This window comes from Gigantopelta aegis, chromosome 15, assembly GCF_016097555.1.
Source record: "Gigantopelta aegis isolate Gae_Host chromosome 15, Gae_host_genome, whole genome shotgun sequence".
NCBI lineage: Eukaryota > Metazoa > Mollusca > Gastropoda > Neomphalida > Peltospiridae > Gigantopelta > Gigantopelta aegis.
Genome location: NC_054713.1, coordinates 7,848,985 through 7,993,163, shown reverse-complemented (window position 1 = coordinate 7,993,163; position 144,179 = coordinate 7,848,985). Strand labels below are relative to the sequence as shown.

The window sequence follows — 144,179 nt, the reverse complement described above, 5'->3', positions numbered from 1 at the left end:
AAATTTGGCCTCATCAATTTTAACTACTTTGCCAACACCACCGATTTGACGACTCGATTCCTGTTCCACTATGTAAGAACACACCTCGCGACAATAGGTGTAATAGTCACTGACGGTCTATGTCGCTGTCGTCAGGACTCTGTAGTCTTCGATGTCGTCAGGACTCTGTCGTCTTCGCTGTCGTCAGGACTCTGTCGTCTTCGCTGTCGTCAGGACTCTGTCATCTTCGCTGTCGTCAGGACTCTGTAGTCTTCGATGTCGTCAGGACTCTGTCGTCTTCGCTGTCGTCAGGACTCTGTCGTCTTCGATGTCGTCGATGGCGTGGCTGTAATCTAATTGCTTTATAAAGCAGTACGTTAATAAAATACTTTTTCTAAAAGAAATTTTAGATCCGGCAAACCAACTGCCGCTTCTCAATTATACTTGGTTTTTAGACTTCCTACATATCTTTTTGTTACATTGGAAACGAAAATCAATTGTTTTTGTGGTTTTTCGTTTAATTTTAAAAAGTTTCGATAGTTCGTCGCCACAAGTTGGACACTTCACAGAGGTTGGCAATAACTTATATTCCTGGCAAAACGATATGGACTTTTGTACCGTTTCCAATTTTTTAAATAAGGCATTAAAATTCAATTTTCTAATGTTTCCACGTTTTTTTTCCCTAATATCAAATTCACTTTCTAAAGATTTTCGCTTATTCGCCATTACAAAACGAATTATGTGGAAACAATAAATGTGTGTCCTTTTATTCACTTTACACCCCCACGCAAAAGCGTGCGTTGTACGTTTCATGCGATGCATGATGCATGCATCAATTCGGCACACACATTATTCACATGACAATCAAAATAAACAACATAAGTGTGCGTGTAAATAACCCATTTCAGCCATTTATTTGAATCGGATTATTTCGGTAACTTTCGGCTCATTCCGTAAATGTGTGTTCCACAATTAACATCAATATATTAACCGCTTTCAACAACTTCCTCAATAGCTCAGTCGGTTACGCAGAAGTCAGACAAGCTGTTGTCAAGAGTTTGAATCCTCGCAAAGGTAAGTATAAGTTAATAAATTGTACTTAATGAAATTAATATGTCAATATAACATTGCAAAGTACCAAACAAATAAGCGGAAGGTAAAAAAATAAAATAATAATAATAATAAAAAAATCCTTCTTTACTTTTTCTTTATTTGGTAGGACTTGTAGTATTAACTGTTCTATTAAAAGTGCACCTCGAACTTTGACCCAGCCGGATGTTATTTGGTTTAGTATTGCCTACAGGTAGTGCGTACACTACAGTCACAGTTCCGTCAGTCTCTGCGACTTTCTTATTTTACCACTCTTTGTATATAATAATAATAATAATAATATCAATAACAACAACATAATATTTATTTACTATTAGTTTTACCATGAGACTTTTTCTGTTGTTACTTTGTGTCGGGCTCGGATCGTCAAATCAAAATACGGGAAATTCCGATGGCTGTACCGCCCCGTTTCTACTACCGAACAAACCGTTCGTAGTTGTATGGAACGAGCCGTCTGGTGAATGTGGCCCAGTGGAACTGAATTTGACGGAATGGGGGATCGTGACGAACAAAGACGACCGCTTTGGTGGCGATGAGCTGACCATTTTCTACGTTCTAGGGGACTGGCCCTACTTTAGAAAGAATGGATCGGCCCACAATGGCGGGATTCCGCAGGTAAGAATTTACATATTAGAACTAGTGACTACTGTATTTAAAAGTGGAGACAGGCGGTACCTCAGTGGTATAGCGATTTTCTGATGGCGAAGGGTCGCCATGAGTGGAGGTGGTTTTTTGTTGTGTTTTTGTTGTTGTTTGGTGCGGGGGGGGGGGGGGGGGGGTCCCATCCCAAGCAGTGACTACGACAGTGGTATGTACTGTCCTATCCTTTATGCAGATTTTGTATGTGTTGTTTTGTTCGGGATTTTTTTTTTTCTTTCTTTTTGTTTGTTTTGTTTGGGAGTTTTATGTAGGAGGTTTACCATCTCAAGCAGCGTCTGCGACAGTGGTATATACTGTCCTGTCCTTTCTGCAGATTTTTATTTCTTATTTTGTTTGAGGTTTTTTTTTTTTTTTGGTGGGGGGGTTGGCTGGGGGTTTTGTTTGTTGTTTTGTTTTGGATTTGTTTTGGGGTGCACCATCACAAGCAGTGTCTACGACAATGCTATGCACTGTCCCGTCCTTTCTGCAGATTTTTTGTTTGTTGTTTGGTTGTGTTTTGGGGGGGTTTGGGGGGTCGCCATGACTGGAGGTGGGGTTTGTTTTTTGTTGTTTTGTTTGTTGGTTTTTGTTTTGTTGTTGGGGTTTTTTTTGGGGGGGTGGGGGGTGGGGTGGTATATACTGTCCATGGTATGTACTGTTCAATCCATTCTGCTTCATCAGTAAGCGTAACCTGAGTAGCCTAAAACGGCTGTTCTGTTTTTCTCTCTACATGAATAAAGTTTCAAAATAACCAAATGTTAGACACCAAATAGCCGTGGGCGGGGCGTAGCCCAGTTGTGAAGCGCTCGCCTGATGCGCGGTCAGTCTTGGATCGATCCCCGTCGGTGGACCAATTGGGAGTAGTAGGACCGCTCACTCAGCCTGAAAATATGTAATACCCTTTACAGCTTTTAGCGTGGATTGTCCAAACAAAAGATGTTCAGGGGCACATTCCACGACATCTATGGACCGTATTAACTGGCTTATGGTTTCTGTTGCTGGGAGCAGGTGACCGTGAGAAACGGCGTCATGCATTATAGCGACATTGTGTCTAGACTTAAAATCAGGTATGCGTGTGTAGTGATTGTATTTTTCAAAAACAAATGTCTTAAGTCCCGCTGGAATCGAAAGGCGTATGGACGGAATGGCATTGCGTTTTCACACTTTGATTGTCGACCTCATGCGAAGCGAAATTTTATTTTTAATTAGGTCTATGCATTGTTTGTGCTCTCGATCTACCCCCACCCCCACCCACCCACCTGGACTCTTAGCTAGTTACGGCGTGCTGCGCGAGTATCGAGTCGAGTACACTGGATCATGGGCGACTGTGACCTTAGTGTACTGCGATCTCGACACCACGTGGAAAGAGGAGACGTGCGCCAGGGGCGACACAGGGGGAACCAAACTAGGCGCCTCAACCGCCAGCGGCGGTTACAGCTGCGTCGACGCCCCCTCCATCTACTCAGCGGAAGGAGACCAGCTCGCCACAGGCGGACAAGTCAACGGACGCACCTAGCGGGACACTGGATACTGCCATATACCAGTCACCACCGCGACGGCCCACATCTACTCCCATGCCGACTCCGGTGAAGCGGTTAACTTTACCTACCGCTCCTGTTGAGTCGGCAATGGATACAGTTGTTGCTACGGCTGCTAAGCGGAAAGCCGTCACACCACCAGACGACCACCCTGCTAAGTCGAAGCCGCCTGTTCCAACAATCCCCCCGCCTGCAGAGGAGGACATAGACCCGTGGGAGTTGGCCTTGGGGAAACTCAAGAGACAATTCCGGGACTACGTCCAAGGGGATACAACAGACACGAAGAAGTTGAGAGGCCGGTACAGCAACCAGAAATGGAAGCCACTGCCGGATGGGACTCACTACGAGCTGCACACCCTACGGTTCAACGACGCGACGGGACTTGTCGTGACCTACCGGCGCCAGCAGATCTTCAGACAAGCGATTCTTCTATATCAGATGGACAGCCCAACTATCCACCGAATCGTCATGACATCGTTATCCAGGACTTGCTCGGCAGGAAGCACCTGATCCCGTCACTGACTGCTGGACCGGTCCTCAACTCTCCGTAGGCGCCAACCTCTCTTAGGACAGGCACCTCCTGTTTTGGGCTTAGTTGGACTTAAAACATTTCGGCCGCTGTTCAAAATGTTATGTTTATTTTTTTTTGTAAACAGTCCGACACAGTTTATTTTGGCAGCCCGTCTAAATTGCTCAAATCACCTTAAAACCTTTTCGGTCGAGCACTCTAATTTTATAGTTTGGACTTAGCTCATTTTCCTTTCTGTCTTTGACCAACTACTAAATTCGTATTCCAAATTCCGCCCACCTCAAACTTACCCCCCGGCCCGGACCATATAGATCGGACTTTAAACTTTTAGACCTTCGTTCAAAATTTTATGTCGAAATTACTTTAAAAAAAAAAAAATTATTCAATAGTCCGATCCTCTCTTCTTTCTCTTATTTATTTTTGGACTGTCCTTCATAAATGCTCTAAATTATATAAATATTCGGCCGAGCAGTCAATTCATTTTATATTTGGTTTGTAAATTTTTATTATTATTATTTTTTTTAATCCTACTAATTTCTTTTACAAATTGCTATTTTCAAAATTCTGTCCATCGGGGCCTGGGTATTGCTATAACTTTGCATTTAATCACGTTCACAGATAATTTTCAAAAACAAAAATTATCGTTATTCTGCTAAAAATATAAATAATGTTTTGCGTTAAAATTACATTTTGATATAAATTTAATATTAAAACAGTCGTGAACGCAATCTCATTAAAGTACATGACGTCATTTTGTGTGTTTGCCAAATCGCGATGATGTTATATTTAGTACCGACAAAGTCATTGGTTTGTAAGCGTCAAATCATCCAGTAATATTGTACGTCACAACACTGCATATTTCTCATTGAGAAAATACGGAAAATATTTTCCCTGTTATGAGTGGTCACGGTGAGGGTAATAGATATAGTTATTTATTAAATTAGTAAAAATTAAGATTTTCTTCATGGTGTATGAACTGCACGAAAACAGGAAGTACTAGTAATGAAAGTTGATCGGTTACCACAGGTATCAAACCAATACACGTCTATTATAGACTGCAGTCTTATAATAATATACTTTCGTGTTTGTCTCGTCTTAATAAAGGGGAAACAAGGCGGTATAGGCCCACAGTTTTGAAAATTTGACCATACGTTATCTCGGTGCCCTCAGGCGTACGCGTCCCATCTTTTGTTTTTTAATATTATGTTAGAATTAAAGGGAAATGCCAATAACAAAACGTTTATTCATATTTGCATTGTTACCAACAGCTATGTACGGTTCTGTAAGTTTTTAACATGGATTATAACTAATATTGTAAAATGATGGAAATACATGGTGAAACGTTTTCAGGCCAGCTCATTTTCTCAAATATGTCCATAATTTTTGACAGAATGTGAAGGGTTGCTCCACATTTTTTTTTTTTTGGGGGGGGGGGGGGGGGGGAGGGGTGGAAGTAGCTAATCCTCCATCTCGAACGCGAATGCTAATAATATACCGGTAACGAGTTTCAACTACAAAGTGATGAAGTGTAAGCTATTCCTCGCTTATGTCCCTTTCCAAATCTGCGGTAACCCATGTAAAAAGCGTGTTTTGTAAACACGGGTAAAACACACACATGTTAAATACACCACGGGTGTATGTCTTGGTCAGGTTTTTCAGCGTTTTACGTAAGCCAGTGTTAAACCTAGGTTTTGATATAACCCGGTGTTTCGAAACCCAGACACATGAAATCGGCCTATATGTTTTGTGTTTTGTCGTTCTTTTGTTTTGTTTTTTGTTTGGTTGTTTTGTTGTTGTGGGTTGGGTTTTTTGTTTTTGTTGTTTGTTTTTTGTTTGATTGTTTTGTGTGGGGTGTTTTTGTGTGGGTGTGTTTTGGGGGGTTTTTTGTTGTTGTAGTTGGGTGTTGTTTTTTTTTTTTGGGCGGGGGGGGGGATGTTATTGTTTTTATTTTATTTTTTATGGGTTTTTTGTTGTTGTTGTTTTTTTTGTGTTTTTTTGTTTTGTTTTTTGAAGTGAGTGACGCACACAGGATTCATGAGACGCCACGTCCCACCGCCACGATTAAAGCAATATGTTCATCTCCGCAGCAAATAAAGAAAATTATATGTGTGGCTGTTATGTAACATTTATTTATTGAATTTTGTAAGACAATAAGGAGCCGAATTTATGTGCTCTGTTTTCTTCTTAAATGCGGATGATTAAAAGTTTGTTTCGTTTAACGAAACCACTAGAGCACATTGATTAATTAATCATCAGTTATTGGATGTCAGACATTTGATAATTATGACTCGTAGTCTTCAGAGAAAACCCGCTACATTTTTCCATTAGCAGCAAGGGATCTTTTATATGCACTTCTCAACAGACAGGATAGCACATATCACGGCCTTTGTCTAGATGTGGTGCATTGGTGCTGATGATTAAGCATGTATTACTATTACAATACGTGTAACTAAAAAACAGGCGTAAATTCGGCTTAAGATGTCTTTTAAAACCGGCCTCGGTGGCGCAGTGGTTAAGCCATTGGACGACAGGGTGGTAAGTACAGGGTTGGCAGCCCGGTACCGGTTCCCACCAAGAGCGAGTCTTAAAGATTCAGTGGGTAGGTGTAAAGCAACTACACCCTTTTCTCTCTCACTAACCACTAACCATCTAACAACTAAGCCACTGTCCTGGACAAACAGCCCATATAGCTGATGTGTGTGCCCAGGACAGCGTGCTTGAGCTTCAATTGGATATAAGCACGAAAATAAGTTGAAATGAATGTCTTTTATATATGCAGAGGCGGGACGTAGCCCAGTGGTAAAGCGCTCACTTGATACACGGTCGATCTAGGATTTAGGATCGATCCCCGTCGGTGGCCCATTGGGCTATTTCTCGTTCAACCAGTGCACCACGACTGGTACATCAAAGGCCGTGGTATGTGTTATCCTGTATGTGGGATGGTGCATATAAAAGATCTCTTACTACTGAGACTAGTCAAATGACTGACATCCAGTAGCCGATGATTAATAAATCAATGTGCTCTAGTGGTGTCGTTAAACAATATATATATATATATATATATATATATATATATATATATATATATATATATATATATATATATTATTATTATTATTATTATTATTATTATTATTCCAACAGGTTGCGAACAGAATAAAACACCTGGAGATGGCTGCCGATCAAATCAATGACGCCATCCCAAATAAGGATTTCCAAGGTCTCGGCGTCATCGACTTTGAGTCATGGCGGCCACTGTTCGGTCAAAACTTCGACTCGCTGTTCATCTACAAGCAGCGATCGGTAGACCTGGTTAAATCCAGGTTCCCATCTTGGACGAACAAGACTCAAATTTGGAACGAGGCCACGAGGGAGTTTCAGAATGCCGCTAGGTAAGTAAAGGCCAGATTACACGGTTCAACTTTTGTTGCGCCACAATTGTTGAAGCTATCTACTGGTCCTAGGGTTGTTTCTAGTTGGCTGCTAGGGAGTTTCGGAATGCCGCTATGTAAGTAAAGGCCATATTACACGGTTCAACTTTTGTTGCGCCACAAATGTTGAAGCTATCTACTGGCCCTAGGGTTGTTTCTAGTTGGCTGCTAGGGAGTTTCGGAATGCCGCTAGTTAAGTAAAGGCCAGAATACACGTTTTGACTTTTGTTGCGTCACAAATGTTGAAGCTGTTTACTGATCCTAGGCCTTGTTTTTACTATTGGCCTATGTCCATACTGTGGAAAACTGTATCATCCTATTTGCATTGTGGCGCCACAGATGTTGAAGCGTTTGTACAGACTTAAATAGGTGAGGAGCGGGACGTAGTCCAGTGGTAGAATGTTCGGTGGACCCATTTGGGCTACTTCTCGTTCCAGCCAGTGCACGACGACTGGCATATCACAAGCTGTGGTATGTGCAATCCTGTCATATAAAATACCTCTTGCTACTAATAGAAAAATGTAGCGAGTTCCGTCTCTCAGACTATATGTCAGAATTATCAAATGTTTGACATTCAGTAGTCGATAATTATTAAATAAATGTGTTCTAGTGGTATCGTTAAACAAATCTTAAGATGAAACTTAAAGATGAAATCTCGCCACACTATCTTATAACAGTTAATAATGCAGAATAGAAACGTATCTGGAGTTTTAATAAACGATATTAACGGTTATTATCATTGGCTTTCACTTTAATATATTTTGTTTGTTTTATTTAACGACACCTCTAGAGCACCTTGATTTATTAATCATCGACTATTGGATGTCAAACATTTGGTAATTTTGACATATAGTCTTAAAAAGGAAACCCACTACATTTTTTCATTAGTAGCGATGGATCTTTTATATGCACTATCCCACACATAGGATAACACATACCACGGCATTTGATATGCCAGTCGTGGTGCATTGGCTGGAACACAAAATAGCCCAATGGGCCCATCGATAGGGATCGATCCCAAACCGACTGCGCATCAGGTGAGTGCTTTAACCACTGGGCTACATTCCGCCCACTCACTATAATATATCTATCATATATAAATCTATCGCGGTGATGTTTTGGGTGGGGTTTGTTAGGGGGGGGGGGGGGTGTTTATTTGTTTGTTGGCTTTTTGTGTGTTGCTTTTTTTTAATATCTATGTTAATATTAGAATAAATTATATTTTGCAGACTGTTTATGGAAGGGACGTTAAAATTAGCAAGATACCTGCGACCGAATGGTAAATGGGGTTACTATGGCTACCCGAGGTGTTACGGAGTGTCACCGAGTCGTTTGACTTGTTCTTACCCCGCCACGTCGACCGCTAATGATGAGTAAGTAACAGGTTTCGCTTACTTGTCGTTCACCACCCCAACCCCCCACACCCTTACCCTCCTCCCCCACATCCTTACAGTCCTGCCCCCCCCCCCCAAAAAAAAAAAACCCAAAAAAAAAACCCCACCCCACCTTATTGTGTTATTATCATTAGCTTTTTTATGCACTGTAATATATTTATTTGGAGACCAATGGTAAAGCGCTCGCTTGATGCGCGGTCAGTCTGGGATCAATCCCCGTTGGACTACTTCTCGTTCCAGCCAGTGCAACACAACTGGTATATCAAAGGCTGTGGTATGTGCTATCCTGTCTGTGGGATGGTGCATATAGAAGATCCCTTGTTACTAATGGAATAATGTAGCGGGTTTCATCTCTTAAGATTATATGTCAAAATGACCAAATGCTTGACATCCAGTAGCAGATGATTAATAAATTGATGCGCTCTAGTGGTGTCGTTAAACAAAAACAAAAGATTTTTGTTCAATCGTCCAATCGTTCAATCGTCACTGGCTATCTAGAGACAGGCCCCGGGACGGACATGCTCGAAACTCTGGTGGTATATGAGCATGTAAAAATTATTCGCACTCGCACTCAATCGTCCATAAGAATTTGACTACCCGTATATATTATCTCATATATTGTTAAAAAATGTAAATATATGTATGTGTATATAGAAATGTATTCTTATTAATATGTAAATATACGTGAGCTAGCATTTGTAATATTTTTTGTTTGTTTTACAGAATTGGTTGGTTGTTCAAAAATAGTATGGGTCTTTTTCCTCGTATCTACACAAACCCGAATACACCTCTAAAACCTCGGGCCGAATTTGTCCGACAGCAGGTCAACGAGACCCTCCGAGTGCAGGCGAAATTTAACGAACTCTACCGACCCATAATGCCTTACAGCATGTGCCAGGTTCGGAAGGTTTTCTTCAACGAGGTAATGTGGATTTTGAAAAAAAAACCCACAAAAAAACAACACCTCACATATCTTAATTAGGAATAACAAACATCAAACCAACACAAACAACAAAATAACTACAAACATAACAAAACAAAACAAGTCATTAATAGTTTGTGGGTAGTTTCTGCTTTGTAGTTTTGCATTGCATGTCAAGTTAGTGCACAGGGCACGTTAAATCAATTATTTTCTTAACGTGCACGGCTAGTTGCTTCTCTCTACTTGCCACATTTAAAATGGCGGGGATATTGTTGTTAAGGTTGTCGTTGAAGATTTATTTTCTTAATATGATGCAAGTACTTCAATTGGGATTTTATCAGTACGGTAGGTTATACATTTTTGGTTTATGTCCATTTGTTGCACTATTTCGGTTGAGAAAGGGTTGAAATATGGTGCCACAAGTTTTGAATACAGGCTATATATAGGGTATGTAACAAGATCCGGACGTAGTAAGAATCACACTTACTACGTCCCACCGGACTAATGTCAAATGATTTTGAATATAAAAATCAGGTATTATTGTCGCTTATTTTGAGAGGTTTTATATAATACAAAAATGGATGGCATACGTTTGCAGTAGGAAAGTGGTCCGTAGGTCACGTTGAGTCAAAGGTCGCGGTATCATATAACATTTCTCATTTCACACAACCTAGATGAAGATACAATTGTTCTGTTTTCTGCTGTAATTTATGCGAACCATTTATGTGTAGGACATTACAGTTAGGGAACGAAACAAAATGGCTACTGATTTGTCAACGAAACTGGGGCAAGTTCAGGTTCTAATAGACCAAATCAGTTCCTATAGCCAATAATGTTAACGTTTACTAATAAAACTGATATAAGCATTTTATTTAAGAGATTTAATTAATATTTTTATTAGCAACCATCATTTTTGCTAAAAAATTGCACTTCCATTTTTGGGGGTACCCTGCGTTAGTTTCAACGTCTGGTATATAAGTTGCATAACAACTGTATAACAAATAAAAGTGTACTTTTTTTATTGTCAATGAATAATAATATTTGCACAAATAATCAATCTTACATATAACTTGTACTACCAATCACAGCCACAGCTGTTTTTGCTCTGTAAACATTTGAACATTGACACGGAACTCTCTTCTTTGGTACCATGCAACCTTCGGCCAGACGTTTGGTGCTAGCGTTTGCTGGACTTGTTTTTACGCTACACTTTTAAACTTCGAGAACCAGTCAAGCGAGGCCGATGTAGGGGTGTACAGTTAGCTCCCTTGTATCGTACATGAACGAGAAATATCCCAATTGTCTCTACCTGTCCCAGCCTGTTCTATCACCAGTGGAAGTTTGACCGCCCAGCTCTAAGAAGAAATAGTAAGTGGGGTCGGCTACTACTCTTTACTACTCTTTTCTGGACTTTACTTTGTTTCATAGTTGTACCGTCTTATATCCTCCGAAGCCAGGCCCGTCTGCGCCACTAACGGCCTTAAGGAGGCCACACACATTAATTGCTATTCCAAAATTCTGTCCATTTCCAATTCAACCCCTCCCCCCTTCTGTTCCGGACCCAGTCACTGGTTAAGTCGGAGACCGTAGCACGTGCTACATGTGCTACTAGGATAAACTGGCTCTGAGCGCTCCTAAGTTAACTTATATACATGCACTAGTGTCGGAAAATGTCAGTTACTGTTGGGGGAATTTCCATGTGGAGGTGAGGTTTGGGTAAGATAAGATAAAATATGTTTAATCATGTAGAAATTCCACATTTGGAAAATCATTAACTTAATGACATAAAAAAAAAACCGTTCTTGTATTATCTTCAGAATTCGGGAAGTGCCACCCTACCCTATCTCCCTCCTTCCGTCGCCTATGTTATACTCAGAATTTTGTTTATCTTTCTGTTGTAGCAAGATCTCGACATTTCCATCAAAGAACCGGCGGACATGGGGGCGTCCGGAGTCGTTTTGTGGGGCAGTTCTTCCCTGTTTCACCTCAAAGACGAGTGTTACAAACTTCAGACGTATATCAAGACCGTACTCGGTCCGTTTGTTATGAAACTGACCAACTTTACGACATCGTGCTACAGAGATCACTGCAGCGGTCACGGTCGGTGCGTACGTAAAGATTACGAGGCTATGACGCAGCAGCACTTGAGGGAAAACAACAAAGCCGCCTGCAGGAAGCCGTCGGCGGAATATGCCGATTCGGCACGAAATCCGAGGACGGAATATGCCGATGCTGCCCGGAAGGCGCCGATGGAAAATACCGAATTCGCTAAACTAAAATTTACCGGCTACGACGATGCTATGCGAAAGAATTCGTTAAAGTTTGTGAACACTTTTGAGGATAATTCTGATAGATTTGCAAACGGAAAAAATGGTCCATATGATAACTACGTCTGCCATTGTTTACGTGGGTGGGGTGGGCCACGTTGTTCTAAACCAGTGTAGATCATTGTGAATTGATGTGCACTACATCATAAAATCGCTGTAGACCTAGTATATTATACATGATATCAAAAGTTAAATGTTTAGTTTTGTTTTGTTTAACGACACCACTAGAGCACATTGATTTATTAATCATCGGCTATTGGATGTCAAACATTTGGTAATTTTGACAAAAATTTTAGAAATGAAACCCGTGACAATTTTTTCATTAGTAGCAAGGGATCGTTTATATGCACCACTCCATAGACAGGATAGCACATACGTGGTCATTTTGTTTGTTGGGCAGTCCTTCCCTGTTTCACTTCAAAGACGAGTGTTACAAACTCGATATACCAGTCGTGGCTCACTGGCTGGAGCGAGAAATAGCCCAGTGGTCCAACTGACTGGGATCGATCTCAGACTGACCGCGCATCGAGCGATCACTTTACCACTGGGCTACGCCCCGCTCCCATACATGATATTAAATGAAATTTCGTCGCCTGTACAAATTGTTAAAGGGATATTCCTGACTTTGCCTCAATTTGTAAGATGTTATCGACTAACAAAGACTTTTTAACGACTGTAATTACATATATCAAATATAGTTTTCTGCATAAAATATTAGTGGCTGTATATTAAACGTGTTTCTGATCGTTCTACTATTTAGACAAGGTTAAATTTCATTTTATTTCCTAAAATAAATTTTTTCGTGCATTCGAAATTATTTGAAGACACAATCCAATTTGGACTTCTTACAAATATTAAGACGACCAGAAACATATTGAATGTACAGACACTGATATTCTAAACAAGAAAATATATTTAATATGTAAGTTTAATCGTAGAAATATTTTATTTTTCGGAAACATCTTACAATGCAGCACACTCAGGAATGTCTCTTTAATTAGCAGACCCTAGTTTTAAACACTACGATGTATTTATGACTATGCGAGCCGTTGTTTGATACTTGAAATCTGAACCTTTTTACTAATTGCACCCCCCCCCCCTCTCTCTCTCTCTCTCTCTCTCTCTCTCTCTCTCTCTCTCTCTCTCTCTCTCCCCCCCCCTCCCGAGTCAGGCCACCAATCTTATCGGAGGTCAGACTCGGGATGAGCGTGTTCGAAACCCTAGTGGTATATGGGCACGTTAAACTAGTTTTTCGTGGAAAGATGTTACTTGTTTGTAAATTAACCAAACTTAATGTCGATTTTAACAAAGTTAAATCTGGTAGCGTTCCTTACGAAAAAAGCTACTCCGTGCTGAGTACGGCTGCCCATAGATATCAGTGGCGGATCAAAAAAATCCATTTTGGGGGGCCTCAGTGACATGAGGTGGAATGGCAAGGAAGGTTTGGAGGGGGATCGTACAAAAATGAAAATTAATATATAATAAAATTATAACTATCGCAAAATGTAGCGCCCACCCCCCGTCCCCCAGATCCGCCTCTGGATATATACGCTATCTGTACCATCTAAACGAATCGTGTATGAAGTATGCAGTTACTACATTAAATCTGTTTGAAAATTATAAACATTTTTTTTTACCTGCATTATTATTATTATTAAAACAAAATTAGCATATAGAAATAAACATCCATTCATATTTATGAAACGTTTTATTTATTTATTTCCATGAGGTCAGGTTAGGTCATAGGTTTTAACGTGCACATTCAGAACCAGCTGTTGTAGCACACGCCTGTCATGGGTGCAGGTGTCGACTTTCGCCGGCTCCTCCGTCCAGGACAGGAAAGGGTTTGGGGGGGGGGGGGGGGGGGGGAGTCACCCGCACTGGCATGTGCAAGGAAACCGGACTGAGGTTTTTTTTTGTTGTTGTTGTTTTGGGTTTTTTGTTGGTTTTTTGTGGGGGTTTTTTTTGTTGTTTTTTTGGGGGGGGGGGTGTCAAGGTTTATTAAACAACACTCAGACACATTACAATGTGTAACAAGAGGACGTTTTCAAATACATCATTAACATACGTGACAAGAACAGGCGTCAACATAGAAATATCTATAGTTAACATAGAACACAAGATATACAATGAAAATAGCTAAAATGTGCAGAGAAACGTCAGTTCACAAGACTAGATAATCTTTTAATAAATATAGGTAGATTTTTTAATAATTGTGAATTACGTAATGATAGCATACCTTTCTTTTTAAAAACGATAGGTTTAATTCTATAATATTGTTTTATTTAAATTTTTTCTAATGTTTTCAATATTATAATTTTTACAATTGAATAAATAATGGTATTCATCTCCAATATCAGTATTACAAATTTGCATATTCTATTTTCTCTAGGAACGTTAAACGATCTGCCAGTTTCGATTGGTAATCTTAAATTTGACGTACACAATTTAGTTATCCAGCATCTATTTTGGTACGATAATCTTGTTTTAAATAATGTATAAAATTGACCTCTAGAAGCGTTTGCAATGTCCGAGAAGCACTGTTGTATACATTTTGGTGCTAATGAATTTGTAGGATTAAAGCCAATTAGAAATATTAATGTTGCGTAATTTTTTAAAAGTAATTTCGCGCATTATTTAGAGTGGTTCATCAAAATTGAAAATGGAGCTAATTGGAAATATTTTATTTAACGACGCACTCGACACATTTAATTACGGTTATATGGTGTCGGGCATATGGTTAAGGACCACACAGATATTGAGGGAGGAAACCTTCTGTCGCCACTTCATGGGCTACTCTTGTCAATTAGCAGCAAGGGATCTTTTATATGCACCATCCCATAGACAGGATAGCACATACCACGGCCTTTGATGTACCAATCGTGGTGCACTGGCTGGAGCGAGAAATAGCCCAATGAGCCCACTGACGGGAATCGATCCCAAACCTAGCTCGTATCGAGCGAGCGCTTTACTACTTGGCTACGTCTCACCCCAGAGCTAATTGGTTGATTTGATTTAGTTGGTCGACAGGTAGCCCCTTATTTCCATGAGTTACAAGATACCTTTTGTATGCATTTCCCTCAGAGAGGACATCACATACCACGATCTTTGATATATCAGTCGTGAAATACTAGTTGAGACTGAAAAAAAAATAGGTCCAGCGAGGGAATTCGAACGTTCGACCTCGGGCGAGCGCTTTTCCGACTGGACTATATCCAGCCAACTTACATTCTAATAGCATACTTTTCCGACTGGACTATATCCAGCCAACTTACATTCTAATAGCATACTTTTCCGACTGGACTATATCCAGCCAACTTTCATTCTAACAGCATACTTTTTCGACTGGACTATATCCAGCCAACTTACATTCTAATAGCATACTTTTCCGACTGGACTATATCCAGCCAACTTACATTCTAATAGCATACTTTTCCGACTGGACTATATCCAGCCAACTTACATTCTAATAGCATACTTTTCCGACTGTACTATATCCAGCTAACTTACATTCTAATAACATACTAGATTTTGTTTTAAAGTTTGTTTTGTTTAACGACACCACTAGAGCACATTTCGTAATTCTTCCACGTAGTCATTAGAGTAAACTCGCAACATTTGTTTTCCATTAACAGCAAGGGATCTTTTATATGCGCTTCCCCACAGACAGGATAGCTCATGTGAATCACGGCCTTTTACCAGTTGTGGTGCACTGGTTGGAACGAGAAAGTACCCCAGGCGAGCATTCGGCCGACTGAGATCAATCCCGCTCCATACTAGATTAAAGCACGAATAAGCAAACTTTGAGGCTCAAAGGTACAGTGCCGGGGTTCGGGATTTCTCCCGTTCCAACCAATGCCAAACGACTTATATACGCCCCCCCCCCCCACCACCTAAAACATTAACGCAATGTAGTAAACAAAGTTTGTTTTGTTTAACGCCACTACTAGAGCACATCGATTTATTAATCATTGGCAATTGTATGTCAACTACTTGTATGTCAGCTACATTTCTTTGTTCAGTTAGTTGCAAGCTATCTTTTATATGCATCATCCCACAGACAGGATAGCACATACCACGTCCTTTAATATACCAGTTGTGCTGCACTGGATAGAATGATAAATAGCCCAATGGGCCTACCGACGGGGATCGATCGTAGACCGACCGCGCATCAAGCGATCGCTTTACCACTGGGCTACTTCCCGCCCTCAGTGCTTCTGTTTTCATTTCATTTCAACTTATGTTCGTGCTTATATCCAATTAAGGTTCAAGCACGCTGTCCTGGGCACACACACCTCAGCTATCTGTGCTCTCTTATCCAGGACAGTGGGTTAGTTGTTAGTGGTTAGTGAGAGAGAAGATGGTGTAGTGGTCTTACACCTACCCAATGAGTTGTAAAAACTCGTCGTTCTGGGTGGGAGCCGGTACCGGGCTGCGAACCTTGTACCTACCAGTCTTACAACGCCACCGAGGCGGGTTCTTCTGTTTTAAAAGACTTAATCATTAAAAATAACCATGCACAAAAGAATGCAATCCATGATGAACTTAAATTATGTTTATTATTAATGCTAAACTCTTTGAATACACATGATTGTGCTAACTAAATTTACAATTACGGCTCAAATAGTCGGACAAATTGGTATAGTTACTTAATTTGACATTTGTCATTTCAATTTTTTATTCACATTAATGTTAATTGACTACAGATGTATTTATGTGCATGTGTATATGTATATGTGTATGCAATTGTAATGCATTTATGTCTGGAACACGCTGTGAAATGATCACCGGCCTCGGTGGCGCAGTGGCTAAACCATCGGACTACAGGCTGGTAGGTACAGGGTTTTGCAGCCCGGTACCGGCTCCAACCCAGAGCGAGTTCGTAAGGGCTCATTGGGTAGGTGAACTAGTTGGAACGAGAAGCACTATCTTGGGGAGAAAAATTTATTTTTTGTCCTCTGTATTTTTACTATTTTAAAATAAAGATAAAAAAATTTATATATATATATCACTTGCCCCCTCCCCTTCCCCCATGTACAGATTGTTCCTCCCTTCATTTCAGATATCGTTTCTACGGGTCTGCGATGCGGGAATGTTCTATTATTGTCGTAATTCTTGAAGATCATGGCATTGGGCCACAATTTGAAAATGTATGGCAGGAAAAAAACCCCAAAAAACCCCAAGGAAAGCCCGTGGGAATTTTGAGGGGAGTGCTTCCCCTCCCTCCTCCACTCGAGAACAAAAATGTAAAAAAAATTTGTCCTAACCCACCCCCATTCCAGATATCGTTCCCACGGGCCACAAGGGGTCTTTTTCTGAGACGCTCACCTCCTTTTTTAATGACCTAACATGTCCTCCTTAAGATAGACAAAAAGCGCACTTGTAAGCCTAAAAAAGAACCCTTTTTATTGATAGGGGATGGTGAGGGGCTATATTTCTAAAAAAAACCCTTTTTAAGAACCCTTTTTATTGATAGGGGATGGTGAGGGGCTATATTTCTAAAAAAGAACCCTTTTTATTGATAGGGGATGGTGAGGGGCTATATTTCTAAAAAAAAGAACCCTTTTTATTGATAGGGGATGGTGAGGGGCTATATTTCTAAAAAAGAACCCTTTTTATTGATAGGGGATGGTGAGGGGCTATATTTCTAAAAAAGAACCCTTTTTATTGATAGGGGATGGTGAGGGGCTATATTTCTAAAAAAGAACCCTTTTTATTGATAGGGGATGGTGAGGGGCTATATTTCTAAAAAAGAACCCTTTTTATTGATAGGGGATGGTGAGGGGCTATATTTCTAAAAAAGAACCCTTTTTATTGATAGGGGATAGTGAGGGGCTATATTTCTGTAGTTACAGTCATGATTGTCCCTTTATTAAGTATCCTCATTCTTCACGCATTATTATGTTCAGGAACGGGAATGAATATCACCTTATTCAAACAGGTGTCCAAAACACGTTCCAGCCAGTGCACCACGACTGGTATATCAAAGGCCGTGCTAAGTGCTATCCTGTATGTGGGAAAGTGCAAATAAAAGATCCCTTACTACATTAGAAAGAATGTAGCGGGTTTCCTCTGATGATTACGTGTTACAATTTTCAAATGTTTGACATCTAATAGCCGATGATTAATTAATCAATGTGTTCTAGTGGTGTCGTTAAACAAAATAAACTTTAGAAAACAAACCTTCTGTGTCCAAACAGGGCCGAAAGAGGGTGTTGGGGAGTGATGGGGGCGGATAACTGTGTCCCTGTTTACTCGAGAACGAACATGTACTTTTCTATTTATTTATTTTTTATATTATTATTATAATTATTTGTCTTAATTATTACTATTTTAATTATTACTTATTTATATTTGCGCTTTTTTATATACTTGTATAAGGATACAAATCTGTAGTATCCCCCCCCCCCCCCCCCCCCCGGTTAGATACTGGTGACCGTGTATTAGAGATTGTGACCCCCCCCCCCCCCCCCGTTAGATACTGGTGACCGTGTATTAGAGATTGTGACACCCCCCCCCCCCCCCCACACACACACACACATATACATAAAAACTCGTCCAGATAACGTTCTTACGGGCCTGCCAAACAACTGATTAAGAAAATGTTCAGGCGCGTACGCGGGAGGTGGGGGGGGGGGGGGGGGGGTGTTTGTTTTGTTTTTTTGTTGGGTTTTTTGTTTTTGTTTAACGACACCACTGGAGTACATTGATTTATTAATCATCGGCTATTGGATGTCAAATATTTGATAATTTTGACATATAGTTTTAGAGAGAAAACTCGTTACATTTTTCCATTGGTAGCAAGGCCTCTTTTTATGCACTTTCCTATAGACAGGATAGCACATACCATGTCTTTTGTCCAGCTGTGGTGCACTGGATGGGAACGAGAAAAAACACCCAATCAGTTGAATGGATCCACCGAAGTGGTTCGATCCTGCGAGGAAATCATCTAAAGAGTGCACTCAATCGACTGAGCTAAATTCCCTTCCCTCCCCCCCCCCACCCCCCGCTCAAGGAGAAGGAAGAAAGGAAATGTTTTATTTATTGACGCACTCAGCACATTTTATTTACGGTTATATGGCGTCAGACATATGTTTAAGGACGACACAAATATTAAGAAAGAAAACCCGCTGTCGCCACTTCATGGGCTACTCTTTTCGATTAGCAGCAAGAGATCTTTTATAAGTACGTACCATCCCACAGACAGGATAGCACATACCACTGCCTTTGATATACCAGTCGTGGTGCTCTGATTGGAACGAGAAATAGCCCGACGGGGATCGATCCTAGATCGACCGCGTTCCAAATGAGCGCTTTACCATAGGGCTACTGCCCCCCCCCCCCCCAAGAGAAAGTTTTCTTCTTTTAATACATTTTTCCATTCTAAACTTAGTTCCTCACAATTTAGACCTCCCAAGTTCCGTAGCTAGTGCAGTCCCCCCCCCCCCCCCCGAAAAAAATCCGGAAAACATTATACAAACTTAACGAAAATTCTCTTTTTAACCGTTTAAGGAGTTTTAAACTATTATCTACTCAGTTGCACACCCACCCCCCCCAAAAAAAAAAAATCCTAGGTACGGTCCTGCCTCCTCCTCCCCCCCCCCCCCCCCCCCCGCCCCGCTAAACTTTCTGCACCCGTGCCTAATGCTATACAATCTAATTATAATGATTAGACCGTGCGCAGTCTAATTGGGATTATTACGTCGTTCAAAGTCTCGCTTTTCTTGGCTGTCGATGTTTTGATTCGGTGTTTTGTTTGACTTCAAAGCTACTTTCTGAAACACCAGGCAGACTAGCAGTAGTGCTTAGTTCTACAGCGATAGTTTCGACAGATTTTTTTGAATATTTATTATTATGTAAATAATAATTCTAATATTTATTTAATATTGTTGTACTTTTATCATGAGATTTTTACTGTTGTTACATTTTGTCGGGCTCGACAAAAAACAAAAAAACAAAACAGAGAAAGCCCGTGGGAATTTGGGGGGGGGGGGGGGGTGCTTCCCCTCCCTCCTCCACTCAAGAACAAAAATGTAAATGTTTTTGTCCTAACCCACCCCCATTCCAGATATCGTTCCCACGGGCCACAAGGGGTCTTTTTCTGAGACGCTCACCTCCTTTTTTAATGACCTAACATGTCCTCCTTAAGATAGACAAAAAGCGCACTTGTAAGCCTAAAAAAGAACCCTTTTTATTGATAGGGGATGGTGAGGGGCTATATTTCTAAAAAAGAACCCTTTTTATTGATAGGGGATGGTGAGGGGCTATATTTCTAAAAAAGAACCCTTTTTATTGATAGGGGATGGTGAGGGGCTATATTTCTAAAAAAAGAACCCTTTTTATTGATAGGGGATGGTGAGGGGCTATATTTCTAAAAAAGAACCCTTTTTATTGATAGGGGATGGTGAGGGGCTATATTTCTAAAAAAGAACCCTTTTTATTGATAGGGGATGGTGAGGGGCTATATTTCTAAAAAAGAACCCTTTTTATTGATAGGGGATGGTGAGGGGCTATATTTCTAAAAAAGAACCCTTTTTATTGATAGGGGATGGTGAGGGGCTATATATTTCTAAAAAAGAACCCTTTTTATTGATAGGGGATGGTGAGGGGCTATATTTCTAAAAAAGAACCCTTTTTATTGATAGGGGATGGTGAGGGGCTATATTTCTAAAAAAGAACCCTTTTTATTGATAGGGGATGGTGAGGGGCTATATTTCTAAAAAAGAACCCTTTTTATTGATAGGGGATGGTGAGGGGCTATATATTTCTAAAAAAGAACCCTTTTTATTGATAGGGGATGGTGAGGGGCTATATTTCTAAAAAAGAACCCTTTTTATTGATAGGGGATGGTGAGGGGCTATATTTCTAAAAAAGAACCCTTTTTATTGATAGGGGATGGTGAGGGGCTATATTTCTAAAAAAGAACCCTTTTTATTGATAGGGGATGGTGAGGGGCTATATTTCTAAAAAAGAACCCTTTTTATTGATAGGGGATGGTGAGGGGCTATATATTTCTAAAAAAGAACCCTTTTTATTGATAGGGGATGGTGAGGGGCTATATTTCTAAAAAAGAACCCTTTTTATTGATAGGGGATGGTGAGGGGCTATATTTCTAAAAAAGAACCCTTTTTATTGATAGGGGATGGTGAGGGGCTATATTTCTAAAAAAGAACCCTTTTTATTGATAGGGGATGGTGAGGGGCTATATTTCTAAAAAAGAACCCTTTTTATTGATAGGGGATGGTGAGGGGCTATATTTCTAAAAAAGAACCCTTTTTATTGATAGGGGATAGTGAGGGGCTATATTTCTGTAGTTACAGTCATGATTGTCCCTTTAGTAAGTATCCTCATTCTTCACGCATTATTATGTTCAGGAACGGGAATGAATATCACCTTATTCAAACAGGTGTCCAAAACACGTTCCAGCCAGTGCACCACGACTGGTATATCAAAGGCCGTGCTAAGTGCTATCCTGTATGTGGGAAAGTGCAAATAAAAGATCCCTTGCTGCATTAGAAAGAATGTAGCGGGTTTCCTCTGATGACTACGTGTTACAATTTTCAAATGTTTGACATCTAATAGCCGATGATTAATTAATCAATGTGTTCTAGTGGTGTCGTTAAACAAAATAAACTTTAGAAAACAAACCTTCTGTGTCCAAACAGGGCCGAAAGAGGGTGTTGGGGAGTGATGGGGGCGGATAACTGTGTCCCTGTTTACTCGAGAACGAACATGTACTTTTCTATTTATTTATTTTTTATATTATTATTATAATTATTTGTTTTAATTATTATTATTTTAATTATTACTTATTTATATTTGCGCTCTTTTTTTATATACTTGTATAAGGATACAAATCTGTAGTACCCCCCCCCCCCTTAGATACTGGTGACCGTGTATTAGAGATTGTGACACCCCCCCCCCCGTTAGATACTGGTGACCGTGTATTAGAGATTGTGACACGCCCCCCCCCCCGTTAAATACTGGTGACCGTGTATTAGAGATTGTGACACCCCCCCCCGTTAGATACTGGTGACCGTGTATTAGAGATTGTGACCCCCCCCCGTTAGATACTGGTGACCGTGTATTAGAGATTGTGACACCCCCCCCCCCCGTTAGATACTGGTGACCGTGTATTAGAGATTGTGACCCCCCCCCCCCCCGTTAGATACTGGTGACCGTGTATTAGAGATTGTGACCCCCCCCCCCCCCCCCGTTAGATACTGGTGACCGTGTATTAGAGATTGTGACACACACACACACCCCGTTAGATACTGGTTACCGTGTATTAGAGATTGTGACCCCTCCCCCCCCCCCCCCCACACACACATATAAATAAAAACTCGTCCAGATAACGTTCTTACGGGCCTGCCAAAACAACTGATAAGGCTTGTTCAGGCGCGTACGCAGGGGGGGGGGGGGGCTCCCCCTCCCCTGCTCAAGGAGTTAAAAAAAAATGTTGGGTTTTTTGTAGGTTTTTGGATTGTTGTTTGTTTTGTTTTTTTGTTTGTTTTTTTGTTTTTGTTTAACGACACCACTGGAGTACATTGATTTATTAATCATCGGCTATTGGATGTCAAATATTTGATAATTTTGACATATAGTTTTAGAGAGAAAACTCGTTACATTTTTCCATTAGTAGTAAGGCTTCTTTTATATGCACTTTCCCATAGACAGGATACCACATACCATGTCTTTTGTCCAGTTGTGGTGCACTAGATGGGAACGAGAAAAAACACCCAATCAGTTGAATGGATCCACCGAAGTGGTTCGATCCTGCGAGGAAATCACTTCAAGAGTGCACTCAATCGACTGACCGGCCTCGGTGGCGTCGTGGTTAGGCCATCGGTCTACAGGCAGGTAGGTACTGGGTTCGGATTCCAGTCGAGGCATGGGATTTTTAATCCAGATACCGACTCCAAACCCTGAGTGAGTGCTCCGCAAGGCTCAATGGGTAGGTGTAAACCACTTGCACCGACCAGTGATCCATAACTGGTTCAACAAAGGCCATGGTTTGTGCTATCCTGCCTGTGGGAAGCGCAAATAAAAGATCCCTTGCTGCTAATCGGAAAGAGTAGCCCATGTAGTGGCGACAGCGGGTTTCCTCTAAAAAAATCTGTGTGGTCCTTAACCATATGTCTGACGCCATATAACCGTAAATAAAATGTGTTGAGTGCGTCGTTAAATAAAACATTTCTTTCTTTCTTTCTTTCTTACAATCGACTGAGCTAATACCACAACAATCCTATGTTTGACGTCAAATACCTTTACATCAATCATTTTCGAGTTAAGTGATACAAAAAAATCCACATATTAATCACTAATACACATACTACAGAAAGAAACCCGACAGCACGCACATTCAGCTACGCTTCGTGACACTCCGTCGCAACAATTGCAAAGCTCGGCGATCTATTTCGAGACTGGGCGATTCCGCCTTGTGCAGCAGTTACAGGGGTCATCTCATAAGAGGAGGCAGTACGTAGCACATACTTTTGCCGTATCCTGTCGATAACACCCCAAATGTATCCTTCAAATTCAAAATGGAATCAATAATGTGTAATTGTTTTGGTTTAATGACGTAATGAAATCCAAATTCATCCAAAACGGCATTAGCCAACTCTTCCATGTTGTAACTTCGCTTGATATGAGACGGCCCCTGTAACTGCTGCACAAGGCGGAATCGCCCAGTGCGCGATCACGTGGTCTATGTCTCGAAATAGATCGCCGAGCTTTGCAATTGTTGCGACGGAGTGTCACGAAGCGTAGCTGAATGTGGGTGCTGTCGGGTTTCTTTCTGTAGTATGTGTATTAGTGATTAATATGTGGATTTTTTTGTATCACTTAACTCGAAAATGATTGATGTAAAGGTATTTGACGTCAAACATAGGATTGTTGTGGTATTAGAGCGGGACTCGTTGCCTACCGTTTGGTAGTCAGGAATTGCCAAAAAAAGACATAGGTTGGTCTCTGACTGTAATGAGAGCGTGTTTATGTCCAAATGTCCGTCTAGCTCTCTTACAGTCAGAGTACTCGGGCTACCCCCCTCCCAAAAAAAACTACAAAAAAACCAAAAAAAATCCTAGGTATGGTCCTGCCTCCCCACCCCACCCCCCGCCCCGCTAAACTTTCTGCACCCGTGCCTAATGCTACACAATCTAATTATAATGATTAGATCGTGTGCCATCTAATTGGGATTATTACGTCGTTCAAAGTCTCGCTTTTCTTGGCTGTCGATGTTTTGATTCGGTGTTTTGTTTGACTTCAAAGCTACTTTCTGAAACACCAGGCAGACTAGCAGTAGTGCTTAGTTCCACAGCGATAGTTTCGACAGATTTTGTCAATATTTATTATTATGTAAATAATAATTCTAGTATTTATTTAATATTGTTGTACTTTTATCATGAGATTTTTACTGTTGTTACTTTGTGTCGGGATCAGCTCGTCAAGTCAAAACTCGGAGAATTCCGATGGCTGCACCGCCCCGTTTTTAATAGCGGACAAACCGTTCGTGGTTGTATGGAACGTGCCGTCATTCGTGTGTCGTAATGTGGAGTTCAATTTGACGGAGTGGGGGATCGTGACGAACAAAGACGACCATTTCTACGGCGGTGAGATTACACTTTTCTACAATCTAGGGGACTGGCCCTACTTTTATAAGAATGGATCGGCCCACAATGGCGGGATTCCGCAGGTAAGAACATTTCATTTAGCAGTACTTTATTTAAAGGTAAAGTTTGTTTTGTTTAATGGTAGCACTAGAGCACATTGGTTTATTAATTATCGCCTATTGGATGTCAAACAATAATAGAAAGGGGTCTTTTATATATACTATGCGGCTTTGATATAGCAAACGTCGTACTGTATCATCATTTGAAAGTTTCTTCCAGTTATCTTTTTTACTAATAGTGCTACTAGTAGTTGGTCTTGTTTTAGGGAGGGGGATCTATATTGACGCCCATATTTGCCACTTCGACCGCCAGAGAAGCCTGTTTACCAAAATAATTTACTTACATATATGCACGCACGCATGCACGGTCCTTTTTAAAAAAATCAGTAAACCTCTCTAAACTGGATACCTCTTAAAACCGTACATTTTACCTGGTCCCGAGAGTGTTCGGTTTAGAGGAGTTTCACTGTGTGTGTGTGTGTTTGTGTGTGTGTATGTGTGTGTGTGTGTGTGTGTGTGTGTGTGTGTGTGTGTGTCTGTGTGTGTGTGTGTTGTGTGTGTGTGTGTGTGTTGTGTGTATGTGTGTGTATGTGTGTGTGTGTGTGTATGTGTGTGTGTGTGTGTGTGTGTGTGTGTGTATATATATACAAAGACTCGGGTTTACAACATTCATTCACTCGAGACAGATAATTAATAATTCCTCATAGCTCGTTAGTTATTCTCTAATTATATATATATATATATATATATATATATATACATACATACATACATACATACATACATACATACATACATACACACAGTGAAACTCCTCTAAACCGGACACTCTCGGGACCAGGTAAAATATACGGTTTAAGAGGTATCCAGTTTAGAGAGGTTTTTTTAAAATGTATGTCCCCCGAGGCGGGTAATCAATTTCGAGGCGATTAAATCACTCTGTACTGCACGACACGTCTCGCCGTGGCCATGTTTAAAGCAACAGTGTTAATCGCAGCATCGAATAAATAGAGTGGCCGTTAGATACCATTTATCTCACAACAGGTTGTTTTAAAATGTATCTAACGGACACAAATGTATTATTCTGTTTCTTACATATTCTCAAAAACCAGGTTTTAAGCAAATTTTTATAAATTTTTTGACTAAAAGTTATTTACAGCCGTTGCACTTTTAGCTAACTTACGCATCACAGACCCATGATTGTCAGGTTAACTATACGTCACAATGTAGTCGATTTCTATTGTGTAGTTTTTCATTGGATGTATGGCAGTGGTGACCTGGTCATCACCTAGGAGTCATAATAGGTGTTGATGCACAGCTCACTGGCATCGTACCCCTCAGCAAACGCCGGGACTCCAAACTCATGATACAACCCACTAAGTTCAAGTCTTTGCCACAACACCCAATGAACAAGACAATGAATAACTCAAAAGAACTAGCTTTCATAAACAGAGCAAATCACCCCTGAGGCAACATAAGGGACGACTCCCTAATACAATCCATCAAGTTAGTACTGTCAGTTGCATCCCACCATGGGAACCACAATTGGACAATGTAAAGATCTGCACAGTGGTCCAACACCTCACCCCTGGAGAGGAACACAGTGAACCATACAAACGAGCCCTGACACATACACACACACACATACACATATACACATACAGACACACACACACACACACACACACACACACACACACACACACACACAGAAACACACACATATACACACACATACACACGTACACATACACACACATATACACACACGCACGCATGCATATACACACGCGCACACATGCACGCACACATGCACGCACACACATACACAGATACACGCACGCACGCATGTACACATATACACGCACGTACGCAAAAACACACACACGCACACATACACAGACACATGCATACAGACACACACACGCACACACATACACTGACACACGCATACATACGCACACACGCACGCATGTACACACACAGACACACACGCACGCATGTACACACACAGACACGCACGCGCGCACACATCGCCCATTGATGTGCCCTTTTCACTATTTTTTTAAAATTATTTATGGGTGTACACTACCAAATCAAATCCCATAGACGACAATAGTAACATATGTGACTAAAACTACTACCTGCAACGTATCAATCGACATAAACGCCACGGATATAAATACTACCATCCCTCACCATTAAAGTGAATAAGAAAAAATTGGGGGTCAAACTGCTCATTCCTGAGATAACGGGTAGCGTCTGTGGCTACCCTTGTTCTGCACAAAATTTACGTACGTTTTTTACAGGTATCCCATACATGTTCCAAGCACAAGGCTACTTGACACAGTGGTACTAAATCAAATACAACTGTCTACATTTTTAGCCCAGATGAAGCTTTTTTTTCACAACCAACACACTCACATTTATAACCAATCACAGGACTTGTGGTGTTCACTTCTCGATCAAAAGTTGCACCTCGAACTTTGACCCAGCCGGAAGTTATTTGGGTTAGTACTACCTATACTTATAACATACATTTTTCAAAAAGTGTCCAGGTATATGTCTTTATGACAGCCAGGGTCTGGTGTATTCTGACATAAACTGACAACCTCACTGAAACTGTTGTTTCTACAGTGAAACCTAATATAATGTACACCTCATAAGGCATATACATTGTATACAGTTTTGTACAAATGCAATATTTCATATTAAACAACAAAATGTTTTAAAATAAAACTCCTGAAGATATTTACTGTCGGTTGGGTGTGTGTACTCAGGTATATATGTAGAGACAACAAAGATATTCAGAGTACCTCTACTCATTTAAAGTATTCCATTAAAACACATGCACTTGACTGACCTCTAGATTATGTTGACCTTAACAGGCACATCAAAGAAATATCAGTCTGAGGAAGGAAACACCAACATAACTGTACATGTATGAAGTAATGACTTAATGTCCTGAACATTAGTGTTAGGAGGAAATTCTGTATGCTGGGTGTGGGTGTCTTCAAATTATCAGGTGTGGGAATTTCAAATCCATCGGCCATGCTGATTTTCATAATAAAACATCAAAACCATTGGCAGCCACCCATATTCCTGACTATATTTTATTTATAGCCTACTGTAGTTGGAGGTTTTAATATTTGTGATATCTGGAATTATCATCCAGCTTTCACACATTTATTTTTGATTAATTACTGAAAAACAACTATGTTTAAATGACATAATTACCCGAACATCAATTTTTTTGCAATATTTTCTAATACAGATGAATACAATATGTATACTGGATGTATTTCTACAATATGTAATCCAGCATTTTATTTAGCTAGTAACATTGGGTAATACTGCTTTAACAATAAAATAAATTATCAACTTACTCCCGGGCAGTATAAACTTAAAATGCTTTTCATGAGAGCAAACTAAGTGATTATTAAAAACAATTATCTTGTTATCTAAAGATATGTTTAAAGTTTAACAAGCTTATTGTTATGTATAAATAAGAACAGAAGGCACAACAGTGACAACAAATTTAATTATGTCTTTAGTAAAGTTTTTCTTCTAATTTACTTAAAGTTTTGCATAAAACTACAAATTTGTCAAAAATATAACTTATCACCCTATAAATAGGTCAAAATGACAATAAAAACCAAGTTCTTTATAAATTTGAGTTTTCAGAATTTCATACATGAAACATTAACTATGTTAATGGAAACTAAATACATTAACCCACTATTGGCACATGTTATTTTTTATATAAAAATAAATTGCTATTAAAATCTTAGTTCAGGTTGCCTATATATAATACCATATAGTTGTATATGGCAAGTCAAATACCATTTAAAAAGATATTGTTGAAATCTTTACAGTATGAGTTACAGGCCAAACCAACTTTTCCTCAGTGCTAACTTTGATTCAAACTCCATTCAGAGCCATGTACAGTGATTATTGTCAAGGTCAAGGTCATTGTGAACTTGCATGGTCGAGTGACCGCTAATTAATCAACTAGTATAGTTTAATTAAATAAAATGACAAAATCATAATATTTTTTATTATGCACTGAATATGTGCTATAGAGTGTATACTAGCGAATCAAATTCATAGACGACAATAGTAACATATGTGGCTAAAACTCCTACCTGCAGCGTATCAATCGACATAAACACCACGGATACAAATACTACCACCCCTCACCCTTAAAGTGAATCAGAAAAAATTGGGGGTCAAGCTGCTCATTTCTGAGATAACGGGAAGCATCTATGACTACCCTAGTTCTGCACAAAATTTAAGTACTTTTTTTTACAGGTACCCCATACATGTTCCAAGCACAAGGCTACTTGACACAGTGGTACTAGATCAAATAACATTGCATAAATATTTAGACTTGTGGTGTTCACTTCTCTATCAAAAGTTGGGTGCACCTCGAATCTTTTACCCAACCGGAAGTTATTTAGTTTAGTACCACCTTATAACTAAATTTCTCTTTCATCACAGGATCGAACCACCTCGATGGATCCGTTCAACTGATTGTTCTTTTTCTCCTTGCAACCAGTGCACCACAACTGGTCAAAGACCGTGGTATATGTGCTTTCCTTTCTTTGAGAAAGTGCATATAAAAGATCCCTTGCTGCATCAGAAACAAATGTAGCGGGTTTCCTCTGATGACTACGAGTCAGAATTACCAAACGTCCAATAGCCGATGATTAATTAATCAATGTGCTCTTGTGGTATCGTTAAACAAAACAAACTTTCCTTATTTCAAAATTTTCCAGAGATCAAGCCCTCTAACACCCTAGATACCCACTTGCTTTCTTTTCAGCAGTATATATAAATAATATTTTCATATACTTAACATTTATGACACCCAATAGCCGATGTGTATTTTTGTGCTGGGGTGTCGTTAAACATTCATTCATTCATTCATTCATTCATTCAATCATTCTTTTCAGCAAACTCAAATACGTCCCCTTTTTTAAATTGTGTGGACCCCCCTTAAAAATTTTTTAAAAATGTATTCGCCCCTGCTTAAATCTGATATTTATGTCGACAGGTTGCGAACAGAAAAAGACACTACGAGAAAGTTGTCAGTCGAATCCGTGAGGTCATCCCAAATAAATATTTCAACGGTCTTGCGGTCATCGATTTTGAGTCATGGCGGCCACTGTTCGCCCACAACTTCGGCTCGCTGTTCATCTACAAGCAACGATCGGTAGACCTGGTTAAATCCAGGTTCCCATCTTGGACGAACAAGACTCAAATTTGGAACGAAGCCGCGAGGGAGTTTCAGAATGCCGCTAGGTAAGTAAAGGCCAGTACACACGTTTCAACTTTTTTTGCGTCACAAATGTTGAAGCTATTTACTGGTCCTAGCCATGTTTCTTTTCATTCTTTTTTTCTTTCTTCTTTTTTTAATTTTTTTTTCTTCCCCTCTGCCCCACAAAAGGTTTGTTTTGTTTAACGACATCGCTAGAGCACCATGATTTGTTAATCATCGGCCATTGGATATCAAGCATTGTAACATATAGTCTTGCAGAGGAAATCCTCTACATTTTTCCATTAGTAGCAAGGAATCTTTTATATGCACCATCCCACAGACAGGTTAGCACATACCACGGCCTTTGATATACAAGTCGTGGTGCACTGGCTGGAACGAGAAATAACCCAGTGGACTCACCGACGGGGATCGATCATAAACCGCGTGCCCATCAGTACCACATGTGTGTATTGGTCCTAGGTCTGTTTCTAGTAGAATCTTGTTGGTCCAAAGTTTGTTTGTTAATTTTGTTTTGTCTAACGACACCACTAGAGCAGACTGATTTGTTAATCATAGGCTATTGGATATCCAAAATTTGGTAATTTTGACATAATTATAGTCTTACAGAGGAAACCCGCTACATTTTTCCATTAGTAGCAGGGGATCTTTTATATGCACCATCCCACAGGCAGGAGAGCACATAATACAGCCTTTGATATACCAGTCGTGGTACACTGGCTGGAATGAGAAGTAGCCCAATGGGCCCACCGGTGGGAATTGATAAAACAAACGGACGGTCGTCAAGCGAGCGCTGTACCACTGAGGTACATCCCGCCCCCGCTGTGTCACAAATGTTGAAGTGTGTGTACTGGTGCTAGGTCAGTTTCTAGTTGGATCTTGTTGGCCCCTATTTCAAAATATTGGTGCATGTCTATGCTGTCTATATTGGTTGGACATTATGCTATTTCCATTGTGAGGCCAAAAATGTGAAACCGTGTGTACTGGCCTTTAGACACTTAAAGCTGCAATCTAGCCTCATATATTGAGAACGAAAAATGCAAACGTATCTGCAGTTTTAATCGACAACAGCCTTCATAGAGCATACAAGTAATTTTTTTTCAATTTTTTTTTTCGATTTTTGTTTAATATAAAAAAATGGGGGGAGAGGGAGGGAGAAGGTCCTCTTTTTCTTCTTGTGGGCGGAATTTAGCTCAGTTGTGTGCTCGCCTCGCGAGGATCGAATTACCCCAGTGGACCCATTCTCCAATTGGCGGTTTTCTCGTCCCAACCAATGGTATATCAAATCTCTGTGTTAATATCACAATAAATTTCTTCTTCTTCTTCTTCTTCTCCTTTTTCTCCTTAAAATAAATTCTATTTCCAGATTGTTCATGGAAGGGACATTACAACTGTCAAGATATCTGCGACCGGATGGTAAATGGGGTTACTATGGTTTCCCGAGGTGTTACGGAGTTTCACCGAGTCATCTGACGTGTCACAACCCTTCCACGTCGAAGGCTAATGACGAGTAAGAACGTACTGTGGTATTAGTTTACCGATATGTTACGGAGTTTCACTCGGGCATCTGACTTGTGCCAAGGGCGGGACGTAGCTCAGTGGTACAGCGCTCGCCTGATGCGCGATCGATCTAGGATCGATTCCCGTCTTTGGGCCCATTAGGCTATTTCTCGTTACAGCCAGTGTTCCACAACTGGTGTAACAAATGTCGTGGTATGTACTAGTAATCCTCTCTGTGGGATGGTGCATATAAAAGATCCCTTGCTTCTAATCAGAAAGAGTAGCCCATCAAGTGGCGACAGCGGGTTCCCTCTCTCAATATCTGTGTGGTCATTAACTATAATTATGTTCTACGCCTTATAAACGTAAATAAAATGTGTTAAGTGTGTCGTTAAATAAAATATTTCCTTTCTTCCTTTCTTCCTTCCTTCCTTCCTTCCTAACTTGTGTCAACCCTTCCACATCGAGGACTAATGACGAGTAAGTACATACTGTAGTACTCGTTAACCGAGTGTACGGGATGTCTGTGTCAGCGGTAGAGTGGTTGTCTGAGGCGCGTCAGGTCGCGGGATCAATCTCACTCGATGGAAATTGTTTCTTCTTAGTTTCTTTTTCTTTTCTTTTTCTTTTTTTTTGTAATGAATACACAATGTATTTCATGAGGAACAAAATGACCATGGTTGGTTGCATTTTATGTTATGAAAAACAAAACGAGACATTGTTTTGAAAACGTTCCATAACTCGTAACAAACATCTCCCTTCCTTCCAACAATTTCCCCCATTAAAGGGTTGCGGTATGGTTGAACTGGCCCTTTTGATAGTGGTATCAACTAACGAAATAGCATTATCACTGTCAAAGTTAGAATTGTCAGATATTCTTTTAAAGGAATGGATTGATTTATTTAACGACGCACTCAACACATTTAATTACGATTATATGGCGTCGGACATATGGCTAATGACCACACAGATATTGAAAGAGGAAACCCGCTGCCGCCACTTCATGGGCAACTCTTTCCGATTAGCAGCAAGGGATCCTTTATATGCACCATCCCACAGACAGGATAGCACATACAACTGCCAACTGCACTGGCTGGAACGAGAAATAGCCCAACGGGCCCAATGACAGGGATCGATCCCAAACCGACCGCACATTAAGCGAGCGCTTTACCACTAATCTACGTCCCGGCCTTGATATTCTTTTAAAGATTATGGTTGAAAACATAAGTAGGTGCGTATGTAGGCGGAGTGTTTCGGGGGTCAAAGAACATCCCTGCTCAAGCAATTTTTCTTGGTTTCTTTTTCAGTATATTTTTGTCGACACCCATATAAATTTTGTTCGCTACAGTCTAGATACACTCCCCCCCCCCCCCCCCCCCCCCCCCCCCCCCCCCCCCCCCCCCTACCACTCCGCGAAACTTCCAGCACACGCGCCTGTATAGTAAGGATGTTTCTAACTATACTCTTCAAAAACAGTACGGGAACTCTAATAAGAATTTACAATTGTCAAAATTGTAAGGTATATTAGCTGTGGGGAATGGTTATATGATAATAGTCAATTAATTGGACAAACATTACAACCGGTAGTTCAATATTACAGTAGGTTTTATGACCACCAAAGATCTTGAAGGACGATTGGGGTCAGAAGTGAAATTTGAAAGTTTTTTATCAGTAAATCGTAAATTTAACCAAAAATGACTGAAAACAAAACATTAACAACAGTATGATCAACAATGAAAACGATTGACAGAAATAATGTTCCACAGTGATTAATGGACCTTCCTGAAATTGTCAAACTCGAGAATGACACCCCATGCACGTGTACGGGGCATGTGCAAACTATGGAATATGTTTCGGTGTGTTACTAGGATGTATGTGGTCAAAACGTATGTTCGGTCTAATAGTTGATATTAACATTAATATTTCAGGTTCCCCTACTTTTTTGACGAGTATGTATACGTACATAGATAACATGAACTTTGAAAACGTATGTCTAACTTTTCTTTCTTTATTTTACAGAATTGGTTGGTTGTTCAAAACAAGTGCTGGTCTTTTTCCTCGCATCTACACAAACCCGATTACACCCAGCAAACCACGGGTCGAATATGTCCGACAGCAGATAAACGAAACTCTGCGAGTACAGGCGAAATTTAACGAACTCTACCGACCAATAATGCCATACAGCATGTGCCAGGCTAATAAGGTTTTCTTCGATGAGGTAATGTGGATTTTGAAAATAAACAAAACAAAACAAAACAGAACAAAAACAAACAAATAAGACAAAAAATCCAAACATTCGAAAGAGCAACATTTGTTCATTGTTCATCATCAAATGTGAGGGCGGGACGAAGCACAGCGGTAAAGCGCTTGCCTGATGCGCGGTTGGTTTAGGATCGATCCCCGTTGGTGGAACCATTTGGCTATTTCTCATTTCAGCCAGTGTACCATGACTGGTATATCAAATGCCATGGTATGTGCTATCCTGTCTGTGGGATGGTGCATATAAAAGATCTGTTGCTACTATTGTAAAAATGTTGCGGGTTTCCTATCTAATCCTATATGTCAAAATTACCAAATGTTGGACATTCAATAGTCGATGATTAATATATCAATATGCTTTAGTTTAGTCGTTAAACAAAATAAACTTTTAACTTTCTTCATTTTATATAGTAGTAATGTAAACGCTTAGATAATATACTTTTACACAGGTGGGTAAAATATGCATATACAATTGAATCCCGTCAGTGTCCGAGAAAGTGTTCGACCCATCGGGTAGTTTGACCTAACCATTCGGTAAACATCGGACATTTCCGTAACATCCGTCATTCTTCCCTGACTAAATTCATACTCAGAATGTTGTATATTTTTCTGTTGTAGCAAGATCTCGACATTTCCATCAAGGAACCGGCGGACATGGGGGCGTCCGGGGTCGTTTTGTGGGGCAGTTCTTCCCTGTTTCACCTCAAAGACGAGTGTCACAAACTTCAGACGTATATCAAGACAGTACTCGGTCCGTTTGTCGTGAAATTGACGGCTTTTACGACATCGTGCTACAGAGAACATTGCAGTGGTCACGGTCGGTGCGTACGTAAAGATTACGAAGCCATGACGCAGCAGCATTTGAGGGAAAACAACAAAATCGCTTGCAGGAAGCCATGGACGGAATATGCCGATGATGTACGAATGACGTGGTCGAAATATGCCGATGCTGCACAAAAGGCGCCGACGGAAAATACCGAATTCGCACGTACAAACTTTACGAGCTACGATGATCTTTCACGAAAGGATTCAAAGTTCGTAAATACGTTTGAGCAGAAGACGGATGGATTTGCAAACAGAAAAGAAGCTCCGTATGGTAATTACGTCTGCCACTGTTTGCCTGGGTGGCGCGGGCCGCTTTGTTCTAAACCGGTGTAGATCAGCATGGATTTCTCTAGATGTGTGCCACATTATAATATATCTAATAGATGATATTAAATTAATCAGTTATTACCAGTGGTTTTGTCAACTGAATGAAGAATTATTTATTTATTTATATTTATATTTATTTTGTATTGTTTTGGGGTTTTTAGGTTTTGGTTTGGGGTGTTTTTTCATTTCATTTCATCGTTATTTTATTTTTTATTTCATTTTTTTTTTTTATTATTATTATTATTAATTTATTTATTTATTTTTATTTTTATTATTTTTTTATTTGTTATTATGTTTGTGTGCGAGTGCGAATAATTTTTACATGCTCATATACCACTAGAGTTTCGAGCATGTCCGTCCCGGGGCCTGTCTCTGGATAGCCAGGGGATTGTCCCGGGACAAAAAAAAAATTAAGCGAACAATTTTGAAATTTACATCCAAAAATTAAATAGTGATGCGCATCTCTAATTAATAAAGAAAATTCTACTCATTAAATTTGGTCGCTAAATTAGATCGGGTGGTCAAAGAGAAATTAGATAAGATCGGTGGCCTTACTCGGGATGGACGGGGGGGGGGGGGGGGGGGGGGGGGGGAGGTAGAGTTGAAAATGGGCAGAATTTTGAAAATAGCAATTAGTAAAAAAGTTAATAGAATTTTAAAAAAAGGGGAACAAAAATAAAAAATTACAAGCCAAAAATAAGAACAATTGACTGCTCGGTCGAATATTTATATAATTTACAGTCCAAAAATAAATAACACAAAGAAGAGAGGATCGGACTATTTAATAATATTAAAAAAAAGAAAGTAATTTCGACATAAACTTTTGAACGAAGGTCTAAAAGTTTAAAGGCCGATCTATATGTCCACGCGAGTGGCCTCGTTAAGGCCGTTAGGGTGCAGAGATTGTAGGGACGAGATGGGTTGCATCCCGTCAAGAAAACCCCTAGATTGACAGTCGATAGACGTTGAAGGTGTAGTGCTGTGCTGAAATACAGATCTTGAGAAGCCTGAACGAGAGAGAATATCAGACTAGGGTATAGTCCAGTCGTCATGGGTTGGTATAGTGGTGCGGACGGGCCCGACGAGATGGTATCACTATAAAGCAAGGTAAAGTCTAGAAAAAAGTAGTAGGGGCCGACCCCGCTTCCTATATCTTCTTAGAGTGGGGCGGTCAATCTTCCAGTGCTGCTAGGACAGGCTCGGACATGTAGAGATTAAACGCGAACAACCGTGGCGTTCTGCAGAATGGCCGTCATACGAGTCACGAAAAAAACATGTCAACATAGTCAGACGGAGAAATGACGTGGAGGCGAGGAATCTCGCTAAAAAGGAATCCAACCTGGTGGTGCAGACTGTCGAAACGAGAAGCGTCCTAGCGTTCAAACAGTTCCAATGGCCGCATATATCCCAGTAGAAAACTTCACTTCGCTGACAAAAACAACGAAGTGAAGGATCCCCAAGTCGAGCCGCGAAAGCACGTGCAGTGTGCACAAGCGAAACAAACACGTCTTACCACGTCGAGCTCCAGACTGGGAATGTGCGATCTCGCAGTGCAATGCTAAAAGACTTGCAAAGAACATGCTTTTGCTAATTGCTATTTTCAAAATTCTGCCCATTTTCAACTTTACACACACACACACACACACACACACACACACACACACACACACACACACACACACACACACACACACACACACACACACACACACACACCCCTCCCCCATCCCGAGTCAGGCCACCGATATTATCGGAGGTCGGACTCTGGATGGGCATGTTCGAAACCCTATCTACGCTCGACGCCCACTATTTAATTTTTGGATGTAAATTTCAAAATTGTCCTTTTAATTTTGTTCTGTCCCGGAACAAGCCCCTGGCTATCCAGAGACAGGCCCCGGGACGGACATGCTCGCGAGATCGCAAAGTTGCGAGAGTTTAGTTAATTAGGCCCCAGATTTACCCATTTTTGAAAAGAGTTCCCGGCCTCGGTGGCGTCGTGGTTAGGCCATCGGTCTACAGGCCGACCAGTGATCCATAACTGTTCAACAAACGCCATGGTTTGTGCTATCCTGCCTGTGGGAAGCGCAAATAATAGATCCCTTGCTGCTAATCGGAAAGAGTAGCCCATGTAGTGGCGACAGCGGGTTTCCTCTCAAAATCTGTGTGGTCCTTAACCATATGTCTGACGCCATATACCCGTAAATATAAAGTTATGGATCACTGGTCGGTGCAAGTGGTTTACACCTACCTATTGAGCCTTGCGGAGCACTCGCTCAGGGTTTGGAGTCGGTATCTGGATTAAAAATCCCATGCCTCGACTGGGATCCGAACTCAGTACCTACCAGCCTGTAGACCGATGGCCTAACCACGACGTCACCGAGGCCGGTCAAACTCTTACCCAAGTAAGTGTCCAAACAAGCCAGAAGGAAAGGGGGTGGGAGTAGGGATGGGGGCGGGTACCTGTGTTCGAGGACGAACATGTACTTTGAATTTATTTATTGATATCTCCTGCCAAACACAACTGATAAAGTATGTTTATGCGCGTACCCAGAGGTTGGGATCCGGGGGTCGACTCCCCCTTCCACCGTTCAAGGAGAACCTTTTTTTTTCTTCATTTAATAGGGCCTACATTTTCCAGGGAAGCGTGTCTCGTCCCCACTCTAGATAAACTCTAAATTTTTGCTCCACACAATCTAGACCCCCATCCCGCTAAAAGTTCTGCACATGCGCCCAATGCTGCACTATATAATTAGAATGATTAGACCGTGCGCAGTCTAATTGGGATCATTACGTCGTTCAAAGTCTCGCTTTTCTTGGCTGTCGATGTTTTGATTCGATGTTTTGTTTTTTGCTTGACTTCAAAGCTATTTTCTGAAACACCAGGTAGACTAGCAGTAGTGCTTAGTTCCACAGCTATAGTTTCGACAGATTTTGTCAATATTTATTATTATGTAAATAATAATTCTAATATTTATTTAATATTGTTGTACTTTTATCATGAGATTTCTACTGTTGTTACTTTGTGTCGGGCTCGGCTCGTCAAGTCAAAACTCGGAGAATTCCGATGGCTGTACCGCCCCGTTTTTAATAGCAGACAAACCGTTCGTGGTTGTATGGAACGTGCCGTCATTCGTGTGTCGTAATGTGGAGTTCAATTTGACGGAGTGGGGGATCGTGACGAACAAAGACGACCGCTTTATGGGCGGTGAGATTACACTTTTCTACCATCTAGGGGACTGGCCCTACTTTTATAAGAATGGATCGGCCCACAATGGCGGGATTCCGCAGGTAAGAACATTTCAATTAGCAGTGCTGTATTTAAAAGTAAAGTTTGGTGCATATAAAAGATCCTTTGCTACTAAATGTACAATGTTTACTGTCTAAGACTATGTCAGTTATCACGTTTGACATCCAATAGCCAATGATCATGTTAATTAATGTGCTTCAGTTCTTTAATTTTAACACGCACATTTATATATACAAACACACAGAGAGAGACACACACAGAGACATACCCCCTCCATATACACACATACACGCATAAACACATACTGCTACACACACTCACACTCACACAGGCCACAATGCACGCACAGACACACAAAACATACACAGACACACAAAACATACACATATACGAAGAGAGAAATAGACAGAAAAAACACTCAGAGAGGGGAGAAAGACGGACACGCACACACACAATAACACACACACAGTCACACACAATAACACATACACACGCAATAACACACATACACACAATAACACACACATACACAAACACACATACACATACCACACACATACACATACACACACATACGCAAACACCACATACATACACCACACACATACACATACCACACAGAGATACACAAACCACAGACACACACATACCACACATACACAACACCCACACCACACCACACACATACACATACACACCACACACGCACACACGCACACATCATATCCATACGTTTTAAACTCACGATCAACTGACATAACAGTTTCTCTTTTTAATTTATTGACCCCGAGGCTGGTAATCAATTTCGAGGCGATTAAATCCGTACTGCACGACACGTCTCGCCGTGGATATGTTAATCCGTACTGCACGACACGTCTCACCGTGGCTATGTTAATCCGTACTGCACGACACGTCTCGCCGTGGCTATGTTAATCGCGGCATTAACTAAACAATAATACATGGGTTTCCTCACAGATTCATTTGAGTTTATTGTGAACATAATTAAGTGCAACTAGGGCGCGTCGGTTTGGTAAATATGGCCCTAGTATTATCTTGGGGCGGGACGTGGCTCAGTGGTAAAGAGCTAGCTTGATGCGCGCTCGGTTTGGTAAATATGGCCCTAGTGTTGTCTTGGGGCGGGACGTGGCTCAGTGGTAAAGAGCTAGCTTGATGCGCGCTCGGTTTGGTAAATATGGCCCTAGTGTTATCTTGGGGCGGAACGTGGCTCAGTGGTAAAGAGCTAGCTTGATGCGCGCTCGGTTTGGTAAATATGGCCCTAGTGTTATCTTGGGGCGGAACGTGGCTTAGTGGTAAAGAGCTAGCTTGATGCGCGCTCGGTTTGGGATTAATCCCCGTCGGTAAGCCCAGCCAGTGCACCATCAGTGGTATATCGAAGACCGTGGTAAGTGCTATCTTGTCTGTGGGATGGTGAATATAAAAGATCTCTTGCTACTAACGGGAAAATGTAGTCGGTTTTCTCTCTAAGACAAAATGTTTGACATCTAATTGATAAATCAATTTGCTCTAGTGGTGTTCTTAAACAAAACAAACAATGAACTTAAAGTGTGTAAAAAAATAAAATAATGTCTTTTAACATTGGCGGGTCCTGTCACACACACACACACACACACACACACACACACACACACACACACACACACACACACACACACAGCCCATTTCACTGACTTTTTTTATTTATTTATCACTAAATTTCCCTAAAAATGTATGTCGCGCATCCTTTTTTCAAGGAGGCGGAATTTAGCTCAGTCGGTTGAGTGTTCGCTTGAGGTGCTTTCATCACAGGATCGAACCACCTCGATGGATTCGTTCAACTGATTGGGTTTTTTCTCGTTCCAACCAGTGCACCACAATTGGTGCATATAAAAGATCCCTTGCTGCATCAGAAAATAAATGTAGCGGGTTTCCTCTGATGAACTACGAGTCAGAATTACCAAATGTCCAATAGCCGATGATTAATTAATCAGTGTGGTCTAGTGGTATCTGTAAACAAAAGAAACTTTCCTTATTTCTAAATTTTTCAGAGATTAAGCCCTCTAACACCCTAGAGACCCACTTGCTTTCTTTTCATCACTCAAATACGCCGACTTTTTTAACATTATGTGGACACCCCCCCCCCCCCTTAGAAATCGTTTATCCGCCCCTGCTTAAATCTGATATTTATTTCGACAGGTTGCGAACAGAAAAAGACACTACGAGAACGTTGTCAGTCGAATCCGTGAGGTCATCCCTAATAAACATTTCGACGGTCTTGCCGTCATCGATTTTGAAGCATGGCGGCCACTGTTCGGTCAAAACTTCGACGCGCTGTTCATCTACAAGCAGCGATCGGTAGATCTGGTTAAATCCAGGTTCCCATCTTGGACGAACAAGACTCAAATTTGGAACGAAGCCGCGAGGGAGTTTGAGAATGCCGCTAGGTAAGTAAAGGCCAGTACACACGTTTCAACTTTTTTTGCGTCACAAATGTTGAAGCTATTTACTGGTCCTAGCCATGTTTCTTTTCATTCTTGTTTTTGTTTTTTTTGTTTTTCTTCTTTTTTTTCTTTTTTTTCTGTTGCGCCACAAAACGTTTGTTTTGTTTAACGACACCACTATAGCACACTGATTTCTTAATCATCGGCCATTGGATATCAAACATTTGGTAATTTTGATGATGATGATGATGATGATAACCAGTTTAACGTGCCCATATACCACTAGGGTTTCGAACACGCCCATCCCGAGTCCGACCTCCGATAAGATCGGAGGGGGACTGTGCCTGTGAAGGTGGAGGCCTTGCCTTGTCAGGCTGGTCGCTCGGGTGAGCGACGGCAATCCTCTTCGCAATGGCTCCTGCCCGGACCGCCGCCTTCCGAACTGGCAAGACTGGTGACAGTGGCCAGTTACGTGTAGGCGGTGGCGTAGAGGGAGATGGAGGTCCATCTGCGGGCGTCTCACACATCGGCGCGTTGAGAGCATCCCTCGGTGTTGACGGCGGGTCCGGATGAGTAGGTCCTTTCGTTTTGCGCCGAGCCGGGGGTGGCGACGCAGAAGGGACCGCCGCTGGCGGTTGAGCCGCCAGTTTTGTTCCCCCCTGAGCCACCCCTGGCACACGTTTCTTCTTCCTCCGTCCTCTTCCCTTCCTCTTCTACGAGTCCGAGTCGCCGTACACCAAAATCACGGTTGCCCGTGACCCGGTGTACACGACGCGAAACTCCTGCAGCGATCCAGAGCTTGCAGTCAAGCCCCCCAGGGTGTGTGTGTGTGGGGGGGGGGGGGGGGGTCGAGAGCACAGGCGACAGCGTCCAGCTTCATTGTGAGTTAGCTTGGAAGTGGTAATTTTGACATGTAGTCTTACAGAGGAAACCCGCTACTTTTTTCCATTAGTAGCAAGGGATCTTTTATATGCACCATCCCACAGGCAGGGTAGCACATACCACGGCCTTTGATATACAAGTCGTGGTGTACTGGCTGTTGGTCCAAAGTTTGTTTGTTAATTTTGTTTTGTTTAACGACAGCACTAGAGCACAATGATTTGTTAATCATCGGCTATTGGATATCCAAAATTTGGTAATTTTGACATATAGTCTTACAGAGGAAACCCACTCCATTTTTCCATTAGTAGCAGGGGATCTTTTATATGTACCATCCCACAGACAGGAGAGCACATACCACGGTCTTTGATATATCAGTCGTGATACACTGGCTGGAACGAGAAATAACCCAGTGGGCCCATCGGTGGGGATTGATCCCAAACCGACCATGTATCAAGCGAGTGCTGTACCACTGAGCTACACCCCGCCCCCGCTTGGTCACAAATGTTGAAGTGTGTGTACTAGGTCAATTTCAGGTTGGATCTTGTTGGCCCCTATTTCAAAATATTGGTGCATATCTATGCTGTCTATATTGGTTGGACATTATGCTATTTCCATTCTGAGGCCAAAAATGTTGAACCGTATGTACTGGCCTTTACACACTTAAAGCTGCAATCTAGTCTCATATATTGAGAACGAAAAATGGAAACATATCTGCAGTTTTAATCGACAGCCTTCATAGAGTATATTTGTTTTGTTTTCTTCTCCTTCTTCTTTTTCTTCTTCTTCTTCTTCTTCTTCTCCTTCAAATCTCTATATTAATATCAGAATAAATTTCTTCTTTTTCTTCTTCTTCTTCTTCTCCTTCTTTTTCTTCTTCTTCTTCTTCTTCTTCTTCTTCTCCTTCTTTTTCGTCTCCTCCTCCTTCTTCTTCTTCTTCTTCTTCTTCTTTTTCTTATTCTTCTTTTTCTCCTTCAAATCTCTATATTAGTATCAGAATAAATTCTATTTCCAGATTGTTCATGGAAGGGACATTACAACTGTCAAGATATCTGCGACCGGATGGTAAATGGGGTTACTATGGTTTCCCGAGGTGTTACGGAGCTTCGCCGAGTCATCTGACGTGTAACAACCCTTCCACGTCGAAGGCTAATGACAAGTAAGAACGTACTGTGGTATTCGTTTACCGAGATGTTACGGAGTTTCACTCGGGCATCTGACTTGTGCCAAGGGCGGGACGTAGCTCAGTGGTACAGCGCTCGCCTGATGCGCGATCGATCTAGGATCGATTCCCGTCGGTGGGCTCATTGAGCTATTTCTCGTTACAGCCAGTGTTCCACAACTGGTGTAACAAATATAGTTGTATGTACTATCCTGTCTGTGGGATGGTGCATATAAAAGATCCCTTGCTTCTAATCAGAAAGAGTAGCCCATCAAGTGGCGACAGCGGGTTTCCTCTCTCAATATCTGTGTGGTCATTATATGTCCGACGCCATATAAACGTAAATAAAATGTGTTAAGTGTGTCGTTAAATAAAATATTTCCTTCCTTCCTTCCTTCCTTCCTTTCCTGACGTGTGTCAACCCTTCCACATCGAGGACTAATGACGAGTAAGTACATACTGTAGTACTCGTTAACCGAGTGTACGGGATGTGTATGTCAGCGGTAGAGTGGTTGTCTGAGACGCGTGAGGTCGCGGGATCAGTCTCACTCGATGGAACTTGTTTCTTTCTTAGTTTCTTTTTCTTTTTTGTTATAAATACACAATGTATATCATGAGGAAAAAAATGGCCATGGTTCGTGATGATAACTAGTTTAACGTGCCCATATACCACTAGGGTTTCGAACACGCCCATCCAGAGTCCGACCTCCGATAAGATAGGTGGCCTGACTCGGGAGTGGGGAAGGGTAGAGTTGAAAATGGGCAGAATTTTTGAAATAGCAATTAGTAAAAAAGTTAATAGAATAAATAAAAAATAAAAGTTACAAGCCAAAAATAAAAAGAATTGACTACTCGGCCGAATATTTATATAATTTGGAGCATTTTAAAAGGACAGTCCAAAATTAAATAAGAGAAAGAAGAGAGGATCGGACTATTTAATAATATTTAAAAAACCCAGAAAGAAATAATTTCGATATAAAATTTTGAACGCAGATCTAAAAGTTTAAAGTCCGATCGATATGTCCACGTGAGTGGCCTCGTTAAGGCCGTTAGGGAGATGGGTTGCATTCCGTCAAGAAAGCCCCTAGATTGACAGTCAATAGACGTTGAAGGTGTAGTGCTGTGCTGAAATACAGATCTTGAGAAGGCGGATCCGTCTGAACGAGAGAGAATCAGACTAGGGTATAGTCCAGTCGTCATGGGTTGGTTTAGTGGTGCGGACGGGCCCAACTCCTGAGGATACGAGATGGTATCACAATAAAACAAAGTAAAGTCTAGAAAAGAGTAGTAGTGGCCGACCCCGCTTCCTATTTCTTCTTAGAGTGGGGCGGTCAATCTTCCAGTGCTGTTAGGACAGGCTCGGCCATGTAGAGACTAAACGCGAACAACCGTGGCGTTCTGCAGAATGGCCGCCATACGAGTCACGAAAAAACAAGTCAACATAGTCAGACGGAGAAATGACGTGGAGGCGAGGAATCTCGCCCAAAAAAAAGAATCCAGCCTGGTGGTGCAGACTGTGGAAACGAGAAGCGTTCCAGCGTTCAATCAGTTCCAATGGCCGCATACATCCCAGTAGAAAACTTCACTTCGCTGATAAAAACAACCAAGTGAAGGATCCCCAAGTCGAGCTGCGAAAGCACGTGCAGTGTGCACAAGCGAAACAAACACGTCTTACCGCGAGGAGCTCCAGACTGGGAATGACCATGGTTGACTGCATTTTACTTTATGAAAAACAAAAAGAGACATTGTTTTGAAAACGTTCCACAACTCGTAACAAACATCACCAATCCTCCCAACAATTCCCCCAATTAAAGCGTTGCGTTGAACTGACCCTTTTGATAGTGGTATGAAATGTCATTATCACTGTCGAAGTTTTAAAGGAAGGAAATTATTTATTTAACGATGCACTCAACGCATTTAATTACGGTTATATGGCGTCGGACATAAGAGTTAATGGCCACACAGATATTGAAATAGCTCATTGGGTCCACCAACGAGGATCAATCCCAAACCGACCGCGCATCAAGCGAGCGCTTTACCACTGGGCTATGCCCCGCCCCTGATATTCTTTTAAAGTTTGTGGTTGAAAACATAAGTAGGTGCGTGTTTTGGCGGAGTGTTTCGGGGGTCGAAGAACATCCCTGCTCAAGCACATTTTCTAGGGATTTTCTTCTTTTTTTAAATTTATTTTTGTCGACCCTCGTATAAATTTTGTTCGCTATAGTCTAGACACACTCCCCCACCCCCTCTCCTCGCGCCTGTATAGCAAGGGTTTTTCTAACTATATCACTCTCAGCTTTACTCACGATGAGATTAGACGTGTCATCAGTTTCTATCGCATTACCCCACACATACACACCTGGGGGGACTGATACAAAGCTACTGGGACTTACTCGAGTACCGCATCGCGTACACCGGGTCACGGGCAACCGTGACTTTGGTGTTCAGCGACGCGGTCGAGAAGACGAAGAGGAAAAGGTGGATGAAGATAAAAAGTGCGCCAGGGACGGCACGGGGGGGGGGGGGGGGGGGGGCTGCAAAACTGGCGACTCAACCGCCAGAGGCGGTTCCTTCTGCGTCGCCGCCCCCGACTCGATCCAAGACGAAAGGACCAGCTCATCTGGACCCGCCGTCAACACCGAGAGATGCTTTCAACGCGCCGATGTGCGAGACTCCCGCAGACGGACCTCCATCTCCCTCTAAGCCACCGCCTATACGTAACTGGCCACTGTCACCAGTCTCGCCAGTTCGGAAGGTAGCGGTTCGGGCAGGAGCCGTTGCGAAGAGAAAGGCCGTCGCTCACCCGAGCAACCAGCCTGACAAGGCAAGGTCTCCACCTTCACCAGCACCGTCCCCCTCCGACTCGGAAGCCGTCTGGAAAGTTCAGATAGGGAAAATCAGGTCCGGCTTCCTGAAGTTCGTGCAGGGGGACAAATTCGTGCAGGGGTATCAGGCATCACTGATGGGCGCACTAGTGGAACCAGAGCTACAACAATTGCCTGATGGAAGCGCTTACGAGCTACACACCATCAAATCTACAGCCGGCAAGACGGGGTTGGTACTAACTCAGCGCCGAGAAGGAGTCTACCGACAAGCAGTCCTGGTTAGAGAGATGGATAGCCACACCATGCACAGGACTGTCAAGGCTCTTTTCGGCAACGACTACCGGAGTTCATCACCATCCTCGCCGACCAGAGATGGAAGCACTTCATCCCAGCCTTTGCCGGTTCCCCGCTCATCAGTTCGCCGTAGGCCAACCTCCAAGAACTTTGCCTCTAAGCAAGGGCTTAGTCGGACTTTATAAACATTTTAGCTGTAATTAAAAAATGTTTTAGTTTTTTTCTAAATAGTCCAACAAACTTTATTTTTGATAGCCCGTCCAAATTGCTCAAATCACCTTAAAACCTTTTCGACCGAGCACTCTAATTTTATTTTTGGACTAAAACTCTGTATTTCAACACAGAACTACACCTGTCAATCTAGGGGTTTTCTTGGGATGCAACCCATCTCGTTCCCACAAGCTGTGCACCCTAATGGCCTTAACGCGGCCACTCACGTGGACATATAGATCGGACTTTAAACATTTAGACCTTCGTTCAAATTTTTGTCAAAATTACATTTTTTTAATATTATTAAATAGTCCGATCCTCTCTTCTTTCTCTTATTTATTTTGGACCGTCCATCTAAAATGCTCCAAATTATATAAATATTCGGCCGAGGAGTTAATTCTTTTTATATTTTGGTTGTAACTTTTTTTTTATTCTATTAACTTTTTTACTAATTGCTATTTTTCACAATTCTGCCCATTTTGAACTCGTCCCCCGCCCCCCCCCCCCCGCCCCCCCCAGTCAAGCCACCAATCTTTTCGGAGGTCGGACTTTGAATGGGCGTCTTCGAAAACCTAGTAGTATATACGCACGTTAAACTAGTTATTTATCTATCTATATAACTATATACGTACAAACTTGCAAACTGTATTGCCTTTTTGAAGATAACACGAACTTTGAAAATGTATGTATAACTTGTCTTTGTTTGTTTTACAGAATTGGTTGGTTGTTCAAAACAAGTGCCGGTCTTTTCCCTCGCATCTACACAAACCCGACTATACCCCGCAAACCACGGGTCGAATATGTCCGACGGCAGATCAACGAAACCCTCCGAGTACAGGCGAAATTTAACGAACTCTACCGACCCATAATGCCTTACAGCATGTGCCAGGTTAAGAAGGTTTTCTTCGATGAGGTAATGTGGCTTTAGAAAATAAAAGCACAAACAAAAAATCACACAAATGATTTTAAAACTAAAACTAGACCCCCCCCCCCCCCCCCAAAAAAAAGACAAAAAAACCCCAAACATTCAAAAGAACAGCAATTGTTCATTGTTCATAAACAAATGTGAGGGCGGAACGAAGCACAGCGGTAAAGCGCTTGCCTGATGTGCTGTTGGTTTAGGATCGATCCCCGTTGGTGGAACCATTTGGCTATTTCTCGCTCCAGCCAGTGCACCATGTCTGGTATATCAAATGTCATGGTATGTGCTATCCTGTCTGGGATGGTGCATATAAAAGATCTGTTGCTACTATTGGAAAAATGTTGCGGGTTTCCTATCTAATCAGTAGTCACAAATCGACTTTTAACTTTCTTTTTCTTTTATATAGTAGTCATGTCAACGCTTAGATAATATACTTTTACACAGGTTGGTAAAATATGCATATACAATTGAATCCCGTCAGTGTTCGAGAGTGTTCGACCCATCGGGTAGTTTGACCTAACCATTCGGTAAACATCGGACATTTCCGCAACATCCGGCATTTTTCCCAGACTAAATTTATACTCAGAATTTTGTTTATCTTTCTGTTGTAGCAAGATCTCGATATTTCCATCAAAGAACCGGCGGACATGGGGGCGTCCGGGGTCGTTTTGTGGGGCAGTTCTTCCCTGTTTCACCTCAAAGACGAATGCCACAAACTTCAGACGTATATCAAGACCGTACTCGGTCCGTTTGTCGTGAAATTGACGGCTTTTACGACATCGTGCTACAGAGAACACTGCAGTGGTCACGGTCGGTGCGTACGTAAAGATTACGAAGCCATGACGCAGCAGCATTTGAGGCAAAACAACAAAATCGCTTGCAGGAAGCCATGGACGGAATATGCCGATGATGTACGAATGAAGTGGACGGAATATGCCGATGCTGCACAAAAGGTGCCGACGAAAAATACCGAATTCACACGTACAAACTTTACGAGCTTCGATGATCTTTCACGAAAGGACTCGATAAAGTTCGTGAATACGTTTGAGCAGAAGACGGATGGATTTGCAAACAGAAAAGAAGCTCCGTATGGTAATTACGTCTGCCACTGTTTGCCTGGGTGGCGCGGGCCGCGTTGTTCTAAACCGGTGTAGATCAGCATGGATTTCTCTAGCTGTGTGCCACATCATAATATATTATGCATGATACTAAGTAAGTCAGTTATTACCAGTGGTTTTGTCAACTGTATGAAGAATTATTTATTTATATTTATTTTGTATTATATTGTTTTGGGGTTTTTGTGGGGTTGTTGTTGGGGGTGGGGTTTTTTTGGGGGAGGGGGGGGGGGTGGGGGGGGGGGGGGGGGTCATTTCATTTTATCTTTATTTTATTTTTTATTTTATTTTTTATTTCATTTATTTATTTTACTTATTTATTTATTTATTTATTTGTTATTGTTTGTTTGTGCTCTTGTTTTTCTTTTTTAAAGTTATTTTATAATAGTTTCCGGACATTTTTTGAGGTGATATTCTGTATATAGCTTTATCACGTAAAGGTAAAAATCAGGTTTGATATGTTTGAGGTTTTACTGTTATGACACTTGAAGTTAGCACGACTTTACCTTGTACACTTGCAGGTCAAGCTTGAGGATTTGCCTTTTTTTTCGCAGAAGTATGGTCATTGAATTGATTACAACAATCCCACATATGGTGGTCTTGTGTACTTTTTTTCACAGTGCATCATAGTTACCTGACATTTTGTGTGTAGTTTTATCGGGTAGAGTTACAGATCAGGCTCCGTATTCATAAACGTACTTAAGTCAATGTATGATACCTAAATACATACTTAAAGTACACAAATAAGTATCATACACTGACTTAAGTACGTTTATGAATACGGAGCTAGGGGCCTAATTCACAAAGATCTCTTAGCATCCTGTTAGACAACAAAGCATTCTCTTTGATGATGATGATAACTAGTTTAACGTGCCCATATACCACTAGGGTTTCGAACACGCCCATCCCGAGTCTGACCTCTGATAAGATCGGTGCCCTGACTCGGGATGGAGGGGGGGGGGGGTTGAAAATGGGCAGAATTTTGAAAATAGCAATTAGTAAAAACGTTAATAGAATAAATAAAAAAAGAAAAAGGTTACAAGCCAAAAATAAAAAAGAATTGACTGCTCGGCCGAATATTTATATAATTTGGAGCATTTTAGAAGGACAGTCCAAAATTAAATAAGAGAAAGAAGAGAGGATCGGACTATTTAATAATATTACAAAAAAGAAGTAATTTCGACATAAAATTTTGAACGCATATCTAAACGTTTAAAGTCCGATCGATATGTCCACGCGAGTGGCCTCGTTAAGGCCTGTTGGGTGCACAGCTTAAAGGGACGAGATGGGTTGCATCCCGTCAAGAAAACCCCTAGATTGACAGTTGATAGACGTTGAAGGTGTGCTGTGCTGAAATACAGATCTTGAGAAGCCGGATCCGTCTGAACGAGTAGAGTATCAGACTAGGGTATAGTCCAGTCGTCATGGGTTGGTATAGTGGTGCGGACGGGCCCGACTCCGGAGGATACGAGATGGTATCATTATAAAGCAATGTAAAGTCTAGAAAAAGAGTAGTAGGGGCCGACCCCGCTTCCTATTTCTTCTTAGAGTGGGGCGGTCAATCTTCCAGTGCTGGTAGGACAGGCTCGGACATGTAGAGACTAAACGAGAAAAACCGTGGCGTTCTGCAGAATGGTCGTCATACGAGTCACGAAAAAACAAGTCAACATAGTCAGACGGAGAAATGACGTGGAGGCGAGGAATCTCGCTGAAAAAGAATCCAACCTGGTGGTGCAGACTGTCGAAACGAGAAGCGTTCCAGCGTTCAATCAGTTCCAATGGCCGGATACATCCCAGTAGAAAACTTCATTTCGCTGACAAAAACAACGAAATGAAGGACCCCCAAGTCGAGCACACGAAAGCACGTGCAGTGTGCACAAGCGAAACAAACACGTCTTACTGCGTGGAGCTCCAGACTGGGAATGCATTCTCTTTGGAAATCTTTTAGCACTGCACTGCGAGATCGCAAAGTTGCGAGAGTTTAGTGAATTAGGTCCCAGGGGCCTAATTCACAAAGGTCTCTCTTAGGCTCTGTTAGACAATAAATAGATAGATGGATAGATAACTAGTTTAACGTTGTCATATACCACTAGGGTTTCAAACATGCCCATCCAGAGTCCGACCTCCGATAAGATCGGTGGCCTGACTCGGGATTGGGGGGGGGGGGGGGGGGGGGGGGGGGGGGGTACAGTTGAAAATTGGCAGAATTTTCAAAATAGCAATTAGCAAAAACATGTTCTTTGCAAGTCTTTTAGCATTGCACTGCGAGATCGCAAAGTTGCGAGAGTTTAGTGAATTAGGCCCCATTTTTGAAAAGAGTTGGACTTAGGATCTATTACAACCGTCCTGTATATGGTTGGTAATCGGACTCGGTGGTGTCGTGGTTAAGCCATCGGACATAAGACTGGTAGGTACAGAGTTCGCAGCCCGGTACAGGCTCCCACTCAGAGCGAGTTTTAACGAATCAGTGGGTGGGTGTACGACCACTACACCCTCTTCTCTCTCACTAATAACTAACAACTAACCCTCTGTCCTGGACATACAGCCCAGATAGCCGAGGTATGTGCTCAGGACAGCGTGCTTGAACCGTAATTGGATATAAGCATGAAAATAAGTTTAAATGAAATGAAATGGATATGGTTTTCCGGACTTTGTTTTCACAAGGGGGCGGGACGTAGCCCAATGGTAAAGCGCTCGCTTGGTGCGCGGTCGGTATGGGGTCGATCCCCGTCAGTGCGCCCATTGGGCTATTCCTCGTTCCAGCCAGTGCACGACGACTGGTATATCAAAGGCCGTGGTATCTGCTATCCTGTCTGTGGGATGGTGCATATAAAAAAAAGATTCCTTGCTACTAATGGAAAAAATGTAGCGGGTTTCCTCTTTAAGACTGTCAAAACTACCAAATGTTTGACATCCAATATCCTATGATAAATAAATCAATATGCTCTAGTGGTGTCGTTAAACAATATGCTATTCATGATACAATAGCTCAAGTGTCTTCTACTCCTTTCCTTGTTTATACTGAACTAGTGCACCACGACTGGTATATTAACGACCGGGGTATGTGCTATCCTGTCTGTGGTATGTAGCATATAAAAGATACCTTGCTACTACTGAAAAAATGTAGCGGGTTTCCTCTCTAACTCTATATGTCAAAATTACTAAATGTTTGACTTCCAGTAGTCAATGATTAATACATCAATGTGCTCTAGTTGTGCTGTTAATTATATATATTTATCTCGCCTTCATGTAAAATTCTTTAATCTCATTGGTTGTTTGCCGTTGGACAAATCCCTTATAGCCCTGTGGGCGGAGCCAAATTCTCTTATACCCCGTCTGTAATTTCCAACAGTTTCCAGCCACCCCAGTTAATGCTAAAGATTATAATCAGATTATAAATAGCATTGATAATCAATCAAGTATACATAATTAATTTTATTTTTACTATATAATACACTATTTCAATACTTTTAAAAGCTGCAATGTTAACTCGGCCACCTACGGTCGTGGTGTTATTGTATTAATGCGCGATTAGCAACAGTTGTTTGTAAATATTTTTATTTTTTTACTACATACATTTCTGATGAAAAAAAGAGAAGTTGTTTTTATTTTTTATTATTAATATCTGTTTCAGACAATTTCGTATTACAAACATTTGAAGTTAAAAACTCGTTTATCGATGGAACTATTTTTCGTCGCTGGCAAGTGGTTTCGTTCGCGTCCGTGTGGTACGGCTTCGGTAATAAATTGTTAACAATTATTGTCTGGCGTTATTTTGATTATTTGGCTATATATGGTTTAACATGTCGGCAAGATAAATTCGTTGTAGAAGCATCTCTCGGGGTATATGGCTTTTTATGCCTTCGGCTCGGGGTAAAAGAGCACACAGAGGGTACATAAAAAGCAATATACCCCTTGTGATGCTTCTACAACTTATAAATATATATATATATATATATATATATATATATATATATATATATATATATATATATATATATATATATATATATATATATATAAACATCTGATGATATTGAAGGCGCTCGTGTTTTAAATGGATTAATAATAATTTCATTTCAGCTTATTTTCGTGCTTATATCCAGTTAAGGTTCAAGCACGCTGTCCTGGGTGGGCTTAACCACGACACCACCCAGGCCGGTAATAATAATTTTACTGTCTCTATGTTTTTTCTTTCTTCTTTTTCTTTTCTTATATATTTATGTATGTATGTATGTATGTATGTATGTATGTATGTATGTATGTATGCCTGTCTGTGTCTCTCTCTCTGTGTGTGTGTGTGTGTGTGTGTGTGTGTGTGTGTGTGTGTGTGTATAGAGGATTCGTCACGAGTATTTTTTAATATGGAAAATATCAACCGAGTCTATGTTAATCGGTATTTGTCGAGGCTCTGCCGATATTTTACATATTAAAAAAACACGAGTAGCGAATTCTATTTCTCCTATAACACTTCTAAAATAACATTTTAATTAATTTTTTTAGTAAATCACAGTACTAAAGTCGCAGCCATCGGTAATATGACGTCATCACGATTAGAACAAATTAGTTTGACGTCACGTATTTTAAACAAACCTTTGAAAACGTTACGCTCATGTACACGGGTCTTGTTGGCTTGTAAGCAAATGACCCATCCACAGCAATACATTACCTGGAGACCTTGCAAAGTTGCCTACCATTATTAACCGGGTTAATAAAGTAAATTATCACATGGGTTTGTAACATGCATATATTGGGTAGGTTATAGGATAAATAAATAAATATATATATATATATATATATATATATATATATATATATATATATATATATATATATATATATATATATATATATATGTATGACCCGACATATAGTAACTGGACCCTCTAGTTACCGGTATCTTCCAATATGTATGACCCCACTTCAAATTGAAAAGTAAAGGCACAAAGACACTACGGTTTTTGTGGATTCTTTTATTCTGTCGCATACCATCTGGCATAAAGTGTTCACCACAGTGTTCAACTTAATCCCGGGTACCATAGAAGCTGTAATATGTTGCAGATCGTCGCAACCCAGTGTTCAATGATACATCTTATTGGAAGACAGCAGCTGTCCTGTAACAAAATCTGGATCATATAGTAATATGGAAGGAAGGAAATGTTTTATTTAACGACGCACTCAACACATTTTATTTACGGTTATATGGCGTCAGACATGGTTAAAGACCACACAGATATTGAGAGAGGAAACTCGCTGTCGTCACTTTATGGGCTACTCTTTCCGATTAACAGCAAGGGATCTTTTATATGCACCATCCCATAGACAGGATAGCACATACCACGGCCTTTGTTACACCAGTTGTGGAGCACTGGCTGGAACGAGAAATATCCCAATGGTACCGCCGACGGGGATCGATCTTAGACCGACCATGCATCAAGCGAACGCTTTACCATTCGGCTACGTCCCGCCCTTATATAATAATATGTGTCGTCTGCATCTGGCCCCGTGCTTATAAACCTTAAAGTCTAGACTTTAATAAAGTCCAGACTTTAACGTCATGGCAACGCCATTCAAATAGCATCACGTTAAAGTCTGGACTTTATTAAAGTCTAGACTTCAAGTATTATAAGTACGGGCCCTGGTCTCCGAGCTTAAGTCTAGACTTAATTTTTAATGACGTCGCATGCAGACAGTTTGTGTGGCGTTGCCTAGGCGTTAAAGTATTGGAATCCTACTAGTAAAAAAATTAATAGTTTGTTTTGTTTAACGACACCACTAGATCACATAAATTTATTCATCATAGGCTATTGGATGACAAACATCTGGTAATTCTGACATATAGTTCCAAAGAGGAAACCCGCTACATTGTTTCCATTAGTAGCAAGGGATCTTTTATATGCACCATCCCATGGACAGGATAGCACATACCACGGCATTTTATATACCAGTCGTGATACACTGGCGGGGCGGGACGTAGCCCAGTGGTAAAGCGTTCGCTTGATGCGCGGTCGGTGTAGGATCGATCCCCGTCAGTGGGCCCATTGGGCTATTTCTCGTTCTAGCCAGTGCACCACGACTGGTATATCAAAGGCCGTGGTATGTGTTATCCTGTGTGTGGGATGGTACATATAAAAGATCCCTTGCTGCTAATCGAAAAGAGTAGCCCATAAAGTGGCGACAGCGGGTCTCCTTCCTCAATATCTGTGTGGTCCTTAACCATATGACCGTAAATAAAATGTGTTGAGTGCGTCGTTAAACCATTTCCTTTCTTTCTTTGATGCACTGGCTGGAACGAAAAATAACCCAATGGGCACACTGACGGGAATCGATCCCAGACCAACCGCGCATCATGGTACGTCCCACCCCTCCATCTGTATCTGTATCCGAGACTCCTCTATATAATGACGTCACACTGACAATTTGGTTTAAGTCCCTATTAGTTTTGAGTGTAGACTTAAATTTGTTTTATAAGCATGGGCCAGATATGTGGAATTCTGCGCCTAGCTTGCGACGATCTCCTGACTAACAGATTTTATGGGAACCAAAATTAAAGCCTATCTCACGATAACTTTCAGCTGAGCAAAAGGTTACCGAAGTCGTTTTTGCTCAGCTATTTGCTCATAGCAATTTCACTGCACCAGATGAGTTAAATACTGAGCTAATTTACTTATGACTATCACAATGACGTCATTCTCGTATTTCCAATGGGCTAACCTATCAAACATATATATTTTCCTCACGAAACACGCGAGGCGAAAAACTCGGCAAAATTGTCCACCGCACACGAGAGCTATCAGCTGTGCAAAATGTCTCAAATAATGTTTTGATTGGCTGCAGGGGTGGATTCAGGAGATATTTTGCGGGGGGGGGGGGGGGGGGGCGGAGGAGAGACTAATTGAAAAAGGGCATATGGATCAACTCGTTAAAAGAGCATCTCAATGCGGTAAGAGATAAGTGTCAACATTCAAAATAACAACCAAAACCACAAAATGTGTAACTATATACATTTCGAATTCACGAGAACGGAACACCAGAACTTAAAAGTGCATAATAAGATAAACATTTTCGACAGCAACAACATTGTCGGCGACATGTATCCCTGCAGTGTCCACCCTACGGCCGATACGGAATTATGGGTACAACGGTAACTCGTGAGAGGTCGTTCTCGTCACACGCCGGCCGCCCCCGCCGACTCAGCCTGCCTCTCCATGGCTCTGGATCTTTCCTTCATGGCCTGAATTTGAGTCATCATCTTAGTCCACGCTGAAAAATATTAACACATTTTAAAATTTATTTTGCTTTTATTTTTATTTTTTTTGTTTAATGGAAAGGGATAGTCGTTTAAAAAAAAAAAAATCTTACACACCCGTTGGTGAGAACATCATGCATTATTTTTTATAATACATGGCTGTTTACACATTTACGTGTATTAACAATTTCAAGACATACGACTGGCTGCAGCGCTCCTATGTGATGACCAGGTCACCAATGCGATACGTTCAATAAAAAAAAAACCCAGAACGGTGGAAATCGATTACGCTGTGACGTATAGTTAACCTGGCAATCATGTGTCTGTGACGCGCAAGTCAGCTACAAGTGCAGCGGCTGTAAATAACTTTTAGTCGAAAAAGATGTTAAAATTTGCTTAAAAGCAGGTTTTCGAGGATATGTATAAAATAGAATAATACATTCGTGTCCGTTAGATACCATTTATCTGACAACTCGTTCTTTAAAAACGTATCAAACTCGCTTTCACTCGTCACATACATTTTAAAACAACTCGTTGTGAGATAGATGGTATCTAACGGACACGAATGTATTATTCTCTATTTAAAAGTTAAAGTTTGGGGATTTTTTTAAAGACACCACTAATAGTCCAAGAACATCAGGGTTTAACCCGGATATAAACAGTACATATCTGATTTTTTTCAGGATAGATGCAGAACATCATTAGTAATAACATATCAAAAGTCCACAAGATTCCGAGGTGTGCTAACTTTACTACAGACATAAATATATAGTTATCGTCATATAATCAGTTTACGCATGTAACCCATTTTTGTTATCTACCTTAGCGATTTTATCCTGGTATCGCGCGTACATCTTTGACATATGCGGTCGGATTTTTAAAATAAACAAAGTTTACTTTGTTTAACGACACCACCAGAGCACATTGATTTATTAATCATCTGTTATTGGATTTCAAACATTCGGTAATTCTGACATATAGTCAGTGTGTCACTAGCCTTCACACAGAAGCTTCAACTAGTGCGCTATATTTTTAAAGTATTACAGCTAATAATTTCCACTAGCCCAGACCAAACATTCACTAGCCAGGACTGATAGTGGATTTGTCGAACCTAGATAGTCTTAGAGAGCAACCCTCTTACATATTTCCACCAGTACTAAAAGTACTAATCAAAATTATACCTAGGTGATTTTCCATTCTTATATATTAGTGTCAGGGGGATCCTATAATACCCGTAACTGAATAAAACACGATTATCCAAATATCTCTCCTAACTGTATATCTTTTAGATCTCTCTGTATCGGGCAGTCTAATACCCGAGTGGCTCGGCTCTAGGAATAATCAGAGATACGATCTTATATAAATATGTATAATATATATAGCACGTTTAGTTCACTAGAAAACACAACAAAACACAATACACTTTGGAATCTGTATTAACACTACGCTGACAAATGTACTTGCTGCAGTAGTTAATTAACAACAACAAATATAACAACCCAGAACTAATCACTTAATTAGTTAATCACTAGATGTCTAGTTTACACAATATTCTAATCACTTCACCGTGATACACACACACACGTGTGATAAATTGAGAAACGCTGCCAGGGGAACTTAATTAATAAAGGAATTACAACTCTATTCCTAACTGGTTAATTTTTAGGTAACTCTTAACTACTTATTCAGTAACCTTGTAATACAGAATTAATACTGGTACATATCACAATAAAGACAATAACCTACAGTTTACCTAGGTCCTCTATGATGACCGGCTAAGCTTTATCTTACCAAATACTCGTATAAAAATATTAGAACAGTGAAGCCTACAATTTACTTCGTCAGAATACCGGAGACATTGTCTAAAGAATTTTGGTACAATACAGTATTAAAATATTTAAAGTCACATCAATCACATCAAGGTTATACAACAGAGCAGAAAAATATATGTACCAGTCCTGTCGGACTACGTTCCCCGGGAGCCTTCCAATGTTTCTCCTCGATATCTCTAAAATCCTATCTATTTATTCAAAAATCTCAGAGACAGCGAATATCGCCTGGGGGCACAACGCGGTACCTCACCTATCATGTGATAGTTCCACAACTCCCAGAGACGGTATATTTCCTCTTAGATGGCCAGACAGACCGACGCCTTGTTCGCGAGAGATACCATGGTCGTAAACCGCACTACCTGAGTTATTACTTAACTACTGGCCACATGGCCTCCACACCTGGTGTAAGTTTTTTTTAGGGGGTACGGTCGCGCGGAGGTATTACGTAACCAAGCTGCACACGGCCCTCTAAAACAATTAACATCGCCACAGGCGAAAAGATAAGAGCATGTTCCGTCACAATTAGTTATGAAAATCCCTGGAATAAAAACCATAAAAATGTGTCAGTGTTATCATGACCTGTTATGGTATTCAAACAACCGGTCCAAAAAACGACAATAAATGACCTGTTATAGATAGCAATATGAGATGTATTTACAATTTTACTGCAAAACTTATGTCATTTAAAACAGACTATAACACCCAGGTTGACATTGATTACATTTGACAGGTGAAATCACAAGTACTAAGCTTATTTAAAGTTATAAGCAATTTCCCTCTCTTATTCTCCAGATGGAAAAAGGAATAAACAGCTTTCACAAGTTTACTAACTGTAACCGAGATTGTCAGTATTATCCCACAGGATAGCACAAACCATGGCCTTTGTTGAACCAGTTATGGATCACTGGTCGGTGCAAGTGGTTTACACCTACCCAATGAGCCTTGCGGAGTACTCACTCAGGATTGGGAGTCGGTATCTGGATTAAAAATCCCATACCTCGACTGGGATCCGAACCCAGTACCTACCAGCCTGTAGACCGATGACCTAACCACGACGCCACCGAGACCGGTCATTTCAATAAAGTTCCGTTTAAATATGTAGGTGTTGAAGGGTTTCTCCCTTTAGGGTGTATACTACCAAATCAAATCCCATAGACGACAATAGTAACATATGTGGCTAAAACTCCTACCTGCAACGTATCAATCGACATAAACGCCACGGATATAAATACTACCACCCCTTACACTTAAAGTGAATCAGAAAAAAATGGGGGTCAAGCTGCTCGTTTCTGAGATAACGGGTAGCGTCTATGACTACCCTAGTTTCGCACAAAATTCGAGTACTTTTTTTTACAGGTACCCCATACATGTTTCAAGCACAAGGCTACTTGACACATTGGTACTAGATGAAATAAAATTGCACATTTTTTTTACCCAGATGAAACTATTATTTTTTACAACCAACACACTCACATTTATAACCAATCACAGGACTTGTGGTGTTCACTTCTCTATCAAAAGTACGGTGCACCTCGAACTTTGACCCAGCCGGAAGTTATTTGGTTTAGTACTACCTTTAGCGTTTGTAGGCTAATATTTGAAATATGTGTTATCGACGAACTCGAAAATTATCAATGTAATGGTATTCAACGTCAAACAGAGTTATTGTTGTATAAGAGCGGAAATCTTTGCCTACTCGGTGATAGGTAGAAATTCCGTGTTTTCGCTATACAGTTATCTCTGGCCGAGAGAGCGATCGTACCTGTCCCAAATGTCTGTCTAGCTTTCGAACGGCAGAGTACTCTGGCTATCAAAAAAGCGGCCCTAAAAACTGCGCATTCGGAAAACGGCCATTATATAGTGAAAATGTGTATAATATTATATTCAACGTCACGTTTTCCTTTCAGCACTGAAGATAATGCAAATGTTTTTCCTCTGAAAAAAAGAGAAAAAACCCAGTATGTGTACAGATTTGTTTTTTTATGCTTGAATAAACAGTTATAACAGATTTTAGTCAGCTGTCGATCAATATGTTTTTTTGTTTGTTTGTTTTTTTAATTAAAAAGAAAAAACCAGATTTCTATCAAAGCACGTTCTAAAAGGAGGGGCGAAATGAGAAGCGTTTATAAACGTTATGGGAGAGGGGAAGTCATGTTTTTGAAGAACGGGTAGTTTTATTTATAAATTAATTATTTATCTAACAACAGGTGTTTTTTTTGGGGTTTTTTTGTTTGTTGTTGTTTAACGACACCACTAGATCACATTGATTTATTAATCATCGGCTATTGGATGTGAGACATTTGATAAGTTTGACATACAATATGAGAGAGGAAATCCGCAACAGTTTTCCATTCGTAGTAAGGGATCTTTTATATGCACAATCCCACAGTCAGGATAGCACATGCCACGGCCTTTGCGATACCAGTCGTGGTGTACCGGGTGTCAAACATTTGGTAATTTCGACATATAGACTTAGAAAAGGAAACCCGCCACATTTTCTTTTTCATTAGTAGATCTTTTATATGCACCATCCCATAGACAGGAAAGCACACATACCACGTCCTTTGATGTACCAGTCGTGGAGCACTGGCTGGAGCCAGAAATAATCCAATGGGCCCACCGACGGGGATCGATCCCAGACCGACCGCGCATCAGGCGAACGCTTTATCACTGGGCTACATCGCGACCATTCTTCATCGGGGTATGATCAAACAGTATCATCCACAAACTGTGTTATTCGGCGAAGATATATTCTACGACCGATCACCTATTTAACATACATTCCCCGATCGAAATTCTATAGCAAACACAGAAACATGTTCTCGCGCTTTTCTAGATATCAAAAACAAAATCTAAAATAAAAACACATCACAACAAACAAACAAACAAACAAACAAAAACAAAAAAAACAACAACAAACAAACAAACAAACAAAATGAAAACAAAAACCGTCCGATTTAATTTCTAAGATTTGCATAATACATAAAATAATATAAATAGAAAATTAATTTTTTAAATTATCAAATGTATCAATGGGTAAATAATTTATTTTGAAATAATGGAATCCGAGATACGTTCTGATGATCAATTATCGTTTTACATTGATCGGAAATTGTTAACTAATTATTCCAACATTAGGCCTACCGTGGTTTGTTTACCGGTTTACCCAAAAACATATTTTGAACAATACTTTTCGCGATATTTTTCTAGCATACCGGTATATTCCACTTAAATATATTTTGCATGCGTGTTAGTCACACGTGTTATTATTTTTTATTTTTTTTAAACCCTATCAGTTTAAGAATAGAAACAATAGCTACGCTTGTTCGGAACGAATATTCATTGACTGGTGTATCATGTTATTAAGTTATACAAAGTGTACACGAGATTCGAGCACTTTATAAACTAATAATTGAGAGTTGGTCTTCGTGGTACGTAGGTCGCATTTCAGATTCATCTGTCGCAATACCAAAAACAAATTGGAAATACCCATCACTGTTTGGAATTGTTCATTGATGTCGGGCGGGATGTAGCCCAGGGGTGAAGCGTTCGCTTGATGCGCGGTCGGTCTAGGATCGATCCCCGTCGGTGGACCCATTGGGTTATTTTTCGCTCCAGACAGTGCACTACGACTGGTACATCAAAGGCCGTGGTATGTGCTTTCCTGTCTATGGGATGGTGCATATAAAAGATCCCTTGCTGCTAATCGAAAAAAGTAGCCCATAAAGTGGTCCTTAACCATATGTCCGACGCCATATAACCGTAAATAAAATGTGTTGAGTGCGTCGTTAAATAAAAACATTTCCTTCCTTCCTTCGTGTACATGATGGAGTTTGTGGTCCTTTTCATTGGTATGCAAACAAAATAGATATTGAATAGGTACAAAAGGTACACTTTTGGTGATCCGCAGGATGTATCCGGGTGAACATGATATTAGATGGCAAAATCATTAATCAAATCCTTCCTAAGTTCAGGGAGTTCTTCTTCTTTCTCTTTTTTTTTTTCTTCTTCTTCTTCTTCATCATCTTCTTCTTCTTCCTCTTCCTCTTCCTCTGAGTACAGACTGCATAGCTGATCATGCTTCAGGGTGTATACCACCAATTCATATCCCATAGATGACAATAGTAACATATGTGGCTAAAACTCTTACATGCAGCGTATCAATCGACATATACACCATGGATATAAATACGACCACATCTCACCCTTAAAGTAAATCAGAAAAAAATAACTTGGAGGTTAAGCTGCTTATTTCAGACTTAACGGGTAGCGTCTATGACTACCCTAGTCCTGCACACAAAACAAATATCATACTATTTTAGCAGGACCCCGTACATCGACCCTAGTTGAAATTAAATTACAGGCATTTAATTCAATTCAACTTATTTTCGTGCTTATATCCAATTAAGGTTCAAGCACGCTGTCCTGGGCACACACCTCAGCTATCTGGGCTGTCTGTCCAGTGCAGTGGGTTAGTTGTTAGTGAGAGAACAGAGGGTGTAATGGCTTTACACCTAACCATTGAGCCCTTAAGAACTTGCTCTGGGTTGGAGCCGGTACCTGGCTGCGAACCCTGTACCTACCAGCCTGTAGTCCGATGGCTTAGCCACTGCACCGCCGAGGCCGGTTACAGGCATTTACTGGCCAGGCGAAACAACGTGTTATCAGAACAAACACTCTAACGTTTATCACCAATAGGTGGACTGGTAGCCTCAACTGTGGGAAGAGACGTTGGGTGCACTTCGACCTTTGACCCACTCAGATACTATTTGGTGTACGGCTACCTATATCCTTGCTTCGTTGTTCAAGGAACAAGATAAAGAAGTTTGCTTGTTTTGATTTGTTTAACGATACCACTAGCGCACATTGATTTATTAATCATCGGCTATTGGATATCAAACATGGTAATTTTGATTTAAAGTCTTAGAGAGGAAACCCGCTATATTGTTTTCTTCATTAGTAGCCAGGGATGTTTTATGTGCACTATTCCACAGACAGGACAGCACATACCACAGTCTTTGATATACCAGTCGTAGTGCACTGGCTGGAACGAAAAATAGCCCAACGAGCCCACCGACGGGGATCGATCCCAAACAGACCGCGCATCAGGCGAGCGCTTTGCCACTGGGTTACGTCCCGCCCCCAGACTACCGTATGTCCTCTTGAGACAGTAACTTTGAGTTCTAACTCATTCTATAATAAAATGGTGATCGGGTTTTGTGTGTGTGCACACCGATTATAACCGATGATCGTTGATGAAATTCTAACCATTTTCCAACACTATCAATCTAATTAAAATTAGCTCCACTATTGCATGTGGATCCAACAGCAGCCCGTTGGAGCTCATGTCCAGTTGACCTATTCATTCGACCAATCAAATCCTTGCTTGCAAAATCTTGCCAGTGATTAGAAAAGAATTTGAAAACATTCGGGATTATGCCGAGGGTATACGAAATAATTCGGGTGCATTACGAAGTATGCCGGAAACTAATTGCAATATAACATTTTATATAAAATTAGTTGCAAGACAAAAAAAACAAAACAAAAAAACAAAAAAAAAAAACAACAAACAAACGTGATGCAATAGCCATAAAATCTGTTTATACTAGTATACAATCCAAAGTTTATTACTGCACTTTTCCCCTGTTTTTTTGTATGTTAAAATAGACCAACAAGTTCGCCTATTGCAAAAATAGTCTCGCCCGATATTTTTAGAATTTGTATACTCCCGAATAACGCTATAAAAGGCGAAGTGTAATTGGTCGATATTTAAATCGTTATTTATAGATGAAATGTCACCTGGACAAGGGAGTCCAGGCAATGCTGTTAGATCTACTGGCTAGACCCAGTAGAGCTAATTTTAATCAGATTGCAACACTATCTCATATATTTCCATGCACCATCGGAGTCCAACAGGGAAAAGGGAGGTAGGAAGGAAGAACGGAAAGGAAATGTTTTATTTAACGACGTACTCAACACATTTTATTTACGGTTATATGGCGTCAGACGTATGGTTAAGGACCACACAAATATTGAGAGAGGAAACCCGCTGTCGCCACTTTATGGCCCACAGACAGGATAGTATATACCGCGGTCTTTGTTACACCAGTTGTGGAGCACTGGCTGGAACGATGATGTTCCAAAAGGGAACACACGGGAATCGAATTTTTTTTTTTTTTTTTTTTTTTTTTTTGTATTACATTTTCTGGAACATGACTTGACCCCCTAGAAACGTCGCTCGTCACAGTCTAGAACTATTAAAAAAACTCAACCCCAAACCACCCCCACCCCTAAAAAATTCTAGCACACGCGCCTGCTCATAATATGACAATTTGTTTGTTAGCCGTGTATTACGCTGTTGCACGAACGTAAATAAACACGTGGTTGTGCATATCCGTCATAACTTGTGTACATTACGTAACAACAGGTGCGTCATGAGGGTGTAGGCACCATGTTGTTGTTTTGAGGGGTTTTTTGGTGTCCATGTTTGCTTTCAAGAAGCCGTGCGTGCGATAACATAGGTTATCTTACTGGTACGCTCTGTATAAAAATAGGCTGGAACCGAGTGTTGAGCCAGTTGTACTCGGAACAACAACCGAACACGACCGTCGACTTCAAACGAAGGAATCCTCCTGCAATCGAAGATGCGAGCTTATCTTGTTCTCTCCTGTCTCCTGTTGACAATAGTTGGACTGGCCAACTCCCAGTCCGGGTATGGGTACGGGTATGGAAGCTATTGCATGGACCCAGGCTGCTGTAAGTTGTGTTATTAGTATTAATAGGTTCCCAAGCAAAGGCTGGGAACCTACTGTTTTTGCTGAGATTTTGTTTTATTATTATTATTATTTTATTTTTTTTAATTATGTTTTTATTATTATTATTATTATTATTATTATTTGATCGCCACTGTTGTGCAAACCCCTGCGATTAAGAAAATAACGGCATTTTCCATGGCAGTTTTATCGTCAACATGTTTGCAACTCTGCATTGTAAGTAAATCTGAATGATGAGTTTGTTATTTGTTTCGTTTGCCAATGTATTGTAAGATTCATTTATACATGGTATTCTTCAACTGAACGGGGGCGAGACGTAGCCCAGTGGTAAAGCGTTCGCTTGATGCGCGGTCGGTCCAGGATCGATCCCCGTCGGTGAACCCATTGGACTATTTCTCATTCCAGTCAGTGCTCCACATCTGGTGCAACAAAAACCGTGGTATGTACTATTCTGTCTGTAGGATGGTGCATATAAAGATCCCTTGCTGCTAATCGAAAAGAGTAGCCCATGCAGTGGCGACAGCGGATTTCCTCTCTCAATATCTGTGTGGTCCTTAACCATATGTCTGACGCCATATAACCGTAAATAAAATGTGTTGAGTGTGTCGTTAAACAACACATTTCTTTCTTTATTTCATCGACTGAACGTGTCGTAACCCTTAACACGCGAATGACACGTGCAGGATCAAGAACAACCCATGGGGTTGTAAGGGGGTGGCACTTTACATATGGCACCTAGTCAGTCCGCAGTGACGTGCCAGTTCAGTATTGCTATTTTAATTATATTCAATCAAAGTGTCAGAATATATTTAATGTGATATACAATTAATATAATTTTATTTAATAACCGCATAATCTGTATCAGGAAATCTGTCACCAAGACCGAAAGCCCTCCTTTTAAACCCAAGTAAATCCGTATGTTTTGTTTTTCTTTTGGGTTAGGCCACCAAGTCTTGGCACCAGAAAAGGGTAGTATATTTTGTCAATATAAATTTCAGAGAAAATTTGATTGCAGGGACATTCCTGACTTTGCTGCATTGTAAGATGTTTCCGACTAATAAAATATTTCTACGATTAAACTTACATATTAAATACATTTTCTTCTTTAGAATGTAAGTGTCTGTATTTCTAATGTGTTTCTGGTGGTCTTAATATTTGTAAGAAGCCCAAACGGGATTTTGTAATAAAAAAGAGTATATTTTAGGAAATAAAATGAAATTTAACGTAGTACAAATATTAGAACGATCAGAAACACGTTTAATATACAGCCACTAATTTTTTTTTTTTTTTTTAAATATTTATTCCAGTCCCTCATTTACATGACAGACAACTCATGCTGAGGACAAAGCATGAGTCGTGGACAACACCAGTACATGACATAATTATTAGATTTTAAGTAAACTTTCATATTAATATATGTAAACTATACAAATCATGTAAACAAAACAAGACAAATAATACCACTATGGTTTATAAATGTAATAATAAAAAACTGTTATGGTTTCTGTTAGTCTAGGTTATAGAAGAGGGATTAAATACGGGAATCAAGATAATAAGTATAAATAAATAAATAAACCAATAATAATAATTTAAAAATAATAATAAAAAAGAAGAAGAAACAAAACAAAAAAGACCACACACACACACACACACACACACACACACACACACACACACACACACACACACACTAACTCACATACACATGTATGTAAACGTAGTTACTGTTAAAAAACCTTTATATTTCATATATATATATATATACATACATACTGTGACGGAACATGCTCTTAATTTTGTTTTCGCCTGTGGCGATATTAATTGTGTTAGAGGGCCGTGTGCAGTTTCATTGCACTTAGCGCAGGTGGGCAACTTGTTACGTAATACTTCTGCGCGACGGTCCTCGAGCTATACTTTCTAATACACACCCAGCCAGGTGCGGAGGCCATGTGGCGAGTAGTTACGTAATACTCCGCGAGTGCGGTTTTTACAACCGTGATTTGGCGACGTTGGCGACAGCCAGACTGACGATCAGAGAGAAATATACCGACTCTGGGAGAGGTGGAATATCAGATGATAGGGGGAGGACCGCCTTGTACCCCCAGGCGATATTCTGATTTTTATAATAAATAGCTAGAATTTTAGAGTTATGAGGAGAAGCAAAAAGGACGGCTCCCAGGGAACGTTGTCCGTTTGGACTTTGGTAAATATTTTATTTCTGCTCTGTTGTATAACCTTTATGTGATTGATGGGACTTTAAATATTTTAATACTGTATTATACCAATATTCTTTAGACAGTGTCTTCGGTCATCTGACGAAGTAAATCGTAGACTGATTGTTCTAACATTATACGAGTATTTGGTAATATAAAGCTTAGCCAGTCATCCTAGAAGACCTAGGTAAACTGTAGGTTATTGTCTTTATTGTGATAGGTACCAGTATTAATTCTGTGTTACAAGGTTACTGAATGAGTAGTTAGGGTTAATTAAAAATTAACCAGTTAGGAATAGTGTTGTAATTCCTTTATTAATTAAGTTCCCCTAGAAGCGTTTCTCAATTATCACACGTGTGGGTGTTGTGTCACGGTGCAGTGTTTAGCATATTGTGTAAACTAGACACCTAGAGATTAACTAATTAAGTGATCAGTTCTGGGTTGTTATTATTGTTGTTATTAATTAACTACTGCGGCAGTACATTTGTCAGCGTAAGTTAATACAGATTCCAAAGTGTATTGTGTTTTTGTTGTGTTTTCTAGTGAACTAAACGTGCTATAATAATATATACTTTATATAAGATCTTATCTCTGATCATACCTAGAGACGAGCCATACTCGGGTAAATACCGCCCGTTACAGAGATCTAATAGATATACAGTTAGGAGAGATATTTGGATAATCGTGTTTTATTCAGTTACGGGTATTATAGAATCCCCGTGACAGGAGTAGAAAATTGGGGGCTCGTCCGGGATCTGAAACGGGACATGCATATTTAAAAAAGTATTGTTTGTAAATGGGGGCTTTATAAATTATTTTTACAAATTACCAGAAGTAGCAACGTTGTTCACTAGAAAATTAATTAATAATAAGTGCGTCATATCGAAACATGGATAAGAATTTGCTGGATAGGCCTACGCTTAGTGTAGTGGAGATTAAGCGAGCACGTAAGGCCGAGTTAAATGAAATCGCGGGTGAGCGAGAAATTGATTTAACATCAGCTAAAACCTTAGGAGATATAAGATCAATTATTATCCAGGAAGTTTTTGGTGATAGTCCTGTTATGGAAGACAGTGAGATTGTTCCAGAGATAGAGATAAATGAGTTAAGTGTGGAACAACAATTAGCTTTTAAAAAGCTTGAGTACGAAAGAGAAGAACGTGCATTAGATAGAGAGAAAAGAGAGAGATAGAGAGAGAGATAGAGGTAGAGAGAGAGAAAAAGAAGATAGAGAGAGAGAAAGAGAAGAGAGAGATAGAGAAGATAGAGATAGAGAAGATAGAGAGAGGGATAGAGAAGAGAGAGAGAGAGAGGGATAGAGAGAGAGAGAGAGAGAGAGAAAGAGAAGATAGGGATAGAGAATTCCAGTTAGCAAAATTAAAAGTGGAACATGAGTTAAAATTGAACACTGAAGACGTTAGACGTGAGGCAGGAAATGGTTTCAACATGTCGGAGGCTTATAGATCAGTGCCTGTATTTGATGACCAGGAGGTAGATATGTTCTTCCAACTTTTTGAACGGGCCGCTAAGCAGCTAAATTGGCCGCAGTCTAAGTGGACATTGTTAGCCGTGTCTAAGTTTAAGGGGAAGGCTAGTGTAGCTTATAATTCAATGAGTAATGAGCGAGCAAGTCAGTACGACCTAGTTAAGGCGGCAGTGTTGAGGGCGTATGAATTACGACCTGAGGATTATCGTTTACGTTATAGCGTGTTGAGAAAAACGCATGGTCAGTCTTATAGTGAGTTTGTGGCTAAGAAGGCAGGGATGTTTGATAAATGGGTGGTGTCTCATCAGGTAGAGTCATATACCGAGTTACGGGAGTTGTTGATCTTACAGGACATTAAAAATGGATTACCAGTTAGCTTACGTATTCACTTAGAGGATCGTGAAGTCAAAAAGATAGAGGAGGCAGGCATAGTGGCAGATGATTACGTGTTAATACACAAAGCTCAGGCAGTACAGGGTAGCTCTTTACAACAGGGTGATAAGAAGAAATTTCAGCCAGGTTTTTCCCGGGAAAGTAACTATCGGGGAGAGTCATCTAGTTGGTCAGCTAGTCAGGCAAGGAATGCACCTGGTGGGCAAAGTAAGGATAAACCTGCGTTATCAGCCAATGCACGAACTTTTCGTCCACATTGCAGTTACTGTAAAAAGGATAACCATCTTGTCGGGGACTGTTTTAAAAGGAAACGCGATAATGCGCATGTGGTCGGTTTAGTGAGGTCAGCTCCGTTAGCGAGAGAGTTAATGGTTAGTCCCATGGCAGAGAAAGTAAACCCGTATGTGTCCACTGGTATGGTTTGTGATGTGAAACAAGAATTGAGTCCTAAGGCTATATCAATCTATAGATATACCGGGTGTAGTCAGAGTTTGATCACGCAAGAGTATTTAGCTGGTATTGAAAATTCAGATACAGGACGAAGTTTGGCTTTAACCTCGGTTACTGGAGAAAAAATGGTTGTCCGGTTACATAAGGTTTTCTTGTGTTCGAAGTTTGTGACGGGATCAGTCGTTATGGGTGTTGTGAAGGACTTGCCTGTTGAAAACATAGGAGTTTTGTTGGGAAATGATTTGACTAGTCAGTGTTGTCAGCCGAAATGTGATCAACTGTTAATTAAAGACAGCACTTTACCAATAGAAAAGTGTGAGGTTGATGAGATTAAATATCCTGCGTGTGTAAAGACTAGGGCTATGGCCAGTAGGTTAGCACGAGACCCAGAGGATATTTGTGATTTGTCTGATACGTGTGTGAGCCATGAAATTGGAATGGATGAGGTTATCAGTAAAATGGTAGATAAGTCAACTGAGGAATTAAATGTGGTGGGACCGGTTGATCTCCCGCAGAGGGGAAATGAACCAGTTGTGTTTGATAGAGGGGCCTTACCTTGTGATAGACAAGAGTTAGTTCTAGAGCAGGGGGCTGATCCAAATTTGTTGGCAGTTCGCACTACGTTGTTAACTAAGGGTGAGATGGAGGATCAGATGTCAGGTTATGATATGGACAAGGGAGTATTAATGAATAAGAGAGTTAGAGATAGGAAGGCTAGGAAGCAACTGAGCCATGCTCAGAGCAAAATAAAATCAGTGTTTGATAGGAAGGCTAGGAAGCAACAACTGAGCCATGCTCAGAGCAGAAAATAAAATCAGTGTTTGATAGGAAGACTAGGAGTCGCGAATTTAAACCAGGGGATAAAGTGCTGTTGTACCTTCCCATTAAACTGGGTTCATTACAGAACAGGTATTTCGGTCCCTATGTTGTGCACAAACGGGTTAATGAGACAGGGTATGTAATAAACACTCCTGATAGGGTTAGGAAAAGTAGGTATTGTCACATCAATTTGCTAAAAGGTTATTTTGACAGACTGCCGATAGTTCCAGAGTTACCGGTCCAAACTGAGAGTCACTCAATTTCCTGTGATGACGTCAAGACTGCAGAGAGAAAATTAACCAACAGCCAGATTCTAGCAGACTTGAACCCCCAGCGAGCAAAGTTGACTACGTTGAAACAAGACAATGTTTCCATTTGTCAGAACCTTCCAACGGTTACCAATACCTTAAGCCAGGATGTGCTCTTGGAACCCAACGCTACACCGATTCGACAGCATGCCTATCGGAGAAAACCTGGAAAACATGCGCCACTGAAAAAGAAGGAAACGAAGTCCCAGTGGTCAGATGAATGCGAGAAGTCATTCAACCGTCTCAAGCTGAGGCGCTACTCGTCTCCCGTGATGGCAGCACCAGACTACCGAATGCCGTTCAAGCTAGCTGTGGATGCCAGTGACGTGGGAGCTGGAGCTGTGCTGTTCCAGGAAGACGAAGACGGACTGGACCATCCTAATGAAAGCCTCCATCCAGAGAGTTTGAGAAAGAGTCTTCTTCTGCAAGAATACCCAATTACCATTTAACATATCAAGGGCACATCCAATGTAATCGCTGATGCCCTGTCCCGAAGTTGAACGTTATGATAATGTGTTGACATTCTTGATTTCTGTTTTGTTTTTATATATTTTATTTGTATACCAGGGACTCAGAGACTCAGTGTGATTACTGGTAGTCACCTTATTATTACATGTGTTATAAATGCCCGGATGCGTCGGTTAACGCACTTTTGTTTTAATGTAGTATATTTCCCTATTCCTAGAGTAGAGGAAATATCCTTTTTGAGGTAGGGGTGTGTGACGGAACATGCTCTTAATTTTGTTTTCGCCTGTGGCGATATTAATTGTGTTAGAGGGCCGTGTGCAGTTTCATTGCACTTAGCGCAGGTGGGCAACTTGTTACGTAATACTTCTGCGCGACGGTCCTCGTGCTATACTTTCTAATACACACCCAGCCAGGTGCGGAGGCCATGTGGCGAGTAGTTACGTAATACCTCCGCGAGTGCGGTTTTTACAACCGTGATTTGGCGACGTTGGCGACAGCCAGACTGACGATCAGAGAGAAATATACCGACTCTGAGAGAGGTGGAATATCAGATGATAGGGGGAGGACCGCCTTGTACCCCAGGCGATATTCTGATTTTTATAATAAATAGCTAGAATTTTAGAGTTATGAGGAGAAGCAAAAAGGGCAGCTCCCAGGGAACGTTGTCCGTTTGAACTTTGGTAAATATTTTATTTCTGCTCTGTTGTATAACCTTGATGTGATTGATGGGACTTTAAATATTTTAATACTGTATTATACCAATATTCTTTAGACAGTGTCTTCGGTCATCTGACGAAGTAAATCGTAGACTGATTGTTCTAACATTATACGAGTATTTGGTAATATAAAGCTTAGCCAGTAATCCTAGAAGACCTAGGTAAACTGTAGGTTATTGTCTTTATTGTGATAGGTACCAGTATTAATTCTGTGTTACAAGGTTACTGAATGAGTAGTTAGGGTTAATTAAAAATTAACCAGTTAGGAATAGTGTTGTAATTCCTTTATTAATTAAGTTCCCCTAGAAGCGTTTCTCAATTATCACACGTGTGGGTGTTGTGTCACGGTGAAGTGTTTAGCATATTGTGTAAACTAGACACCTAGAGATTAACTAATTAAGTGATCAGTTCTGGGTTGTTATTATTGTTGTTATTAATTAACTACTGCGGCAGTACATTTGTCAGCGTAGGTTAATACAGATTCCAAAGTGTATTGTGTTTTTGTTGTGTTTTCTAGTGAACTAAACGTGCTATAATAATATATACTTTATATAAGATCTTATCTCTGATCATACCTAGAGACGAGCCATACTCGGGTAAATACCGCCCGTTACAGAGAGATCTAATAGATATACAGTTAGGAGAGATATTTGGATAATCGTGTTTTATTCAGTTACGGGTATTATAGAATCCCCGTGACAGGAGTAGAAAATTGGGGGCTCGTCCGGGATCTGAAACGGGACATGCATATTTAAAAAAGTATTGTTTGTAAATGGGGGCTTTATAAATTATTTTTACAAATTACCAGAAGTAGCAACGTTGTTCACTAGAAAATTAATTAATAATAAGTGCGTCATATCGAAACATGGATAAGAATTTGCTGGATAGGCCTACGCTTAGTGTAGTGGAGATTAAGCGAGCACGTAAGGCCGAGTTAAATGAAATCGCGGGTGAGCGAGAAATTGATTTAACATCAGCTAAAACCTTAGGAGATATAAGATCAATTATTATCCAGGAAGTTTTTGGTGATAGTCCTGTTATGGAAGACAGTGAGATTGTTCCAGAGATAGAGATAAATGAGTTAAGTGTGGAACAACAATTAGCTTTTAAAAAGCTTGAGTACGAAAGAGAAGAACGTGCATTAGATAGAGAGAAAAGAGAGAGATAGAGAGAGAGATAGAGGTAGAGAGAGAGAAAAAGAAGATAGAGATAGAGAGAGAGAAAGAGAAGAGAGAGATAGAGAAGATAGAGATAGAGAAGATAGAGAGAGGGATAGAGAAGAGAGAGAGAGAGGGATAGAGAGAGAGAGAGAGAGAGAGAAAGAGAAGATAGGGATAGAGAATTCCAGTTAGCAAAATTAAAAGTGGAACATGAGTTAAAATTGAACACTGAAGACGTTAGACGTGAGGCAGGAAATGGTTTCAACATGTCGGAGGCTTATAGATCAGTGCCTGTATTTGATGACCAGGAGGTAGATATGTTCTTCCAACTTTTTGAACGGGCCGCTAAGCAGCTAAATTGGCCGCAGTCTAAGTGGACATTGTTAGCCGTGTCTAAGTTTAAGGGGAAGGCTAGTGTAGCTTATAATTCAATGAGTAATGAGCGAGCAAGTCAGTACGACCTAGTTAAGGCGGCAGTGTTGAGGGCGTATGAATTACGACCTGAGGATTATCGTTTACGTTATAGCGTGTTGAGAAAAACGCATGGTCAGTCTTATAGTGAGTTTGTGGCTAAGAAGGCAGGGATGTTTGATAAATGGGTGGTGTCTCATCAGGTAGAGTCATATACCGAGTTACGGGAGTTGTTGATCTTACAGGACATTAAAAATGGATTACCAGTTAGCTTACGTATTCACTTAGAGGATCGTGAAGTCAAAAAGATAGAGGAGGCAGGCATAGTGGCAGATGATTACGTGTTAATACACAAAGCTCAGGCAGTACAGGGTAGCTCTTTACAACAGGGTGATAAGAAGAAATTTCAGCCAGGTTTTTCCCGGGAAAGTAACTATCGGGGAGAGTCATCTAGTTGGTCAGCTAGTCAGGCAAGGAATGCACCTGGTGGGCAAAGTAAGGATAAACCTGCGTTATCAGCCAATGCACGAACTTTTCGTCCACATTGCAGTTACTGTAAAAAGGATAACCATCTTGTCGGGGACTGTTTTAAAAGGAAACGCGATAATGCGCATGTGGTCGGTTTAGTGAGGTCAGCTCCGTTAGCGAGAGAGTTAATGGTTAGTCCCATGGCAGAGAAAGTAAACCCGTATGTGTCCACTGGTATGGTTTGTGATGTGAAACAAGAATTGAGTCCTAAGGCTATATCAATCTATAGATATACCGGGTGTAGTCAGAGTTTGATCACGCAAGAGTATTTAGCTGGTATTGAAAATTCAGATACAGGACGAAGTTTGGCTTTAACCTCGGTTACTGGAGAAAAAATGGTTGTCCGGTTACATAAGGTTTTCTTGTGTTCGAAGTTTGTGACGGGATCAGTCGTTATGGGTGTTGTGAAGGACTTGCCTGTTGAAAACATAGGAGTTTTGTTGGGAAATGATTTGACTAGTCAGTGTTGTCAGCCGAAATGTGATCAACTGTTAATTAAAGACAGCACTTTACCAATAGAAAAGTGTGAGGTTGATGAGATTAAATATCCTGCGTGTGTAAAGACTAGGGCTATGGCCAGTAGGTTAGCACGAGACCCAGAGGATATTTGTGATTTGTCTGATACGTGTGTGAGCCATGAAATTGGAATGGATGAGGTTATCAGTAAAATGGTAGATAAGTCAACTGAGGAATTAAATGTGGTGGGACCGGTTGATCTCCCGCAGAGGGGAAATGAACCAGTTGTGTTTGATAGAGGGGCCTTACCTTGTGATAGACAAGAGTTAGTTCTAGAGCAGGGGGCTGATCCAAATTTGTTGGCAGTTCGCACTACGTTGTTAACTAAGGGTGAGATGGAGGATCAGATGTCAGGTTATGATATGGACAAGGGAGTATTAATGAATAAGAGAGTTAGAGATAGGAAGGCTAGGAAGCAACTGAGCCATGCTCAGAGCAAAATAAAATCAGTGTTTGATAGGAAGGCTAGGAAGCAACTGAGCCATGCTCAGAGCAAAATAAAATCAGTGTTTGATAGGAAGACTAGGAGTCGCGAATTTAAACCAGGGGATAAAGTGCTGTTGTACCTTCCCATTAAACTGGGTTCATTACAGAACAGGTATTTCGGTCCCTATGTTGTGCACAAACGGGTTAATGAGACAGGGTATGTAATAAACACTCCTGATAGGGTTAGGAAAAGTAGGTATTGTCACATCAATTTGCTAAAAGGTTATTTTGACAGACTGCCGATAGTTCCAGAGTTACCGGTCCAAACTGAGAGTCACTCAATTTCCTGTGATGACGTCAAGACTGCAGAGAGAAAATTAACCAACAGCCAGATTCTAGCAGACTTGAACCCCCAGCGAGCAAAGTTGACTACGTTGAAACAAGACAATGTTTCCATTTGTCAGAACCTTCCAACGGTTACCAATACCTTAAGCCAGGATGTGCTCTTGGAACCCAACGCTACACCGATTCGACAGCATGCCTATCGGAGAAAACCTGGAAAACATGCGCCACTGAAAAAGAAGGAAACGAAGTCCCAGTGGTCAGATGAATGCGAGAAGTCATTCAACCGTCTCAAGCTGAGGCGCTACTCGTCTCCCGTGATGGCAGCACCAGACTACCGAATGCCGTTCAAGCTAGCTGTGGATGCCAGTGACGTGGGAGCTGGAGCTGTGCTGTTCCAGGAAGACGAAGACGGACTGGACCATCCTAATGAAAGCCTCCATCCAGAGAGTTTGAGAAAGAGTCTTCTTCTGCAAGAATACCCAATTACCATTTAACATATCAAGGGCACATCCAATGTAATCGCTGATGCCCTGTCCCGAAGTTGAACGTTATGATAATGTGTTGACATTCTTGATTTCTGTTTTGTTTTTATATATTTTATTTGTATACCAGGGACTCAGAGACTCAGTGTGATTACTGGTAGTCACCTTATTATTACATGTGTTATAAATGCCCGGATGCGTCGGTTAACGCACTTTTGTTTTAATGTAGTATATTTCCCTATTCCTAGAGTAGAGGAAATATCCTTTTTGAGGTAGGGGTGTGTGACGGAACATGCTCTTAATTTTGTTTTCGCCTGTGGCGATATTAATTGTGTTAGAGGGCCGTGTGCAGTTTCATTGCACTTAGCGCAGGTGGGCAACTTGTTACGTAATACTTCTGCGCGACGGTCCTCGTGCTATACTTTCTAATACACACCCAGCCAGGTGCGGAGGCCATGTGGCGAGTAGTTACGTAATACCTCCGCGAGTGCGGTTTTTACAACCGTGATTTGGCGACGTTGGCGACAGCCAGACTGACGATCAGAGAGAAATATACCGACTCTGAGAGAGGTGGAATATCAGATGATAGGGGGAGGACCGCCTTGTACCCCAGGCGATATTCTGATTTTTATAATAAATAGCTAGAATTTTAGAGTTATGAGGAGAAGCAAAAAGGGCAGCTCCCAGGGAACGTTGTCCGTTTGAACTTTGGTAAATATTTTATTTCTGCTCTGTTGTATAACCTTGATGTGATTGATGGGACTTTAAATATTTTAATACTGTATTATACCAATATTCTTTAGACAGTGTCTTCGGTCATCTGACGAAGTAAATCGTAGACTGATTGTTCTAACATTATACGAGTATTTGGTAATATAAAGCTTAGCCAGTAATCCTAGAAGACCTAGGTAAACTGTAGGTTATTGTCTTTATTGTGATAGGTACCAGTATTAATTCTGTGTTACAAGGTTACTGAATGAGTAGTTAGGGTTAATTAAAAATTAACCAGTTAGGAATAGTGTTGTAATTCCTTTATTAATTAAGTTCCCCTAGAAGCGTTTCTCAATTATCACACGTGTGGGTGTTGTGTCACGGTGAAGTGTTTAGCATATTGTGTAAACTAGACACCTAGAGATTAACTAATTAAGTGATCAGTTCTGGGTTGTTATTATTGTTGTTATTAATTAACTACTGCGGCAGTACATTTGTCAGCGTAGGTTAATACAGATTCCAAAGTGTATTGTGTTTTTGTTGTGTTTTCTAGTGAACTAAACGTGCTATAATAATATATACTTTATATAAGATCTTATCTCTGATCATACCTAGAGACGAGCCATACTCGGGTAAATACCGCCCGTTACAGAGAGATCTAATAGATATACAGTTAGGAGAGATATTTGGATAATCGTGTTTTATTCAGTTACGGGTATTATAGAATCCCCGTGACAGGAGTAGAAAATTGGGGGCTCGTCCGGGATCTGAAACGGGACATGCATATTTAAAAAAGTATTGTTTGTAAATGGGGGCTTTATAAATTATTTTTACAAATTACCAGAAGTAGCAACGTTGTTCACTAGAAAATTAATTAATAATAAGTGCGTCATATCGAAACATGGATAAGAATTTGCTGGATAGGCCTACGCTTAGTGTAGTGGAGATTAAGCGAGCACGTAAGGCCGAGTTAAATGAAATCGCGGGTGAGCGAGAAATTGATTTAACATCAGCTAAAACCTTAGGAGATATAAGATCAATTATTATCCAGGAAGTTTTTGGTGATAGTCCTGTTATGGAAGACAGTGAGATTGTTCCAGAGATAGAGATAAATGAGTTAAGTGTGGAACAACAATTAGCTTTTAAAAAGCTTGAGTACGAAAGAGAAGAACGTGCATTAGATAGAGAGAAAAGAGAGAGATAGAGAGAGAGATAGAGGTAGAGAGAGAGAAAAAGAAGATAGAGATAGAGAGAGAGAAAGAGAAGAGAGAGATAGAGAAGATAGAGATAGAGAAGATAGAGAGAGGGATAGAGAAGAGAGAGAGAGAGGGATAGAGAGAGAGAGAGAGAGAGAGAAAGAGAAGATAGGGATAGAGAATTCCAGTTAGCAAAATTAAAAGTGGAACATGAGTTAAAATTGAACACTGAAGACGTTAGACGTGAGGCAGGAAATGGTTTCAACATGTCGGAGGCTTATAGATCAGTGCCTGTATTTGATGACCAGGAGGTAGATATGTTCTTCCAACTTTTTGAACGGGCCGCTAAGCAGCTAAATTGGCCGCAGTCTAAGTGGACATTGTTAGCCGTGTCTAAGTTTAAGGGGAAGGCTAGTGTAGCTTATAATTCAATGAGTAATGAGCGAGCAAGTCAGTACGACCTAGTTAAGGCGGCAGTGTTGAGGGCGTATGAATTACGACCTGAGGATTATCGTTTACGTTATAGCGTGTTGAGAAAAACGCATGGTCAGTCTTATAGTGAGTTTGTGGCTAAGAAGGCAGGGATGTTTGATAAATGGGTGGTGTCTCATCAGGTAGAGTCATATACCGAGTTACGGGAGTTGTTGATCTTACAGGACATTAAAAATGGATTACCAGTTAGCTTACGTATTCACTTAGAGGATCGTGAAGTCAAAAAGATAGAGGAGGCAGGCATAGTGGCAGATGATTACGTGTTAATACACAAAGCTCAGGCAGTACAGGGTAGCTCTTTACAACAGGGTGATAAGAAGAAATTTCAGCCAGGTTTTTCCCGGGAAAGTAACTATCGGGGAGAGTCATCTAGTTGGTCAGCTAGTCAGGCAAGGAATGCACCTGGTGGGCAAAGTAAGGATAAACCTGCGTTATCAGCCAATGCACGAACTTTTCGTCCACATTGCAGTTACTGTAAAAAGGATAACCATCTTGTCGGGGACTGTTTTAAAAGGAAACGCGATAATGCGCATGTGGTCGGTTTAGTGAGGTCAGCTCCGTTAGCGAGAGAGTTAATGGTTAGTCCCATGGCAGAGAAAGTAAACCCGTATGTGTCCACTGGTATGGTTTGTGATGTGAAACAAGAATTGAGTCCTAAGGCTATATCAATCTATAGATATACCGGGTGTAGTCAGAGTTTGATCACGCAAGAGTATTTAGCTGGTATTGAAAATTCAGATACAGGACGAAGTTTGGCTTTAACCTCGGTTACTGGAGAAAAAATGGTTGTCCGGTTACATAAGGTTTTCTTGTGTTCGAAGTTTGTGACGGGATCAGTCGTTATGGGTGTTGTGAAGGACTTGCCTGTTGAAAACATAGGAGTTTTGTTGGGAAATGATTTGACTAGTCAGTGTTGTCAGCCGAAATGTGATCAACTGTTAATTAAAGACAGCACTTTACCAATAGAAAAGTGTGAGGTTGATGAGATTAAATATCCTGCGTGTGTAAAGACTAGGGCTATGGCCAGTAGGTTAGCACGAGACCCAGAGGATATTTGTGATTTGTCTGATACGTGTGTGAGCCATGAAATTGGAATGGATGAGGTTATCAGTAAAATGGTAGATAAGTCAACTGAGGAATTAAATGTGGTGGGACCGGTTGATCTCCCGCAGAGGGGAAATGAATCAGTTGTGTTTGATAGAGGGGCCTTACCTTGTGATAGACAAGAGTTAGTTCTAGAGCAGGGGGCTGATCCAAATTTGTTGGCAGTTCGCACTACGTTGTTAACTAAGGGTGAGATGGAGGATCAGATGTCAGGTTATGATATGGACAAGGGAGTATTAATGAATAAGAGAGTTAGAGATAGGAAGGCTAGGAAGCAACTGAGCCATGCTCAGAGCAAAATAAAATCAGTGTTTGATAGGAAGGCTAGGAAGCAACTGAGCCATGCTCAGAGCAAAATAAAATCAGTGTTTGATAGGAAGACTAGGAGTCGCGAATTTAAACCAGGGGATAAAGTGCTGTTGTACCTTCCCATTAAACTGGGTTCATTACAGAACAGGTATTTCGGTCCCTATGTTGTGCACAAACGGGTTAATGAGACAGGGTATGTAATAAACACTCCTGATAGGGTTAGGAAAAGTAGGTATTGTCACATCAATTTGCTAAAAGGTTATTTTGACAGACTGCCGATAGTTCCAGAGTTACCGGTCCAAACTGAGAGTCACTCAATTTCCTGTGATGACGTCAAGACTGCAGAGAGAAAATTAACCAACAGCCAGATTCTAGCAGACTTGAACCCCCAGCGAGCAAAGTTGACTACGTTGAAACAAGACAATGTTTCCATTTGTCAGAACCTTCCAACGGTTACCAATACCTTAAGCCAGGATGTGCTCTTGGAACCCAACGCTACACCGATTCGACAGCATGCCTATCGGAGAAAACCTGGAAAACATGCGCCACTGAAAAAGAAGGAAACGAAGTCCCAGTGGTCAGATGAATGCGAGAAGTCATTCAACCGTCTCAAGCTGAGGCGCTACTCGTCTCCCGTGATGGCAGCACCAGACTACCGAATGCCGTTCAAGCTAGCTGTGGATGCCAGTGACGTGGGAGCTGGAGCTGTGCTGTTCCAGGAAGACGAAGACGGACTGGACCATCCTAATGAAAGCCTCCATCCAGAGAGTTTGAGAAAGAGTCTTCTTCTGCAAGAATACCCAATTACCATTTAACATATCAAGGGCACATCCAATGTAATCGCTGATGCCCTGTCCCGAAGTTGAACGTTATGATAATGTGTTGACATTCTTGATTTCTGTTTTGTTTTTATATATTTTATTTGTATACCAGGGACTCAGAGACTCAGTGTGATTACTGGTAGTCACCTTATTATTACATGTGTTATAAATGCCCGGATGCGTCGGTTAACGCACTTTTGTTTTAATGTAGTATATTTCCCTATTCCTAGAGTAGAGGAAATATCCTTTTTGAGGTAGGGGTGTGTGACGGAACATGCTCTTAATTTTGTTTTCGCCTGTGGCGATATTAATTGTGTTAGAGGGCCGTGTGCAGTTTCATTGCACTTAGCGCAGGTGGGCAACTTGTTACGTAATACTTCTGCGCGACGGTCCTCGTGCTATACTTTCTAATACACACCCAGCCAGGTGCGGAGGCCATGTGGCGAGTAGTTACGTAATACCTCCGCGAGTGCGGTTTTTACAACCGTGATTTGGCGACGTTGGCGACAGCCAGACTGACGATCAGAGAGAAATATACCGACTCTGAGAGAGGTGGAATATCAGATGATAGGGGGAGGACCGCCTTGTACCCCAGGCGATATTCTGATTTTTATAATAAATAGCTAGAATTTTAGAGTTATGAGGAGAAGCAAAAAGGGCAGCTCCCAGGGAACGTTGTCCGTTTGAACTTTGGTAAATATTTTATTTCTGCTCTGTTGTATAACCTTGATGTGATTGATGGGACTTTAAATATTTTAATACTGTATTATACCAATATTCTTTAGACAGTGTCTTCGGTCATCTGACGAAGTAAATCGTAGACTGATTGTTCTAACATTATACGAGTATTTGGTAATATAAAGCTTAGCCAGTAATCCTAGAAGACCTAGGTAAACTGTAGGTTATTGTCTTTATTGTGATAGGTACCAGTATTAATTCTGTGTTACAAGGTTACTGAATGAGTAGTTAGGGTTAATTAAAAATTAACCAGTTAGGAATAGTGTTGTAATTCCTTTATTAATTAAGTTCCCCTAGAAGCGTTTCTCAATTATCACACGTGTGGGTGTTGTGTCACGGTGAAGTGTTTAGCATATTGTGTAAACTAGACACCTAGAGATTAACTAATTAAGTGATCAGTTCTGGGTTGTTATTATTGTTGTTATTAATTAACTACTGCGGCAGTACATTTGTCAGCGTAGGTTAATACAGATTCCAAAGTGTATTGTGTTTTTGTTGTGTTTTCTAGTGAACTAAACGTGCTATAATAATATATACTTTATATAAGATCTTATCTCTGATCATACCTAGAGACGAGCCATACTCGGGTAAATACCGCCCGTTACAGAGAGATCTAATAGATATACAGTTAGGAGAGATATTTGGATAATCGTGTTTTATTCAGTTACGGGTATTATAGAATCCCCGTGACACATACATAGTAATTTAACAAATATTAATTTCCTGTGCACTTTTGCAAAGTTCTGCGATCCTATTTTACTAACATTTCATGTTTTAACGTATGAACTGTTGGTGGTGGGGGAAAAGAAGGTGTAACATACTTATAAGTAAATAAATAACCGAGTACTTGAATTATCAAGTTATGTTTTCAAAGAGAGAATGGTACATGGACCACTTAGTAAAGAATTTATTGATACTGTTGTTACTGAAGTGTATATGTTTTTCTACAATGTATCTTTGTTTAATTTCACATTTAAAACGTGCAATGTCTAGCTGTATCTTTTGGACTTTACATCGATATATAAAATATTTTGCTGAAAGTAATAAGAGATCAAAGACAGTGTCTGTCCTAATGTGCTTCTTATGTCCCAATATAACAAGTTCAAGAGAGAGTTTTAGGTTACTTATATGATTACAGGATGCCAATAACCAACTGAAAAAATGTATTCCAGAATTCTTGAACAATATCACATTCCCAAAACAGATGTATTATAGATTCTTTACTTTTATGACAAAAGCTGCACGCTTCACTATCAACAAGTTTCAACTTATAGGCAAATGTGTTAGTAGTCAATATTCTGTGTACTATTCTATATTGGAACCACCTTAACTTTGTTTCCTGCGTGGTCATAAATGGCTTTAGATAAATAGTAGACCAGTTAAGCTTCATGGTGAAATGACATTACCATTTTGCCATAGCGGTATTTCAATTATCAGAAAACATTAATGTATATAACATAATTTGGAGCCTTTCATAACGGAGCAGAGTTTACGTTAAACAGGCGAGTCATCTAAAGATATGTTTGTCTCTAGTCGTGTCATTTTCAGTTTCTTTAAGTATGACCTGAGTGAATTAATGACTCCGTAGTATTCGAAGAAACACACATTTAATTCGTATAGTTCATTAAATTCTTTTAAGTTATAAAATTCACCATTTTCATTAACAAAATCGCAAATCTGAGAAATATCCTTTTCTAACCACTTCCGTTTAAACAACGTTTTCTTGTTTATTTTTATATGGGAATTGTAAAAAACTGGTTCTGATAAAAAGTCTACAAACGTTGTTACTTTAATGGCTACAGAGAAATCATAAAAAGCACTAATACAATCCTTCCAAAATAAACTATTTATATTTTTAATGCATAGCTTTGGAAAATAATTTCCACTAATATTTTATGAAGAAAAATTACAGTCGTTAAAACGTATCTGTTAGTAGATAACATCTTAAAAATTGCAGAAAATTCAGGAATGTCCCTTTAAACTATCGAAACGATCTCTCTTTATATATGTTTCTTACACACCCATTAGTGATAACGCAATGCGTTATTTTTATAAAACATAGTTATTTATACGCGTACGTGTGTTAACAATTTGAAGACATATGACCGGCTTCTCCTAGGTGATGACCAGGTCACCAATGTCATACGTCCAATAAAAAAACCAGCACTGTGGAAATCGATTACACTGTGACGTATAGTTAACCTAGCAATCATGTATCTGTGACGCGTAAGTCAGCTACAAGCGCAACGGCTGTAAATAACTCATTATCTCTCACTCACTCTCTCTCTCTCTCTCTCTCTCTCTCTCTCTCTCTCTCTCTCTCTCTCTCTCTCTCTCTCTCTCTCTCTCTCTCTCTCTCTCGCTCTCTCTCTCTCTCAACAAAACCACTGTCCTGGTCAGACAGCCCAGATAGTTGAGGTGTGTGCTCAGGATAGCGTGCTTGAACCTTAATTGGATTATAAGCACGAAATTTAGTTGCAATGAAATGAAAATATAAACGTTTTCTTTCAGCACAATGCAATGATAAAACTCTCTCGGAGATGAACCCTAAGTGTCCCTACGGATGCATCTACTACTACGGTGGCTATAGACTGTACCAATCCTTTGGATGCCAAACACCGTCGTGCATGACTCAAGCCATGTGTATCCCGTGCGTAGCCCAGTGCAAGCTTTCGACCAACATGACCATGGTGCCCGTTTACCGATATCAGACTCGGTACTACCTCGGCTGAGCAGAGTTTACCCAGCTAAGAAAGATGAATCGGTAAATAAATAATTGAAAACGTCTATTGTCTTATGCGTTTAACAGCTTGAGAGAGAGAGAGAGAGAGAGAGAGAGAGAGAGAGAGAGAGAGAGAGAGAGAGAGAGAGAGAGAGAGAGAGAGAGAGAGAGAGAGAGAGAGAGAGAGAGAGATACATGCATACAATATATAGATATTCATACATCAATACATACATATATACATACATGCCAGCCTTATGTCCGATGGCTGACAGCCGATGTCGTACACTGTTTATATATCAAAAACAAATTTGTTTAACGACACGACTAGAGCACATTGATTTGTAAATCATCGGCTTTTGGAAGTCAAACATCTGGTAATTTTGACATATAGTTTTAGAGAGGAAAACAGTTAATTTTTTTCATCATGTGCAAGGGATCTTTTATAAGCACCATCCCACAGACAGGATGGTACATACCACAGCCATTGATATACCAGTCGTGGTGCACTGGTTGGTACGAGAAAGAGCCCAATGGGTCCACCGAAGGGAATCAATCCTAAAGCGCGATTTAGGATCGATTCTCGTCAGCGGGGCCATTGGGCTATTTCTCGTCCAAGCCAGTACACCACAGCTGTATAACAAAGGCCGTTGTATGTACTATCCTGTCTGTGGGATGGTGCATAAAAAAGATCCCTTGTTGCTAATCAAAAACAAAAGAGTAGCCTATGAAGTGGCGACAGCGAGTTTCCTCTCTCAATACCTACGTAGTCTTTAACCATATGTCTGACGCAATAATTTTTATAACCGTAAATAAAACGTTTCTTTCCTTCCTTGGGACTGTCCACTGGTGTCGCAGTCACAAACGAACTCGTGTTCCGGTCGAGCGATCGCGGTCATTCGCTAGACTAGTTTTTTGTGCCTAACATTATTGGACGGGATGTGATAGAAGACGACAGAGTACCAGTCAAATTTGTTCGCGAGTATTCGGCCTCTGTCAAATTTTTAAAAAAGCCGGACAGCACTCACGCACAACTGGCCTCGGTGGTTTCGGGGTTAAGCCATCGGACATAAGGCTGGTAGGTACAGGTTGCACAGCCCGGTACCGACTCCCACCCAGAGCGAGTTTCAACGAGTGGGAAGGTATAAGGCCGCTACACCCTCTTTTCTCTAAACTAACCGCTATCAATTAACAACTAACTCACAGTCCTGGACAGACAGCCCAGATAGCTGAGTTGTGTGTGCCCAGGACAGCGTGTTTGAACCTTAATTGGACTATAAACACGAAAATAAGTTAAAATGAATGTCTCACGCACGGACCCAGTCTTTATATTTATACTGTTAACAGAGAGTTGCGTGTCTGTTTTCCTTGACACTTGAGTAAACAATTGGAACAGGTTTTAGTCAGCTGTCGAATAATATGCTGAATAAATACTTTGCTGAATAAATACTTTGTTTAATAAAAAAAAAAATATGAGAGAGTGAAAAAAAAAAGGGGGGGTGGAGGAAGAAAATGTTTTATTTAACGACGCACTCAACACATTTTATTTACGGGTATATGGCGTCAGACATATGGTTAAGGACCACACAGATATTAAGAAAGGAAACCCGCTGTCGCCACTTCATGGGCTACTCTTTTCGATCAGCAATATGCACCATCCCATAGACAGGATAGCACATGCCACGGCCTTTGATGTACCAGTCGTGGTGCACTGGCAGGAAGGTGGGGGGAGGGGGGGGGGGGACAGAAGTTTCGTAATGTTATCAAATCATGGGTTATTTTTAGTTATAATATTTGTTTAAGTTTAAGTTTAACGACACTACTGGAAAACATTGATTAATTAATCATCGGCTATTGGATGTCAAACATTTGGTAATTCTGACTCGTAGTCACCGGAAGAAACCCGCTACATTTTTTCTAATGTAGCAAGGGATCTTTTATATGCATTTTCCCACAGACAGGAAAGCACATACCACGGCCTTTGACCAGTTGTGGTGCACTGGTTGGAACGAGAAAAGAAAACCCAGATAGTTGAACGGATGCACTGATATGGTTTGATCCTGCGACGCAAAAACCTCAGGCTAGCGCTTAACCTACTGAGCTAAATGCCGCCCCCAATTATGAATAAATTATGATTCTTTTCCCACTTCCATCACATATCTCTAGGACACTGGGCCCAGATTTTCGTAGCTATCTTAGCGCTACGCTACCGTAAAATTCGGCGTAAGCCATGACGTCAGTACGACGCATGACATAACCTGGGCCCTGGTGAAACATTCTGGATACATCCGTTGTCACGGTGACTGTGAAAAGGTCAGTGGGCGACAAGAGTGTTTCACAAGATTAGAGTTGGCGGGACGTAGACCACTTGTAAAACGCTTGCTCGATGTGCGGCCGGTCTAGGATCGATTTCTGTCGGAAAATATATATTTAGACAGCGTAATGTGATGGAATCATTTCGATTCCATCCAGAATTTGTTTTACAATTTTTACGTGATACTGACTTTTATTCTAAATTTTTATTTCATATATCTGTGATATTTGTATTTTTGCACAGTTCTTTACACTGTGTTTTTATTTGACTATTGAATTTTTATACTGATGTGGTTCATCATTTAATGTTTTAAATTTACCATAGTTTGACACCCAATGGCCGATGTATTTTTCATGCTGGGATGTCTTGAAACATTCATTCATTCATTCATTCATTCATTTTTAACCCCTGACGTGTACTTTAACATCACACTTATTTCATTGCACCGTAACCCCATACGTATTCCCTGTGCCTCACGCACAGCTATTTCTTTTGTCTGAGCGCTCACTTATTTCTTGTACCTTAGCCCCACATATATTACTTGTGCCTGCCCCCTTCACCCCCCCCCCCCCACACACACACACACATTTCCTGTACCTTAACGTCATACGTTATCCTTGTGCCTCACCCACAGTTACTTCGTGTGTCTTACTCGCCACTTATTTCCTGTACCTCAAGCACCTCCCCACCCCCCACCCCACACACACACGCTTCTCCACTACTCCATCATACAACAATTATTGGAACAGCCCTTAGCTATGTACGTGCTCTTTGTACCAGAACAAATAGACATATGGTTATATACATACGTTATGACGTATGTGCCCTGCTTAACAACAGGTGAAGCACGTGCGTGTGGGCACCATCTTGTGTTCCCTGTTTGCTTTCAAGACATTGCGCGTGAAATACTTTGTCTTAAGTAGACCACCTGTTACCTTCAAGCCCTATATAAAAAAGCGAACTCCCAGCAAGAACCAAAACCAACGATCGACGTGTTGAAGGAAAAAACCCAAACAAGTATCCTACAATCGAAGATGAGGGTCTGTCTTATGCTGCCGTGCCTCTTGTTGGCCTTCGTCGCACTGACCAATGGTCAGTACTACATGGGACCTCAGTGTATGGACCCTACATGCGGTAAGTTTACTTTTTCTTTGGTTTTTTCCCCCGTCTTTAGTTGTTTTACTTTTCTTTTTCTTTTCTCTTTTTTTTATTATTATGGGGTTTTTTTTCTCTCTTTTCATCAGAGGCGGATCCTGAGAGACAAGGAGACATGTCTCCATAAATATATTCAAGTGCCTCTTTTTTAGTGGTGGGGTGGGACGTATCCCAGTGGTAAAGCGCTAGCTTGATGCGCGGTCGGTTTGGGATCGATCGCCTTCGGTGGGTCCATTTGGACTACATCTCGTTCTAGCCAGTGCACCACGACTGGTATATCAAAGGCCTTGGTATGTGCTGTCATGTATGTGGGATGGTGCATCTAAAAGATCCCTTGCTATTAATGGAACTTTGTTGCGGGTTTCCTCTCTAAGACTATTAAGTCACAAGTACCAAATGTTTGATGTCCAATAGCCAACAAAATTAACTTTAAAGGAATGCTCGCCCAAGGCTTTTGAACTGATATGCATATTCAACTATATATATAGTGCACAGTATTGCTTAATATCAACAAGTATATTATTATATTTAATTAATAAAATGGTTAAATGTGAAGGCTGTTATCTATAACTGGCGCAGCCATTTTGTTCGATCGCAGTGAATACGCCGTCTGGCGAGCCGGTGGTTACGTAATACTTAACGCGTCACATCAGGAATTAAGTCTTAGAACGGAAGAAACAAAGGTACCTGATATTTGAGAGATGATGAAACAGGCATGTATCGCAATGTTGTGTAATTATATTTATCTCAGAAAGCCAGGAATAAGTGTATATTATTTTTCAATACAAAATAAACCGCAATGGTCAAAGTGTTCGAAATAACTTTATCATGTTTTGTACATGCAGTAACCTACGTACTGAAATGATAATCGGAGTGGGGAGTTTAGTTAACTGGTCTATAGTGTAGTTGCCTCCATCGTTCATTCCTGATTGGCAGGTGTATATTTGGTAGGTAACCAGACGAGACAATTAATTACCGCCGTCTAGACACAAAATACGTACCGATATTATTAACATCACAGGGTATGATGGAATAACCTGCCACCCCTAAAATGGTAATGACCATTATCAGCCGTCATGCTTTATTACTGTGAATAATTCTGTAAAACGTTTGATTAAGTAGACTTTTCCATCTAAAATCAGAAAACTGACCGATTATGTAATGACAAAGAAAAGAAAATGATCACTTAGGTATCCTTTTTGCTCCAACGTAGCCTACTAGTATGCATTTTTTTTTAGGAGAGAAAAATACTGTAACCCCATTTCGTTCTGTTAATGTAAATTGAAATGTATTTAGTTAAAAAGTTTATTATATTTTCAAGTTATTTGGGTCGTTTTACAAGTCCGGTTGATCAAAGGGGAGCGCCTTGTCGTAAATTGTTGCGTTTGTTTACACTGTGCATACAGGTCTTGGTAGGAGCTGACGTCACTTCCTTCCAAGCTAGATTGCGCGACGAAAACGAAACAAACTGGCTGCCCCCAGTTATCAGGAATACTCAATTTTGTTATTAATTCTAAAATTACCGGTCTTTCATTTCTTAAAGTGTCAGTATGTGTTGGTGGTCCGGGTTAGTTAGTAAGTTAGTTAGTTAGTTTTATTTTTCTTATTTATTTATTCATTCATTTAGTTATTATTTATTAATTCATTTATTATTTATTTATTAAAGGGACATTCCTGAATTTGCTGCCATTCTTAAGATGTTTTCGACTAACAGAGACTTTTAACGAGTGTAATTACATATCAAATATATATTTCTGCATAAAATATTAGTGGCTGTATATTAAACGTGTTTCTGATCGTTCTAATATTTGTACTAGGTTAAATTTCATTTTATTTCCTAAAATATTATTTGAATGAATGAATGAATGTTTACCGACACCCCAGCACAAAAATACACATTCAGTTTGAGCTGCTTACAAATATTAAGACGACCAGAAACACATTGAATATGCAGACACTGATATTTTAAACAAGAAAATATATTTAATATGTAAGTTTAATCGTAGAAATATTTTATTTGTCGGAAATATCTTATAATGCAGCAAACTCAGGCATGTCCCTTTAATTTATTTATTTATTTATTTATTTATTTTTATTTTCAGCACAATGCGACAACGTAAAGATCGCCGCACTAACCCCGGCATGTCCAGTAGGCTGCATTGTCTACTACGACTACCCAACCTACAAAGGGTATGGCACCGATTATATGAACCCAGGCTGCGCCGTAGCGGCGTGCTCGACCGTGGCAATGTGTACCCCTTGCGCAGCAATATGTAAGCTGACGACAACCACCTCCTACGTGAGAATTTACCGATACCGCACTAGCTATTACCTTGGCTGAGCTGATGGTTCCCAGTCGAAAACAAAACAAAGAAGATATCTCAGGAAATAAATAGTTCAGCACTTCAGTTGACTTCTATTTATTTTAACGACATCACCAGAGCACATTCATTAACTAATCACCAGTTATTGGATGTTAAACATTTGGTAATTTTGACATTTAGTCTTAGAAAGGAAACCCCCGTTTTTCGTTAGTATCAAGGGATTTTTTATATACACCATCCCACAGACAGGATAGCACATACCACGTTGACTTATAAGCGGGAAAAAACGATGATGGATGATGATACAATTTTATCTTACAACGAGTTGTTTAAAAACGCATCCAACTCGTTTTCGCTCGTTGGATACGTTTTTAAACAATTCGTTGTAAGATAAATGGTATCAAACGGACACGAAAGTAGTATTCTATTTCTTACATACCTCGAAACAATGAAAATGTAAACAATATAATGAACTAAATTATGTTGTTACAGAACGTAGCCTAACTGGGTCATGGCGTATGAATACTTGGCTTTAAGCATACATACCACGTCATAACCAAATCACTACTGTACTAACAGATCCGTTGTCCTTAAAAATAGAGCACTCTAAAACATTTGCCAACCACTCGGAAAATGAAATTGATGAAAAGCGAGCATTTTAATGTGGCGAAGCATTGCAATAATACAGCTAATTTTGAATTTGAATGACGTTAGTATTCCAATGACATCAGTTTACATCTCCTTACAATGACACTAAACTGGGTCATGACCTCTCGGAAACGATCTCCAACATACGTTGTATACGACTGTGATACACAACGGTGATCTCCTACACGGGTGTGTAAGAAAGAGATAATATATCAGGAGTGGCTGTTGGAGACAGGGAAATCCCAACCCGAGAGATACAACTATTTGTCTGAAACGAGTTTTGGCGAGTTTCTGAAACTAGCATTGGCGAGTTTCAGACAAAACCGTTGTATTTCGAGGATTAGGATTTCCCTGACTTCAACATCCATGAATGTTTGATTCTTTTTCTTGCATACCTAACTAGTTTTACAAAACATCGAAACAAAGGATTAATGTATGTGTACGTTACAGAAAACAACAAGCGTCTTAACTGTTGTGACGTAACTTCAACGATACTGCGATGACGTCATTAATTACTTTCTTGAGGTTGGCCTGTGAAGTTGTATTTATGTTTATGTTAAATGGTCCACCATATATAGCAGAATCTTGGAAAAAATATCGTAATGGACCGATTAATGTTATAGACAAAATATTAATGCAATTATTTGGTCAAGACGGTGAAAAAAAGAAACAGTGACGTAGTTTTGACAAAATGACGTCATTTTGCGACGAGTGTTAGCTGTCTGTCCCTAGGGAAAGACAGATCTATCCGTCACACTAGAAGTAGATGGATTCATCTGTCTGGTATGCAAGAAATATTTATTCCGCATGGGCTGACGTCATGGAATGGGTCTGTCTTGCATGGCATGGGATGCGAGAAATGACTCTCTTCCACGGATCTGAATAGACCATGCGAAGTGCTGGGCTTCCTCATTGATGTCAGACTTGGGGATAGGACTGTCTAGGACATATGGACAGGAAATGTCGAAACTCTTGCACACTTTTTTTTTCATCGTTTTAGATGAAGTGACAGACTTGAAAGCTGTGGTGGCAGAACTCATGACGGGTGCCACCGGTGGGGCAGGATATGCTCCACCTTTCGTGAACACCTGGTATGATCACTGTTATGACAGTTATGTCATCACAGCTGTAGGTAGTGTGGTGAGCTCCGCCACGTGCTAGTTTTGATTTAGTAAGCTAGTCTGGAGTGGAAGTCCTCTTTTCGGCGATGCAAGAGTGATGAAATTGCCGGTAAAGATCGCCTCATAAGTGGCAGTCCTCTTTGTGGCGACGCAGAAGGGACGAAGTGTCCAGTAAAGAATCTCCTCGAGAATGGCAGTCTTCTTTTGGTTGTTCACGAGGGATGAAATTATGTCCTGTGAACCATCTCTTTGAGAGTGGCTGTCCTCTTATAGACGAGGCACTAGATAAAGATTCATAGAATCAAGTACTGTTTTGCCAAATACCTATTTGACTCTGTATTGTGCGGAGATACGACCCTGGTCATGTGTTACCGTTTTGTCGTTCAGATACCTCTCTCAGTTTACGTCACAATTACCAAATGTTTGACATTCAGTAGATGGTGATTAATAAATCGGTGTGCTCTAGTGGTATCGATAAACAAAACAAACTTTAACTTTATAAATGAGGTCGACAGTTTTATACATCCATGCATGCAGACAGACAGACAGACAAACAGCCATACCACAAACGCACACTCGCGCTCACGCACACACACCACACATCCATATACATACGCACATGAGCATACGTACTTGCATACATAACGGTACATATATGCTCCTGCGCCTGTGTGTTAAAATCTAGGTATGAACTAGTCAAACCCGACATACATACAATATATAGATATTTATACATCAATAGCTTAAGATCACCACGTGGTTTGTAGACCCCATGTATATTATCGGGTAACTGAACATTCTTTTTTAAAGGGACATTCCTGAGTTTGCTGCATTGTAAGATGTTTTCGACTAATAAAAATATTTCTACGATTAAACTTACATATTAAATATATTTTCTTGTTTAGAATATCAGTGTCTGTATATTTAATGTGTTTCTGGTCGATTCGATATTTGTAAGAAGCCCAAACTAGATTTTGTCTTCAAATAATATCGTACGTACGAAAACAATTATATTTTTGGAAATAAAATTAAATTTAACCTAGTACAAATATTAGAACGATCAGAAACACGTTTAATATAGAGTCACTTATATTTTACGCAGAAAAATATATTTGATATGTAATTACAATCGTCAAAAAGTCTCTGTTTGTCGATAACATCTTAAAAATTGCAGTAAACTCAGGAATGTCCCTTTAATGGTGGAAAAACTGCCATAAAAACAAAATTGGTGATACTTACTTTGCCATACAGGAGGGGGGTTGTGTACTTTCCATAGTCTTGATTCTATTTTATACCACTGGTTTCCAATATTTAAATGACCACTGAAAAAAAAAAAAAATTATTATTAATTTCGTAAGTAGCATACCGTAGCGTGTCGTATCATATCGTATCATATAGAACCATATCGCGACGTGCAGCACCATATCGTGTCGTATCATATCGTATCACATCGTGTCATATCGTATCATACCGTATCATATCGTATCATATTGAACCATATCGTGTCATACAGCACCATGTCGTTTCGTATCATATCGTATCATATCGTACTAGATGTACGCATGGAAATGGGGTGTCGTGGCCTAACACTGAGCCCTACCCCCCCCCCCCATCTCCCCCCCCCCCCCAAAAAAAAGGAAAAAAAAGACTGGCGTGTAGATAGCCAGCCTTCATTAGCCGTGGCTATATTATTAGTATATACACGGCCGCCGAGCATATAGCCACTTCTGTGTTAAGTAACAAAAATGGCGGCCTCCATTACGGTTGTATTTATGAAATTCATCTTTTAAAGCAATATTTAGTATGATGTGCATATAAAAGATCCCTTGCTACAAATGGAAATATGTATCGGGTTTCCTGTCTTAGACTATGTCCAAATTACCAAACTTTTGACATCCAATAGCCGACGATTAAGAATCAATGTGCTTTAGTGGTGTCGTTAAACAAAACAAACTTCTTAAAACAACTTAATAAAATAATAATAAACAGTAATAAAAATTTGGCAGCGGTGGGATTCGAACCCACGCCTCCGAGGAGACTGGTGCCTTAAACCAGCGCCTTAGACCGCTCGGCCACGCTACCATGATTTCAAGATCCATTGATATGGAATTAATACTGTGTGTTCTATGATTTTTATTTTGCCGTTCTAGATCTAGATAATCAGTGGCAGATCCAGAAACTCCGGGGGGGGGGGGGGGGGGGGGGGGGCAATGACATGAGGCGGAATGCTAAGGGAACTTTGGGGGAGGTTTGGAGGATCGTAAACAAATGGAAATTAATATGTAATTAAAATATAATAAAATAATAACTTAGGGGAGGCGGGCCCCTGGTTCTCCTCCCCCCCCCCCCCCAGATTCGCCTCTGATAAAATTTTGTTTTGTTTAACGACACCACTAGAGCACATTGATTCATTAATAATAGGCTATTGGATGTCAAACATTTGGTAATTTTGACGTATAGTCTTACAGGCCAGGGAGACCCGCTACATTTTTCAATTAGTAGCAAGGATAGCACATACTACGGCATTTGATATACCAGTCGTGGTGCACTGGCTGGGAAGAAAAATAGCCCAATGGGACCACCGATGGGGATCGATCCTAGACCAACCGCGCATCAAGCGAACGCTTTACCACTGGGCTACGTCCCGCCCCAGTTGTAGATAAAGAGCTGGACGAGTATCTGTGTGTTACAATCGCTCTCTACCGTCAGAGAAAACTATAACCAAAAGACGAGTATCTGTGTGTTACAATCGCTCTCTACCGTCAGAGAAAACTCTATAACCAAAAGACGAGTAACTGTGTGTTACAATCGCTCTCTACCGTCAGAGAAAACTATATAACCAACAGACGAGTATGTGTGTGTTACAATCGCTCTCTACCGTCAGAGAAAACTCTATAACCATAAGACGAGTGTCTGTGTGTTACAATCGCTCTCTACCGTCAGAGAAAACTCTATAACCAAAAGACGAGTGTCTGTGTGTTACAATCGCTCTCTACCGTCAGAGAAAACTCTATAACCAAAAGACGAGTAACTGTGTGTTACAATCGCTCTCTACCGTCAGAGAAAACTCTATAACCAAAAGAATTAGTATCTGTGTGTTACAATCGCTCTCTACCGTCAGAGAAAACTCTATAACCAAAAGAATTAGTATCTGTGTGTTACAATCGCTCTCTACCGTCAGAGAAAACTCTATAACCAAAAGAATTAGTATCTGTGTGTTACAATCGCTCTCTACCGTCAGAGAAAACTCTATAACCAACAGACGAGTATCTGTGTGTTACAATCGCTCTCTACCGTCAGAGAAAACTCTATAACCAACAGACGAGTATCTGTGTGTTACAATCGCTCTCTACCGTCAGAGAAAACTCTATAACCAAAAGAATTAGTATCTGTGTGTTACAATCGCTCTCTACCGTCAGAGAAAACTCTATAACCAAAAGAATTAGTATCTGTGTGTTACAATCGCTCTCTACCGTCAGAGAAAACTCTATAACCAACAGACGAGTATCTGTGTGTTACAATCGCTCTCTACCGTCAGGGAAAACTCTATAACCAACAGACGAGCAACTGTGTGTTACAATCGCTCTCTACCGTCAGAGAAAACTCTATAACCAAAAGAATTAGTATCTGTGTGTTACAATCGCTCTCTACCGTCAGAGAAAACTCTATAACCAAAAGAAGAGTGTCTGTGTGTTACAATCGCTCTCTACCGTCAGAGAAAACTCTATAACCAAAAGACGAGTTTCTGTGTGTTACAATCGCTCTCTACCGTCAGAGAAAACTCTATAACCAAAAGACGAGTATCTGTGTGTTACAATCGCTCTCTACCGTCAGATAAAACTCTATAATCAAAAGAATTAGTATCTGTGTGTTACAATCGCTCTCTACCGTCAGGGAAAACTCTATAACCAACAGACGAGTATCTGTGTGTTACAATCGCTCTCTACCGTCAGAGAAAACTCTATAACCAAAAGACGAGTATCTGTGTGTTACAATCGCTCTCTACCGTCAGAGAAAACTCTATAACCAATAGACGAGTATCTGTGTGTTACAATCGCTCTCTACCGTCAGAGAAAACTATAACCAAAAGACGAGTATCTGTGTGTTACAATCGCTCTCTGCCGTCAGAGAAAACTCTATAACCAAAAGAATTAGTATCTGTGTGTTACAATCGCTCTCTACCGTCAGAGAAAACTCTATAACCAACAGACGAGTATCTGTGTGTTACAATCGCTCTCTACCGTCAGAGAAAACTCTATAACCAACAGACGAGTATCTGTGTGTTACAATCGCTCTCTACCGTCAGAGAAAACTCTATAACCAAAAGACGAGTGTTTTGCCCACTACCGAGTAGACAAATATTCCCCCTCAAATAAAACGATAAACCTATATTTGACATTAAATATATTTACATTGATAATGTTCGTGTTCGCCGATAACAAATAAGGGACGGGACGTAGCCCAGTGGTAAAGCGTTCGCTCGATGCGCGGTCGGTCTGAGATCGATCCCCGTCGGTGGGCCCATTGGGCTATTTCTCGTTCCAGCCAGTGCACCACGACTGGTATATCAAAGGCTGTAGTATGTACTACCATGTCTGTGGGATGGTGCATATAAAAGATCCCTTGCTGCCAATCGAAAAGAGTAGCCCATGAAGTGGCGACAGCGGGTTTCCTCTCTCAATATCGGTGTGGTCCTTAACCATATGTCTGACGCCATATAACCGTAAATAAAATGTGTTGAGTGCATCGTTAAATAAAACATTCCCTTCCTTCCTGCCGATAACAAATATTTCACATAGTAATCACTAATACACACATTACATGAAGAAACCCGTCAGAAACATTGTTGAAAGTGGGTGCTGTCGGGGTTCATCTTGTAAGCGTGTGTATTATGGTTAATTAATATGATTAGTGTTGTATTAGAGCGGGAATCTTTGCTTACAGTAGGCGCGATTGAGTTGGCTCAGTAATACTTATCTCTAACGGCAGGGGGTGGGGGGGGGGGGGCGAATATGAACCTAGCTGACCCTTTTTCTATATTTTCCCTGGACACCAATAACAATAGCATAATAGAAGGAAGGAAATGTTTTGTTTGATGCGCTGAACACATTTTATTTACGGTTATATGGCATCAGACATATGGTTAAGGACCACACAGATATATATAGAGGAAACCCGCTGTCGCCACTTCATGGGCTTCTTTATTACATCAGTCGTGGAGCACTGGCTGGAACGAGAAATAGCCCAATAGCATAATAGTGCACTGTATAAAATGTTTTAGCCTCATAGACGAGTGGTGAGGACGTTCATCTGAATCCTCCGCCACCCCATACCTCTCTCTCTCTCTCTCTCTCTCTCTCTCTCTCTCTCTCTCTCTCTCTCTCTCTCTCTCTCTCTCTCTCTCTCTCTCTCTCTCAAACACACACATGCACACAGCACCACCACCCTGCATACAACTCTGCCCCAGAGATCAACTCTTCCCATATATGCATACTCACACAAACAAAACGTGTTCTAGCGCCATGGCCGATTCGCTGGGAAACCACAGAAAGGCTCCTCCTCTTCTTGCCACCGGTATCTTCCAGGAATTCCTTGAGTGACGCATCCGGTAGTGCTGTATGCTCCCAACACCGTCGTATCCCTGCGCACTGCGCGTGCACCGGAAGCCGCTAGCACCACGTGACCAGTACGGGTGGATGGCGAAAACGCCGACGGGACCAGGGCCCATCGCGGGGTCGAGAGCGTTAGCGTCGGTGGCGAACACTATGAAGTCGGTGAAGTTGTCGCGGGGGAGGGCGTTCCATGGCTTGATGCTAACTGAAACAGAAAGTAATATTAAAGCAACAGACACTAGCTGTTATTTTAATTTTAAAGCGAAAAGACACCAGTTTTTATTTTTATTTTAAAGTGACAAGACACTAATTTTTATTTTTAGTTTAAAGTGACATACTCTAGTGTTTGTTTTAATTTTAAAGTGACAGACACTAGTTTTTTAATTTAATTTTAAACTGACAAGACACTAGTTTGTATTTCAGTTTTAAAGTGACAAACTAGAGGGTTTTTTTATTTTAAAGTGACAAGACACTTGATTTTGATTTTATTTTTATTTTAAAGTGACAAGACACTAATTTTTATTTTTAGTTTAAAGTGACATACTCTAGTGTTTGTTTTAATTTTAAAGTGACAGACACTAGTTTTTTAATTTAATTTTAAACTGACAAGACACTAGTTTGTATTTCAGTTTTAAAGTGACAAACTAGAGGGTTTTTTTATTTTAAAGTGACAAGACACTTGATTTTATTTTGATTTTAAAGTCACAGACACTGGTATTTATTTTAATTTTAAAGTGAGAAGACACTTGATTTTAATTTGATTTTAAAGTGACAAGACGCTAGTTTGTATTTAAATTTTTAAGTGACAAGACACTTGATTTTAATTTTATTTTAAAGTGACAGACACTAGTATTTATTTTAAGTATAAAGTGGTATACTCTAGTTTTTAATTTTAATTTTAATTTGACAGACACTAGTATTTATTTTAAGTTTAAAGTGACAGACACTAGTTTATACCTTGCCGCATGACAGGGAGTTCCACGCTTTAATGATAACTTAAACAGAAAGTAATTTTAAAGAGACTGTTCCGAGTTTGTTGCCGGATAACAGAACTCTTTAAGCGGAAAGGAATATCTGCTTTCGTTACAGGTTTTAGTGTAACCTTCATATGGAGCGCGTTTGTAAAGGTTCATGTAGAGTGGATGCAGTGCGTGCGTGCGGTCTGACTGTTGCGTTTGATGTATCTGCGGCTTGCGTTCTGGGGCATATACACCATATACGATTATTTCATAGCGGCTTGCCCTATGTGTTTTTCAGACGCACGCATCCTGTCTAGGCGCTGTCATTATAGGTTCTAATAGACCAAATCAATTCCTATTGCCGACAATGTTAACGTTTACTAATAAAACTGATATAAGCAGCGTATCAACACACCCAGGAAGTACAGCAATGAAAAGTGTGGCACCTCACATCTAATCTAGCTGCAAGAAAATGAGGGTCACGTACCATTTAAGAGATTTAATTAATGTTTTTAATAGCAACCGTCATTTTTGCTGAAAATTGCAATTCTATTTTTGGGGGTACCCACATTAGTTTCAACCTCTGATATATACCTCATAACAACTGTATAACAAATAAAAGTGTCTTTATTTATTGTCAATGGATAATAGTATTTGCACAAATAATCAATGTCACATATTACTACCAATCACACCCACAGCTGCTTTTATTCCGTAAGTATCTGACGGTGCGCCTCGAACTTTGACACGGAACTCTCTTCTTTGGTACTATGCAACCATTAAAACTAATGTGGGTTTTTTCTTCCTTAGATGGACTGCTGGACATTAATAGAAATGATTTTTTTTCTAATAGCCCAATGGGCCCACCGTCGGGATTCGATCTTACGACCGACCGCGCAACAGGTGATCGCCCCCTCATCATTTCCAAGTGACGTGGCTGACGACCAGTGACGGATGTCCGCTGCAGCTCTGACGTTCACAGTGGCATTTAAACATAATTTAAAGCGACTGCCCCGAGTTCACAGCCCTTTGTAAAACGTTTCCGACTAGCGGCAGCTATTCGTGTTATATACATTTTCGTACTTACAATACCCAGTGTCTGTATTTCTGACGAGTTTGCGCTGGTGTGTTAATGTTTACAGCAATCATTGTTCATTTTTTTCGTACATACGAAATTATTCAATTTAATCAATCAGGGCCAGGGACCATATTTTCGAAACTATCTTAGCGCTACGAAATCGTAAAACCATCGTAGGCTCTGCTTGGGAAATATGGGCCCAGATTTTAGAAGCTATCTTAGCGCTACGATATCGTAAAAAAACGATTTTACGATGTCGTGTAAGATATATGCGAAAATCTGTTTGGGCTGCATGGTTGGGCTACTACTCTTTTCGATTAGCAGCAATGGATCTTTTATATGTACCATGCCATAGACAGGATAGCACATACCACGGCCTTTGATGTACCAATCGTGGTGCACTGGCTGGAGCGAGAAGTAGCCCAATTGGCCCACTGACGAGGATCGATCCCAAACCGACCAGGCATCAAGCGAGCGCTTTACCACTGGGCTACGTCTCGCCCTCATCAAAACTGATTTGTTACTTGTAACCACGTTACAGTGGTAGCAAACTCGGGACAGTCCCTTTAAATGATTTGTTACTTGTAACCACGTTACAGTGGTAGCAAACTCGGGACAGTCCCTTTAAATGATCTGTTACTTGTAACCACGTTACAGTGGTAGCAAACTCGGGACAGTCCCTTTAAATGATCTGTTACTTGTAACCACGTTACAGTGGTAGCAAACTCGGGACAGTCCCTTTAAATGATTTGTTACTTGTAACCACGTTACAGTGGTAGCAAACTCGGGACAGTCCCTTTAAATGATCTGTTACTTGTAACCACGTTACAGTGGTAGCAAACTCGGGACAGTCCCTTTAAATGATCTGTTACTTGTAACCACGTTACAGTGGTAGCAAACTCGGGACAGTCCCTTTAAATGATCTGTTAGTTGTAACCACGTTACAGTGGTAGCAAACTCGGGACAGTCCCTTTAAATGATCTGTTACTTGTAACCACGTTACAGTGGTAGCAAACTCGGGACAGTCCCTTTAAATGATTTGTTACTTGTAACCACGTTACAGTGGTAGCAAACTCGGGACAGTCCCTTTAAATGATCTGTTACTTGTAACCACGTTACAGTGGTAGCAAACTCGGGACAGTCCCTTTAAATGATTTGTTACTTGTAACCACGTTACAGTGGTAGCAAACTCGGGACAGTCCCTTTAAATGATCTGTTAGTTGTAACCACGTTACAGTGGTAGCAAACTCGGGACAGTCCCTTTAAATGATCTGTTAGTTGTAACCACGTTACAGTGGTAGCAAACTCGGGACAGTCCCTTTAAATGATTTGTTACTTGTAACCACGTTACAGTGGTAGCAAACTCGGGACAGTCCCTTTAAATGATCTGTTAGTTGTAACCACGTTACAGTGGTAGCAAACTCGGGACAGTCCCTTTAAATGATCTGTTAGTTGTAACCACGTTACAGTGGTAGCAAACTCGGGACAGTCCCTTTAAATGATCTGTTACTTGTAACCACGTTACAGTGGTAGCAAACTCGGGACAGTCCCTTTAAATGATTTGTTACTTGTAACCACGTTACAGTGGTAGCAAACTCGGGACAGTCCCTTTAAATGAACCGACCTGGCGCAATGCTGGTGTGACGTTTTTGATAAATATGTACAGTCACCCACTCGTAAATTGTGAAGAGCATGAGTGATGGGGGTCAAGACATAAGTTATTGCGATAGCTTTTTATTTATTATTTCACTTTACAGGTATCTTAAAAACGATCGTATCAACGATAATTAGAATACGGAATAAGATGGCGTTCCACGAACGGTATTGTTATTTGATGAAATAAAAGAAAGAAAGAATGAAAAAAGAAAGAAAGAAAGGAAGGAAGAAATAAAGAGACAAAGAAAGAAAGAATGAAAAGGAAGAAAAGAAAACGATTTTTTGTGACACAAATTATCGATGATCTCACTAAACACTTCACTTCTAATTCGGAGCCCATCGATCAAAACAAAAGCTTGCATTGTTTAACGACAACACTAGAGCACATTGATTTATTAATAATGGGCTATTGGATGTCAGGCATTTGGTAATTTTTACACATAGTCTTAGAGAGGAAACCGCTACATTTTTTCATAAGTAGCCAGGGATCTTTTATATGCACCATCCCAGAGACAGGATAGTACATACCTCGGTCTTTGATATACCAGTCGTGGTGCACTGGCTGGAACGAGAAATAGCCCAATGGGCCTTCCGACGAGGATACGACCCGCCCTTTCAGCGTCCTACTTTTGAGATATGATTCGGTATTTCCAAAGATCTCCTTCTTATAGATAGGAAGAAATGGTTTATTTAACGACGCACTCAACACATTTTATTTACGGTTATATGGCGTCGGATATATGGTTAAGGACCACACAGATACTGAGGGAGAAATTCGCTATCGCTACTCCTTTCGATTAGCAGCAAGGGATCGTTTATATGCACTTTCCCACAGACAGAATAGCACATACCACAGCCTTTACTATACCAGTCGTGGTGCATTGGCTGGAACGAGAAATAGCCCAATGGACTCACCGACGGGGATCATTTTGGACACACTAGAAAGGTTCCTTGATTGTTTTACTGCTGCACGAAAACATTTATTGTCATCTTATTTTTTAGATGCAGCTAAGACATGTTTGAAACAGATTACTACTCCGTTTACTAAAACTAGGTCAAATAAAAAGTACACGAGGTTACTGGCCAAAAACAACGGCACTTTATGGCATCTATTCCTGTCATATTATTCCTTGAACACCATGAATTCCAAATGAAGTCGCCCAAAGGCATTTTTCTGTCCGCGTATTAGTACTCATGAATTATAAGTGTTTAAGTATCAAAATGTTCTGATATTGAACACCTGCGGTGCTTAAATTTGATGAATCATAAAAAAAAAGTGTTTAATACGAGACATTGAAGATTTGCATAAAGTTTTTGTCTATTGATGGTAAAAGTTTCGGTTTGACATATCGGCGATTGTTAAAATAATGCTTGATGCATAGTTTCATGCAAAACAAATGCTATGCCTTTCATGAGAAAGCTACATTGTCTTCAATCTGATACAAATCTTGACAACTGAAAACAATAAGAAGATAAATAATCTTGTCAAATTCTTACGACAGGCGAATCGATCTAGAGAACAATTACTTGTACAGGCAAATTAATTATATATACATATATAATGCTTCTTATATTAGTTGTTTGTATGTATCTGTCTGCATGTCACTCTCCAACATTGTTCCGCACTATTGTATATATTGATGTTTTTCATTGTTATAATGTTGATAACTTGTAAACACTTAACGCAATAAAAAGAACTTGAACTTAAACTTGAAAAACAAGAAGAGAAAGCTACTCAACATCAACTATACGCTCTAAAATGGGCCCCATATTCTGTTTTGTCCAGGATGGAATGCACTTAATTACTTGTACAATTCAGACTCAGTCTTTAATGACGCCACATGCATAGAGTTTGTATAGCGTTGTTATGACATTAAAGTCTCACAATGTCTTGAGTCTAGACTTTAAATGGTTTATGAACACTAGGCCTTGTAGAGGTTTCTGGGAATTTCTTTCTCAAAGGAACATCCTCAGTTTGCTGCAATTTGTAAGATGTTATCGACTAACAGAGACTTTTTAACGATTGTAATTACATAGCAAACACATTTTTCTGTATACAATATTAGTGGCTGTATACTAAACGTGTTTCTGATCGTTCTAGTATTTGTACTAGGTTAATTTTCATTTTATTTATATTTAAAAAAAATATTCGTACGTACGAAATTATTTAAGAAAAAATTCAGTTTGGGCTACTTACCAGAAACGCATTGAATATACAGACACTGATATTCTAAACAAGAAAATATATTTAATATGTAAGTTTAATCGTAGAAATATTTTATTAGTCGGAAACATATTACAATGCAGCAAACTCAGGAATGTCCATTTAAGTGTCTTGAGCGCAGCGCTATGCATTCTAGAAAGTTCGCAGAAAATTAATAAATTAAATGTAAATAAATGTAGAAAAAGTACACATAAAATAAACTAGTAAAATATTCATAATAACTAAACAAAAAATATAAATAAATTAATATAAACGAACAAATGAATTAATTAACTCATTTATTGACTGATAGATGAAAAGAAAGAAAGAAAGAAAGAAAGAAAGAGTCAGAAAGAAAAAGTCTGACTGCATAATATTTGCGGGTTTCATAGCCATTAATACTGAATTTAGTCTTCTTGGTATAGTGGCTTATTGTCTCATAATTTATAAACTGAAGCATTTGTGATGAGTTAAGACTGTCGGTCTGTCTGTCGGTCTGTCTGCCTGCGTTACGTCGCCCTAAGGTCAGTAGCATCTTAAACCGTAGACTGTCAACGTCGTGGGTTAGATAAGATAATAGGTGTTTCTAGTGAGGTCACACTTGTGTGTGTAATTTATGGGACAACTGTCCTTCGCTGACGTCAACATTATTTATGGTTTCCGTTTTGTGGTTTATGGGTTCAAAAGAGATTTATGTGTTTGCTGCATTGTAAGTGTGAAGTTTGTGTTAACGTGCGCGAGCACACACGCACACACACACAAATGGTTTTATAGTGTTGTTTGTTAAAGTTTCTGACTCCGGTTCTACATGAAATTGCATTTCCAGGTTATTTTATGAATGAATGAATAATGAAGGAATGAATGAACGAACGAACGAACGAACGAACGAATGAATGAATAAACGAACTAACGAACGAATGCAGGGGCGGATCCAGGATTTCGTAATGAGGGGGTCCCAAATTTATTAAAAGGGCACCATTAAGTTTGCCGAAGATAAACGACCTGAGCTCTCGAAGGGAGTGACATCTGTAGGAGGATCTGGGGGCATGCTTTTTTAAATATAGATGCTCAGAGGCAAGTTGTCAAGGCAATTTACTGGTTTGCTAGTTGTTCTGTTTGGAAAATCATTTTTTTAAATGTGTGACTTTTATATATAATATGGTTTAACGGGAATGCTGAAAGCAAACATCAGCCAAGAAACAACATGTGTATTGTTGTTAGTCACGCTGTACGGAGGGGTGAACAATGTAGACAAGTTGCATGCGTGTTGGAAATTTCATTGCAAAAATGTCAATCACCGAGTTGATAGCCACGTCTTTGTGAATATACATGAGTGCAAGTCCATATAATCGACCCTCTATCATAGTTGTACGCACAACTTGTTAATGGAATGACACAGAGTAAACGTATCAAACAATGAATATTTAGATATATCATCACATCTGTTCCTTTCAAAGTGGCCGAAGCAGAATGGGGTTTGTCTGATTGTGGAACTCTCGACCAGTTAGTCCACGAGCCAGAGGGGTCGGTCGGTACTAACTTCATCTACCATTAGTTTTGCAATGTACATCTTAATAAATATTTTATAATGTTTTCATTTAGTTATTCAGTTGACAATTCCTTTGAAATACTGCTTTTGAGGGTTAGCATGAGGATCTTTACACAGAAACACTTCCAAGAAAACTTTATATATATATATTAATATTAATTAAATGTCACTATAAGCTTCTGCTGCAATAAGATCCTTCAAAAAGAATATTTGAGATGCTGAGACAAAACTTTGTCAAATTTCTACTGAAAAATAAAACTGTGAATTCTATTTTGTAACGTTACAAAAACATGTTATATGAGACCCTAATCCTCAAAGCATTTCAATATTGGTAACCTATCTAAAGTCTCCAGTCCATTAACTCCCCATCATCCACGTTTTGTATTCCTAATGCCCTGACAAATATTTTATAATGCTTTTAATATAGTCACCGTTTAGAAATTCTGTAAAAATATAACGGGTAGATGCACAGAGAAAGATGTGAGTCCTGCAATGCTATCATAAATTTTCTTTCTCTAGGGATGTAGACCTTGACAAAAATCACTATGAGCATTCATCCCCCCAGGTGATACCAATTAGTCAAATGTTGGGTCTTGGGTTATGGACTAAGTGTCTTTCCCATAAATATAGTTCAACATCAATGACTGATGCATCAGATGGGTTGGGTAAATCTTCTCTGTGGTATTCAATTAAAGGTTTGGTCAATTCCACTAATCCTTGCCTCGTGACAGATATTAGGTGAAGAGACTTTAACTGCAGGTCACTGAAACGTTCCGATAACTGTTGTATGATGTGACCTAGATACGGTATAGTGAGGTTTCTTCTGTAATATTCCTCTGGGTCCAGGGCAGGCGCATTGCAGCGATGTTGTTGTACATAACAGCTTCTCGGAACCGATGGACCGGCAGAAATGCTATTAGCCAATTTAACAGCTTGGTTGTACCAATGTTTGTTGAATTTGTTGACGCACACTTTGAAGTGTGTTCTGAACGGAAATAATACGTTGGTAGCCTTTCACGATGTCAGCCGATCTGCCCTGAAGACAGACGGTTAAGATTCGTATGCATGACATGCAGGACCTTGTCACAATGAGTGTCATGATGAATTCGAATTGTGTCATTGCAAAAGAATAACAACCAGCTTCATCGATGGTGTCACGATTCCAGTCCTTCGGTGAAGTTCTCATCTCGTCTACGCAAGTAATAATAGCCGGGTATAGTTCTGTCATTACTTCAAATGCGTCATGACTTTCAATACATCGAGTTCGGCAAATTTCGGCACCTGTGTGGCATGTCTTTAATTTTCAAGCGTGAAAAAGTGTATCCGAATGAGTAACTGTTATCGAGCAACTGTTATCGGCAATTGCCGAAAATCAGCGAACGTGAAAATACGGCTTACGACATAAAGCGATGTGTCCAGATATGGAAAATGACCCTTTACTTTGATTGGTGGATTATGAATAGTAATCCTTAAAAAGTCATTTTAAAAAAGAACATCAAAGGACGTGGGGACGGTACGGAAATTTGAGACACACACACACACACACACACACACACACACCGATCCGCCAATGATCTTTGTTTAGTGGATGATGAATTAAAGAAATAAGCAATTTAAAAAGGGCATATTAAATGATAAGGGTGGGTCACGGGACCCCTGTGACTCCTCTGGATCTGCCAATGGAACGAATTAACGAAAGAATGATAGAATGAATGAATGAATGAATGAATGAATGAATGAATGAATGAATGAAAGAAAGAATAAATGAATGGATGAGTATAGTAGTAGTAGTAGTAGTAGTAGTAGTAGTAGTAGTAGTAGTAGTAGTAGTAGCAGCAGCAGCAGCTGTTGTTATGGTGGTGTTGTTGTTGTTGTTGTTGTCGTTTAATGTAATTTGTTTTTTATATTGAATTTTTATCATTCTTCTGTGGTCATGACCTGATTATATTTACAAAACAATAACGTCAGGTGAAATGATCGTAACAGGCAGTGCACTAAATCGTGTTGAAATTAAACAGGAGTTTGACAGGATAGACGCTTTGTAACTGATGACATTCTAAATGTATTTGACATCAAGTAATCGCCGTTTCGTTTCAGTTGGGTATAGGAACGGATAGATAGATAGATAGATAGATAGATAGATAGACAGGTAGATAAAGATCTATACAGATATGTAGATAGATAGATGGATGGATGGATGGATGGATGGATGGAAGGAAGGAAGGAAGGAAGGAAGGAAGGAAGGAAGGAAGGAAAGATAGAAGATAGATAGATAGATAGATAGATAGACAAACAGACAGACAGACAGACAGACAGACAGGCATATAGATAGACAGGTAGATAAAGATCTATAGACAGATAGACAAATAGGTAGGTAGGTAGATGGGCAGTTTTACGGTCGGTGGGTCGGTGGATGGATGGATGGATGTGATGGATGGATGGATATGTGGATGGATGGATTGGTGGGTGGATGGATGGATGGATGGATGGACGGATGGATGGATGGGTGGGTGCGCGAGTTTCGGGTGGATAGACAGACACACACAGGCACACAGACAGATAGACAGACAGACATTATTTATGTTTTGAAACCTACGAAATTGCAATATTGAGAGGTATACAATGTATTGTGTTATGTTTGTTGATTTAAGGATTGTGTTAAGTATGTTTCGTATTTGTGTATTTGGTAGGGGTTTTCACCTTGAACTCTCTTGGTGAAAATCTAAAGGTTTTACATAGGAGATTTAAATGTATGAAAACTAAGTTATGTTTAAAGTATTTCCTTTAAATACCGACACAAAGGGTTCTGTCTTTTCATCAGGACCCCCCGCCCCCCTCCATCACATAATGTTTATCAGTTCCAGTTCCAATATATCTCTGTTAATAACTTAAATAAATGATTTTGCTTTTTTATATATTTTTTAATTATTTGGGGTTTTTAGTTATGGGGCTACCAGTTTTTACTGAGGGCTACTAGATTGTATAACCTGGTAGCCTGGTGGGCTACTACTGAAAAACATTGAGGTCAAGGCCTGACAAGTCATCTGTAGATCAAAATTGTGTTTAAAAAAATGGTATGATTCGACACATGCATCACCAAATAAATAAAAATGTATTTTGCTAAAATGTCAGGAGTGTAACATTTTCGCATGACATAGCAACTGAAAGTATATTTTCTGGTGATTGTTATGTGGAAATATTGCACAATACAATGATACTGGTGATAACATCTCTTCACATTTGTTACAAAATAAATGGATATACTGAATTCTTAAGATCGACAGCAGATCCTCAAATACCTTTCTCAAATGCTATGAAAAGCGGTATAGATAGATAGATAGATAGATATAGATATAGATATAGATAGATAGATAGATAGATAGATAGATAGATAGATAGATAGATAGATAGATAGGTAGGTAGGTAGGTAGGTAGGTAGATAGATAGATAGATATTGAGAATTTATATCATTGTTCTTAAACGAAGTGATGTTTTTCCAAAAAGCAAACTAATTGTTGATGGGGTGTTTTTTTTGTTTTTTTAAAGCAACATATATTTCAAATCTAAATACATGTGCTTATAATGTTTGTGTATACATTTCTGCATGTTGGATGCACCAGCTGTCCACAAATGTCTGGAGTAAATATACACCATTTGTTTGGGTATTATGTCTAATTGTACTGTCTGTTCCTTTATGTGTTCCACAATGTCAATGGATCATGGTACTCTGAGGTGAAGGGTTATCATCAAAAAGATCCCATGTATTGACATTTTCAGCACCATTGTTTAAAGGTTTTTTTTAACGGCACCACTCAGCACCATCGTAGTCCATATTTAGAAAATCTTTAGATAGACAAGTCGTAAATATTGTATTACGAGATCCAGATGGCCATTTCATGCAAACAATAGCAAATAAGTCCATTTAACATTTCCTAGAAACGACCTAATTTTAGTCTTGTTGGTACATGAAGATTAAGACTATTACTTGTTCAGGGCTTCTAATTATATACTAGTGTCTGACTAAAGATATATCATGTTATAAACAAACCACAAAACAATTGGGTGTAAGAAATTTAACTGTGGTCTTTTTTTAATGTTGGCAATTTTGACATGGTTCAAATATGTTAAATTTTTATCGGTATATTGTTTTTTTTAAATTATTATTTTAGTTTTAAAATCAGAAACATAGCTTATGTTGTGAAATACAATGGACGTTTTCTAGTAGATATAAAATGTTAAACTTTTGGAGAATTCATTCAGTGTTAAATCCTTGTTGGATTTTCTGGATTCGTATATCTTCATAATTGCTGCACTTGTTCATCTTATATTGTGGTACATATGAAATTATATGCCTGGTGTGCTTTTGAACCACTTTTAAAAAGTGTAATCTCAAACAAGTGGAAGATGTCCATATTTTAGTATGTCCATATTATGGTTTAAGCAGGAAACATTTCACATCAGAACATTTTATTGTAAATCCTTCAAGAGAACATTTTTATTTATTGATTTCCAAAAATATGAAATGTATTAAAAGAATAGCCTTGGTTTGTAAAGACAAATCTGTCAGTTTAAACTGAATATGTATTGTAATTTGTACATAAGTAGCGCTCGATTAATTTGTTTTAAAAGTAGTTATCGCGGCCATGTGGCCTCAATAACCGAATAAATATCGTCTTGAATTTTCAACTCTTGTTTCACACAAAAGACACCTTTTTTCCACTGAGAATATAAATATAAAGAGAATACTACATGAGTGGTGCTTAGATACCATATATATTACATCGACATTTTGTTAACGAGTTGTAAGATAAATGGCATCTAACGAACGCCTATGGCAGGCCTCACGCGAGGTCAAAATCATAGAGCGAAGTCTCTTCTCTCTCAAACTTTAGAGAGGGCGAAGTTTTTAACAACAGAGAGACTTGAATTTTTAATCCAGAAAATAAATTACGCGTCGCTCCACCGTCAGTTTCTTAATTATACCACAGTATGGTAGTATTCTCTTTACTGCATATCCTCAAAAACCAGGTTTAATATTAATTTATACGTATTTTCCCATTAAACCTATTTACAACCATTGTGCTTGCAATAACTTATGCCTCATAGTCCAGTCTGTTTCAGGTTAACGTATACGTCACGGTGAAATCAATTTCAATCGTGTGAGGGTTTTTCCACTGGACGGCATGGCCGTTGCCACATGATCATTACTTAGGAGCAGCCAGCCATATGACTTTAAATTGTTATCAAACGTATATGTATTATTAGAGTGTAATATCCTAAATAACGAATGATGTTGTAAGTCTTTAAAAACACGTATGTGTGTTATTAGAGTGTAATATCCTAAATAACGAATGGTGTTGTATGTCTTTAAATCTATAAAACACGTATGTCTGTTATTAGAGTGTAATATCCTAAATAACGAATGGTGTTGTATGTCTTTAAATCTATAAAACACGTATGTCTGTTATTAGAGTGTAATATCCTAAATAACGAATGGTGTTGTATGTCTTTAAATCTATAAAATACGTATGTGTGTTATTAGAGTGTAATATCCTAAATAACGAATGGTGTTGTATGTCTTTAAATCTATAAAATACGTATGTGTGTTATTAGAGTGTAATATCCTAAATAACGAATGGTGTTGTATGTCTTTAAATCTATAAAATACGTATGTGTGTTATTAGAGTGTAATATCCTAAATAACGAATGGTGTTGTATGTCTTTAAATCTATAAAACACGTATGTCTGTTATTAGAGTGTAATATCCTAAACAACGAATGGTGTTGTATGTCTTTAAATCTATAAAATACGTATGTGTGTTATTAGAGTGTAATATCCTAAATAACGAAAGGTGTTGTATGTCTTTAAATCAATAAAACACGTATGTGTGTTATTAGAGTGTAATATCCTAAATAACGAATGGTGTTGTATGTCTTTAAATCTAGAAAACACACATGTGTGTGTTATTGGTGTGTGCTGTCATAAATAACGAATGGCGTGAAGAAAAAAAAAGGATTTAGCTTTTTACCTTCGATGGGCCATCCTCGTGTGACAGCCTGTTTGTACGACCTGGTCACCAGTTCAAACGGGGCGGTATTTACTGCATATATGCTTTTTCTGCTGCTTAGGTACTCGCATGCGCCTAGCCTACCATATCCGGAGACATTTAGTACCAACCACGACCATGTCACTACCACAGCAACTCCCAGAAACAGCATCGTACACAACGTCCTAGCATGCACCACTGTTCCAAACACTCGTCTCCCTACGTCGCTCGCTAAACACCACCCTAGAGGGCGACGTCAGCTGTTATATTATATTTTGTGACGTGATCACGTGACCGCCGGAGCTGCATAATATGACGTGACATGGGGATTAAATATTAATGGCGTCCCTCGATTCTAAAAATATTACTCCAGTACCTGTTTATTTATGGATTTTTTCTCTCCTTTTTTCCCCCTTTCTCTTTGATTATAAATAAACACAGGCTTTTGACAGGGTGGTGATAACATAATTACGTGTTTATGTGTGATTGTTAGTTTACATGATCAAGGAGGGTGTTTTTGTTGTTGGTGGTGGTTTTTTGTTTAGGTGGGGGTGCATTTCGAGGTTGTTTTTCCTTTTTGGGGGCGTGGTTATTTTTGGTATGCTTTTGTAAAAATTTATAAAGGTTTTGTTTGTTTTGTTGGGGGATTTTGTTGTTGTTGGTTTTGTAGGGCTTTTGAGGGTTGAGTTGGGGTGGTTTCATTCGTTTCTCACTGCCACCCATCCGCATAACATGGTAGAATACGAATACGTGTACATATATATATATAGACTCTTCAAAAGAAGAAACGCAAAACCACATTGTCGTAACATTTGGAGAATTGATTTAATTATTGAATGGTGAGTCCGATAATTACCAAATGTTGCAGGATTGTTCACAATTCACTCTAGTCCATTGTGAGTAAGTGATAGGACACACCACCAAGGTCAAGGTCATCTGGAGTCAATACCGGGTGTGGCCTCCGCGTGTGTTGACAACTGCCTGGCACCGCCTGCCCATTGAAGCAACCAGAGTACGGATGACGTCCCGGGGGATGGTGGCCCACTCGGCCTGCAAGGCTGCTGCCAGCTCGGGCAGGGTCTGGGGCTGTGGTTGTCGCTGTCGGAGGCGTCGGTCCAACTCGTCCCATAGATGCTCAATTGGGTTCAAATCCGGTGATATCGATGGCCAAGGAAGGACATTAATGTGTTGTTCTGTAGGAAAGCCGTTGTGAGACGTGCTGTGTGAGGCCTGGCGTTGTCATGTTGGAACACTGCGTTGGCGTTGGCCATAACTGGAACGATGTGTGGCCGGAGGATCTGGTCAATGTAGCCCTGTGCATTCAGGTTGCCCTGCACGTGGACCAGGTCAGTTCTGCCAGTGTGTGAGATGGCTGCCCACACCATGACACTACCCCCGCCGAATCTGTCCACTTCCTGCACGCAGTTTGCCGCATAACGTTCACCACGACGCCTATACACGCGACATCTTCCATCATGACGTCGGAGCAGAAATCGGGACTCGTCACTGAACCACACCTGTCTCCATCGCAGTTGAGGCCATTGTCGATGAATCTGGCACCACTGCAGTCGGAGTCGACGGTGTTGTGGTGTTAAGATGACACCTCGAACTGGACGTCTGGCACGAATTCCTACCTCACGTAGGCGGTTCCGTACGGTCTGGTCGGATATCCTGCGCAAACCTGGTATTGCTGCGGCTGTGGAGGTGGCAGTAGTCAATCGTTCCCGAAGGTGGCGTACCCGGATGTAGCGGTCCTGCCCGGGGGTAGTGACCCGTGGTCGACCGGATCTAGGGAGGTCACGTGTTGATCCATGTTGCTGGTAACGGTCCCACAGTCTGGAGATGGTGCTTGGGCACACATGGAATACCCTGGCAACGGCCGTTCTGGATTCGCCTGCGTCTAGTCGGCCGATGGCATTGTTTCTCTGCGGTTCACTGAGACGTGGCATGTCCTGGATTGTCAACTGTCGGCCAGATACAGAGGCCAGGCAAGCGAACACCCTGCACTTTTATACTGTCGGTGTTCATGTTGCACGTGCAGACAACGCACGTGCAGTGGTGACATGGTTTGCACGTGGCTGCGTTTTTGCGAATATTCACATTTTGGAACTTTATTGTACAGTAGCTGCGTTTTATCGAATGTAACCGTGGGAATGTGTTTGGGACATGCAATGACCTTATATTCACAAAGCATGAACCGGTAGGAAACATAAAATCGGAGTTATAACCCATTTGTACCCTTTTGCGTTTCTTTTTTTGAAGAGTATATATATATATATATATATATATATATATATATATATATTATAGGATTGTTTGTTTAACTTCAGCTCTACACAAGTACAGATATTTGGTGTGTCGGTGGGCCCATTGGGCGATTTCTCGTTCCAGCCAGTGCACTACGAATGGCATATGAAAGGCCGTGGTATATGCTATCCTGTCTGTGGGATGGTGCATATAAAAGACCCCTTGCTGCTAATGAAAAAAATGTAGCGGGTTTCCTCTCTAAGACTATATGTCAAAATTACCAAATGTTTGACATCCAATAGATTAATAAATCGACGTGCTCTAGTGGTGTCGTTATACAAAACAAAGGATTAATAAATCGATGTGCTCTAGTGGTGTCGTTAAAAAACCCAAAGTATTAGGTGTCTAACATTCGGTTACGTTTGACAGTTCGTCTATTGTGAAAGAAAAAGAAATGAAAGGACTATTTCTTTGAAAGTATTTTGCCTTCAAAACCAAGGTGTTAATCGATGTGCTCTAGCGGTGTCGTTAAACAAAACCAAGGTATTAATCGATATGCTCTAGCGGTGTCGTTAAACAAAGCCAAGGTATTAATCGATGTGCTCTAGCGGTGTCGTTAGACAAAACCAAGGTATTAATCGATGTGCTCTAGCGGTGTCGTTAGACAAAACCAAGGTATTAATCGATGTGCTCTAGCGGTGTCGTTAAACAAAACCAAGGTATTAATCGATGTGCTCTAGCGGTGTCGTTAGACAAAACCAAGGTATTAATCGATGTGCTCTAGCGGTGTCGTTAGACAAAACCAAGGTATTAATCGATGTGCTCTAGCGGTGTCGTTAAACAAAACCAAGGTATTAATCGATGTGCTCTAGCGGTGTCGTTAAACAAAACGCACTTAAACTTTTCAAAACCAAGATCTTTTTTTCGAGAAAATTAATCTATTATAATTTATGTTTAATCTACTCGCCAGTAATACATAAAAAAAGATTAACATTTAAAAGTGTGTAATATGAGCTGGACCATATATAACGATTACGAATCTGCTATTGGCATATTCGATATCGTATCTCTTCACAAGACGGATTCCAAAAGTTGTTATGATAGTATGGTCCGCGTATAAGTGTACGAGACAGGGGCAGGGGGACGGGGAACAGCCCCTCTAGTGCTGGAGCAACAAATCTCTAATTGTTGAGGAAAAAAATAAGACAGTTATTCGGGCAAAATGTGCTAACCTGAGACCTTTTTGCCATGTACTTCCACCATTCTGCCTTCAAAATTAGTTGTAATCCATATAAAAATGTTGTTATTCGGGCATTTTCGTTTAATTCGGGCAAACGTCAGTCTGTCCCCCTACAAAAATGGGTGCCCGTACGCCTATGGGTCCATGTGTACAGTCATGACTCACTCCCTTGGTGCATTAGAAAACAATGTAGCGGGTTTCCTCTGATGACTGCGTATCAGAATTACCAAACGTTTGACATCCAACAGTGTCTAGGGTGTATACTACCAAATCAAATCCCATAGACGACAATAGTAACATATGTGACTAAACCTCTTACCTGCAGCGTATCAATCGACATAAACACCACGGATATAAATACTACCATCCCTCACACTTAAAGTGAATCAGAAAAAACTGGGGATCAAGCTGCTCGTTTCTGAGATAACGGGTAGCGTCTATGACTACCCTAGTTCCGCACAAAATTCGAGTACTTTTTTTTACAGGTACCCCATACATCTTTCAAGCACAAGGCTACTTGACACATTGGTACTAGATGAAATAAAATTGCTTTTCTTTTTACCCAGATGAATCTATTATTTTTTACAACCAACACACTCACATTTATAACCAATCACAGGACTTGTGGTGTTCACTTCTCTATCAAAAGTTGGGTGCACCTCGAACTTTGACCCAACCGGAAGTTATTTGGTTTAGTACTACCTATAGTGGTATCGTTAAATAAAACAAAACAAACACTGTCGGGTGCTTTGCTTTCACATAGGAGCTATCCTGGCCACAAGATGACCACACACCACAATTATATACTCTATATGTTTCTATATAGCTTTAGCGGCTATATCACTTTTACTAATATCAGTAGGCCCATGGATTTGATTTATGAACCTTTGCCTGCCTGGGGACAACATACCATGAAAAGGACAACCCCATGTTGTCCAGCTCTTTCTTCCAGGATATTGGTTTAAGCAAACAGACCCACTAAACCTGGCCGGTGTACACCAATTTTACACAAAAAGTGTTACGTTTGCATGGGCTGGAATTACCACAAAAAAAGTCTTCAGTGTCAACAAGTTACACATGTTTGAAAAACTACATGCTCTCCCTTGTCAACTTCAGTGTGATGGTTACCACTTCAAAGCTGTTTGCCATGAAATAATCACAGTCAAACAGCAGGTCAATTGTCAGGGTCGTAGGGCCCAGAAGAAAATCCGGGAAAAATTATAGAAACTTAAAGAAAATTCTCTTCTTAACCGTTTAAGGAGTGTTAGACTATTAATTACTCAGTTGCCCACCACCCCAACCCCCAAACAAAATATCCTAGCTACGGCCCTAATTGCCCGAATATATTTCCGGATTTTCAACCAAATGGGAAGAACTGTGGCCATATATGGCTCGAGCTTTGTCTGTAGGACTGTCCTGTTTGGTGCGGGCCAGGAGGCTGTAAAAAGATCTTAGGTTCCTGCATTGTCGCATGCCAAATAGATATAGCTTGAAAAAATGTGATCGGATATGGTTATATGTTATTCGCCTTCAAAATTATTTGTTTTATAAATGTCAAAAATGTCAACCCAGTTCTTAAGGGCTCAATGGGTAAGGCCACTACACCGTCTTCTCTCTCAGTAGCCACTAACCAACTAACAATTAACCCACTGTCCTGGACAAACAGTCCAGATAGCTGAGGTGTGTTCCCAGAACAGCGTGCTTGAACCTTAATTGGATATAAGCACGAAAATAGGTTTTAAAAAATGCCAAATGACCATACACACACAACAGACAGAGAGAGAGAGAGAGAGAGAGAGAGAGAGAGAGAGAGAGAGAGAGAGAGAGAGAGAGAGAGAGACGCAAACACACACACAAACAGACCTCCATTTTTTATTAACTAGTGTAAATTTATACATGCCTGTTTGTCTGTCTGTGTGTCTGTCTGTCAATCTGTGTTTATTTAAATGTATATTGACTCTAGTGTATACGTAATTTACCTGTTTATATTTAACATTTTCTTTATTTCACCATTGTATCCGTGTTTATGTGTATGTATGTATGTACATAATATATTTATATTAAATATTTTCTTTGTTTTATCCTTGAAATACATTTTCGTGCGTATATCATTATGCAATGTATATGTATTGTTTATTTTCTTAATCTTATAAATGTAATTTGTTTTTCAGATCGCACTCTGCAGTTAAAGAGACATACCCTAGTTTTTAAACACTGCGGCGTATTTTTAATTACTAGAGCCCTTATGATAATTGAAATCAGACATTGCATAGATTGTTTTATCCATTTCCGTACATCCGAAGTGTTTCTTGTCATCCTGTTGTTTCTAATACCACAAAATGCATATAACATATTTTTAAAAACGCACATACCTCTAACAAGTAACGGTTATGGTGTAGACAAGCTTTAGTCTACTTTCAAGGGTATTTCACCCGTTTCAACGTCACAGACATTTGCAGCACTCTTTTTTTTAACTTTTTAAACTTTATCCAGATGTATTACCGGGGCCCGTTTTACGACGCGATCTTAGCGCTAAGATCACCTTAAGTGCTTGAGGTAGCTATGCATTAAAAGGTGACCTCGGCACTAAGATCTATTCGAAAAACGGGACCCCTGTTTGTAGATTAACCAAACTTAGTGTCCATTTTCACGGGTTGAAACTAGTTTCTGCTACTTTAAAAACAAACAAATGGTTAAAAATTGTCTTTAGATTTTCTTTCTTTCTTTCTTTCGATGGTGCATATAAAAGATTCCTTGCTGCTAATCGAAAAGAGTAGCCCATGAAGTGGCGACAGCGGGTTTCCTCTCTTAATATCTGTATGGTCCTTAAACATATGTCTGACGCCATATAACCATAAATAAAATGTGTTGAGTGCGTCGTTAAATAAAATATTTCTTTCTTTCTTTCTTTCTTTCATTCGTTCATTAATTTGTTGTTTTCTTTACCTTCAATGGGCCATCCTCGAGTGACTTCTTTCTTCTTTGACCTCGTCAGGAGCTCAAAGGGAGCCGTGTTGATGGGATATCGACTCTTCTGACTGCTCAGATACTGGCATCCCCCCATCATGGCCTGCCCTCCTACCTCTGGCACCACCGCACACAACCCAGCCAACAGCGCTAAGCCCAGGAAGAACATTTTTTCTTTTGTACTTGTTTTCCGGTCCACTCGCTTTCCGTACCCCCGTTCCCACTGCGTTCCTTTTCCAGAAGTAACACTGTCAGGAGATCCCTCGAAAGCTAAGACAACGGTTATATCATCGTGCGAGTTCGTCACGTGGTCACGTAGCCTTCGGTGTCGTCCGTGACATTTGTCTACCCAGACGATCGCAGCAGAGACGTATGAAGCTGCCAAAAAAGGATTGGGTAGTAATTGATGCCCGGTTACGTTTGTGCGCCGTATTTACGTAGATTGTTTTTTATTTTTACGAATCACCCGCCCGAGGTTACTTTGGGTTGCTTGTGGCGACTTCGTGTTTAAGTGATTTGTCTCCTCTTTGCGGAAGAATCTTTCGTGCAGTAAAAACAGAAAAAGCCAGTTAATAAACTTTATTTTTACGAATCACCCGCCCGAGGTTACTTTAGGTTGCTTGTGGCGACTTCGTGTTTAAGTGATTTGTCTCCTCTTAGCGGAAGAATCTTTCGTGCAAGAAAACAAAAAAAGCCAGTTAATAAAATTTAATGTGCGGCAAATGCGTGCGCCGTGTGACGCAAGCTGCCACTGGGATAAGTTTGTTTTGTTTAAAGACATCACTAGAGCACATTGATTTATTAATGATCGGATAACTGGATGTCAAACATTTAGTAATTTTCACATATAATCTTAGAGAAGAAACCTGCTACATTTTTCCTGCTACATTTTTCCATTAGTAGCAAGGGATATTTTATGAAGTTAAAGTTTTTGTTTAACGACACTACTAGAGCAGATTCATTTATTAATCATCGGCTGTTGGATGGCAAACATTTGGTAAATGTTTACATATAATCTTAGAGAGAAAACCCGATACATTTCTCAATTAGTAGCAAGGAATCTTTTGTATGCACCATCCCACAAACAGGACAACACATACCACGGCCTTCGATATACCCGTCGTGGTCCGCTGCCTAGAACGAGAAATAGCCCAATGGGCCTACCAACATGGATCGATCCTAGATCGCGCATCAAGCAAAGACTCTAGCATTGGGCTTATTAGTGTCGTTAAACATTTTTTTTTTTGTATTCAGTTTCATATACTGGTATGTCTGACAATATTCTAAAAGGATTTATTAGAATGGGTGTGGAATGTTTTATTTGGAAAGAATAGAAATATTATTTCAAATTTCTTTAGAGCACCTAAAATTGTGATTGTAATTCGTCACAGTGCTGAAAGAAAAATTATAATGACCATGTTGTCGACATCGTAAGCGACACGCGAATCATATATTTGGTCAAATGATTCTGACGATGATGCTGATGCTAATGACTATGATGACAATAGTAATGATGATAATTACAACAGTGATGATGATTTTGGTGATGATGATGATTATGGTGGCGATGATAATGATGATGATGGTAATGAATATGATTATGACGATGATGATGATGATGATGATGATAACGATGATGATGAAATTGTCACAAAAGAGAAAACCCGCAACTGACATATTATGGGGAGTTCTCACGAGCCTTACCTGCACAGGACAGCACATACCACGACGTTTGAAATACCAGTGTAACATTCTGGCTAGAGCATGATTGATATACGTTTTTATCCCAGTGCCTACTCCAATCCAGAGTGAGTTATCCGCTTAAATGGGAGCGTGACGAAACCCTATGGTCAGTGACTGGTGATGCGAGAGTCTGGGCCCAGGGTGGGCGTGTATGAACATTGATTGGATATGGTCCTGACAAACTTGGGCTCGGTCATAAAGAGCTCGTTCCAGGTGCGATGGGTCGCAAGATCGATCGATGTAATTAGAGTTTTTCCCGTTACAACCAGTTACCTACAACTGGAACATCCTGAACTAGAGTTGTCGTTAAAAATATATTCCTTTCCTTTTGCTTAAATGAGTCCATTGAACTGAATTTCCTCTCACTAAACATCCATTTTTCTGCTGGAGAGAAAATTCAGGCGCTGGAGAGAAAATTTTGGTTTCTTTAGTTAAAATATTTGACCAGGACATTGTGTTGGAAACGTAATCAGACATTAGGCCTAAGCTGAAAAATAAATTAAAATGAAACGAAACCGCTATAATTCATTACTGCAAGATACTCTATCACACTGAAGTTTTCATACGACTTTTTCGGATCTTTATAATTTCCTGGGTATTAAAAACAAAACCACATGAGTCACTTTTAGACATGTGAGTCTTTTTTGTTTTTACAAGGTATGCTTTTTAACCGTCAAACTTAACACCTGCTAATCAGAAATGCTTAGCAGACACGTAGTAAGGTTATTTATGGCGTATACGTATTCACGTTTCAAATATATATATATACCAACAACGGTACAATCTAGACGCCCAAATTTTAGTAGCAAACTTTGGCTTAACAGAATTATTATCTGAAATAGTTATACACATTCAAACGACATACAGCTTTTGCATTAGGCTTTTGGCGAATTGGAAATGATAAAAATAAAATGCCAAATTCTAATTTAAATCGCATTTGGCGAACGATAGAAAGAAAGAAATGTTTTATTTAACGACGTACTCAACACATTTTATTTACGGTTATGTAGTAGCATCATCGTTTTGGAACAAATGACAACTGCATTGTTTTGGGTTAAAGGCTCTTTAATGGCTGACAAGTTTCCATTTTTATATCCCAAGTATGTGACACCAGGGCAAATGGAACTGGTCACTTTTAAAAGGATTGACGTATCTTAAATCTTCTCTAGAAATATCTTCCACTAAACTGAGCAAACATGAAGTATTAACTCCAGAAGAGCAAACTGTAATGTGGAAGGAAGGAAGGAAACTGTGTTTAACGTGCCCCTATCCACAGAGGTTCAGGCACGCCCACTTCGGATTTAGCCTCTGACTTCGCCAGTGACCAACTCAGAAGCAGGAGGGGGGGGGGGGGGAGGGAATGGGGAGTGGTGGTTGATGGGGACAATTTAAATATGTGGTAAGACCACTTAGAAAAAAAATTATAAAAAAAAAAAAAAAAAAAAAATTAATAAGGACCTATTGTAATTTTGTTTTAAGTATAATTAATATGGCACCAATTATCCTAAAACCTGTTATTAAAATTTACTTTTATATTTAGTTGGTGCCAAGAACATTTCTATTTCGGGCTGGTCAAAATGAAAGAGATTAATCTATACTAATATAATTAAATTAAATCTTAACATTAATTAAACTTAATAAGCCCTGGAGGATCAAGGATTCGTAGAGGGGGGAGCATTGCGCCCATTCTTTTCTGCGATCCGACATCCGGGGGACCCATTCAAGCAAGTCCGGATTTCCATGGGGGGCGTTCCAGGTGGGGGAGGCCTCCTAACAGGCAAACCTACCGGCCCAAACCGCCAACGCCCTATCACACCCAAAAAGCTCCCTACCACGGCGTCCCCCCCCCCCCCCCCCCCCCCAGGTTATCCATATAGCAGGGTGGGTATTATTATATGAAATGAATGATATTGATGAACAATGAATGATAATCCCGCGAATCGCCGTCCGGAAAGGTGGTGAAACGTATCAGAATATGTGGTTGGTTTGTTGGTCCACGTTGATTGGTCCCGAGGAGTCCTTGCTGTTCTCCCCAAGCAGTCGTGAGCTTTACACCCGAGGGGGTGCGTCACCTATTTGATGACAAAGTCATTGTTATATAATCCTCGACGTCACCCAGGGAACCACTAATCGTTAAGTGAGTGACGCCGAGTATCGGTCAGGTTTCTCCTTTTTTTTAATGTATAGTGACCGATTAAATTAATAACCTAATTAAAACCTATTTAATAAAAATAAAATGTACATGTAAATTAAAATATTTCAATTCTAAAATGCTAAGAGGAAGAAGTTAATTAAACTAATTAATCATTTATTAATCAATCAATTAAAACCATATACATCTAGACTAAAAGAATTAAACCTAACAACATTCACACTCCAGTCGTATAGTCCGCCTAAGCAGGGCGGCGCAGACACTGCCAGGTGTGCACGCCGCCAAGCCAGGCGGAAAACATACACTCAGACAGACGCTCTCATACTACGCTTTTTTTAACAGTTTTGGCTGGCTAGATAGCGCGGACCTGTAATGTGGATCACAATACCAGACGTACACAAGTATTTAAGGAAACAGTGAACTGTAATAAGCTATCATTTCAGATAAGAACACTAAAACCACATCAGCTTACACTGTACCCAAGCTGGAAACAATAGGACAGGCGCGGCGCATGGGTGATAGTGCTATTGTTACTAAGTTGTGCAAGGTGTCATACATGCTTGTGCAATTTGTAACAAGCCAAGATACCTGAAAATAGTAATCAACTTGACATTAAGAATAAAATAATTAAAGGTACACAATCTGTTGTAATTCATTACCTGTTTATGGAAATAAACTAATTAATTACATGAGAACAAATAAAACCAATGCATTAATATAAAACAATAATTATATACAAATATCCACAAGTCAATATTATTACAGTTATATGGCGTCAGACATATGGTTGAGGACCACGCATATATTCAGAGAGGAAACCCGCTGTTTCCACTTCATGGGCTACATTTTTCGATTAGCCGCAAGGGATCTTTTATATTCACCATTCCACAGACCTCGGCCTTTGATACACCAGTTGCGGTGCACTGGCTGGAACGAGAAATAGCACAATGGGTCCACCGACGGGGATCGATCCCACACCGACCGCGCATCGAGCTAGTTGGCGAACGATAACCTAAACCCTGACCAACCCTTTCTATTTACGTCACGGCCACGGAGACAGTTGCTTCTTTTCCCTTAAAAAAAAAAAAACGAAAAATGCCTTTTTTTTTGTTCAGATGTGTCCTTTTGTGTCCAACAGAAAAATGCCCTATATTTATTGCGAACTAAGTATGTTTTATAGCCACCCTCCCCCCGCTCACACCCCACTTCCAATGTCGTAGCCAATATTTTATACTGGGGGGGGGGGGACACCTACATTATGAATCTGTTAAAAGTTAAAGCTTGTTTTGCTTAACGACACCACTAGAGCACATTGATTTATTAATTATCGGCTGTTGGGGCAGGACGTAGCCCAGTGGTATAGAAAAGATCCTTTGCTACTAGTGGGACAATGTCGCGGGTTTCCTCTCGAAGACTGTGCTCATATGAGGCCATTTTACCATGTATTTGCATTATTTTACCGCAAAATTAGAAGTAATCCAAGTAAACATGTGCAATCCTGTATAGCTTTTTGGTAGTAATGCTAATAGGAAAAAACAACAAAAACAAACAAACAAATTTTGTTATCCAGGATGAGGGCATTTTCGTTTAATTCGGGCAAATCCAGCTTTCCGCCTTACAAAAATTGGAGCCCGTACGCCTATGTCGGTAAAATATTCAGCAGAAGTTCACGTTGGTGTACGGTGCAGGGCGTACCCCAGTGGTAAAGAGCTAGCTTGATGCCCAGTCGGTTTGTGGTCGATCCCCGTCGGTGGGTCTATTGGGCTATTTCTCGTTCCAGCCAGTGCACCACGACTAGTATATCAAAGGCTGTGGTAGGTGCTATACTGTCTGTGGGATGGTGCATATAAAAGATCCCTTGCTATTAATGGGTAAACAAATGTAGCGGGTTTCCTCTCTAAGATTATATGTCAAAATTACCAAATGTTTGACATCCAATAGCCGATAATTAATAAATCACAGCACTGGCTTAGGAAGCGGGGGGGGGGCAAGGGGTCAATTGTGCCCCCCCCCCCCACTTTTCAGATATTTTGCTTTATATTTGCTTTATAATAGTGTAAAAGTGTGTAAATATAAAAGTGTGCCCCCCCCCCCCAACTTTTTGGCACCTTCCTACGTCACTGATCAGTGTACTCTAGTGGTGTCGTACAACAAAATTAACTGTAAAACAAGTTGTTTTTTGTTTTTCATGTTGGTGAAAAACATTTTTGTTTCTCGCGTATTAATCCAACCTATATGCGACGCAGCTTGAAGTTGTTGATGTATGAAGAAGGTTCCCCTGACTGGATTAAGTGGATCCATTATTTAATCATTAAACACAAGCCATGAAACATTGCGAGTGTGTGAAAACATAACACATGTGACATCAAGATCAACAAGGTCAAGACGCCATCATGATATATGTTGTTATTTGTTTATATTCTCCTTTGATTTACGGCTTGGTGTTCGCTTTTGTGCAAACAAGTAGGAAATAACGGGAGATGAGGATTCTGCCCCTCTACACCCTCTCGCCATCATTCTTGATGACCTCAAAAGGTAGGGATTTTTGTTTTCACTTCTTACAAATATCGACGGTCTTTTCCTGTTTTCTTTTTTTTAAAAACAAATCGAAGGCTGACGACCAGTACTAGGTGGGGGGTGGGGGTGGGGTGGGGGGGTGGGGGGGTCTTCCTTTTTTTCATTCTTTCTTTCTTTCTTTGTTATATACACAGCCGAACTTCAATAACTCGAACTTGAAGGGAAAGACGAAATAGTTCGAATTTCAAGGAGTTCAAAACTTTTAAGGAAGGAAGGAAATGTTTTATTTAAAGACGCACTCAACCAATTTTATTTATGGTTAAATGGCGTCAGACATATGGTTACGGACCACACAGATATTGAGAGAGGAGAACCGCTGTCGCCACTTCTTGGGCTACTCTTTTCGATGAGCAGCAAGGGATCTTTTATATGCACCATCCCACAGACAGGATAACACATGCCTTTGTTACACCAGTTGTGGAGTACTGGCTGGAAAGAAATAGCCCAATGGGTCCACCGACGGGGGTCGATTCTAGACCGATCGCGCATCACGTGAACGCTTTACCACTGGGCTACGTACCCCCCCCCCCCCCCCAATTTTGAAATGCCTATAGTACACCTCAGAATTGAAGCTGCGTTTCATATTGTAAGAAAGGTGTGCTGCCTTGCCATCTCCCAAATTCTGAAAATTGAGCAGCCCCAGTTGAAAGCACGATATTTGTTATATGCAATTTTCCACAAACAGGTCAGCAAATACCACAACTTTTGATATACCAGTCATGGGGAACGGGTTGGGACGAGAAAAACCTAATTAGAAAATGTATCCACTGAAGTGTTTCGACCCTACGACGCAAGCACCTCGGGCGAGCGCTCTACTGACTGAAAAACACCAATTTCACAGTTGAATGTTACAGTTTAGTAACACCAGTGTTACAGTTTAGTGACACCAATGTTACAGTCAAGTAATACCAATGCTACAGTCAAGTATTACCAATGTTACAGTTTAGTAACACCAATGTTACAGTCAAGTAATACCAATGTTACAGTCAAGTAATACCAATGTTACAGTTTAGTAATACCAATGTTACAGTCAAGTAATACCAATGTTACAGTCAAGTAATACCAATGTTACAGTCAAATAATACCAATGTTACAGTTTAGTAACACCAATGTTACAGTCAAGTAATACCAATGCTACAGTCAAGTATTACCAATGTTACAGTTTAGTAACACCAATGTTACAGTCAAGTAATACCAATGCTACAGTCAAGTATTACCAATGTTACAGTTTAGTAACACCAATGTTACAGTCAAGTAATACCAATGCTACAGTCAAGTATTACCAATGTTACAGTTTAGTAACACCAATGTTACAGTCAAGTAATACCAATGCTACAGTCAAGTATTACCAATGTTACAGTTTAGTAATACCAATGTTACAGATAGGTTGTAAATGTTTGCATGCTTACATGCCACTAGAGCTATAAGCATGTCTGCCCCGGGGCCGAGTCCTGGATAGCCAGGGGTCTGCTCCGGGCCAGAAATGTTACAGATAAGTATTTTTGAAAGTATAAAAACAACCGACTAAACTACTATCCATTTGAAATTTAAAAACTAATTCAGCGTAAAATCGAAATTTAAATTCCCCCACATTCCTTCTATCAATTTTTTATTTCTACCTTGTTAGCTTCAGAATACGAAGTTAAGAACATAGAGCAACCATGGTGCGAGGGGGGATATGTAGATGTAATTTGCTATATAAAATCGCATTATTTCAGAATGTAGCTCTTGACAATAGAAATATTTAACATTTCGTACATATAACGTGCGAGATGTATGTTGAAGTAGTGTTACGGTAAACATGAGGACAAACGAGGGTCACGTCACAAGGTCACGGTACAATGAGGTCATCAATCTTAGTGTCATCCTCACAATTTCCACATCGCTGACTTCGCGAAGAATGATGACACTAATTCATGGAATAGGCCTACCACTAGTGTGACTGAGAGAACATTTATGTGATATCTATAAGCATGCAGAAACCACATGTATAGCCCGTTTGCGTTAACCGATGAATTGTCACGTAACTCCCTAATAAATAAAGTTAAAATTTATATAAATACATATTTATTCTGTTTTAATCCCATACCGACTAATATATAAAAAACATTAAACTTTCATTGTAAATAAAAACGATTTTTTAATACATTATCAACAAATTATATAGATTAAATCTCATTTTCGATACAGGGGTAAAAACAGAATGCTAGAACAGCCAAGGTACGCAGTTTCAGTTGCATTGTTACTGAAATTGCCAATGCAGTACACAGATACTAAAAGTATAACTGTGCGTGCTTGACCTTGGTTATGTCGTCAGTTGCCTTAAACCCCATGTTAACAAAAATGCGATTTGAGAGAGAGAAAATGCGATTTGATCGCAATTTGTAAAGAAACTTTATTATTTATACTGAACCTTTTTAAAAAAACCCACATTTATTTGAACTGGATTGGGTTTGAAACTTAATACGTTTTATGTGAATTTTAACTTTATTCACGCACCCCTCTCTCTCTTCCCCCCCCCCCCCCCCCCCCCCCCCCCCCTCTTTCTCTCTCTCTCTCGTATTGAAATGACCATATTTTAGACATAAATATCCGCAGGTTAATATGTGCTGACCAAATACACCTTTTATTTCCTTCTATATGATCTAGATCGTGGAAAGACAAAAATTAAAATGCAAAAATGGAGCGCCGCGAATGATGCATTCTGAATGCTTTAATGTCTTAAAAATATACACGATATTGTAACTTTAATTGCCAGACGTGTTTCGCATAGAATCATCTCAAGTGACAACGTGCCTTTATCCAGCTAAGCCAGACTAAGACAGTCCTTAAAGGGACAGACCCTAGTTTTTAAACACTACAGCATATTTTTCACTATTAGAGCCCTTAATGATCAGTGAAATCAAACATTACTTATATTTTATTCTTTAAATTATTCATATCCGTATAGAACCGAAGTGTTTCTGGTCAACCTGGTGTTTCTAATATCACAAAATACATTTTTCATATTTTTAAAAACGCACGTGCGTCTGAGAATTAACGGTTATGGAGTCACGGTTTTAGTTTATTTTTAAAGAGTATTTCACTGTTTTAACGTCACAGACTCTTGTTTCACTCTGTTGTAACGTTATCCAAATGTGTTACAGGTTTATAAATTAATCAAACTTAGTGTCCATTTTTACGGGTTGCAACTAATGTCTGCGAGTTTAAGCTACCAAACAGGAACGCCAGACGCAGACTCAAGTATACTTGATTAATTTAGGGGATTCTTGTAGGATCTAAATATTATTCGCGCGATGACCCCATGACGCTGACATCAGAAACACAGACGACAGGAGTCAGACTGAAATTTCATGATGGTTTTATTATATAGGATTAAGTAACATAAACTTAACTATAACAATAACAATATAACAGGCTAACATTACTATGGTGTAGGATATTTACGGGCTGTGGGGGGCAAGCTTCTCTACAAAATATTTATATTTCAATTTGGATGGTATTTAAAGTTATTTCCTGACATCTGGAGAATAAAAATAACAATTCTATAACTCTATAACTCTATCTGTGATGAAGGCAATCAGTGTTATAACTGAGTCTGGGTAGAGCGCTCTCCTCTCTCTCCTCTCTCTCTCTCTCCTCTCTCTCTCTCATCTCATCGCATCTCGCTCTCCGACTCTTCTTCTCTCATCTCTCGCTCTCTCTCATCTCTATCTCCCCTCCCTATCGCACTCTGTCTCTCTATACATATATACTCTCCTCCCTCTCGCCCTCCTTCCTCTATCTCTAATCCTCTCCCTCCTCTCTCTAATCGGGGGCGTCAGGTCCGCTCTCCTCCTCTCGCTCTCACTCTCCTCCCTCACTCTCTCTCTTTCTCTCTCTCTCTTTCTCTCTCTCCCTCCCGTCCCTCTCTTTTTCCTCCCTTCCTCCCTCTCCTCCACCGCCCTTTCTCTTCCCTCTTCCTTTCTAGTCTCCTCGCCTCTCTCTACCTCCTGCCCTCTCCTCTCCCCAAAAAACGCCTCTCTATCTCTCTCTCTCTCTCTCTCCTCCCCCCTCCTTTCTCTACCTCTCTCCCTCTGCTCCTCGTGATTGCACTCGGGTGCCCCGCCCCCCTCCCGCTCATATTATATCGACTATACAACTTTCCCCTTACTTCCTCTCCCCTCCTCTACTACGTTATCCTATTGCTAAATCCCTCTATACTAATGGTTTTTTCGTATCTCTCTCTACTTCTCTCTCCTATCTATCTCTCGCCTCGTCGATGTCTGTAGCTATCGATCTCTATCTATATATATATCTAGATATGGATAGATATATCATACATCTATACAGTATATATCTATATACTGTAGGTATGCATACATACTTATCTATCTATCTATCTATCTAATCTATCTATCTATCTATCTATCCTACTATCTATCTATCTATCTATATATTATATTGTATATCTTTCATTCACATAATTTTCATAACTGCTATGGTTAATATATAGGATTACCATTAGACTGGAGGTTTATGAAAACCAATCATCATCTCAAAACATAATTAACTGAAATACGAGTTGAAAGTTTTTAAATAGGTTTCTGGGGGTTGTTTTTCTTTGTTCTTTCTTTCTTAGTGTTTCTTATTTTTTTCCTCTCCTTTTTGGTAGGGGGACGGGGTGGATGTTTGTTTTGTATGTTTGATTTTTGTGAGGATGGGGGTTGTTTATTTTGTTGTGGGTTTTTTGTTTATTTGGGGTTATTTTTGGGGGTGGGATGGGAATGTGGCGTATGTTTGTTTGTATTTGTCGTTGTTTTAAAATTTTGTTTCTTACATATATCTCTATTAAACCCTCAACCTATGCTCTTTGCTATTCTCGGGGTACCAACAACATGACAGAAAACTAAAATGTTAACAGAATCGTAAACACGTCATAAACCTCTTTACAACACATTTCTAGCGAAACTGTCATGGCGGAAAGATCGTTTGTTAGCGCGAGATCATGTCCTGGAGATCGTAAATAACATTCATGAGACTTGTTACTGCCTTTTATGGACGGGACACCTGAATAAAACCTTTGTTCAAGTTACGGAATTTATCTTCCCATACTGTCAGAGGTCTTTTGTGAGAGTCCACAATTAATTTGTCACAAATATTGAAAGATCGTATTTATCATTAAGCTATCTAATTTTAGACATTATGAATATTTATAGACATTCCTTCTCGTGAATATGGGAGAGGAGTAGAATGGGTGGAGGAAGATGTCAACAACATTTTTCAGAAATATTTGGTATAATAATAATAATAATAATAATAATAACGATAATAACGATAATAATAATAATAATAATAATAATAATGATGATGATGATGATGATGATGATGATGATGATGATAATAATAATAATAAAATAAATGCAAGTGTTTATGTTTGAATGGATGGATGGATGGATGGGTGGAAGGATAGATGGGTGGATGGATAGATGGGTGGATGGATGGATGGGTGGAAGGATAGATGGGTGGATGGGTGGATGGGTGGAAGGATAGATGGGTGGGTGGATGGATAGATGGATGGTGGGTGGAAGGATAGATGGGTGGAAGGATAGATGGGTGGAAGGATAGATGGGTGGAGGATGGATGGAAGGATAGATGGGTGGATGGACAGATGGATGGATGGATGGAAGGATAGATGGGTGGAGGGATGGATGGGTGGAAGGATAGATGGGTGGATGGATGGATGGATGGATGGGTGGAAGGATAGATGGGTGGAGGGAAGGATGTGTGGAGGGATGGATAGGTGGAAGGATAGATGGGTGGAGGGATGGAGGCATGGATGGGTGGAAAAATAGATGGGTGGAGGGATGGAGGCATGGATGGGTGGAAAAATAGATGGGTTGAAGGACAGATGGGTGGATGGATGGATGGATGGATGGAAGGATGGATGGGTGGAGGGAAGGATGGGTGGAGGGATGGATGGGTGGAAGGATACATGGGTAGAGGGAAGGATGGGTGGAGGGATGGATGGATGGGTGGAAGGATAGATGGATGGATTGAAGGATGGGCGGAGGGATGGATGGGTGGAAGGATAGATGGGTGGAGGGATGGAGGCATGGATGGGTGGAAAATAGATGGGTTGAAGGACAGATGGGTGGGTGGATGGATGGATGGATGGATGGATGGATGGATGGATGGATGGATGGATGGATGGATGGATGGATGGATGGATGGGTGGATGGATGGATGGGTGGAAGGATGGATGGGTGGAAGGATACATGGGTGGAGGGAAGGATGGGTGGATGGATCGATGGGTGGAAGGATAGATAGATGGATGGAGGGAAGGATGGGCGGAGGGATGGATGGGTGGAAGGATAGATAGGTGGAAGGATGGATTGATGGATGGGTGGATGGATAAATGGGTAGATGGATAGATGGGTGCAGGGATGGATGGATGGGTGGAAGGATAGATGGGTGGATGGATGGGTGGAAGGATAGATGGTTGGAGGGATGGATAGTTGGAGAGATTAAACTTACATATTAAATATATTTTCTTGTTTAGAATACCAGTGGCTGTATATTCAATGTGTTTCTGGTCGTCTTAATATTTGTAAGAAGCACAAACTGGATTTTGTCTTCAAAAATTTCGTACGTACGAAAAAAAATACATTTTAGGAAATAAAATGTAATTTAACCTGGTACATATATAAGAACGATCAGAAACATGTTTAATATACAGCCATTAATATTTTATGCAGACAAATATATTTGATATGTAATTACAATCTTTAAAAAGTCTCTGTTAGTCGATAACATTTTAAAAATTGCAGCAAACTCAGGAATGTCCCTATTCATAGCGAGAGTGCACACGATGCAGATTATTTATCTTATTAATAACTACAACGAACACGAGCTTCGTCTGACATGCGACTGTCAGTTACAACAAACGTATGATTCATCAGAACTTCGTACTGCTATACAATTAGCAAGGAGGCTGTCGCTGTAGGTAGCAGGGAAGTAAATGATAAAACAATGTCTACTATATTAATATTAAAAACAGTTTGCGTACTAAGGCGCTGGTTTAAGGCACCAGTCTCCTCGAAGGCATGAGTTCGAATCCTACCGCTGCCAAAGTTTTATTACTAATTGTTTTAAGAAGTTTATTTTGTTTAACGACACCACTAGAGTACATTGATTTATAAATCATCGGCTATTGGATGTCAAATATTTGATAATTCAGACATATAGTCTCAGAGGAAACCTGATACATTTCTTTATCGTGCAATCACTGTATACATTGGCAAGATATGATGACTAGATAAATTTCTATATTTTTGGTCACTGACCAAAAATATAGGTCACGGGACATAAGCCCAACTCGACTCGAGTATTTCAGAGTAGATTTTCAATAAACATACTCTTTAAATCATGTGTTGAAGTGCCGTAAATACAAATAACGTTAAGTTTTACGATAACAATACAAAACTTATGAATTAGAGTTTAGAAACAGTTTTTTAATGTGAAAGAATGTAGCGAGCGTCTTACAATAATGACGCCATGCATCTTGCTATGTGGACAATACTCAGAGCCTCGCTGCATTCGCCATTCTAACCTTCGCAGGATAAAGCCGATATCTTAAGACAGTAACCAGTTATTCCCTATCTATTATTAGCATGGGATCATTTATATGCACCATCCCACAGACAGAATAGCACATACCGCGGCATTTGATATACCAGTCGTGGTGCACTAGCTGGGATACTAACATAAATGCAATTTTCTTGGGTGAATCACATACATAGTGATAATAAACAGTCCGTAGTTTGTGCTTCAAAGGTATCTGATCTAGGTGTTGTCAACCTAAATTTGGAAAAAACACTTTCATATTTGAAAGCACCCCATAATTTGCCTTTCCACGGCTGTGAGGAAGTCATTATACCCCAAGCTTGTATTCATACTCGGTACACAGAAATAGGTGATGGAAAATAATATATCTTTTGAACAACACACACAGGTGCCATCCTGTCAAATATCAAATCTTACTCACTTGACAACCACTGAAATATATTTTTTCAAACATGGGCTGTATTTACAATGTAATATATTCGTGTGTAACACAACGCTGATGGGTCAATTGACTTCCCTGCTACCTGTAAATATTCATCGTAAATAAAAAAAGAAAAAAAAAGTTTGTTTTAGTTTAACGACACCAGTGGAGCACATTGATTAATTAATCATCGGCTATTGGATGTCAAACATTTGGTAATTCTGACTCGTAGTCATCAAAGGAAACCCGCTACATTTTATTATTATTATTATTATTATTATTATTATTATTATTATTATTTATTAATTTTTTTAATGCAGTAAGGTATCTTTTATATGCACTTCCCAAACACAGGAAAGCACATACCACCGCCTTTGTCCAGTTGTGGTGCACTGGTTGGAACGAGAGAGAAAAAAAAACAATCAGCTGAATGGACCATCGAGTTGGTTCGATCCTGCGACGCAAGCACCTCAGCCGAGCACACAACCGACTGAGCTAAATCCTGCCCCATATTCATCGTACAAAAAATGCCTCATTTGCTGTTATCTGACGCATTGGCGTTGACCATGCCCCCTACCACCGGATCACACCTCTGTTTTAAAGGTTTTTTGTTTAACGACACCACTAGAGCACAGCGATTTATTAATCATCGGCTATTGGATGTCAAACATTTGGTTATTTTTTAGTCTTAAAGTTTGTTTTGTCTAACGACACCACTAGAGCACAGTGATTTATTAATCATCGGTTATAGGATGTCAAATGTGGTTATGTTTGACAGAGTTAGAGAGGAAACCCACTACATTTTGTTTTTCATTAGAAGCAAGCGGTATTTTATGTGCATGCACCATCCAATAGACAGAATTGCACATACCACGGCCTTTGATATACCAGTCGTGGTGCACTGGCTGGAATGAGAAATTGCCCGAATGAGCACCCATCGACGGGGATCGATCCAAGACCGATCGCATTGTGGTCAAAATTGACTGGCACAAAATATCTACTTTTAAACAGAGTTGTTTCCCTTGAAGCTACTCTTTATGATTATAAAATTGAAAAAGTTGTAAATGCGGAAATGCGGTAAATACGAGATTGTAAATTTGTGGTTTTTAATTAATAAGGCTAATTATGAATGTAAATAGGCAGGATCGTTTGAAGTTGAAAGGAAAAACCCGAAATACACGCGCACCCGCTACTACTACTACTACTACTACTACTAACCCGGACAGCAAACAGCAGTCGACTGCGCTTCGTTTGTCCGCAAATCGTGATGAGCCTGTGTCGGCGCCTTGCATCAAGAAACTGCGTTCTTGTGAATCGGTGAAACGAGTCAACCGACACGATACTGCCGATAGTGCCCCTGAGATTGATGGCATTGTGATGATCTCTGATGATGAAGAAATATTTGAAATAGCAACAAGGTGGCTGAAAATATCTTAGTCTGGATATAGGCCCGGTCACCCGAAATATGCTAAAAACCCGGTTTTTGGCATATTTGCAATCAAAAAACCTCACAAAAACCATAATTATGCCAAAATCGTATCCAATAAGGGTTTTTTATATACTTTATTGACAGTTTATCAATATTATATGATTTACAATTTACATGAAGCACAAATATTGTTGTCAGACCTAAGCATATGCATACGTCCGTTTCCGCCTTGTTTGTAAAATGCGGAACAGGACTGATTTTAGGGTCCGACTATTTACTCCCAAGATACCCAAAAATACACCCAAGACATCACAATTATTACACGTATTGGATGAGCAGCTTTCGGGATTGTACTTTACGAAATAATTAACACGTGTGTTTCGAACAATAGCTATTGCTTTAGTGACGTTTTTTCTTTGGGAAAAGGTTTTTTGAGTGTAAATATACCAAAAACCCATTTTACAATATTTACAATAAAAAAAGATAAACGTCTCCAGCACGATATTTATAATTGCAGGTCCAATAAATGTCAAAATGTAAAAAAAAGGACCGTAGATGTTTACCTTGGTGAACTAGTCTGGGAAAAAGTTCGACCCGTACCACTCTATATCAAAGTTCGATTCAAAGGCTCTAAAGACTAACCCTATCCCTAAAACTACCCTAACCATTGAAAGTTGGTACCAGGTATGGGTCAAACTCATGCCCATGAGGTGACTCAAGTTAATATCATCGTATCTTGGTCTTAAGTGTCCCTTTTTTCACTTCAAAATTTCTTTTTGTGCATAATCATAATGTGGAAGTGAAATGAAGTACCCACTAGCCTTATGGTCCATAGCTTGACCATTATTCCACCAGGGAATTGAAGGATGGTTTTGGTGTTACCAAGCCTGAAGGCTAACAGGGCTAGCTCAGGGTGAGCAAAACATTTTGCCAAATTGTCTACTACAGGGCTCGAACTTAACGGCGGTAATTGCTGTCGTTGAGATATAAATTGCTGTAGGCAGAGAGCATCACCAACAATGGCGAAATGTATACACCTGGTGTACATTATCTGCCAATATTTAACATTTGCACTTTTAAAAGATGTCTACATATAACAAGATAGCCTTTCAGTCAGGTTTATTTGCTGCAAATGTCACTTTTTAAAAAATGGCCATAGGTAGGCTCAAAATTGCCTTTGGTGCAATTCTTTTTAAAACTGTCATGGGAGATAAATTCTTAAGTTCGAGCCCTGTATTAAATTTCATAAATTGGTGAAATCAGCAGATATTTTCTTTAAAATGTCAGTTATTACATAAAATTATTTCGCCAAATTAAAATAAAATTCACCAACTGCTTTCAAAATTCGATATTGGCGAATTTGCCGAGTGCCATAGCTAGCCCTGGGCTAAGCTGTTTATGTGTGAGAATATCGTTAGAATTTATTTGATTTTAAAACTAATTCGACATCCAATTGGTTCAAAACGGGGTTCAACGAATCCACTAACCTTCGGTCCCATCTGGTGAATTTTTGGTGTGGATTGTTTAAAATTATCAACTGTATTACTATAATATATATATAAGGTACTAACCAAAGCTTCTGTGAGGGCTAGTGACTTTCTCGAGCACTGTCTGAAATACAAAATCTGACAGTGACAACACAGTCGTTTAGTTACATTGTAGATCATGTATTAAAAATATTTTTGTCCTTTTCCAACCTGTAATTTCAAATGTTGGTAGGTAGGGATTTTCTTTTTTTTGCTCCAAACATATTTTTGCAAGAATAAAATAATTTGCATAAAACGCTACATAGAAACTCTATTTGGTTACATATTAACATAAAATTTAAAATAATAATAATTTTTTAAATCTCCCCGAAAGACGTCAAAAAAGATTTTTGTCGGTCGGTCAGGTTAGGACAAACAAACTTAATTTTTAGTTTTGCCTAATATGATCATAATTACATTAAACCTACAATTACAGGATAGGGCCTACACATTCCTTTCATTAGCACAAAGTCATGTATGTCTGCTGACATCTAAGAAAGTCGAGAACAGTTGTTCAGGTTACAAGGAGGTTAACACAAAATTGGGGAGGGATGTAGCCCAGTGGTAAAGCGTTTGCTTGATGTCGGGTCGGTCAGGGATTGATCTCTGTCAGTGGGCCCATTGGGCTATTTCTCGCTCCAGCCAGTGCACCACGACTGGTATATCAAAGGTCATGGTATGTGCTATCCTGTCTGTGGGAAAGTGCATCTAAAAGATTCCTTGCTGCATTAGGAAAGATGTAGCGGGTTTCCTCTGATGACGATGAGTCAGAATTACCAAATGTTTGATTTCCAATTGGCAATGATTAATAAATCAATGTGCTCTAGTTGCGTCATTAAACAAAACAAACTGACTTTTTTTACACAAAATCCACAAAGTCAAGAACAATACTTTGTTCTCTACAAAATCATATTCAACTAAGACAGGGCTAGCTCTGGCACTCACCAACTGTGAATTTTAAAAACAATTGGCGAATTTTATTTTAATCTGGCGAATAAATTTTATATAATAATTGTTTTTTTTAAATAAAAGGGTTGTTGCAATTTGCGAAGAATACAATGCCAAAATTTTGATCAGTTCAGAACAGTGAGATTAATGAATTTATAACAATTTATTAGTGTGTTATGATTTTATAGAAACTGAAAATATAAATGTGTCGTAACCCTTAAGTTACCAGGAGTGTATTTTGTGGTAACCTGTACATGGATTATCAGACACATTTCTTATTTATTTCAACATGAGGGGTGAGATGTAGCCCAGTGGTAAAGCACTCGCTTGATGCGCGGTCAGTTTGGGATCGATCCTCGTCAGTGGGCTCATTGGGCTATTTCTCGCTCCAGCCAGTGCACCACGACTGGTATATCAAAGGCTGTGGTATGTGCTATCGTGTCTGTGGGATGGTGCATATAAAAGATCCCTTGCTGCTAATCAAAAAGAGTAGCCCATGAAGTGGCGACAGCGAGTTTCCTCTCAATATCTGTGTGGTCCGTAACCATATGTCTGACGTCATATATCCATAAATAAAATGTATTGAGTGCGTCGTTAAATAAAACATTTCTTTCTTTCTTTTTATTTCAACGTCTGCTATGTAGGATCCAAAAGTATAACAATAAGAAATATTTTGTGTTTTTAATTTTATCTGTTTTTAATTGCTCATGTACAATAACCACAGTATATGCATATATGTATTTTTATTTTTAGAAAGTCTTGGTCAAAATCTGAAATTCTGTATCCAACAACTGAAGATGTTTCATTGCTAACTACGTTAAGAAAACAACTTCTACAAATTCGACCAACTGTTCCTGCAAATAAACACTTTGAAGATTTGCCTGCTTTCACTGTAAGTACAAGTGCTCAATCTTAATCAGTTGGAATTCGACTATATTTCAATTATAATTGGTTTTCACCAACCACAGGCATCAAAGTAAGTCAAGAATGGTCGTTCAGGCTACGAGTTGTTACCATATGTCAAAAAAGTCAAGAATAGAACTTCTTTCTCCACAAATATATATACAAACAGCTATATAGGATTGCAAATGAATCGCTACACATTTTTACTTGGATTACAACTAATTTTGACAGTAGAATGATGGTAAAAAGATCTCAGGTTACAACATTTTTCCCGAATATCTGTAACATTTTGGACCAAATTTGAGGTTTTGCTCCAGCACTAGGGGCAGTTGCCCCCACCCCTACCCCCTGTCTCATACGCTTATGTGAATAACAAAGTATTTATCAGCGTTTTTGTGAAGGAATGATAATAGGAATGGTAAACTTCATAAATATGTCATAACCTATAGGTTACCAGGCCCATATTTTTTATGGGAACTTGTACATGGGTTACCAGGCACTGCGGTTACTTCGATGTCTGCTACAACCAATCGGCTTTCTGTCTACTATCATAAAGTAAATGAGCTTTTAAATATTTTAATTGTAAAGACTACACACCAAGTTTTGAAAGATAGTTCCTGCAAATTTGTTATTTAATCTTCATTTTCTCTATTTGTTACATGAAAAGATATGCAAACCTCAGCAGATTTTAGAATGTATTCCTCTTCTTCACCCCTCTTCTTTGGGGTATTGAATTAGTGTTATTAACTCGGGGTTGTGGTAGGCACTACAAACAACATGGTGCATGCTAATACGGTATGCAGGCATCAAAATAAGCATTGTGTCTGGTAACCCATTTACAGGTTACCAGAAATATAGCCTGGTAACCTATGGGTTACCACAACTATATGAAAGTTAGAATTGAATTCCTGTTACTACTACTTTTAACACCCTTACATGTGTGCCAGATGATTATTGTAGTATACATGTTGAAATTCTTCTAGAGAACGAAACACCGTTCCCGACTTTTCTGACATGTGGTAACCTCCCGGTAACCTCAACGACCGTTCTTGACTTATTTTGATGCCTGGGTATGGATGCTGACAATATATAACAGTAGATAAAAAATATGTTGACACTGTTACTACCAGAAAGAAATGTTTAGGTATGACGCTATGGAATTAAATGCAACCACTGTCAACAGGGGATATGGGGCCCTCCCCCAGAAAGAAAATGGGTTAAGTTTAGGGTTAGGGTTAAGAAAATCATACAGTAATGATAAGAGTAATTAATTTTCTCAAAAGGTTAACTTAAAAAAAAAAATTGGGTATGGTGCTATACCTGTTTTACCCTCTGGTAGAAACCCTGGTTGACCTAGTTGTTAAATAAAAAAACATTTCTAAGCAGATTGATCACTTATTGGAGACAGTTGTTGACACATTCACTTGCTGTAGTTGAGGAAGAGTTATCCTTTTCTCTATTTGTACATGAAACTCCAGTACCGGCCTCAGTGGTGCCGTGGTTAAACCATCCGACATAAGTCTGGTTGGTACTGGGTTCGCAGCCCGGTACTGGCTCCGGCTCCCACTCAGAGCGAGTTTTGATGACTCAGTGGGTAGGTGTAAGACCACTACACTCTTTTTTTTCACTTACTAACAACTAACCACTAACTCTCTGTTCTGGACAGACAGCCGAGATAGCTGAGGTGTGTGCCCAGGACAGCGTGCTTGAACCTTAATTGAATATAATCATGAAAATAAGTTGAAATGAAATGAAATGAAACTAGATTTCAGAAAGTATTGCCTCCTCTCTCTCCCCTTTGGTATATTGAATTAGTGTTATTAATCCAATGTTGCATTAAGCACTAAAAATAACATATTGCTACGGTCAGGATTCCAACATTATATAACAGCAGCTAAATATTAGTTGACTATCTTGTACCAAAGAAGAAAAAGTTTGTTTTGTTTAACGACACCACTAGAGCACATTTATTAATTAATCATCGGCTATTGAATGTCTCTTTTTTTTCTGACCGGCCTCGGTGGCGTCGTGGTTAGGTCATCGGTCTACAGGCTGGTAGGTACTGGGTTCAGATCCCAGTCGAGGCATAGGATTTTTAATCCAGATACCGACTCCAAACCCTGAGTGAGTGCTCCGCAAGGCTCAATGGGTAGGTGTAAACCACTTGCACCGACCAGTGATCCATAACTTGTTCAACAAAGGCCATGGTTTGTGCTATCCTGCCTGTGGGAAGCGCAAATAAAAGATCCCTTGCTGCTAATCGGAAAGAGTAGCCCATGTAGTGGCGACAGCAGGTTTCCTCTCAAAATCTGTGTGGTCCTTATCCCATATGTCTGACGCCATATAACCGTAAATAAAATGTGTTGAGTGCTTCGTTAAATAAAACATTTTTATTTTATTTTTTCTGTTTCCTTTATTCTTTCATTTTTCAATAATATTTATTTCTGTCCATATTTAAATTGCAAAAATATATTACTGTCATAATATGTATGTATTTTGGAGAAGGCCTAGTAAGTTGTGTGACTTGTGCCTAATCCATTTGTTTTTTAAAAAGCAATAAAATATATTTCAATTAATCAATCAAATGTCAAACATTTGGTAATTTTGACATGTAGTCATCAGCGGAAACCTGCTACATTTTTCCATTAGTAGCAAGGGATTTTTATTAATATTAAACACTTTGCCAGAGATAGTGAAGCACATACAATGGCCTTTGATCAGTTGTGGTGCACTGGTTGGAATGAAAAAAAAATCCAATTTCTTGGATGAATCCACCGAGGTGGTACGATACTGCAATGAAAGCATCTTAAGTAAGCATTTAACCGATTGAAACAAGTTCTGCCCCTGTACCAAATAAGAAAGTTCCATGTCATAGTTTGAGGTGCATCGTCAAATATTTACAGAGTAAAAACAGCTGCAGTTCTCATTGGTAGAAATATGCCACATTGATTATTGGCAATAATTAAATACACTTTTATTTTTTATGTGGTTATGAAGTATTCACAGATATTTTCTTGCAGGTAGATTAAATGTGAGGTCTCACACTTTTTACTGGTGTACTGCATGGGTGTGTTGATATGCTGCTTATATCAGTTTTATTAGTAAACATTAACACAGGAATTGGTTTGGTGTACTGGAAACTTAAAATTAAAAATTTCTTTTTCCATTTCACAGCAAATTGATCACACAAGGGAGACAACTGCTGACGCCTTCACTTCTGCAGTTGATGAAAAGTTGCCTCCAATGTGTTCATGGTGTCGAAGAAGAAAACCTGTTTGTCAGGATGAACCTTCAACTTCTGACGATGATCAAATGGATACACATTTATCAGCTGGTATTTTGACAAAAACGGAATCTGATAACAATGAAAAGATAACTCAAATGATGACACATTCTCAACATGTCTCCAGTAAAAATATTTCATCAGATGAAAAAATTAACTTGAAAAATGTGAAGAAAACTACAGATCGAATACTAGCGGACAGTAAAGAGTTGAATTTTGGTACAGTCATTGAACCCAACGGTAGTAAAATTGATGATAAAAAATGTTACTCAACTGATAATCGAACAGGACAAAGCGAAACCACTCCCTTTAGTCATAGTAAAACTTCAAAGTCTGTTGAAGAAAGGGGAGATAACCTGTTTCTGCGACTTTCAAACAAGGCCACAGGTTACTCTTCTGGAAAGTCTCGGCCAGAGAACAGCCATGTTGGTTTTTTAAAGGGAAGCAACTCTGCAAGACTGTCGAATAATGAAAAACAGTCTGGTGTGAACAAACCTAGAAAATCGAGCAACAGGCCTGATGGCAAAGAAAAAGATGAAAGACTCAAGTCATGTCCATTGTGTCAGATGGATTTTGACAATGGGTTTGTATTGTAATAACGTTTGTTTCTGCTGACAGTACCCAATCTATAGTTCGTCCCACAGGGAACACATTTTTTTTACTATGAAATATACTAAAAGTTATTTATTTCTGAGCCAATTATTTTCTAAATTGTACACAAATATAGTACATTTTTTGTTTTTATTTTTAAAAAACTTTTCCTTTTCTTCTTACATGTTACCAAACTGAAATATTTAACAAAAAAACATATTTGTTGAAGGATATGATGGACTATAGGCACATAGGAAATGTTTTATTTAACGATGCACTCAACACATTTTAAAGCACATAGGAACAAGGGTTGGGGGGGGGGGGGGGGGGGGGAAGCTGTGCTCCTTCCAACTTGAGGAGAAAAGTGCTAATTTTTTAGGTCCTCTATAAATAAAGATCAAATTCTGGCTGGTCTTCTCCCTTCCCCCCCCCCCCCCCCCCCCCATTGGTGATTTTGCACACACACTCACTTTTGATATCATTTTTATGGACCTTCATTTACAGTTTGAAACTGCTGATACCAATTTTTAGGCAATCTAAAATATTTTTACTTTTCACTCGCACATTACTTGCAATATTTTGGTCAAATTATCAATTTTGATAATTAAAGTTTTTTCTTGCTATACCAAAGACCATGTCCTGTCTGTGGGAAAGTGCTTGTCACTTGTTGCTTTATCCTTAGGGGTATCCTATGTAGCAGAAATGGGTTCCCTATCTTTCCTTTAACCAAGTTTAGAAAGAAATATATAATAGCAATACAGTTAAACCTCTCAAAACCGGACACTCTGTAATCCGGAATTCCCTCAAAACTGGACTTTTATCATGGCCTCTTTTTAAATATCTTTACAGAAGAGAACCTCTCTAAACTGAATACCTCTTAAAACCAGACTTTTTACTTGGTCCCGAGGGTGTCCGGTTTAGAGGAGTGTCACTGTGGTTTAAAATTGTGCCAGAAGGTACAAAGGGTAAAATTATGTACCCTAAAATCTTGGAAATTAATGGATACATTTTAATCATTTTTAGATAGATTTAAGTAAGAGAACAGCTGTTTAAAACTTGTTAAAGTACATGAAATGCAGTGTCCAATTTCAAAAGGTTTTAAAAACCCAAAAATCATCTAGTACGAACACTTATGATCTGTAAAAATTGTCTTTATTACACATGCCCTCAAGTTATTTTCTAGATGTTAAAGAAATATTACTTTTATTAATCTGCTCTTGGTCGAACCAGATGGGACTATAGGTTTCATCCCTCTCTGTCTGTCTGTCCTGCATAATTTTCAAGACTTTGTGGTCGCAATGCCTCAGGATATGGAGCAGAAATTCTGTACATAGCTTTAACATGTAGATTTACAGGTCAGGTTTTAGTTTTATGGAGATTTACTAATTTGTGACAGTTATGGCCAGATTGTTGGACTTTAATGGGAATTTATTCAAGGGTCATAACTCTGTTAGAAGTAGAATTATCCATTTTTGATAGTTATTGCCCTTGCACTTACAAAACATTTTGTACGCGCTCAGTTGGCAACATTGTATTGATGTAGCAGTCCTCAGAATGATTACTTTTCTAGATTGAAAACACCCCCCCCCCCCCCCCCCCCTCCCTCCCTCTCCTCCCTCCCTCCCTCTCTCTCTCTCTCTCTCTCTCTCTATCTCTCTCTCTCTATCTATCTCTCTCTATCTCTCTCTCTCTCTCTCTCTCTCTCTCTCTCAAAAAAAACCCAAACACACACAAGACAGAATGTTGTTGCTTGGTCATAGATTTTTCTTTTCAGAATGTCTCAACTTGATCTAGATGGACACATTGCTGCTTGCCTGGCCTCAGCAGAAGATGACATCATTTGGTGACCTTGACCTACCACGAAATTTATGCACATTAAGAGATTATCAGTTGTTTGGTGTAATCCATGAGGCCCTTGATCACAGTAAATTAATGTGTTTTGATGTCATTCTTTCCTTTTTGAGATCCACCAATCACTGGCTTATCTGCGGGTGGGGGACTCCCCCAACCACATCTTTTATACCATATAGCATAACTTCTAGACAGTGTGGGTCTAAAAATCAAACCACATTTAGATATACAAAATTATGTTTAATTAATTATGGGCTGTTCCTGAATTGATCATTTGAGGGAGGGGGGCTGGATGTAGCCCAGTGGTAAAGTGCTCGCTTGATGCGCAGTCGGTCTGGAATTGATCCCCATAGGTGAGCCCATTGGACTATTCTCACTCCATCCAGTGCACCACAACTGGTACACAATGTATATCAAAGGCTGTGATATGTGTTATCCTGTCTATTGGACGGTGCATACAAAAGATCCCTTGCAACTAATGGGGGAAAATGTAGGTTTTCTCTCTAAGAATATGTCAAAATTACCAAATGTTTGACACCCAATAGCTGATGATTAATAAATCATTGTGCTCTAGTAGTGTCGTTAAACAAAAACTTACAAGTAGCAGGGATGTAGCATTCCCTTAACATGCAGTGTTTTGTGGGATCAGTCCTCCATGGTATTTTTCTCTTTCAACCAGTACCCTTTTACTGGTATACCCAGTGTCAAAAGGCTGTGGTATGTACTGTCCTGTCTATGGTAAAGTTCAAATGATTCCCATACTTGTATAAACTTTTTTAAAAGTCTACACTCCAGTTTCGAATAGTCATGGCAATGCATACAAACTGTAAATGACATTCAAGATTTCAGTCTACATTTTTTAGAAGCACGGTCACAGGTAGCCTACCTAGTCATTAGAGGTGAGATGTGGTTTCTGGGGTTAGCTCATCCACCATCCCCACCCCCAGCAAACTTGTTTCTGAAATGTAGTCCACCAGCTATTTCTCACTCCAGCCAGTGCACCATGACTGATATATCAAAGGCCGTGGTATTTGTTATCCTGTCTGTGGGATGGTGCATATAAAAGATCCCTTGCTGCTAATCGAAAAAGAGTAGCCCATGAAGTTGCAACAGCAGGTTTCCTCTCTCAATATCTATGTTGTCCTTAACCATATGTCTGACACCATATAACCATAAATAAAATGTGTCGAGTGCGTCGTTAAATAAAACATTTCCTTCCTTATTTCACGAGGGCAGCATGTCTTGATCTTCCCTTGAAATTGCCCTTTGCCAGTCTAGACCCCCAATTTCCTGCAGTTGTTCCTTTACATCTTAGAGCAATCGTCAAACAGCTATTTCTTTGTAAAAGTAAAGTTAATTTTATTTAACGTAACCACTAGAGCACGTTGATATTTTTATCTTATCGTCGGCTATTCGACGTCAAACATATGGTCATTCCGACAGTTTTTGTTTAGGAAACCCACTGTCGCCACATAGGCTACTCTTTTATGACAGGCAGCAAGGGATCTTTTATTTGTGCTTCCCACAGGCAGGATAGCACAAACCATGGCCTTTGTTGAACCAGTTATGGATCACTGGTCAGTGCAAGTGGTTTACACCTACCCATTGAGCCTTGAGGAGCACTCACTCAGGGTTTGGAGTCTGTATCTGGATTAAAAATCCCATGCCTTGACTCGGATCCGAACCCAGTACCTACCAGCCTGTAGACCGATTGCCTAATCACGCCGCCACCGAGGCCGGTATTCTTTGTAAATGGAATGTAGCAGAGAAGAAAAAAATATATGAAATGGAATGTAGTAGAGAAGAAAAAATATATATATATATATATATATATAAAGACAAACACAACACTTGAACACATCTACCTATTTTATTTTTAATAACATTTAATAACATTTGCTAGAAAGCACCTATGATTTAGGAACTTAACATTGTATACTGGTTACCAGCGCAGTGAACAGTATAACAACACACACCGCCTGCGTGTCAGGAGGCTGTCCAAGTGCTGTGACTCACATAATACACAACTTGTAACTCCACAGTTTACAACTTCAGCCTACAAAAGCAGCACTTGAAATTTTACGAGAATGTGTCAGCCACCTGTACTTGATAAATATATTCATGTTCAAGAAAAATGTTCGTTTGAACTCAACATTGGAATAAGACCCAGAAATGGAATTTTTTTATTAAAGTGAAATCTGAAACTGTAGACCATATATATATATATATAGCCAGATTAACTCAAAAGTATGTTGTAGCATTACCATTACAGTGAAAATGCTAATGAATTCTTTATGCTAACAGTATTTCTGTATAAAGTGCTCAGTTTTATATTGATAATAATAATAATACACAACCACTTTTTGAACAGTAAGACATTTGAGGAAGAAAGATTGAAAAAATAAGAACCATGTGCCAAAAACGTATTGCTTAAATTATACATACACAGGGAAGATAGCAATGTTTTAATATGTATAGGCAGAATAAACATTTGTCAACATGTTATTTTATCTTTAACATATGACCTAATGTTTCTGGTTACTTTCTTCCGATTTTTTTATGACATAATAATTTTATGAAGTAACAATACTAAAACGTGTTTCAAGTTACATTTTCTTAACAATGTAATGTGACAGTTTCATATTATATCAAATATTTAACAATGTAACATATTGTTTACACATGACATTTGTTTTGTCCAATCATGTTTAAAGATGTAATAACCCAAGTATCACACCTTAAGCTGTCTATACATGTTACACACTATTTTTCCTGTGGTGTAGTATACCAATATTTATGACACCAAGTGGATACGGAAATTATTCCATGAAACTATGTCTCTTACCAACAATAAAGTGAGGAAAAAACACTAGAGAGGTATATTGGTTGTTTTAGGTTTCTTTAAACTCTTCATCTACAAACTACTATTATATCTATGTGCTGTATTATCACAGACAAGTAATCCATTAACCAAAACAAAGTAGAACATTTATTTTGAAGGACACACTCCCACATCCACTAGAGATGTGTTGTTTTGCAGAGTGTCTGAGAGTAAGAAGAAACAATAATATAATAAATGCTCTATTTTAATAAGTTAAATCTCTGTAGTCTATAAGCATCTCCTTGTTTAGACTTTCAGAGTCCAACCTAATCTCGGACTTGTTTAAATCTTGAACCCTTTTAATGGTGAACTACTTTTGTTGATTGTTTGCGATTCATAACCAATACCCAGTCATGACAATAAGCCATGCTTTCTGCTAACCTACCATTTTGATGACAACTGTAGGGCATATATACATAGTTAAAATTTATGGCACAATTTGAATATATTTACAAATATGCATTTGGGAACAATTCCTAACAGAAATGAAATACAATGTAATACATAATATTCTACATTTTTAAATATGGACAATGTAATACATTGTTTGGATTTTTTGAGGTAAAATTTACATTGTATTACATAGTTTTTCATGTTCAGCTTCATGCTGCAACTGTTGTACATAGTTTCCTATTTTTCTTCCCCTTCATTGTGTAAGAACT

The 144,179-nt window shown here is 39.8% G+C and overlaps 6 protein-coding genes and 1 non-coding gene across 11 annotated transcripts; 5 read left to right on the top strand and 2 right to left on the bottom strand.

The window, feature by feature from the left end:
- Positions 1-1,258: 1,258 nt before the first annotated feature.
- Positions 1,259-12,432, top strand: LOC121390123 (hyaluronidase A-like). Its single transcript, XM_041521857.1, has 5 exons — positions 1,259-1,704; positions 6,940-7,187; positions 8,456-8,599; positions 9,344-9,542; positions 11,444-12,432. Exons 1-5 carry the CDS (start codon positions 1,414-1,416, stop codon positions 11,984-11,986), a joined length of 1,425 nt encoding a protein of 474 aa, XP_041377791.1. The 5' UTR covers positions 1,259-1,413; the 3' UTR covers positions 11,987-12,432.
- An 11,183-nt stretch (positions 12,433-23,615) lies between these two features.
- Positions 23,616-34,809, top strand: LOC121390499 (hyaluronidase A-like). Of its 3 annotated transcripts, XM_041522329.1 has the most exons (6): positions 23,616-23,671; positions 24,311-24,563; positions 29,596-29,843; positions 31,184-31,327; positions 33,337-33,535; positions 34,195-34,809. In XM_041522329.1, exons 1-6 carry the CDS (start codon positions 23,643-23,645, stop codon positions 34,732-34,734), a joined length of 1,413 nt encoding a protein of 470 aa, XP_041378263.1. In that variant the 5' UTR covers positions 23,616-23,642; the 3' UTR covers positions 34,735-34,809. The 3 variants fall into 3 exon arrangements, with proteins under 3 accessions (XP_041378263.1, XP_041378262.1, XP_041378264.1); XM_041522328.1 differs by lacking the exon at positions 23,616-23,671 and having other exon boundaries at positions 24,164-24,563; XM_041522330.1 differs by lacking the exons at positions 23,616-23,671; positions 31,184-31,327 and having other exon boundaries at positions 24,164-24,563.
- A 2,728-nt stretch (positions 34,810-37,537) lies between these two features.
- LOC121390151 (hyaluronidase A-like) lies at positions 37,538-51,493 on the top strand. 3 transcript variants are annotated; one of them, XR_005960172.1, is made up of 6 exons: positions 37,538-38,016; positions 40,169-40,416; positions 42,308-42,451; positions 46,498-46,696; positions 47,317-47,917; positions 51,455-51,493. XR_005960172.1 is itself a non-coding variant. In XM_041521897.1 (5 exons), the coding sequence occupies exons 1-5, from the start codon at positions 37,726-37,728 to the stop codon at positions 47,857-47,859; spliced, it is 1,425 nt and encodes a 474-aa protein (XP_041377831.1). In that variant the 5' UTR covers positions 37,539-37,725; the 3' UTR covers positions 47,860-48,033. The 3 variants fall into 3 exon arrangements, 1 of the variants encoding a protein (XP_041377831.1); XR_005960171.1 differs by lacking the exon at positions 51,455-51,493 and adding an exon at positions 48,342-48,412; XM_041521897.1 differs by lacking the exon at positions 51,455-51,493 and having other exon boundaries at positions 37,539-38,016; positions 47,317-48,033.
- A 3,317-nt stretch (positions 51,494-54,810) lies between these two features.
- Positions 54,811-116,015, bottom strand: LOC121390748. Its single transcript, XM_041522652.1, has 4 exons — positions 115,587-116,015; positions 95,549-95,867; positions 91,290-91,372; positions 54,811-55,083 (listed from the first exon to the last, which is right to left on the bottom strand). The coding sequence occupies exons 1-4, from the start codon at positions 115,774-115,776 to the stop codon at positions 54,989-54,991; spliced, it is 687 nt and encodes a 228-aa protein (XP_041378586.1). The 5' UTR covers positions 115,777-116,015; the 3' UTR covers positions 54,811-54,988.
- Positions 63,473-82,553, top strand: LOC121390747. Its single transcript, XM_041522650.1, has 2 exons — positions 63,473-63,657; positions 82,278-82,553. Exons 1-2 carry the CDS (start codon positions 63,546-63,548, stop codon positions 82,496-82,498), a joined length of 333 nt encoding a protein of 110 aa, XP_041378584.1. The 5' UTR covers positions 63,473-63,545; the 3' UTR covers positions 82,499-82,553.
- Positions 92,051-92,132, bottom strand: Trnal-aag. The gene has a single exon. It is a non-coding gene; the product is annotated as a tRNA-Leu (tRNA).
- Positions 116,016-121,073: 5,058 nt separating the features above from the next.
- On the top strand, positions 121,074-141,030 carry LOC121390314. Its single transcript, XM_041522098.1, has 5 exons — positions 121,074-121,145; positions 121,970-122,037; positions 134,762-134,900; positions 138,086-138,777; positions 140,560-141,030. The coding sequence occupies exons 1-5, from the start codon at positions 121,074-121,076 to the stop codon at positions 140,630-140,632; spliced, it is 1,044 nt and encodes a 347-aa protein (XP_041378032.1). The 3' UTR covers positions 140,633-141,030.
- The last annotated feature ends 3,149 nt before the right edge of the window (positions 141,031-144,179 follow it).

Bases quoted from the DNA above. Each gene is read 5' to 3' on its own strand.
- LOC121390123 (XM_041521857.1), top strand. From the start codon at position 1,414: ATGAGACTTTTTCTGTTGTTACTTTGTGTCGGGCTCGGATCGTCAAAT. The intron at 7,188-8,455 runs GTAAGTAAAGGC...TATATTTTGCAG, and splicing joins GAGTTTCAGAATGCCGCTAG to ACTGTTTATGGAAGGGACGT. The intron at 8,600-9,343 runs GTAAGTAACAGG...TTTGTTTTACAG, and splicing joins ACGTCGACCGCTAATGATGA to AATTGGTTGGTTGTTCAAAA.
- LOC121390499 (XM_041522328.1), top strand. From the start codon at position 24,273: ATGAGATTTTTACTGTTGTTACTTTGTGTCGGGATCAGCTCGTCAAGT. The intron at 31,328-33,336 runs GTAAGAACGTAC...TTTATTTTACAG, and splicing joins ACGTCGAAGGCTAATGACGA to AATTGGTTGGTTGTTCAAAA. The intron at 33,536-34,194 runs GTAATGTGGATT...TTTCTGTTGTAG, and splicing joins ATAAGGTTTTCTTCGATGAG to CAAGATCTCGACATTTCCAT.
- LOC121390151 (XM_041521897.1), top strand. From the start codon at position 37,726: ATGAGATTTCTACTGTTGTTACTTTGTGTCGGGCTCGGCTCGTCAAGT. The intron at 40,417-42,307 runs GTAAGTAAAGGC...TTCTATTTCCAG, and splicing joins GAGTTTGAGAATGCCGCTAG to ATTGTTCATGGAAGGGACAT. The intron at 46,697-47,316 runs GTAATGTGGCTT...TTTCTGTTGTAG, and splicing joins AGAAGGTTTTCTTCGATGAG to CAAGATCTCGATATTTCCAT.
- LOC121390747 (XM_041522650.1), top strand. From the start codon at position 63,546: ATGCGAGCTTATCTTGTTCTCTCCTGTCTCCTGTTGACAATAGTTGGA. The intron at 63,658-82,277 runs GTAAGTTGTGTT...GTTTTCTTTCAG, and splicing joins TTGCATGGACCCAGGCTGCT to CACAATGCAATGATAAAACT.
- LOC121390748 (XM_041522652.1), bottom strand. From the start codon at position 115,776: ATGTTCTTCCTGGGCTTAGCGCTGTTGGCTGGGTTGTGTGCGGTGGTG. The intron at 95,868-115,586 runs GTAAAGAAAACA...TTTCTGTTTCAG, and splicing joins TCGAGGATGGCCCATTGAAG to TTAGCATCAAGCCATGGAAC. The intron at 91,373-95,548 runs GTGAGTATGCAT...TTTTTTTTTCAG, and splicing joins CTAGAACACGTTTTGTTTGT to TGGTCATTTAAATATTGGAA.
- LOC121390314 (XM_041522098.1), top strand. From the start codon at position 121,074: ATGAGGGCATTTTCGTTTAATTCGGGCAAATCCAGCTTTCCGCCTTAC. The intron at 134,901-138,085 runs GTAAGTACAAGT...TCCATTTCACAG, and splicing joins AAGATTTGCCTGCTTTCACT to CAAATTGATCACACAAGGGA. The intron at 138,778-140,559 runs GTTTGTATTGTA...TTTTCTTTTCAG, and splicing joins CAGATGGATTTTGACAATGG to AATGTCTCAACTTGATCTAG.